This window comes from Glycine soja, chromosome 17 (genome assembly GCF_004193775.1).
Source record: "Glycine soja cultivar W05 chromosome 17, ASM419377v2, whole genome shotgun sequence".
NCBI lineage: Eukaryota > Viridiplantae > Streptophyta > Magnoliopsida > Fabales > Fabaceae > Glycine > Glycine soja.
This window is the reverse complement of record NC_041018.1, coordinates 40,370,079-40,514,257: the sequence shown is the minus strand read 5'-3', so window position 1 is coordinate 40,514,257 and position 144,179 is coordinate 40,370,079. Positions and strand designations below refer to the sequence as shown.

The 144,179-nt window shown below is 31.1% G+C and overlaps 12 protein-coding genes across 20 annotated transcripts; 4 read left to right on the top strand and 8 right to left on the bottom strand.

The window, feature by feature from the left end:
* Positions 1–13,818: 13,818 nt before the first annotated feature.
* On the bottom strand, positions 13,819–17,586 carry LOC114392299 (B3 domain-containing protein REM16-like). 2 transcript variants are annotated; one of them, XM_028353375.1, is made up of 4 exons: positions 17,296–17,586; positions 15,959–16,628; positions 14,935–15,119; positions 13,819–14,442 (listed from the first exon to the last, which is right to left on the bottom strand). In XM_028353375.1, the coding sequence occupies exons 1-4, from the start codon at positions 17,407–17,409 to the stop codon at positions 14,092–14,094; spliced, it is 1,320 nt and encodes a 439-aa protein (XP_028209176.1). In that variant the 5' UTR covers positions 17,410–17,586; the 3' UTR covers positions 13,819–14,091. The 2 variants fall into 2 exon arrangements, with proteins under 2 accessions (XP_028209176.1, XP_028209177.1); XM_028353376.1 differs by lacking the exon at positions 17,296–17,586 and adding an exon at positions 16,971–17,074.
* A 4,663-nt stretch (positions 17,587–22,249) lies between these two features.
* On the bottom strand, positions 22,250–26,067 carry LOC114394207 (B3 domain-containing protein Os01g0723500-like). The gene is made up of 7 exons (XM_028355861.1): positions 25,906–26,067; positions 25,591–25,806; positions 24,533–24,992; positions 24,104–24,279; positions 23,269–23,773; positions 22,841–23,010; positions 22,250–22,738 (listed from the first exon to the last, which is right to left on the bottom strand). The coding sequence occupies exons 2-7, from the start codon at positions 25,648–25,650 to the stop codon at positions 22,421–22,423; spliced, it is 1,689 nt and encodes a 562-aa protein (XP_028211662.1). The 5' UTR covers positions 25,651–25,806; positions 25,906–26,067; the 3' UTR covers positions 22,250–22,420.
* A 6,243-nt stretch (positions 26,068–32,310) lies between these two features.
* LOC114394194 lies at positions 32,311–35,046 on the top strand. Its single transcript, XM_028355834.1, has 3 exons — positions 32,311–32,549; positions 32,635–32,964; positions 33,955–35,046. The coding sequence occupies exons 1-3, from the start codon at positions 32,448–32,450 to the stop codon at positions 34,702–34,704; spliced, it is 1,182 nt and encodes a 393-aa protein (XP_028211635.1). The 5' UTR covers positions 32,311–32,447; the 3' UTR covers positions 34,705–35,046.
* A 10,401-nt stretch (positions 35,047–45,447) lies between these two features.
* On the top strand, positions 45,448–51,102 carry LOC114393845 (nucleobase-ascorbate transporter 3-like). Its single transcript, XM_028355306.1, has 14 exons — positions 45,448–45,604; positions 45,989–46,086; positions 46,196–46,372; positions 47,287–47,387; positions 47,545–47,620; positions 47,725–47,784; positions 47,867–48,051; positions 48,147–48,243; positions 48,461–48,547; positions 48,660–48,718; positions 49,302–49,393; positions 49,481–49,558; positions 49,647–49,807; positions 50,573–51,102. The coding sequence occupies exons 1-14, from the start codon at positions 45,448–45,450 to the stop codon at positions 50,789–50,791; spliced, it is 1,647 nt and encodes a 548-aa protein (XP_028211107.1). The 3' UTR covers positions 50,792–51,102.
* A 5,659-nt stretch (positions 51,103–56,761) lies between these two features.
* On the bottom strand, positions 56,762–60,659 carry LOC114392187 (probable disease resistance protein At4g33300). Its single transcript, XM_028353234.1, has 6 exons — positions 60,278–60,659; positions 59,670–60,039; positions 58,654–59,048; positions 58,166–58,521; positions 57,830–58,041; positions 56,762–57,728 (listed from the first exon to the last, which is right to left on the bottom strand). The coding sequence occupies exons 1-6, from the start codon at positions 60,611–60,613 to the stop codon at positions 56,920–56,922; spliced, it is 2,478 nt and encodes an 825-aa protein (XP_028209035.1). The 5' UTR covers positions 60,614–60,659; the 3' UTR covers positions 56,762–56,919.
* Positions 60,660–63,567: 2,908 nt separating this feature from the next.
* On the bottom strand, positions 63,568–67,443 carry LOC114393252 (probable disease resistance protein At4g33300). Its single transcript, XM_028354526.1, has 5 exons — positions 66,370–67,443; positions 65,438–65,832; positions 64,953–65,308; positions 64,624–64,829; positions 63,568–64,516 (listed from the first exon to the last, which is right to left on the bottom strand). Exons 1-5 carry the CDS (start codon positions 67,043–67,045, stop codon positions 63,687–63,689), a joined length of 2,463 nt encoding a protein of 820 aa, XP_028210327.1. The 5' UTR covers positions 67,046–67,443; the 3' UTR covers positions 63,568–63,686.
* Positions 67,444–77,477: 10,034 nt separating this feature from the next.
* On the top strand, positions 77,478–83,220 carry LOC114392776 (mitogen-activated protein kinase kinase kinase 5-like). Of its 3 annotated transcripts, XM_028354000.1 has the most exons (11): positions 77,481–78,379; positions 79,267–79,566; positions 79,672–79,759; positions 80,568–80,630; positions 80,752–80,915; positions 81,011–81,086; positions 81,278–81,337; positions 81,420–81,545; positions 81,899–82,114; positions 82,500–82,600; positions 82,718–83,220. In XM_028354000.1, exons 1-11 carry the CDS (start codon positions 78,033–78,035, stop codon positions 82,875–82,877), a joined length of 1,701 nt encoding a protein of 566 aa, XP_028209801.1. In that variant the 5' UTR covers positions 77,481–78,032; the 3' UTR covers positions 82,878–83,220. The 3 variants fall into 3 exon arrangements, with proteins under 3 accessions (XP_028209802.1, XP_028209801.1, XP_028209803.1); XM_028354002.1 differs by lacking the exon at positions 82,500–82,600 and having other exon boundaries at positions 82,718–82,835; XM_028354001.1 differs by lacking the exons at positions 81,278–81,337; positions 81,420–81,545 and having other exon boundaries at positions 77,478–78,379.
* Positions 83,221–85,800: 2,580 nt separating this feature from the next.
* Positions 85,801–86,755, bottom strand: LOC114393061 (transcription factor MYB25-like). Its single transcript, XM_028354321.1, has one exon. It carries the CDS (start codon positions 86,692–86,694, stop codon positions 85,951–85,953), a length of 744 nt encoding a protein of 247 aa, XP_028210122.1. The 5' UTR covers positions 86,695–86,755; the 3' UTR covers positions 85,801–85,950.
* A 7,760-nt stretch (positions 86,756–94,515) lies between these two features.
* Positions 94,516–95,843, bottom strand: LOC114392315 (uncharacterized protein DDB_G0283697-like). Its single transcript, XM_028353393.1, has one exon. The coding sequence runs from the start codon at positions 95,632–95,634 to the stop codon at positions 94,753–94,755; it is 882 nt and encodes a 293-aa protein (XP_028209194.1). The 5' UTR covers positions 95,635–95,843; the 3' UTR covers positions 94,516–94,752.
* A 7,433-nt stretch (positions 95,844–103,276) lies between these two features.
* On the bottom strand, positions 103,277–107,627 carry LOC114393786. 5 transcript variants are annotated; one of them, XM_028355228.1, is made up of 11 exons: positions 106,784–107,626; positions 106,487–106,571; positions 106,268–106,384; positions 105,872–106,139; positions 105,581–105,723; positions 105,106–105,464; positions 104,892–104,991; positions 104,657–104,716; positions 104,461–104,544; positions 104,264–104,380; positions 103,277–103,737 (listed from the first exon to the last, which is right to left on the bottom strand). In XM_028355228.1, exons 2-11 carry the CDS (start codon positions 106,565–106,567, stop codon positions 103,438–103,440), a joined length of 1,629 nt encoding a protein of 542 aa, XP_028211029.1. In that variant the 5' UTR covers positions 106,568–106,571; positions 106,784–107,626; the 3' UTR covers positions 103,277–103,437. The 5 variants fall into 5 exon arrangements, with proteins under 5 accessions (XP_028211029.1, XP_028211030.1, XP_028211031.1 ...); XM_028355229.1 differs by having other exon boundaries at positions 107,144–107,626; XM_028355230.1 differs by having other exon boundaries at positions 107,596–107,614.
* A 15,387-nt stretch (positions 107,628–123,014) lies between these two features.
* LOC114392631 (serine carboxypeptidase II-3-like) lies at positions 123,015–137,741 on the top strand. 2 transcript variants are annotated; one of them, XM_028353834.1, is made up of 8 exons: positions 123,015–123,435; positions 134,465–134,572; positions 134,890–135,164; positions 135,595–135,855; positions 136,538–136,644; positions 136,744–136,830; positions 137,214–137,319; positions 137,398–137,741. In XM_028353834.1, the coding sequence occupies exons 1-8, from the start codon at positions 123,030–123,032 to the stop codon at positions 137,545–137,547; spliced, it is 1,500 nt and encodes a 499-aa protein (XP_028209635.1). In that variant the 5' UTR covers positions 123,015–123,029; the 3' UTR covers positions 137,548–137,741. The 2 variants fall into 2 exon arrangements, with proteins under 2 accessions (XP_028209635.1, XP_028209636.1); XM_028353835.1 differs by lacking the exon at positions 136,744–136,830.
* A 687-nt stretch (positions 137,742–138,428) lies between these two features.
* Positions 138,429–142,564, bottom strand: LOC114393495 (polyadenylate-binding protein RBP47C-like). The gene is made up of 6 exons (XM_028354855.1): positions 142,019–142,564; positions 140,541–141,006; positions 139,712–139,767; positions 139,498–139,628; positions 139,296–139,392; positions 138,429–138,948 (listed from the first exon to the last, which is right to left on the bottom strand). The coding sequence occupies exons 1-6, from the start codon at positions 142,346–142,348 to the stop codon at positions 138,787–138,789; spliced, it is 1,242 nt and encodes a 413-aa protein (XP_028210656.1). The 5' UTR covers positions 142,349–142,564; the 3' UTR covers positions 138,429–138,786.
* Positions 142,565–144,179: the final 1,615 nt, after the last annotated feature.

The window sequence follows — 144,179 nt, the reverse complement described above, 5'->3', positions numbered from 1 at the left end:
GTCTTTTTTCAGCGAGAATTTGAATATTAATTTATCATGTTACGAGAAATTAATTCCTTCTTTTAGATTCAATAACATTATTACTTCTACTATATATATTTGTTATCTTTACAACATACAATATATATATATATATATATATATATATATATATATATATATATATATATATATATATATATATATATATATATATATATATGTGTGTGTGTGTGTGTTACCCTTATCCTTCGTTTTATTTTAAAAGTTGGCTCAAGAAAAGAAAATTTAATTATCAAGACCATATTGTAGTTAGAGATAAGGTGGTCCTTTTATATTTATTTAATCAATGCGCGAGATCTTACCTGTGTCGAGAATGGAGGTTAATTTGTGGGAAGTATAATAATATCAATTATCAAGACTAAGGTTTTAATAATATGTTAGAATTAAAGTTAAAAATGAATTTACAAAATTCAGAACCAAAACTAACTTTAAAAAGTTGGAAATCAACCTACCAACCAGCATAGAAAGTGTTTTATTCATACAATTAAACTGATGTGAGGTGTTGACTTTAAACTCCAATAATTATGTTTGTTTCTTGTTAGAAAAATGTTAGTTATACTTTAACTTTGTATGGTATTTTTACTTTATACAGAAAGAGAGAAATGGGAAAAAGAAACAGATAAAATAGATAATAAAAAGATATACAAAAAATTATAGGCAGAAATAATATATTAATAAATGCCAAAGTCACAAGCCATGAGGAGGCATATAAGATACATAAGAAACTGCACGTGTAAGGGAAGACTTATCCTTACTGTGACTCCATAAAACCATGATTACATATATCATTGAACAGGAATTACCCAGCCCAAAACTGTTATAAGCATGGAATATAATTCTTTTTGGTTATATAGAAACACCAAAAGAAAGTTTTTTTTTTCTTTCTGAAATCAATAAATTGTTCCTTTCACACCAAATGGACTTTTGAAACTCGTTCTCTCCATTATGCACTAAGTGCATATTTTGGTTTGATGTCCCGAAACGTTTGATCCACATCAAGCTGAAACTTAGGTTGCGTTTTTATTTCATTTAATGTGAAAATATAACGCGATATGTGCCTTAAAAACGTGTGTCCAAACACATTATAGAAGAGACACAAAATACTCTAAAATTTTGATGAAATAAAGAAATTAAATAAGAGAGGGAAATTTGTTTGGATGAGAAAATCAAAAACTAAAAAGGAAGAAAAAACATTAAAATTAGAAATCTTTTTTTACTAAACATCCCACTTTAAAACATTAACTTTTTATTGTTGCAAATACATTTTTACTGTAGTTTTTAATATTTTTTTATTTGTGGATTCATTAATCAGTGTCCTGATAGATAGAAAAATTATTTTGTTAGGCCGATAGAAAAATAAAATTTAAAACGGAGAAAAATGAAAAGAGATTTCAAATTTTGTTTTCTTAATTTCCTTTATATATTTTTTCTTCTTCTATGAAACAATACAAATTTTCAAATTTTAAATGTTTTCTTTCGCTCCTTATTTTTCCCTCTCCGTGCATAAATAGGGTAAATTTCATATCCATTTATAAGTAGCATACGTGGCAGAACTATAGCTACGTTGTATTTGAAGTTTCTGAATTTCAAATCATAGTTTGAATGAAATTGAAGTTTAAATAGTTACTTTTTTTATTAATTTATTAAAAAATATAAATCAATTTTATTTCTTTGACCAATAGTGTAACTCATATTGTAATATGTTTGAATTATAATGCATGATGCTTTACACATAAAAGCATACAATTTTGACATAATTTAATTAAAATTAAAGGTAATATTGTGCAAAAAATAAAACATCTATGGTGACTATTCTGCATTTGAATGACTTGTTTATTTGTAATATAACTCTATAAAGTAGCAGGAAGTGAGTTTGTGAATGGAGCAGGGAAGAAGTGCTTAGCTGAAGTGCAAGTAGGAATTGTATAAAGAAGTGCATCCCCTACCCTACTTCCAACGTTAACGTTAAGAATTTCAACGCTAGCATTTGTCTAATTATGTAGCATATAATCCTGCTCTCCAATATTCCCTCTCCGTGTTCAAATATTCCATGTCTTATGTCTAAGACGCCGTTTACCTTAAGCAACTAACCTCACCTGTCGTTTATCTATTTCAATGAGAATCAGAACAGCATGATCAATAAAATGTAATATGATTGATAGATAACAATATTTTTTAAGTATATAATTAAAAATTTGATTTTCATATTCATGTGTACAAATGAACACATGTTAAGAAAGATCAGCAACTCAAATAAAATTTGGTATCTTCATATATTAGTCTTTGAATCTTAAGCCAAAAAGTGAGTTAAAAAGGAAAAAATCAGAGCAGCGCGTGAACACACGATCCAGTGAAAAGAAAAATGGAATGGCAATACCATATTCCTCGGCGTCAACATGGCTTCCCTCACGTGACTTATGGGCGTGACCTTGTCTAGGCGATAGGCTCTTGCTTTGTTCTCTTCTTTTGGTCTTATATATTCTCATGTTCCTATGACTTTAAAACTATATATATATATATATATATATATATATATATAGTAGCATCATGGCATTTATGGCGTATTGTATGTTACAATTATGCTCGCACCCCCATGCTTAGTCCTTCTTTTCTTTATTCCAATTCCCCTCCTTTGTTTACTTGCTGATTAATGTGACAACAAGATCATACCAATATGTTAATCCATTTGTTGATAGATTCCGAAGCCACGGTCAGCGCCAGATGCGCTCTAGATTCTCCGGGAAATGAATTTGCTTTTCTTTAATCTTTTTCTATAGTCCCTATGCTAATTTTTCACGTATATTAAATTTAATCTCTCTCTCTCTCTCTCTTTGTCTCCCTTCCCTTGTGTTTTTATTCGTATTATTCAACAATAAGCTTGTGATCTGGGAATATCCGGTCAACATGTCGTTCTATGGCTCAATTGCGATGTTGTCAAATGCTTTGGCTATGTCCAATTAATATTCCATGTGTTTGTCTATTATAAGAACCCCCCTTTGCTCTGTCTTCTACTACTTCTTAATTAACCATGCAATTTGGTATATACTAGTTAATTTATACCAACCATGCACAATCAACAAATATTTTATGTACGTTATACTATATTAATATCTGCACCCGTTAAATTCTCAAGGCTGTATCGTGGAATTATTTCCCCACTTTTTTTAATTATCATTTCTAGAACTTAACATGCATGATTGTGCAGTAACTACTATGGTGCATCTCAAGCAAGAACAGACATGATGTTACTACATATTGTAGGTGTAGTAAATGAATATATTGCTATGTATCTCGTCATTTACTTGTGAATATATTGTGATGCTTATGTTTTACTATTTTGGGCCAACCTGACATGTATGCGGACTGCTATATCACTATTTCATTCATTCATATCCAGCGTGCAAATACATGTGCGGTGGTACACCGGCCACAAGCTACACTAGTTGATTAGATGTCATGAAACTATAAGAAAAAACAACACAAAAGAGGTTGTTGAAGGGGGAAACAAGAAGAAGAATTCACTGGGCGTGCATATATGATATAAAAATCACAACGGTATTGACAAATGTAATAAATATCCAATGAATTAAAAATGTCTTTATGCATTGTGAAATTTTATTATTAATTTGTACATGCAATTGTATTCAGTTAAATGAATTATATACTCCTTTGCAGTAGATTTGTAGAAATATATAAAATACAATATGTAAATAACATGAAATACACCACCGAATACATGAATCAATTAGAATAAATTTATTTTAGTTTAATAAGAGATTATTTGAGTTATATATATATATATATATATATATATATATATATATATTAAATAAACAACTTTATTATTCATAATATAATCTTGTCATACTGAGTATAATTATTTCTGCAGAAAATATGTATGAATTATACATGAAATAAATGTTGTTACCCTTGTTCTTCCACATTATGAACCATTAAATTAAATATGCAATTTGCGAGAGTTCTAATTCCAAATCAAAGTGAACACACGTTATTCTAGCTTCAAATTTCAAATTGCAATATAAACTTCAATTGCTCAAACTAATTAGGAGTAAGAAAGATTAGTTGTGAAGCATGCATGCTATATATATATATATATATATATATATATATATATATATATATATATATATATATATATAAGGATACATATACCATTTCATTTATAATAAGAATACGTTGAAAACATGAGAGCAAAAATAGCCAAAGAATGAGAGACATGATTTGTTGGTCTCTTTACTAAACTCACGACTGAGTTATGATGAAATCTAGAGAAAAAGCGTGGAGTATATGTTATTGTTACCAAATTACTAGTATATTTGAATTTCTGTAACATTACTTTACCCAAAGAAAAGGACTAGTTGAATATTACGACTAGCTATGATGCTTATTGAATTAACCAATGCAAAGATGAGTAGAACTCGAGATTTGAGGAAATTGATTCACCTTTGATGTTAATCCTAACAGCAATTATCTATTACTACTACTCAGAAGAATATTAGCTTCCTCATGGTTATTCGCGAGATCGGAATACAGCCATACAAGCATGTGTTGCTTCGAAATTTGAGTTTCACCTTCCCCTAGCTCATCTACTTTGAGTATCAAAGAAACGACAAAAAAGAAAGCAAGGAATCACCGAAATCAACGCCGTTTAGGCTCATGTGCTCCACGACATTACATGGTCCATAACTCCATATCATAATATAATTAATATTTATACTTCTTCAATTCTTACATAATCATAATCAAGGAATAAACAAATATACACTAAAGTATATAGGCATCTAGGAGTTGGTTTTGCTAGTTCAACCAAAACCTATTCAACAGCTGGGGCCTTTTAGTAAAGTATGACAGCTTTTAGGCGAGACCAATTAATGCTGGCAAATGGCAAATCGTCATTCAAGATTAATCATGGGATAATAATGCGCTAATGAGTGAAAACTAAGGTCAAAACCTTCTTTCGTTTTCAAAAGAATAATCTGCAAGCTAACTCACAGCTTTACTAGCAACTTTTCTTCTGCATGGTTTATGAAGGTCAATATTCACATTTAAGCATGATTTATTTTATTCTTAATGATTAATTAAAATTGATTTGAGTTCTGAATAACTTGATTAATAGATAAAAATCATTGTTATGTGTGTCAATCTTTGTTGGTAATATTACTCTAATGTAATATTTATTTATATTTATTTCTCTTTAATCTACATATTATTGTTCGGAGAGATGCTTATATTTATTGTGTGATTGTATCTCAAACAAAATTCTCTCTTAAAAAATATATGTATAAAACTAAAAAAATCTATCTTTTACTTTTTCAATCTATTCTTATTAATTTTTTTAAAATGAAAATAAAAATATTAATACTCACTTCTTTAATATATAATATATAATATTAAATAGTCAAGATTAAAATAAATAACTTTTATTTTGATTTTAAACTATCCAGTATCCACAGTTATTGACAAAAGAATTTTAAGGACATGACTTATAACCAAATATTCTATTTAATGGAATATGGTACAAATACTAAACTTGGAAAAAAAATATTTCATTTGAAAAAAAAAACATTAGATGCAACTTGGATTATAACAAAATGAAAATATAACAAACAAAAAACACATTAAAGAGGGAACCGAATTATTTTCTCTCTGTTTTGCTAATAACATAACATGGTTTTGATTTTTAAATTAATGAAAAATATTTAAATTTTACCAAATGAATAATTAACCGATCGAAAAAAATTGGCTTAATAAAGACATAAGTTAATATCTTAAGAGCATCTTTAACACATGTATCTTTGTGGATGCATGTCTTATTATAAGATACAACCATCTTAATTTTTCTTCTCATTAGAGAAAATTTACATGACAGACGATTTCTTAGAAATAAGATTTTATCTTTTATAGGATACAATTGCTTACAAGTAAAAAAATTATTTTATATCAAACAGAATCAATAAACAAATGTTTTAATTTTAAACAAAATTAAGTTTGATAAAAAAAATAAAAGTATGAGTTGCTTAAATTTTTTTATAATTTGAGTAAATTTATGCATGAGTTGCTAAATATAATGGGACATTATGGGAGTCACTTATATTGTTTTAATATATAAAATAAGATATCCAAAGTAGATATCTTAGTTGATAGCATTAGAGATGTTTTAAGTAAATGATCTAAATAAGATATTAATTTACTATAGTAATTTATTTCTGAAAACCTTAATTAAGGATAGATTTAGAAAGTAAAACAAGGTTGAAAAGTAGGATGGTGCAAAAGATGATGATATTTCTCAGGAAGGGATATTTGACTTATCTCAAATGATGGATCTTATAAAAATATTCATGTGGAATCAGATTTCTGTCAAACTAGTCACAATTAAAATTCCTTTCTCTCAGTGGTTATCGATTCTATTTAATGTCATAAATTTCTGAGTGTTGTGCTCTGTTTTTCGGGTTTGAATACTATTTGAATTTAATTATTAAATTTCTTCACTTATAAAAATATATAAAGCATCAAAACAGAACTATATAAAATGTCAAATATAAATACTATCAGTGATGCCAGGGAAGATAATTTTAATATGGGAAAATTACAGTTGTCTCCTTCAAGTATTTAGAGTGTGTTAATAAATAAATAAAAACAGGCATAACCCAGCCATAAGAGAAGCTGGTGAGATTGTGAGAAATCTCCTGAGCAAATTAGAAAGGGCAACATGGAATAAGAAAAAAGGGAGAATCCACTGCCAAATTTGAAATTTGAGATCTCTCACATATTACTAGTGTCACCTTTACACATCAGATCCTTAGAAAATTCAACAGTAATAAATCATCATGCTCTGGCACATATCACCTGCTGCTGACATAGATGATTGAATATCCTCACGCTAAAATTCATCACCCTTTTGTTTTTCTTGTCAAATATATTTCTGATTACCAATTAATTTAATTTATGTATGTGGAAGCTACACTAAGGGTTGACAACTTTGGGATGAAAACAAATGTTAGTACACCAATTCCTAATACTTGGTACACAAAACTGATAATGGGGCAGCGGGCATAAAGGAAAAGAGAGGGGGAAGAGGTACTAGGTACTAGCAGAGTCCAGGAAAAGGTGTACGCACTTGATGCCACAGGGAAATGGCTCAGGTCAGGAGCAATGCAATCAAATCTAGTTATTCTTTTTGATTTCATGTTGAGAATTAATTCTCAATTTAAAATTTATTTTTATATATTTGATTTTATGTTAGAGAATTTAAAATTAATTTTAAACAATTTCTACATTGTATTTAAAATTTTATACTAAATTCGATTACTAAATTAATTTTATAATAAAAATATAAAAAATAAATCACCATCACTTTAATTCCCTTGAAGCACAAACTCCATCAACAAAAGAGCTAATAATAATATATACATATTTTGTGGCTGGAGCACTGAATGTACTACTAGCTGGAGTCACGGGACCACTCTGAAGCAGAAAAATCATGTGCCTGCGATCAGATTGTGTTGGGTTGAGCAATTCACAGTGGCCACTGAAAACTGGTTTTTCAGCCAGAGACTTCTTCTCTTGGGTGTGTATGCTTGTATAGTTGTATGTGTGTGCGCTTTTCTCGCCCACTAAAACAAAATTTCCCTGTTCCCCTCTTCCCCTTAGGCCCCGCCACCACACCTAAGCAAAATAGTCCATGGTTTTTTCATTTTTATCAGCAAACAAAATTAGTTCATATTGAGTATAAGGGTACTCAAATCCATTACATTAATTTTTGTGTTACTGTGCTAAATACAAGACCAGAGAATAGTGAGCCTAAAAATAGGCCCACATGAAGAACCCCGACCAATAAACATGGTTTGTTTTGTGCATAGGCACCTTCTGAGAACAATAGACCAAAGTAATTGACACCCGAAGCATCATAAGCTATAGATCCTTGTCAATTTGAACAGCCACTACTCTGAAATCTGAAGCAGAATTATGCTCTTCGTCACAATCAATTTCCAAGCAGACGATACCTTCCAACTGCTATTATTCTGTCCACTCTTGACTCTTCAATCTTCACATGTATCTCCCTGTATTATTCAACTTTAATCAGAAATTTGAGATTTTAGAACGTGGGATCTCTGCCTTGACAGAAATTTTAACTCTGAAAAAGAAAAAGACCTACATTAATAGTTAGGCTTTATATAAAATCATTATACAGTATTAATACATCATATTATTAATGTAGTTTATAATATTTATATTAACAATTTAATGTTTATATAAAAAATTATAATCTTAATTATAGTATAACTTGATGGTTGAGAAAAAATAAAGTTTAAGGATGAAAGAAGAATGGAAAGAGTTGATTAAATTTTACTATGACAATTTTTCTTTCATATAATTCCGGGACGTGCTTATATTCTGACAAAATATATAAATCATTTTAGTAATTGAATCACAAAATGTATTACAAATGTATAAGTTTTTTGTTTTTTTAGAGGCATTACAAATGTACAAAGTACTTACAAAATATTATCTTAAATAAAAATTATGTGTGACTCGTTAAATTATGTGTGTCTCGTTAATTTATAATATAATTTAACGAGTAATATATTTACATATAAAAGTAATATTAATCATATATAAGATTATACTTTTTTATTAATTTTAAAAAATTGACATACAGTATTTTATAAGATATTGAGTGCATAAATCAGCAGACACGTACTCGGGATCTCGAGATTGAGTTCTAAGTATATAATTCTGTTAGATATTTAAAAGGACAATTTGTTAGTCATAATAATAGCACAAGGCTCAACCAAAATTAGGAATGGCAATGTGGGCCTTGACCCAGCAGATCATCCTACTAGCCCGCCAAAAATGATGAGTCAGAATAAGTGATTCAACTTTGTATTTTTTTAATTTATAGTGTTATTAAAAAACAAAATACATATTTGTTATGTTGTTTATATTATTTTACTAATGGAAAAATTTATATTAAAATCAAATTTAAGATAAACAATTAATATAGTTTACTTACTCTAACTAAATTTGTTCATTTAAATTAATTTTTTGAAATAAGATATTAAAAACATTTTTCTTTATTTTTTTATAATTTTTGACAAGTTGGTACATCAACTCATCCTTAAGCGGGCGGACCAAGATTTTTAGCCCACCATTAGAAGGTTCACCAAACCGTCCTAATCTATTTTGACTGACTAGTGATGGGTGGACCAAAACGAGTCAGATCGATCCATTTTGACACTCTTAAATACGATTGTCTCTGGTGAAAGATATTGATACTCTGTAAAAAAAAATACAATATTTTTTAATCACTTAACAGTTGTTAAAGGATCAAATAAAGTTAAATAACTTTCACTGAGAAATTATTAATTAGACGGTAGACCAACTGGCCATGCAAAATTTGATTTGGATCGGAGTAATATACTTCATGTAGAAGTTATTATAAGTTCATAATACAGTTAAAAAGTCTTCATCGTATGCAGAAGTTTGTTCTTATCTTGTTTGTCCACTAGGCTTATTTATTTTGACTCAAATTTCGTGTAATGGTATGACTTTCTTTAAGAGGAATTAATAAATATCTCCGTTGCTTATTGTGTTGTCAATTGGCATACCCCTACCTAACTAAGATATTAATCAAATATCAAATAAACAACAAAATGCCAACATAGAAACAAAACAAAATTGGAGTCCCTTTCACCAAGAAAAACCAACCATGTTCCCCCATGACGTATGGAATGACTATTTTTAACATCTTTAATTTTTGTGTTCCTTAGTGATAATTAATTATGATTCATAGCATAAAAACCTTCAATCTGAAGGTAAATCCACGAAGAGTACGAAGAAAAGAACAAGGCGACGACGACTTTGTTTGATTTAGGCAACCATATTGGTCCATTGAATAATTCATAGCATAAATTAAAAGGGTAATTTAATGTTTGAGAAGCATAGAAAAGGAAATGTATTTAATTAGTTAGGAGGTTTTATATTACTATATAAAGTATTTATTATTTATAAGGCTTGTCATTTATATCATTTGCACTTGGTGTGGTGGATGAAAGCTTTTAAAAATAAACAAACAAACAGAAGAATTTAAAAGAGAAATCGACCTTACCAGATTACTTCCATTTGTAGCTGCATAAACATATATGGCAGTACTCTTTTTTATTGTTTTGCAATGTTTAATAATGGGGATGATATGAAGCTAGAGAGAATACAAACATGAAATTGATTCATATGAGATTAGAAAGCTTCAGGTTCATAGAAAGTGATATTGAGAGAGAAGGTAAAGAAAATGAGACAAAAATCAGAGTGAACTTAGAGATTTGAGATCTAAAATTGTATTTTCACTATGTTATTTGAAAAGTTATTCACACATTGAATAGCAAATAATTAGATCTCTGTCTAACCCACCAATTTGCCAGTATCATCAACTAAATTGTGACAAATCCTAATTGTCATTATAATAGAATTAACAGATACCAACAAAAACAACAAATAGCTAGCTTTAGATTTACATACAGCAATATTCCCCCTTCATACTCAAGGATCTTGTCAACCACGTTGAATATGTCTTTTAGCACAAGAAACCTAGATAAAGCCTTGATCAAGATATTTGCACAAGATTCAGATTGAGATGTGAGGAATAATCAAACTCTTGTTCAACACTTACCCTATACAAAGAAAACATCAAGTTCCATAATGTTTTTTTCCTTTCGGTTTAAGGTTACAACATTTAAATTGTCACAAAAAATTTAAAGAGTGGCCATAATCATTTTCAACTCAGTAAGAATTACAATGAAAAAACCTTTGTGGTTATATTTTGCTAAAATTCTATATAATGCTTTTGCACTTGACCTTAATCATGACTAGTTTTCTAAACCACTAAGACAACAAATTAGGCCATAGCTAGATAGATGCAAGAGTCTAATTTCTCTATTCAGCTTAAATTACTTACACCATCATTTAGATTTGCATACACCAATACAACCTTCATTGATATAGAAATGCTGTTACCAAATTGAGTTGTCTTAAGTTGTGCTTGTTTTTCTTTCACTTAATCATACGCTATGCCACAAATTTAACTTTCACTCAATTGAGTGCGTTTGCTTTGGAGTACTCCATATCATAAAAAGGGTATAAGTGAAAATGGTTTGGGTCGATATCCAGCCTACGGACCTTTATGACTAAGTTTTGTCTTACGCTTTATAAGTTGACATTATCTCTCATGAGATGATACTGACTTTGAGACAACTATTTTAGATTGACATGCATCCTGCTTATCCTCCTTCACGCTTCTTCCTTGGCACACATTAGTTAATCATCTACTAATTACATCCTTCATCTCTTCTTAAAGCATCACATTAGTTACCACCGCTCTCCACTAACATCTCATCCTCATCTATTTAACCTTCAAATCCTTATTATATATTCCTAGGGCAAACTAGATTATATAAAAGTGTAAAATTCCCAAGCCTCGATTGCTACCAATTTTAATACTTGCTCGTCTCAAACCGTGCTTTATCAAGCAACCGTTAGCAAAGTAATAGCACCACAATACCATGCAAATAAAGTGTGGCGCAATTCTCAAGAACAACACTTGGTCTCTTGTATCTCTTCCTTCTAACAAAAGTTATATAGGATGGAAATGGGTGTTTTCTATTAAGGAATTAAAATCATGATGGCAGATTGGCAGTAAGTATAAAAAGCAACCTTGTGACCAATGCAAGGGCTTTCACCAATAACAAAGATTCGTTTTCACAAAAACTTTTCCCTTGTTGTAAAGTTTGTCGTTGTTAGAACTATTCTCATAATGCTTTCACACAACAATAAATGGCATATCCAAAAAATAGACCTGAACAACGCCTTTTTCAATGGCATTCATAAAGAAAAAGTTTACATATAGCAACCTAGCTATATATTAGGGTTTTTGAGGCCACTAATCATTCTTTAGTTTGCAAATTGCATGATAAATATGCAACAAATAGAGATCAATTATTATGTTTAATTGATGAGAAATTATGTGAATAATTAATTATTAGAAAAGACCAATTTAAGGTTACTTAATGTTAAATATTTTTTTTATCAATAAATATTAATATGTTACTTTTACTAGAAACGTCCACTCATCATCTCTCTCCCTCCCTTCTTCTTTCATCCTTACTCAATCATTGGATTAATTTTATATCTCCAATATTATAATTAAGAACCATCCTACACCTTATCTTAGATTTTTACATATATATTTTTTATTTTTATAAGAATTTCACTAAGTTGAAGATCGTCCAGCAATGAGTCCTCACTCAGAAATATATATGATTCTGGATCACCTCTCAGCAATAGAATTCTAGTGAGTTAGTGTCTAGTCTTTATTGTCATGAAATGAGCTATTGTCTAGTCTACAACTCAGCTAAGACACATTTTCCTAATCAATATAAAGAATGCAATTTGAGTGCAATTTAGAATCTTACGAGTTGCATGTTGCAATTTCTTGGCCACAACCACTCCAATTCATGTATTCTCAAATCGGTGCATGTATAGAAAAAATGGGAAAATGATTCTTTCTCCTTTATTGGTTGTTGAGCGTGGTGGAGAAGAAGGGAAACTGTACATGTATTCTTCATTAGTATGTCACTTGACTTCTCTTGCATTAATGTTGTTATCATTACAAATAATCTCATGTGAAAAGAATTAAATCGAATATTATTGACATAGCATATTTGGCAAAAGCATCCGCTAAATTTTTACTTCTCGATGGACATGGCAAAGGAATATCTTGTTGGTATATTTTTATTCATAAAGTTCACTTAAATTTTAAAATACTCGTATAATATAGGGAAAATAAATCTTAATCCTCTTCTCCAATGTTGGATAATATCGCCCCTTGCATCTTATTGTTCAACAACCACAACTAGAGTGACGCATACCATGTCACGAATGCTTCACTGCTTTAATCCATGGTTCTGCATGAAGCCAGTTCAATGTAGTATTGATGATAAGAATTTCGGATTTCTTTTCTCTTCATTTTGTATTCATGATACAAAATATTGCCTCCTGTGCATATGATCTCCTTATGTTAGTTAAGTTTATAAATGAAGAGTTAAATGTGTGATTTTTTTGTCTTACGTCAAAGATCACAAATGTAAATGTAACAAAATCTTTACCAACTATTTAAATTCATGTTAAAGTTGAAACACTCCAAACATACATAAAAAATATACCACATGTTTGGTCATGCGTTTGTTATTCAATTTTTTACGTCAATCCTGAAGCTACTAGAGATAGCTTTTGGATCCGAGACATGATTTGTTGCTTGAAAAAGCATTTCCAAACATGCTAACAGAAATTGTATAGAATTGTTTCTTGTTTTTCTAGCTAGAATTAGAAGGTAATCGCTTTGATCCCTCAATTATCCAAAAGTGATAACTTTGACCCATTTCATCTTGTTTCTTAGTTGCTTATTCTCAATAATACGTTTGAATATATATTTTTTTAGAGAAATAATACGTTTGAATTGATATATACAATATTGTAAAGATCAAGATCTTACACGAGATTGGAAAGAAAATGAAAGATCATAGAACAAATAATAGTAACCGATCTTTTCAAAAGACACAAATCATCTTATTCACTAATGTTGATAAAAACACTATCTTCTAACTTAATAAATTGATTTTTCCTTATAAAAAAAACACCTCTATTTAATCTTCGCAATTTTTTTCTCATATTTATAGAGAAGTTTATACATACAGAACCAAGATCTTGATTAAATTTCATTAAACCATGGATTAAAATTCCATCTTTCCTAGATTTGTTTATGCTGAAACTCAACATTTTAGAACTCTGCAAATAGCTAATTAGTTCATTTTTAAACCTTAAAGGTCTAACAGCACCAATAAAAAGTACACATGTCAAATTACCCACTTAGAAGACTCAAAGGCTAAACAACTCAACATAACATCCAGACTATACACAACTCCAGCTTGGTCCTAAAACAACTATCAACTCACATTCCGACACAGACATGGCCCTCAATCATGGTGGACTAAGTTGTGTCTGAATAGACTTCATTGTTGCTTGCTTCCTACCCCTTCTTCCAGTTCCACGAGACATTGGAGTGAGAGGAACAGTCTCCGGAACAACTCTGAAAATGCTCATATCAATGACAAAAGTGTTGTTCATTTGGCCAGCTGGTTTAAACACACAGGCATCACCCTCTTCAAGGTTATTATCCAAAGAAAAATGTTTCCACCCACCAGTAAGTCCTCCATTGTTACGAATATTATTGTAGCTGTATCTGGCAATCCATTCACCCTTACCCATGCGCAAAATCACATCTTGAGATGATGGAGAGATGTGTTTTCCTATCCATGTACCTCTCATTGACTAGTCATGGAAAAAGGTTACAATTAATAAAAACCATTAAAACTAACACACAACGGTAGTAAGACCCTATTTAGATCAACTTTGTAAGCACTTATAAAAGAAGACGTAAAGATGGTAATTTGCATTGAGCTTCTGCATATGTTAAAATCAACTTCTGCACCTAACCTTTTGGAGATGTTATGTGAAAAGACCTTCTATAAAAGTTAAATGCATGTTTGGTTTGCAGTTGGAAATGTTGTGGCACACATTCCAATGCAAATCCAACGGATAAAACCAAAATGAAAGCAAAAGCAAGGGTCCTGATCTTTTGTAATGCAAATACAGACATACTCTAAGTTGATTTCAAGAAATTCAAAACATTTTACCTTCTTATTCCCTTCTGTAAATGCTGATGTAGAACTTTATCCAAACAGGGCCAAACCACCAAAGTTTGAAATTTCACAATGACATTTTCAGAGTTTCAAAAGTGAAGATTGAGAGACAATTGCTTACCACGAAGAATCTCTTGTAAACATGCGAGGGTTTCATGACTACGTATATACTGTCTTCGGTGCATGCTGCCTTGGCCAATGACTCGATCATTTTAGTCTCATCATCTGTGACAGGCCTTCTATTTGATTTGTATACCTCATATGTTCCACTTCTAGACGTAGAAATTGGTTCAGAAGCTTCTAGTGCTAATATTGATTCAAACAAAAAAACAACAGTATTTGAAAGAAGTCAATGTGCTCAAGAAAGAAGAGTACTTGTATCTACTTTATTTTTATTTTTTTTATCAATTTTTCATGCAGGGAAGTCTGTGTGTTTAGTACAAATTAATTAGAAGAAATAACCACTTATTTTTGCCAACTCTCTGAGTTTTTGAAAAACTAAGCAAGTATGTCTCCAAAATTAATCTCCACCAAACATGATTTTTACAGGCAACAAATCAATTAGTTGATTTAAAATAATCACAACATTGGAACTTGAACTAAAACGCACAAGAAGCCTACAAAGGCAATAACGGCCAACTATTAACAAATCAAATTAGTTAGTATCTGTGGTAGAGTAGGGCATAACAAATCTAAACAAACTGCTTCAATCCATAAATCACTATAAACAAGCAAGTTGTACCTTATGTTATTATTGGTATCACTTTTGCATTCCTCTAAAGTACAAGAAAGTAAGGTTGTATTTAGTATTTACCTATTTGAATTAAGACATCTCACAATTCACAAACTTAACCCACTTTAAATCAGAAGAGGGAAACCATACTTTCTCATTAGTCATTTCACATGCTTTCTTAGGGGAGGCAAATCCCTAAATTAATTTGGGGACTCCAAAAGTAATGCTTGAATATCCACACCAGCACACATTCTGCTCCCACTATTTACTATTACCTATATATGTATTTGAAGTTGAAAGCCTTTGAAAATGGTGGGGTTTTTTAGAATATAAAATTTGTCAGTAAATAAATAAATAAAAAAAGCAGTAGAAGTAATATTTTCTTTCCCTTTTTAATGAGTAAAATTTTTACCAGCCACCCAGTCAAGTGTTCTCTCACGAACATGCACTTTAGCTGGTCTTCCCCTCCGCTTGGTCTGGACATGCTTAACAGCAGAAACAATGTTCCTGATCCTTTTCCCATTAGCAGTTTCAGAGGGAACAGCTACCAGAGTGACTCCTCCATCAGGTGTAAATTGCTCCACACCAGAAGATTCAACACCAGCATTGAAAGTCTTTTCAGTAGGAGGAGTTTCAGGAGGTACATCTATTGGCTCCTTTGTACCATTAGCATGCACAGATTTCTCATGCAAAGCACATTCCACACCAGCATTTGAAGGAGGGATATTGCCTTCTTCCAAAGAATTATTATCCGTGTCCCTTTTCTTGTTGAGACTTCCACCCGCATGTTCAATTCCAGTGTGACCACATTTTCGAACAAAATAAGAACCTGCCTTCTCACACAAGCTCCCTCCATTGAATATTAAAACATCAAACTGAGATTCACCATTGTACTTAAAGACCAGGAAATCATTCTCTTTCAAACAGTGGTCTTTCACAAATTGTTCCCAACCATGCGCAAAGTACAAGGTATCATCTCTAGTAGTCATCCCTATATTCCACACAACACCACCAGGACCCTTAAGGGTCACATTTTCCGGCAACTTCTTCTTTAAATTATCTGAAAATGCTTTCGGAAGTGCCTGCAATCAGACTTCAAATTTCATCATTGAGAACAAGACACAACAAGCTGCAAAAACAAGCAGGTAGTAGAATACATATCTAAGACTAATCATAACAATTTGTTTGAGAACCAGTCACATCCATCTCAAAAGTATACAAATTACATAGTAACTGCAAAACAAAGAACAAAAAAATAAACCAAGAACAACCACATCACAATCTACTAACTCATTCACTTTCTTTTCTGCACCTTTTAGATCCACACACCCTAGCTAAAGAAATATATATACAGACATAGCCACACGTCACATAACCATATGATCATATCAGATTATCAGGGTGCATGCATAGGCAGAACTCACAAAACACATGCATGTTTCCACTATTGCATTTCAAGCTCAAATCTTTATTTAAAAAAAGGAACGTTTATGATTCTATAGAATGTCATAATCCGGGGAAAAAAAGAGCCATGAACAACAGCTAATCCAAAACTCAAAACTTTTTTACTAAAATAATGGATACAGATAACCGTAATGTAAAAAGGTAAAAAATACAAAAAAAAAACGCAAATTGACTTAAATAAAAGAGATGAAACAAAGGAAGGGGGTAAAAAAATGTGGACATCATCATGTACTCAAAATCAAATCCGAAAATTCCATTCCTTTGTAAGAGAAAGAAATTACTAACAAGGTGTTGATCATAATCGGCACGGAGAAATTGGACGAAGTGGAGGAACTGAAAGTGGGACCAGTAAATGTCCTCTTCCCAAGATCGGCAACCACCACAATTTTGGCCCACCATTTCACCAACAACGATCAAAGATGAGAAAAAGTTGCAAAATTTAGTAGTTTGAGAGAGGGTGGAACACTGTGAGTTAAGTACAGAATACACAAAACCAGAGAGTACTGTAAAGTAGAAAGACGAAAAATCACAGTGAGCCTTAACCAAACCATCTTATAGTTAGAAGCACTTGTACTTAAAGCACGGGGTCTATGGTGCGAAAAGTGAAATAACTTTCTTACCCTACGTGAGTAAAAAATGGACCATTAGATTATTTTAATTTCAAAAATCAACGATTTAGATATTTTTTTAATTTTCATTTTTTCTTTTTAACTTTTTGTATTTTTTTCCCAAAATTAACCCTCCCTCTCTGATGCTATCTGTCCTCTGCCTCTTCCCAACCCTAACAATCAAACCGTGCCGCCACCGCACCTCTGTCAAACCTGCGCCACAAGGTGGCGGCGCTGTCGCGCATCACTGCGATGGTCCACCTTTGCCGTTAATGGGAATACTAGACGAAGAACAAGAGAGGGAAGGAGAACAATCTACGGTGATGCGTTCGCGTTTGGTGGCTTTGGTGGGTGTGATAGATTGGTTCTATGATGCATTGCGCGATTGGTCTTTGTTTCAGGCATTGGAAGGGAAGGTGGTTTTCAGGTGTGGCTCACAGCGGCGATGAAGATGAGGTTCCAGTGATGATTGAAGTTGCCCGGTGGTTCGTCGTTATCTGGCGTTTTCCTTTGGCGAAGGATTTAACAGGGGCTCACGTTTGGTTTGATTTTAAAAAAAATAAAAATTGATTTCGATTTGAATTTGGATCTTTTTCTTGAATCTGATATCGTGAAAAATAAAATAAAAAAGCTTTATTTGTATTGGATTTTTTGTTACATGGGTCCTAAATCTGTTGTTTGTTGTTTTTTTGAAAGCCATGGTGAGGCAATGGTTCTATAACAATTTCTCATATCTGAAAATCGGAGCTTGTTGGTAGCGATGGTGGTCTGCGACGGGGAAGAAGAAAGAGAGAGGAAGGAGAAAGAAACTTGGCTGCCATAGGGTGATTTCAGAGGTGTCATGGGTGTTATTTTGCATTTTTCGATGACAGAGAAGAAACAGGGTTAAATTGGGAAATAAAAAAATAACAGAGGAAAAAAAAATAATTCCATCCATTTATTTAAAAGTTAGTAGATCTAGTGACTTAAAAAATCTTGGTACCCTGCAAAAATTGTTTCACTTTGACATGTAAAATGTAACCAAAGTGAATATGGAGTTTTCAAGAATTCCACCAAATTCAATAAGGAGAATCAATTCCCTAGAGGGCAATGGTACACTCTGATTGGGTATTGAAACTGCCCAAGAATCCAGATGCTATTGGCTTGCTACCATTTTACAAGGATACATGTATTTAAAAATATTCAAGTACTTACTATTTTTATTTGCATAATTTTTTTAAAAAAATTGGAGTAGTAATTAGAAAATTTAAGGAAGTTACATGTAAAAAATTAAAGAAAATACATTTACATCTAATGATTTTGCTAGTTAATAGGGGTGCTATGAATAATTATAATATTTAATAAAATGTGATTTATTCATATTTTTTACTCTAAAATTAAATTCAATCAAAATATAAATATTATATAATCATTTATTATTATAAATTATTTTTGTGAGTATTATTATTAAATAACTAAGGAAATTATTATTTTTTAGGACTAAATACAAAAGTTTTTAGATAACCAAAAATAAGTCTGATTATAATGTATAAAATACATAAATATTAAATCAAAATCAAACTAAACTTGTTTACATGTATATAATTTTATTCATAAATTTATAATACCACTTATATTTTTATTTTTATTTTTATTTCCTATATATTTATAAATTATCATATAAGTTATACATATTTATGAAAAATACATTCAGTTAAGGAAATTTGAGTTAAGATGAATAAACATATTATTAATAGTTATATAGTGACATATAAATGAAATATTTGATATTTTAATTTTTTTTTTATTATATTTATTATATATCTTTTTTAATATTTTTTAAAAAAATAAAAGTACGAATAAAACCAAAAATCGATCCTATTAAAGTCATTTTAAACTGGATTGGATCGGTCCGAATAAAAAATTTAAATTAAATTAATTAGATAATAAATCAACAAAATCAAAATGATTATATGAGATGATTTTTTCTTTAAAACCGATCAAATTCAATCCAAAACACATCTCTAATTAATTATTCACTTAATGAATATTGACTTGAGTTGGGATAATTACTCACAAAATTTTAACGGATACGGGTATCTTAGTAATGAACCCTACTTATATACTCACACAAATAATTGAATAAACTCTAGATTTTAACTTCATCTCAATTAATTCATAAACTTTATTTCTTTTGCAAATAGCACCATAGACTTTCTGTTTTACGTCAAGCACAAGCACGTGAAGTAATTCGCGATATAGCACTAAAAGCAAGACTAATTATGATTGATATTTGAACTTTAACCTCTTTTTTTAAAAAATAAACACCTCAAATTTTAATTGCATTTCAATTGATGTTTAAAATTTATCATTTCATTAAAAAAAAATTCAAGTTATTTATCTTAAATGTTAATATTTTTTTGTTAGAACTTATTTTTCCATATTTAAAATATAGATATTTAACAAAACCTTAAATGTTATATAAAATGGAACAGAGGGAGTACATGAATTACTAGGTACTATATCTTTATTATTCTTTTTTAATATAGTCATTGGTTACTTCTAATGTAATTCCTTTTTTTTTCGTATCAATATCAAACAAATATATCTCATTATTTGTCAAAAAAAAAAAGAACTATAAATATATTCGAGGAGGAGCATCCCCACACACCTTGTCTTCGAATTGAAATGCCAGAAACTGAATCTGAAACTCTAGTCACCATGGGTGCAGTGAAGTGAATAAGTGATTGACGTTACAATGCTAGACAGAATTCGTGTAGTCATAAAAAGGCAACTGTTTTTTATTTTTATGCTTTTCGAATATACACATTAACATGGCAATAACATCCTTTCAAAATTAGAAAAACATTTCTTACTCTACCAAAAAAAAGAAAAAAGTTTTCTTAAATGAACTATATAACTATATAAGATTATTTTTCCAATAAATAAATAAAATTATATCCAATTACTAAAAATGAAAAAAATACTGCTGTATCTCATTGGAACTTAAGTTAAGAATTTTTTATATTACCGATACGAAGATGCTGTTGATAACGATTTACTACAAATATCTGTTGATTCTGTAAAAAAAATATAAATATCCGTTCATATCAGTATCAGTATACCTCCTCGTATGGAGTAGTAGTATGTGTTTCTTTATCATAAAAATCGTTTTCCTAAAAAGAAGTGCTTTTGTTATTGGCTATATTGATTCAACCTTCAATTATACTTGCAAAGAATTTAAGAACAACTGAATAACGAATTACGAAGATTTCTAGGCATCTATCAGAAATAGTAGATACACTAGTACCCTACCAAACCTAAGGTAGTACACTATTTACTATTTAGTAGTAGCATTTATCTTGTATGGTGGAGATAGAGATGGTTACATGGTATGTGATAAGAAATAAGAAATTAACAAATTGTTTGGATTTATGGAATTGGATTTTTTTTAGTTTACTGACTTTTATTTAGACTTGATTGAAGTATTTTTAACATATAAATTTTGCTTTTTAAAATAATGTATCTTAGATTAGTATAATTGTGTCTCTGCCAAGAAAACATTACTATAATTGTGTAGATTATTTGAATAATTTTAATTTTAATCTTTAAAATTTTTTTAAAGAAATTGTCAGAAAAAAAATTTAATAGCAAATATTCATAGATATTAGTAGATACTTGCGGATATTGAACAAATTCACGGGAATTAACTTAATGCATAGTCGTGTAGGTAGGTATGGGACAAGCATAGGTTCCACTATCTTCCTCGCTCTGCTGGCATCTTTAGTCACCTTGCTAACATGGATCAAACCTATTGAATCTAGGGATAAGGCAAATTGTATTAGTGTTCATGAACCAACTCAATTTAATAGAAAAAAAAAACTTATTCAAAATTTGAAAACTAAAAAAATTAATTTTTTTGTTAGATTGAATCAAATTTTGGATTTGATTTTGAAAATCGATCCTACCTAATCTAAACAAAACTATATATGTATATATTTTTATTTATAAATTTATGATATCACTCATTTAGCTTTTTTTATTTTTTATATATTTGTAAAATAGTGTATAATTTATAATTTTATGAAAATATATTCAATTAAAAATAACTTTTCTTGCTAATCAATTAAATAAGAGACAATCTTGTTTTAGTCAAAATAAGAGTAATTTAACAAATAGGCCATAGTGTGCAGTACATCCCTTTTAAAATTTAAAAAATGGCGAAGGAGAGCATAAAATAATGATTGATCACCACCTCGCTTCAGATTGATGAACATTGACGGACCATACAATACAAGAAATTCTGATACAAAACTTGTTTCTTAAGTTTTTAAAACTAAGCACTTGTAATACTCTCACCCTTTCTCTAAAGTTTTAAGCAACTGCTGAGTGACCATCATTGTATAGTATACTATATACACCGCATTGACACCTATCAAGATTTTAAGCCACTCTCTCAGTAAAACAAATTGGCCAAACTCCTGAATCCTGATTAAAACTCGTACTTCGTTTTGGGGTTACTAAACGTAGAAGGAAATATCTATAGAACATGATGGCTCATAGATGTTTATACGAGACAAATATTCCATGAGCCTTTTGATAGTGATAGAGAAACACAATGATAAGAATTAAAAGCAAAAGCATAAGCAATATATTCTAAGATCTAACCAGGTGAGATGATAAATTGGCATGTGAACGGTGAGATGTACATATATATCAAGAGGGTATGAAATTACTGCAATATGTACATAAAATGCAAAAGATCTTTTGCCACTCTCAAAACAAACATCTTCATGGAAGATTGATTCTCACAAACAAGAACGTTAGCAGGTAGATGGAACGTTAGCTAATCTATTAGTAAGTTTTAAATGCCCATTTTGATGATCAAGCCCTTCCTTTCCAACCCCAGATATGTAAACGTGCATCTCACATTGAGCAACGAGTTCAAAAATGCATGTGTCTCCAAAATTGATGTCATTATCACGAACAAAGGCCATCCACCCTCCACAAAAGGTGTGAACTGTTCTACCTTTTGCATCTGGAACCGAGTTCACAGTCCAGCATTCACCTCTTGAATTACGAAGTGTAACTTCAGTTTTGTAAGTTGGGAGATGTGCAGCTGAGAACTGGTATGGGATTTTCTACAATTTGTAACAGGCATTATATAACTTAGCATTGATATTAAATATATATCTATAAATAAAACAGTAAACGTGGACGCCAAACGGTTGTGCATTACTCACCAAAGTGTATGATCCACTGACATTGAACTTTTTCATTATTTTCACAAAACTAGGAAAAGGGGAAGTAAAAGCTTGAGCTACTCTTTGTTCATCGAGTGCAAACAACATTCTCAAACCAGCTTTAGCCTGTGAGCTTAGTTCATCGTCAACACGATGTCTCCTTGGAGCAGCTGTCATTGTTTACAGTTCAAAACTTCATAATTTGGAAGGTTGAAACTAGAAACTAATAGAAGGAAACCATTCAATATTTATCCTTTTGTTTTTTTCTTTCACTAGCAAAATAATACAATTCCTATTATATTGTTTTCCTTTTTCTTAATTTGAAAGAATTTCATAGAACTTTGTTGCAAAATCTTAAGATATATACATCTGACATAGAATTATAATTTTAGTGTGTCACCTATTGAGCAAGTAGAGAAAAACCTTACCCAACTTTTTATGGGCAGCTTTCGACTGAGGGCAAAGCCCCATCTTCTTAGAAGTATTTGAAGCTCTACTAGATTTCTTTAAGTCAATGGATAAAATAGTTTCTTGACCAATCTTTGACCACTTCTTATCCGATAGATCAACTTTTCTTATGCATTTTGAGTTGACTTTAGGATTCATTGGCATACATCTGGAAGTTACAGCATGTCCTGCACTAGGCCTAGTAATGGCTAGGTTTCCAACCTGGCAGTCAGACCCATCTTTTGCAACCTCAGCAATGCGAACACGTAATTCACACTCATGCACAAGCTCAAAAATGCAGATATCTCCAACCTTTATGTTATTACCACGAACAAAGGCCATCCATCCTCCACAAAGAGTGTGACTAGTATGCACTCTAGTTGTTGGCACGGAATTAACAGTCCAATGTTCTCCTTTCAAATTATGAAGAATAATCTTTATCTTGCAATTGGGAAGATGTGCCATCGAAAACTGATAAGGGATATTCTGCATTACAACATTTGTAAATCAGCATCAGCAACAAATTTATGTGTGCAGAGGAGCAGAAATAACTTCTTCAAGGTTGACATTCACTAATTAGGACTTAAAAGACGAATTTTTCATTGAGGACATCTTTTAATGGTAATGTATACAACTGAAATGCTTTTCATCCTCTGTATATGAAAGAAGGAGTACTATCAAGGTAAAAGATAATATCAGATAAATTTCTCAACCAGATGGAACACTACACAAGTAACTTAACAGAAAGCACAGAGACATAAAGCAACATTATTATTTAGAAATTAAAAATATGAACCACATATGGGAACAACCCACCAGAGTATATGAACCACTGACATTGAAGCTTTTCATGATTCTAACAAAATATGGAAAAGAGGAAATAAATGACTGGGAAACTTTTTTCTCATCGTGTGCTGATACATTTGATAATGAAACTCCACTGAGAATATAACGATGATCGTCCTTCCCACTTCTATACAGGATGGCAGTCTCTGCATTGCATAGATGATAGAACCATTCAAGCAATCATGAGTTTATGATTTTGTCAATATAATCTATTCTGGATAGCATTTCACATATAAAACTTCAAGGATCAAGTATTAAAGAAATGTAAGTTGTGGCATTAATATAATGATTAGAATTCAAAACGTTTTTCTAGACAGGTACCTATTAACTTTGCAAGATTGGATCAATTTTAGATCATTTTGGTGAGAACCAGAAGAACTTGATAAAAATTACTTGTACCTTCATCTTCTTTGCTATTGTCCATGTGAAAAGGCACAGGGACATCATTAGCTGAACATGCTTTGGAGGTTTCTTCGTTTTCTCTGAACATACTAATTGGTCTTACTATCTCATACCGCAATAGTTCTTTACCAACACCCAGTTCAAGTTCCTGGTTCTCATTGGTACTCATTATCTTTGAACTTTGACTGCATTCAGAATGAAACGCTGCCTCTTTCTCACATGCATCCTTATCAAATACTTGCACGGTAAAATGCAAGTGACCTTCATATCTGAAAACCAAAAGTTCACCACATTCTAGCTGATGATCCACCACAAATGTCGACCACCCATGATGGAGAAATAGATCATTTTCCTGCTTAATCAATTGCACTGTCCATGTTTTTCCACTAGGACCAGTCAACGAAACTGATCCATATGTCCTTCCCTCCATGTGACACACAAATCCATCGGGAAGTTTCTGTATCAAAAAAGAATTCAATTCCAAACAGAGAAATTCCAATAAGCAATTTGTAACAAGATTAACCCAAAATAAGCATTTTATGAGAAGAACATGAACTGTGACATCAACATTATTAATCTCCTACAACAATAGAACTGAGTAGGATAATCTAACTAAGAATGTAAAAAAAACTAAATTACTGCTTCCATTATTCGTCACATGATTTAAAGAACTTTCTAGACAACTGATTACAAATGGTATCTTTTAAGGAAAAAGTTTAGGACTTTTTTTTTTATGATCCGTGGAAATCGAAGACAATGTCTGGGGGTTTAACATAACTCATGCACCCTACTAAACCAGCTAAGCTAAACCTCCTTTTAGTTTCTTTGAAAGAAAAGATACATTTTTTTCATTAAAAACACACTTTTAGCTTATTATGGTTGCAGACAGATGCCTAGCTATAATGCATTGTATCTAAAAAGGGAAATGGGCAGCCTAAGTTGTAGCAAAAAGCTAGCTTTTAGATTGGATTCCATTGATTAAGAAAGTTACAAATTGGAGTTAGGGAACATGCAATTAGGCCAACAAGAACAAGAAGAAGAAGTTGAGGAATTACCAGTCTGTGAGAGCTGAAGGCAGAGGAATAAACCTCATAGAAATGAGGCTTTCTCATCATTCAAAAGCCCTATTTCTCTCTCTCTCTCTCTCTCTCTGTTTTGATTTCAACGTCGAATTTTAAGTAATGTGTTGCAGCCTCTCAACATCAAAAAACTCTTCTGAATTTTTAATTTCTGGAAATTTGGTTCATTTTGATGATCGCCAAATCACACATCTGGTGGGAGAGAAATGTGAAAAAATTACGGAAATTGGAAAATAATAATTAAAAAAATAAGAGAGGGTGAGAAATTGGGAGGAGAAGGTGCGAGCGTACCTTGGGTTTTCGTGGAGGAGTGTAGAACTGGTTTGGCCAAATCTGTGAAGCCTTGCCTGCTTCCTACTGCCAATGCTCATTTCTCTTTCATTTTCATTTCGGTCTCATTCTATTCTATTCTATGTTTCTTCAAACACTGAAACTCGCTTCCTATTATTTCACTTTAACTAAAAATCTCCATCTTCGGTATTAAATATTTAATTATGTTAAATATATGAAAAGTGAGAATTTTATAATTTATAATAATCTTATTAAATTATTTGTAGCTCACCATTACATGTAATCTAGATAAAAAAAAAAAAAAATTATGTTTCTTCATCATCAAATTTACCATTGTGCAATCACAATGTGAAGTTGGCGCGTGCTAATATACGCCCATTAAACGATGTCGTCTCTATTTACGCTCTGCAGCAAGAAGCGCGTGAGACCTGGATTCTCAATCGAGCGTATTGCCGGAAGTATTAAGTGATGAGTTACTCTAATACATTTTACATTTTTTCCCACACAAAAAAAATAAATAATACTTCAGTACATTTTTTAATATGTTTTTAATAATTTTTTATTAATTGAAACATATGAGAAATAAAAAAATAAGTAGGGCTCCATTTGGGAGCTGTGAAACTTTTTTTTCCTATCAATTTTAATTAATAATAAAAAAATGTATTTATAAAAATATATTAATAATATTTATTTTACAATCATATTTGAATAGTCGTTTCTAATAGAATTTGTATCATTCCTAGAAACAAAACACAAAAGGAGCAAGTTTGTTACTTCTATGTTTTTTCATTAGAATTCACGTGTTTGGGTTTTCAAGTGAGAAACAAATATATTCTAAAGGTACGTTTGATTTAACATTAGGTTAAACAACATGTTCTCATATATATTTTAAGAGAAGTAAGAATTCTGAATCTCCCAATCGTAAACCAAACATGTTCTATGTCATCTCCATAATGTAACAAATCGTGTTTAAATTTAGGAATGAGATTGAGTTTAATAAAAAAAGATTAATTTAACATGATGAATCACATCTAATAGCATATTTATAATCTCAAACAATTTAAAAATTTTCAGTTTATAAAAAAAATAATGACATTTGATTACATGTTATGTGAACATTAGTTTAGATCATATTAGTTTTAAATTACTTAATTATTTCTTCTCAAGGAATCACAACTCAAATCCCCTGTTAAGAGAGATAATTGCGTCTATTGTCCAATAATACCTCGAATAAGATTGTGCCTGGGAAAGAATATCCATGAAAGCAATCATCTTTAAAGATTGTGTTTAATTCTCTTTTAACAAATATTAGTATTAGATTTATTGTTTACCATAAGGAAGATAGATATGCAAGATTTAAATGCAAGGTTGTTATGTTAAAATTTGAAATCAGGTGATACATGTTGCAGTTTCACACGTGAATTGTTGTACTATTACTATTCTAATGGTTCGTAAGTTGAAACATTGTAATGACTTTAAGAATTGCATTTACATCCATTAAAATAAATTATTTTATACATGCTAAAAAGTTAATCGAGAAGTTATAAAGTATGTTGGTTATGTATTTGTGTTTTTTGTGATGAATTGTTAGCCAAAATGAATTAGTTGTCATATTTGTGGAGAGTATATTTCTCTGGTAACGTGGGGTTTAGGAGTTGATGAGTGTACTTCCTTAAAAAAAAAAAAAAGTTGATGAGTGTACTTGAGATGGAGTAAGTATCTTATGTATTGGTTGTAATCGGGATTCAACTTAGGGGGCTAAAAAGTCATTTGGTTGATACTTGGGAGCTTCATTACATTGTCTTTTATAATATGCATTAAGATTAATTTTTTTTCTCATAGTAATTTCACAAAAATTATTGATAAAAAAATAAAAAGTAGAAAACAAAGATATGTAAATTAATGATAATAATTCAAATTAAAGATATATAAATTACTTGTCAGGCCTTGAAAGCAAAAAAGGGTGTATGCGCAAATGAAAAAACAGGTGTAAAAAGAAGTTTTATTTTATTTCAAATAAGGGGTGTAAATGTAAGAGGAAAGGTGTGAATAGATTCTTTTTTTTACGCTTTCTCTTTTTGGGCTAAGGTTGGAATCGAGTCAGAGAAACCCAATCCAATCGACAATCAATCAACAGGATTGGAAAAACCCTAATTATCTAACCCCAAAATGGCGTAAGAAAGGAGGTTGCTACCACAAAGGGTGGTATGCCTCTGTGGCGCCACCGGTGTAGGACCCGACGACATTATAGCATGGTGGTGGCGCTGCGGCGGAGCTAAGGAAAATGAAAATGCCATAAGAAAGGTGATGAGGAATGCGTCAATAACCAAAAAACAAAACGCAATAACAAATTATACATCGCAATCCAATCCACATGAACCTTGTTGAGGGCCAATGTGCCCCCGGTGAAATAGAATGGAATGAAGCAGCAAATCGCAAAAAAGAAATGAAAGGAGAAAGAATGGGAGATGAAGAGAGGAGAGGAAAACGTGAGAAAGTGAAAGAATAAGGGATTACCTAATGACCCCTCTCTCTTCTCTGATGGCGTTGTCAAAAAGTTGTTCTTACTTTTTTGTTTTAATATATTATAATATATGTATCTAATAATAATAATAGTAATAATATAATATACATATGATACGTCATTGGGTATGATATAACATATGATATGTTGAACTTGATATAGTTTGTTTAAAGTTTATTAACTTTTAAAATAATTTAAACAATGATTTGTAATTAAATAATAATATAAAAATGTTTTATAATGTGAAATACATGAACATTAAATTCTTTTGATAAATGTCAAATCTGATACCCCTTGTACCAGTTTTGGATTTTCTTTAATAATATTTCATCTTTTGGCTTCTTGAAAAATGACTTAGTTAAGAGTTGAGCGAATCAATCAATTGTAAACATTGTGATTATCTTTGTTAAGAAGGTTATTCCATTAAAAAAATCTTCGAGCTATTCCATAAAATGAATAGTGAAATTTCCTCTATTCTAAGTTTGCATTAAAAAAAGATAAATGTAAAGACATAAAAACAAGAACAAGAAGTTATAACTAGTAAAGTCTTGCAAAGTAGCAGACTAAAAAAATAAATGCTAAAATATATTTTTCGTCTTTACAAATGTTTGAAATTTTGTCCCTATAAAATTTTGAGTATTTTTTGTACTCATAAAATTAAAAATTATTATTTTTTGGTCTGAATGTAGGTTCGAGTAAATTTGAATTTGCATGTTACTCTTTCATCAATTTCATCATTGATCATGAGAGTGAGTGATTTCTTGGGTTAAAAACAATCACAAAATACACCCACAAATTTGTGAATTCTTCTTCCCTAACCTCTAGCCCAGACCCGCCAACGACCACCATCCCTAACCTCACTTCAGCATAACCCCAATCAACATCCAGCCGTGCCACTGTGACCAACTACGACGCATTCAAATCTAGAAGGAGAAGATACAAATCTACAAAGGAGTTTCTTGTCATTGCCTGCACCACCTCCTCCTCTGCGTCGTGCCTTTGCTCTCTCCCTCCATGGATCCTCGCCTTTTCTTAAGGCTCATTGTCAACCAACCCTGCCCTAAAAAATTCCTATTGCTTCCAAAACCTACACACTCTTTGGTTCATCCTTCTTCTTCTCCATGCTTATGCAACATTGAAATCTAGAAATTAGTTGGCAACGAGTGCAAGAAGGTCAAGAAAGAGGCAGGGCCGGTCTTAACATTTTATGGGCCCAATGCAAAATAATAAATAAAGGGTCACTTATATATAACTATTTTAAAATAAATATTTATTCTAAAAATAAAATAGATACGTAATCTCATTAAAAAATGTATTATTATTGAATAACATATATCTAATAAATCTTACATGTTTTCTTCAATCGACTCTTGTGCTATCTTTTATCATCGGCAAAATATTTTCTCTACTTCTGGGATTGTTGTCTCACTTATCACTTGTAAAACAAAATACACACAAAATATTCTCTTATACTACAACTATGAAAAAGTGAAAGGAAAACAAAGGTTGGTTCTTCCGTCCCATTTTCTTTTTTTATCTTAAATTCTTGATTAAGGTGAAACAAGCTTTATTCACTTTAAATATTAAGCCACAACAACAATAACAAATCACGACAAGCAAGAAGTAAAACAACACTGATGCATCATTTGATCAATCCAACACCAATTATCCAAGTCAAACGAACACACACATAGGAATAACATTATAGAGTGAATGAATAGAAAATAACCTTTGAATTTCAAGACTTGTGAGTTCAATAATCCACTCAATAATCTGTTATCGTCGTGCGCGACACTGATAGCAACGTTGTTCTCAACCCTCTTCGTGATTTGGTCCTTCCCTCCTTGACTTGTTGGCTAAAGTTTATAAAGAAAATCACAATCCAGAGCACAATCCAAATGTTGTTGGCAATGATAGTCACTATTTAGTACAATATTAATAAGTAGTGTATTACTCTTCCTTTTTTTTTTTGGGTTCTCCCCTCTACAGTTCCTTGCTTTCCATACCTTTTATCATAAAAAAAATATTATTGTTTTCTCAAAGCTAGAAATTGGTGCAGGCTACTGAATAATTTGGTGAAAACTCAATGTTCAATTGCTTGTAACCTTTAAATTTGAGGTTGGAATTTGGGAATTGTTCTTGGGTGCGCTATATCGAGAAGTAGAGAAGAAGCTGAAAGGGTGAGTGGTGCATGAACTTTTTTTTCCCTTATTAATTGGTATATGAATTGGTAAGCCATAATAAAATGATTTTTTTTTAAGTATTACAATAAAATAAAAATTTGAGACCTCAAATTTACAGGTCTAGTGCAAATGCTAGGAAGAGGTTGTGTGATGCGAAGGAGGAGCTGGCGAAGGCAATGACGTGACTCGAAGAAGATGGGGTTATTGTTTGAATGATGAGGTTGAATGCGGTTGGAAGAAAGAGAGGATCAAATTTTTGTGACAATTTTTTCGTATTTTGTGTGTGTGTGTAGGGGTGGGGGTAAAACCCCATAAATCATAAGAAGAGAGTAATCGGTTATGGTGTGAATGAGTGAGTACACGTATATATCAAAGTCAAAAAATAATATATTTCAATTTTACAAAAACAAAAAAAGTTATTCAAAATTTTGTAAAAATAGATTCTGAATATTTCAATATTTATAAGGATAATAATATATTTAGAAAGTAAAAAATAAAAGATAAATGAAAAAACTTGCGATTATGTAATTATTTAATGATATTACAATTTATCGTATAGTTAGTATCTATAAGTTAAAACTACACATTTAGCCCCCACATATTTGAACAATTGAATTCAAATAAATTATCTTGCCAAATTTTCTAACCAATAAGAATCAAGTTAAATTATTTCCAATATGTTCTGTAAATATCTTACCAAGCAATTTTCCAAACATGTTATCAATAATAAATTAGCTCGTGTATTGTATAAGTATTTTTTAAAATTACAATTAAAAATAAAAGAGAATGACAATTACTTTTTAGTTATGACAAATATTTAAGATAATTATATAAGAAAAAAGGCAATGCAATGTGATCAAATTAGAAACTACAATGATAAATTTGTTGACTTTTATAAAATTATTTTAAAAATTATATAAAATTATTTTACACTATTCATGCATCACCATTAAATTTTAATTATAATTCAAGATTCAAATTAAAAACTTTTGGATTAAATTAAATTATCTCTTACCAAATAATAATTTTATATTTTTTAAATTTAATTATCATAATTAGGATGTTTCACTTCTCGAGTAATCCCACAAGTTGTTTGGATTGACTAAGACTAACTTTAGTGTCAGAGAACAAGGATCTTGAGTTCAAGATATGATTTTGTGTGAATCTTGTAATAAAGGTGTATTAAAAAATTTCTAAGATGAAGAATGAATTCTTGTATAAAAAATCTTAAAGATCTATGCACATGTTTAAAAAAAAATTACTTCAAAATATAAACTAATCAACGTGGGGAAGAAGGTCATTCAAGAAAAAAAAAACCAACAAAAGAGGAAAAGAATAGTAGAAAAATAGGACTGTGGAGGGCTCTCAAGGGGGAAGGAGGAAGGAGAGGGAGGAATGGATGGAAGGCTACAACCTAATCTTTTTCATTAAATTTAATTATTTAATTAATTATATTTAATTTAATAAATAATTAAATAAAATAATTAAAATTAAGATTCAGATGAGACCTAAAAAATCATCTAATATCTAAAAAAAGATTATCGTAAATCTTACCAGATCTTTAATCCCAAAAAATTATCATAAGTTATGGGTCCGAAAAAAAAATGATCTACTCTTCCGAATGACTTATTCCCACTTGAATATCTTGTCACTCTCCAATTTTATATTATATTGTTAATTGTTAATAGTGAATGAATATATTCTTTAATAAAATATAAGTTTTACGTAATCCGAAGGAGTTTGGCGAATCTGAGAGACGAGAGAAACGCTGTGTAGTTCCCATCAGAGATACCTCTGCTCTCGTCGGAGGTACCCTCCGTTGACGCTTCGAGAGGATGACTCCTTATCGTTTCCTCCTCTCATTCTTCATATTTCTCCTTCAATTCATCGCCTTTGCATCTTCTTCCACCCACTCCAATCTCACCCACATTTTGCAGGTTCCAAATCAACACTCCCATTTATTTATTTATTTTCTAAATCTGCTTATTACTAACTTAACTTCTTCGATTCGTGTAAACCAAGGATGTTCTGAAGGCGGTGTCGGCGAAACAGAAGTGGGATTCTTCCAATAACGACGACGTGAGAGTAACCAAGTTCGATGTCGGAAAGGTTATGTTCGGCACCTCCCTCAGCTACGAGTTCCGAATCAGATTCGGCACCGATAATAATGATAACTTCACCCTCAAATTCGTAGACCAAGTTGCCACGTGGAACAAGTTCAGAACGCCATTTACCGATTTACCCCCTCTCGTTCACCGGCTCGGTTCCTTCCCACTCCTTCATACCCTCAAATTGGAAGGTCCCTTTGCGTTGCGGGTCGATGCTCTTCACAACCTATCGCTATCCCTCCCCGTAAGCTATTTTTTCCATTCCTCTTAAGATTCTGTCATGTTTTTTTTTCCCTTATAAAATTTAGATCTTTGTATGCTAGGACTTGAAGGTTCCTTTAAAATTTGTAGTTTGTTCACTTTCTTTTCATATAGATGTTAATTTGATGGCAGGAACTCTTATACATAGAGAGAAAGAGAGTTTAATTTGTATGTACTATCATCAATCAATAAAAAATATTAGGTACGTATATGAAAGAGCTTAATGGCTATACATGGTCTGTGTAAAAATTTTATACTATTAAATCAATCGGAAATCACTTTTAATATGACTTTAAGATAAATATTGTAAAAATTAACAAACTTACCTTACATAGTGTTTTTGTGATTGAATGATAGTGTTAAAAATTGTTTTACCCAGTTGGTACATATGTTTTTTTCTTGATATTAAAAGTGGACAAACTTCTCATATATGATCATTTGTGATTGGATATATCTTGCAAGAGAGTATCAGCTAAGATGAGTGAATGTCAAATTGTCAACTGTATAATCAACAATGACCATCCAAGTATGGTGGATATCTGGTCAAGATTTACTCCTTTCACTTCTAATGCATTCACTATCCACATGTTTGGTTGCACATACTGTGCTCCGTGACGTGTGTCCATCTGAAGCTCTGTGGGCTTTCTTCAGTGTCATTTTCTTGTTTTGACGTGAATTTGAAGTGCAATGGGGATTAAGGACATTGATCCAAACACACACTATCTATAAAAGATCAAGTGTTATATAACAATAACTGTTGTGTTGATGACACTGGACAATTTGTTATTTCTTATGTGTTTTTTCTGTAGCCTTAAGCTTTACTTCATTTTTTTGATTGCTAACATAAACATCTTTCCTCTGTAGCTATTTTTTTTTTCGTCCAAGCAATCTATGATATATCCAAGTTAATTATTGTGGATAACTAGCAGTCTTGATATTTCGATAAATTCTGAGTTCTGACTCTGCCTGGCAGATGAATGTTTCGTACACTGGTTTGAAACACATACTTGTTGGTGAGGGTATTACAGTAGAAGTAAGAAGAGCACAAGAAATATCTCTTTTTTACTCGTCTGATCTTGATCTACAAATGAATGGAAGTGCCATGTGTAGTGAAGGGAAGAGTGACCTTTGGCCCTTTATGCAATCAACTTGCATGGCCCTGATTCCCATACGCATATCAGGGTCTGCATCTTTGGTTGCCTATAGAGCTCGAAACGCTTATGCACAAATAGCAACTACATTGATTTCAGAGGATGCTATTGAGCTGCTTCCAGAAAAATGTTACCATGGCCATGTGTTTAGAAAGCGAGCATGCCCCATTGATTCCTTAAGTTTGAGATTAAGTTTGTTGGAGAAAGTTTTGAGGAGTTTTCTTGACCATAAGATACTTAAAGATCAGCTTTTTGGCCTTCTTAAAGCAAATATTAAAGCATCAGCTGTTGTAAAGTTCCCCTTAGAATTAGAAAGGGACATAAGTAATAATGCCACTCTTAATCGTACGATTCCTGATTGGAGAACAAGGCCCGGTTTTGAAAGGTTCTGGTTTGAGATATTGGCCAGAGTTGAGGAAAACAAGCTCAAGCCTCTTTTAATCAAGGAAGTAAGACCTTTTATCGAATCAGTTTCAGTTTCCTGGGCGAATTTGATGTCCAATATGTCATATACAAAGTTGAGACCAGTGTTTTTTCTTCCGGAGCCTCTTACACTGGATGTGAAATGGTAGGAGAAACTCTTGTAAGCTATTGTTTTTTTACACTTTTTAGGTTATATTTGTAGATTCTTCTGTTGATCTTGTTATATGCGAGAGTTCAATTCTTGTAAAATATTACTCATGCACTCAGGATTGGTTCTTGTAAATACCAAAATAGGAGAGGAGAAAGAAGGAAGTGTAATTTGCGTTTACACGATTTGGTAATCTTTTAGGATATGAACCTAATTCTTTCTGATGAAGCAGTCTGGACTAAGCTGGTGGCTATTTCGTAATGTGTTAGTTTTTACCATGTTAGGTGGTTGTGCTGATTATGAAAAGAAAAAAAGAAAAAAATTCTATGGGGGAGGTATTGTATGTGTGGTGTGCTGCTGTGCTTTATGTTTGGTTATGAATATGGTCTTCAAAAATTTATTATCCTAAATGTAATACTCTCTCGTCTCAAAATAATTGTTTTAATCTTTGGAAAAAACAAATATAATTGATTGATGTGTTCACTTTTCAATGAGATATTTGAATATTTATCTTAATTTTATCTCTAATAAATACTCGTCTTAAAAAAATTTGATAATATATTTATTGAAATTAAGAAAGAAAATAAGGATATTATAGTAAAATTGTTTCCTAATAAATACTAACTCAATTATAATATTTATTTTCTTAATCTGTATTAAAAAAACCTTAAACATAAAGCATCTTAGGATGGAGGGAGTACAGAGCTAACTTGAAAGATCTCGATGTAATATATCCTAATTCAATGGCACCGGAAGTTGCAACTATTTACCAACAATTTCAGCATGATTATTTTCTATATGCTAGACCTCTATTTTTGAACTTTAGCACCCGGATATGTGCATATTATAATTATAATCTATACAATTCAAGCATTGCATGGGGTTTGAGTCATAACCACGTACTTTTCAGTTAATGATGATCATTGTTGTTTCATAGCAGAAGGATTTATTTATTTATTTATTTTTAGAAAAATAAACAAAAGATGACATTTATTTATTTCCCACGATTCTTTTTTCTTTTAGAGGTGACACATCCGCACATGTATAATGATATGAAGTTAGCATTTAAAGAAAACTACTGTCTTGATACTTTGGCAAATTTTGCAACTACAAAGTAAACTGATGCAATGTAAACAATTTACATGACAGTGAACATCTTGGAGGCATATTAATCTTAAGTTCTAAACGTTTGGGAGTTGTCTTCCACCCTCTTTACCAAGAGGCACATAACAAGTAATCACAGTTCACAATGCTTATCACTGACACCAACCATCCGTAAGTAGTGTAATCAAATGCCACTAAACGCCAAGGAATTGTTGTGCGTAGTGAATTCATTTTTGCTGAACTCTGCATTAAAAAAAACTCCACAACACCAACCAAATATACCATAATGGAAACCCAGCCAAAACATACTTGTTGGCAAAGGCTTTCCAATATCTGCCTTAGCGTATTGTGTTGGATAGCCAAAGACTTGCAGTTAGTTTCTACAAGGATAAAACTTAAATGCAGTTTCATAGGTATTTTTAATTTTTTTTACCAATGTTATTTTTAATACTTTTCTTCAATCAAAATTAAGTTTTACTTTGTTCATCTGTATAATAAAAGTTTCCATTAAATTTCAACATAGATTACATATGTGAAACTCTAATTCTTACTATTAAAGAACAATATTAAAAGTACTTCTGAAATTGTATTTAAATTTTGTCCTTTCTACTATCCCAGCAATTGGCCATGGATAATTGGAAATAGCCGAGTGAATCAAATCTTAAGGCATCAAATTTTAGATTGGATTCCCATGATTTTTCGAGCAAGTAGGATAAAAAAAGGTCATACAAAGGGATTGGGAATTTGAACATCAAAGGATGATTATGAGAGAGGGACCAAGAACTTTAAACCCCGGTGATGTTGGAGTCCTTGGTGGTGCTTGTTATAGAGGTTTGAAACTGAGCCAAATGTGTTCATGAATATGTTGCTAAGTACCCATAGGAAGGAAGCTAGAGATGACAATTGAATTTGGACTTGATCGGTACTTCAAATAATTATGCACATTGGAAAAGGAAATTGCTTGCCCCATATATAAGATGAGTTTGGGTTCAAGTATTTATTCAAATAGAGAAAACAGTAGGAATGATTGCAGGTTTTGGATACTTTAATATATATCCGTCTGTCCCATACCGACACAATATAATTTAATATAATTTTTTATATATTTTTATACAAATTTATAAAAACATTCAGCAACAAAGATATATTATTCATGTTGTTTATGAATAGTTTGGTTCATGTTGCTTATTGTTTTTTTAGTGTTAAAACGTTACGATATGTATTGTAGTTAATTCCTTTATTATGTTAGGCATTAATTGGGTTAAGTTTTGTTATCATTTTTATAACTAAGGTTTGACGTATCTTTGAATTTTTTTAAATACAGTTAAGTGTATTTTTTATTGAATATTTTTTTGCCATTTTTATATGTAGTAATTTGTTTTGGTATTAAAACAATTCGAGGCAAAGGAAGACCCAAAAAGACTATAAGAGAGGTTATAAAAAAGGATTTTGAAATTAATGATTTGGATAGAAGCATGGTACTTGATAGAACATTATGGTGGAAGTTGATCCATGTAGCCGACCCCACCTAGTGGGATAAGGCGTTGTTGTTGTTGTCGTAAAAAACAAGAACCTGCTATAAGGAAATCTGATTGTCACAGATGCCTAATGCTTGGGCACGTATTTAAGTACTCAAAAGGTACAAGAATAAAAGGTTAAATTTGTTAATTGAGTATATATGAATTTGGAGATAGAGTCAGAGATGAAGACTTTTTTTTTTTTCAGATACGATTATGAAGATGAATATCTAATATCTTATCTAACCTTTATCCATTTGCCATCCCAATGGGTTAGAGCATGCATTGTAGGAATTTTGCTTCCTTAGTGAAATACCATTTTTCACTCATGAACTGAAAGATTAGTCATTCCTGAATGATGAAAACTACTATTTTATTTTTCTTACTTAAGATTAAAATGTGGATCAATTTAGTTCTTATATATGTCAAAAGACGACTGAATTGATTAATATTGACCTTTTCATTTTTCAAGAACAAAAAAAAATGGTAATCAACTACGAATTTTTTAAAGACAAAAATGATGTTTTACTCTCTTACACATGCTCCAGGGTCCAAAGTTGTCGTTAAAGGAAACATGTTGATGTACCAGCTGCATTGCTTCTCGCAATTGCTACACGGTCCAAGAACTTACTTTAGGCATTCATATTTCCAAGAAAACAAATGCAACACAGCTAAGAAAGTTTTAAATGGTTACGGTCAGAACATTTATAATCAAATATAGTGCATGTTTGAAAACCAGTTCAAGGACCTCCTAACTTACATCTGAGGCAAAAGTATAGGAGTTGCTTCTTGTAACTTACGTTTGCTGCATGCAAACAACCGGTTATCCAAGCATACTAATAAACAGTAATGTAAAAATGATAAGATTTGCATATTTTTGCTACATGCATAGACCTGGATTTTATTTTATTTTTTGACAAAGGAAAATCTGCTATATGCATAGACCATTTTAAGGATTTCATAATTATCCCCGCGATGTTTTTTTCTTTTTGTTTCTGGAGGCCTACCACAACAATATTATACAATTTTCTTTTAAAATATTTGAGCATTTGAAAACAGAAAATTAATATGTATGAGAAATTATAATAATGTTATTTTCTTGTAAGAGTTGAATTAGAGGGTTTTCCCTTCCACACAGTGTTTTAATATAATAATGACTCGACCCATATATATCATCAGAATACTGAGTATGGCTTCTACTGGAAGTACATAATGTACATGCCACCAAGACTTCAATCCCATCCTTGATTGGTACTCATCCAAACAACCAAATAATTAACATCCAAAATAGCTTCTGTGGTAGGGCTACTGAGAATTTAGCTAGTTGCCTCCTTAGGGTCATGGATCAAACTGATCATAATAAAATAAAAAATATTTTAAAAAGGATAAAATTAGTAAAAATAATAATAAATTTAATTTATATGCACAAACCGTGAAAATAAATTTTACATTGTAAACTAATTAAAAACTATATTAAAGATGACTTTTAAGATAATAATTAAAAAAATCAATTAAATTACTTATTATATATGACAATTTTTTTATTGGTTAATTATATACATTTTTTACATTACTATTAAACAATGGTTGAAATAAATATGATTGTGTTTTGTATTTCTTAATCAAAAGATTTGTATTCTTTATTTTGTTTTTGACGGGAATAATTTCAAACTAATATTATTATGAGATTTTTTGTAAATTTCAATTTATAACTTGGTGCTGCAAAGATATTGTGTGGGGTTTGTTTGATTTCAACTTTTCAATTCAGATCATAACTTAGTAATAAACAAAAGAGCTACAGCAGGTTCAGGTACATATTGGCCGGTTAAGGTGGGTGCCTTATGGCATTGACATTACAAATCTGAATGTAATTTGGGAAAAATAGAGTGTACTATTACTATACTGTATATCACACATAACTGGGCATTTTGTAGTCCCAAGTCCCCACGGATCACATGGTTTCCACGTGATGGCTCGACATTTTAAATCCTACACGTACTTTCTGCCTCAGCATGACCACTCTCAATTTCCTTTCATGTCCTCTATCTTGCCATCAAATTACCACTGCATGTGCATTTATGGTAATGTTTTTTATTTTATCGGCAAACTTTAATTTCTTCATTAGTTTTTATTAGAAATGTTAGACAAAGGATAATGTAATAAAATGATTAAAAGAGTATTATCAGTGATACATTTTCTAACATTTTTTTAATACACTCTATTATATATTATTGAGTTCTTTTTACTACTAGTAGAAATAATACGTGAAATACACGTCTAAAGAATAAAAGATAAAAAAAAATCGAGAATGTCTTGATTAAAAAAAAGCCACAAATTTAATATCTAACCAAATTACTTTAGTATATAATATATTGTAAATGCATTTAAAAATTAAATTTCTTTCTGAAAGCTTTGGTTCAAACAAATTGTTAAGAGATATTCTTGGGCACAAACCTAACATCTCATCCTTACACATAACCAATAAAAATTAACAAGTAATCAAATATAACAAATATTTATTATTTATTATAATTAATCTAATTCATTTTAATAAAAAATGATAATTTATTTCCTTGAAAAACAATTTGATCATATTTGATTCATATGTGGAGGAACCGAAAAAAAAAATCTGGTGCAACTTTAATTTAAACAAGACAATTGAATCATATAATTTGGATTAATTCCGGCCTTTAGAGGGACACCTAATGCATGATTATGATTATGGGCATGCAAAGTACTCCTTTATTGATAAACTCAAAACTCTTTCATTTCTTTTTCTTTTTTTTTTTCCGGTAGAGATCTTGGATTGCGCAGGTGTGACAAGAAGATAGGAGAAATTAATTTTCTCCAAGAAATAAGATAAGAGAAATGATTAAAGTTGTAGGAATGTTGTATGATGAAACGTTAGTTTGTGAGGTAGGATGCAACTGGTACATCAGATAATGCTTTAATTGATTGGTGTTTTGTTTTGTCTACCAAAACAACAAATATGGCAAGCTTTTGCGATAAAATCTTTTGAAAAAGTTGGCCTGATTGTTTGATTTCTATCGTATTAATGACTGGTGCACTTTGTTTGGTTGGAGATTAATTGCATTCTTGATTAAGATCTGAATAAGTTGATTAATAGCACAAATCTCATATTAGGAAATGGACCTACCTAACTAAAATCATCGACATGAACGAAAAAAAGTGTTAACTGTACCGATTAATTTTTAAAACGTAAACTGAATTTCATCCACGATTTACCTCTTTACTTTTGGTCCAAGGACTCAACATCTTTCATTATAAATTAATATTAAGTGTTTTTTTTAGAGGAGTTAATATTAAGTGTTACCAAGTGAAAAGTTATGATATTCATTATCTCAAGTTTTTTTTACATTATAAAAAAAGTTCTTTTTTTTTAACAGCATTATCTCAAGTGATCCAAGTCTAATTACTTGTCATAAGGCAAATTATAAAAATGCTTTTGAGAAAAGTATAGCTAAAAAAGTTCAAATTGATCTATCATATTATAGGCATATTTAAGATGTTGACAAGCAAAATGCTCAAATATACTCAAAATTATAATAGGATATATTTGTGAAAGAATTCAATATATATAAAAAAATTTGACTAAGGTTAAGATAGCGTTTGATATAGTAAATGTTTTAACATTTCTCAAGAAGTAACATAAGAATAAAAAAGTTTCATGATTATTAAAATATGAATCTAGAGGTTTTTATAAATGTTAATTTAAAAACAGGTGAAAAAAACTTTAATTTTTTACTTTCATTTGTAAAAGTAAATTTGTCTCGCAATAATAAATTTTTATTAGAAACAAAAATATTATTTCCAAAAAAAGTGGGCATTGAATAAATATATTTCATATATTTTTTTAAAGAATCTTTGTTATCAAGAATTTCATTCTCAGACAATTGATTAAATTAAGAATTATTTTTTTCTGTTCCACATGCCACTGAAAGGTAAAATAGCATTTAAAAATGAAATTTAAGATTAAAAATATTTTAAAAAATACCATAAATTGATATCTCATTTTTTGTATAAATTATAGATATTTCTCGCATGAGACAATATTTCTCGAATTAAATATTATCATAGATGATGACTATCTAAATATTTAACACAATTATATATTCAAAATTTAGAATAAAAATATTAGTTAAGACAACAACTTCTAGTTTCAGTAATCACTATCATTCAAACTCTAAATATTTTGTGTTATTGAATTATTAAAAAATGTGCTATTATAATTTCGTAAACTTCGTAACAACAGCTGATAAATTCAAACTTAAAATACTGTGAGTAATTTAGACCAAAAGTTTTGTTGTAAAAGTATAATTCGAAAAAGGAAATGTTGTGTATATATATCAAGATTCGAATAAAGTTTTACTATCATTATTCCTTAGGACAAGTTGCTTTTCAATGGGGTGCATCAATCATTGATTCTTGAATTCAGGAAATGGATAAATTACTTCTTTTTTTTCGACAAAGATAAATTACTTTGTTTTTTTACAGAAGATAAATTACTTTGTTAGATAGCCTTCCATTAACTCAAAGGCTACATTTAGCTTTTCGTAATATCTAATAACAGATAATTAAGATTTGTATTAGATTCTAAAAACTTATAATAATTTTGTTAGTTATTTGTTTGGTTTTTAAATATTTTTTTACTCAATTAACAATGGTCGTAACACACCAATAATGGTTAGTTCCAAATGGCTGGAGTTTAGTTCTTAAATATGTCGTGAGAGGTTCAAAACTTTAAGTCTTGACTGAGATACTTTATCATAAGTCTTAAGTGTTGTGCTCATCTCATTTGTTAATGACTAATAAATTTTAATAGAAAGTCTTATTCATATATTTTTATTTAGGTTAAATTATAATTTTAATTCTTTTATAATTTAAAATTTGTGATTTTAATTTATTTTATTCTAAATCAAGATATTTAGTTATTTTATTTTTCAAAATAAATAATTTTGTGACTGACATAATACTTATGTAAAAAAATATTAAATAAAAAGAAAAATAAAAAGTAAAGATAAAAAATATTTGTTGTAATACACACTCATATATGAGGATTAAATTACATCATCATAACTTTAAAAGTGTTGTGCTCATTTCACTTATTAAGGATTTAAAAACTTTAATAAAAAATCTCATTTATATATTTTTATTTAGTTTAAATTATAATTTTGATCCTTCTATAATTTTAAATCCCCAATTTTAGTTTTTCTATTTCTAAATCAAAATATTTAGTTTTTCTATTTTTCAAAATAAATAATTTTGTGACTTGACATGACGTTTATGTGAAAAAGAATTAAATAAAGTGAAAAATTAAAAATATCTTAATAAATATTGAACCCATGACTCTTTATTTATAGATATGGCAATAAATCACTAATATACTTGTTTTGTTTAGTTAATTATATTAATTATTTTTTATGTATCATTAGTCTAGAGTTATTAAGTTTTCTCAAATTATAAAAATTTATAAATTAAAAAATATTTAATATATAAAAATTTTAATTTTATTTTATATCATTTATATGTTTTTATTTTGAATAGTTTACATATTCTATTTTTATTTTACCAATTTTAAATTAAATTTCATAAATTAATATGTAAATTATTTCATGATTTTTTAAATTGATTTTAATACATATATTATTTTTATTCTAATTATTTACATAAAATTATTCATAGATAAGATAATAAAAATTTGTTTTTTTTAATTAACTATATTAACATTATTTTTTATGCACATTAACAAAATTTATAAACTAAAAATATTTAATATATAATTTTTTTAATTTTACGTAAATAATTAGAGTAAAAATAATATATATTAAAATAAATTTACAAAAAATTATATAAATAATTTACATATTAATTTATAAAATTTAATTAAAAATTGGTAAAAAATAAAAATACGTAAACTATTCAAAATTAAAATATATAAAATGATATAAAATAAAATTAAAGATATTTTTATATTAAATATTTATCAATTTTGATAATTTGAAAAAAAACTAATAACTCTTAACTAATGATATATAGAAAACAATGTTAATGTAGTTAACTAAACAAATCAAGTATGTTAGTAATTTATTCTCTTATTTATGAATAAAGAATCATGAGTTTAATTCTTATTAAAATATTTTTTTATTTTTTTACTTGATTTAATCTTTTTTCAAGCGTTAAAAAATAAAGAAATTAAATGCCTTGATTTAAAAATGAGAAAAAAAATTACAATTTAATCTTTTATTTAATATAAAAGTTAATGTTGTTAACTCTTTATTTAATTAATCACTATCGTCATTGTTGTCTCTATTATTATCATTAGTATTCTTATCAATCACCATTGTGTGGTCATTACCACCATCATTGATAGTAACAATTTTGTTGGAATCCTCATGATAAATTAAATAAAGGATTGAGATTGACAAAACTTTGGATTAAATCAAAATTAGATTTTTTATACAATTTATTATGGTTATTAGATGATAATAAAATCAATGAATTATGATACACTTCTAAAATTATACCGGTAACTTGGTCCATCTTCATGTGTGTATTTAATCAATTCAATTGTTAAATTATTTTATATTATTTCTATAATTTAAGATTCAACAACAATAAAAAAGAATTAAATAACTAATTTTTTTAGTATATATATTTTTTATTTTCTATAATAATAAACTAACACTTTTTTATATGTTTAAAAATATTATACCAACATTTCTTAAATCACTAACATTGCATTAAGAGAGGTGAATATAATAATTAACAAATACCTGCTTTACATAAACTTAAGAGATATTAGTGTAATTTGGTTGGATATATAAAATGTGAGGAAATTGAGTTTGAGGGAATCGAGACCGAACTTTAACCCTTGAATCCATCGCTGCCAAAAATGGTAAAAACGAAGACAATAATATATTTTTCAACAATTTACTCTAAAAATCTTGAAGAGAGAAGAAAACTCAACAAACAAATACGACTCTATTTTTAGTAACATACTTTGACTTTGATTATTACATAACACATTCTTAAATACATACTAAAAATATACTTTAAGTAAGATTAGGTTCTAAAGTAATTATCTATCAAGTTTGAATATTTCATCCCTTTGTCGTGTCCGGGTGTTCAACATGTGTCCAACATGTGTCTGTGTCTAATTCGATATCGACAAGTAAATTAGCATTCCATTAACTTATCGACAAGTAAATTAGCATTCCATTAACTTTTTTAAGAGATGAAGTGTCTAATAAATAACTATAATTCAGATAATAGTTCCAAATGACCAAAACCTTGAGATGATATTTCGAAATTTGACCAAGAGTAGTAGTTATCATTGCTCACTACCTGTCTCTTTACGTTGTTCTTGACTGTTTTGTGGCGTTGTGAAGAAGAAGCGTGGACCAGAACCGTTCAGGCATGAAATACATGCTGACCACTGAGTTCAATAAGTGACTGTATGCTAAGTACATTGCAAATTTGGAACAGAGAATGGCAAAATGGTAATTTGGAACAAGTAGAATGCAAAGTGTGTGAGGAGGTTTGAACAACTCCAAGACTAAGTAAAACACTACTGCATATCTCATCAAACAAGGATCAATTAATATAGATTATGAATTGTTCAATTTAATTATAAATCTTAAATTTAAATTCTAATTATATAACTGTATTTTATCATTTATAATAATCTTATTTAATTCAAACATTTACTAAAAAAAATGTTTTTTTTAAAAAGGAAAACAAAAACACTGCAGATCAGATCCACACGTTCAAACCCATACTTTCACATTAACTCCATCAATTCAAAATGAAAAACCTCGGAACACGACAACCATAAAACGCAACTTAATAACTCCTTCCTCACAATTTCCTTGTACTTTTCTGGAAATGAAACAACTCTTGTTAATTACTTAATTGTTAATTAATTATTATAAGCCCCTTATAAATAATATTTACTTTACTTTCCTTTCAAAGCTAGCCATCCCATTCTTTCAAAAGCCTTGTTTGCTTCCTTCTGATTTCTCTACTTTTTCAGTACACACAACACAACACAAACAAAAACTCTCTTTCTTTTCAGTTTTCACACTGTTCGAGAAAAAAATAAGATGGGTGAAGAGCACCACCACCATGCACCGCCACCGGTTCAGGCACCTCCGGCAGGTCCACCACCGCCAAATCTAGCACTTTCTAGAGGCCCCGTTTGGAATCCAACTGAACAACTCTCGCAGCTTCACTATTGCATCCACTCAAATCCTTTATGGCGTTAGTCCCTCTCACCTTTCCCACTTTTTTTTTTATAATTATTTTTTGTGTGTTATTATAAGATGAAAAAAAAAGTTATCTTTGATGTGAAAAGCAGTTAGGAATCTCGTGTTGTAATTATTTTTTTTTTTAAACTCAGTTTCGTGTGTCTCTATATATGTAACTTGGTTTGTTTGCAGATTGCTTTTTTGTTACCTTTATTCCACTCTGATTTTATTCTCTTAAGAAAAAAAAAAGGTCCTTTGTTTTTTGCTCTTGTCAGTTGTGTGAATCTTTTATGTGAAAAAGAATTAATTTAATTCTCGGATTCAATCTTTATGAATATGATGCCGCATGCATCTTAAAGCTTCAACTTTTGATTGCATAATTTTTTTTTTTTGGCAGCGGTAGCACTTCTACTGGGTTTTCAGCATTACATTGTGATGCTTGGAACAACGGTTCTGATTGCAACCACACTGGTTCCTGCAATGGGTGGGGACCATGTAAGTGAAATTTCTAATTTATGATATAGAATATAGATTATACTACTATTCTCCTTGCTATAGTATAAATTATGGAATAACAGTGTCAAACTTTGCAATTTTTGGATAGGGTGACAAGGCTCGTGTGATTCAATCATTGTTGTTTATGTCTGGGGTGAACACACTGCTTCAGACTTGGTTTGGGTCGAGGCTTCCAACAGTGATGGGTGGATCATTTGCTTTTTTACTTCCGGTGTTGTCCATAATCAATGATTACACAGACAGGACATTCCCTTCTGAGCATGAGGTTTGTTTATGTTGCTAATAGTAGTAGCTTCTAACTTGCAACTTTTTTTTATGATATACGTACTTTTTTTTAACTCTTTGTTGTTACAAGAATGTCCATTCAAATAGTTTTTTTTTTTTTATCAGCAAATGTTAGTTTGTTAGAATGTTAGTGAAGGGATCAAAAACCGCAACCTTTCCCCTCTTCCCTTTTCCCTTAACCATCCAACCCACCTTATATCTCCTAACGTTCATTCAAATAGTAAAACTGAAAAAGCCCCCTGTTTGGTTTTCAGTAGTGTCCAATTGTAGACTGAGTTTTGCCTCAGTTTGAAGTGGAAGTAAAAGGAGAGTTGCTTTTGCAAACTCAATTTGCAAAATGAAGTTCATTCGAACTTACATTTGTAAACTTTAATCCAAACATGCATGTAATTGCTGATGGAACTTACTTTTGCTGAATTGAATTGTACTACTACTAGGATATTCAAGATGATCTTCTTTATACCTTTATTTCTTGGGAACTAAATGCTAAGGAGTGCCTTAAGGATGCTTGGTTAAGGAATCAAGAGTTGAAAGTTTTTATTGGAATGTATGGCTTTTATTGTTACTGATGCACTCCTACCATGTTACCAATAAAACCTTTCTATTTATTGATTTTTTAAGCAGTGGACTTAAGGAACTTGCTAGCAGAATCTTTCTTTCTTTTTCTTTTGTTTGTTTGAATGCAACTTCTTCTCTTTGTTTAGGCGTTATTTATCTTATGGTTGGTATAATTCAAATGTTTGTTCTGGGATCTTATTGCTTTTCCCTTAAACTGAACACGTCCTCAGTTGAGTTTGGATGATGTATGCTTGTCTTGTTAATTGTTAACTGAATCACTTTCTCTAACATGAAACTGGTGAATCAAACTTTTAATTATCACACTGGCATTTGTAGAGGTTTACCTACACAATCAGAACAATTCAAGGATCTCTAATTGTTTCTTCTTTCGTCAATATCTTCCTTGGGTTTAGTAAGACGTGGGGAAATTTGACAAGGTACACATATGTCATTCGTCAGTGTTGACTTGCTTTCCCTTTTTATTCTAAGTTCATGGTCTATGTTTAAAGCAGCGTTAAAAGCAACAGCTTTAGTTTTTTTTTTATTATTATAAATTATTAATAAATCTGTTTGAGATTCTTCTTTTTTTATCAGGTTGTTTAGTCCCATAATCATTGTACCTTTGGTATGTGTGGTGGGTCTTGGCCTGTTTGCCAGGGGATTTCCATTGGTAAATATTCCTAATGCCACTTCCTTGAATAAAGGGGTTATTTATTATAATAAAAAAATATAAATAGTAAGAGTTCATGAATTCGACTTTCTTCTTCTATGCAGGTAGCAAACTGTGTGCAGATTGGATTACCTATGCTCATTCTACTGGTTATAACACAACAGGTTTATATCTTATCTGAAACAATTTCTCAAGAGTTTTTATTTTTCTCTAATACTAATATGACCGTATTTTCTGGCGTGGCAGTATTTGAAGCGCCTTCATCATGCTGCTCATCAAGTACTTGAGAGGTTTGCTTTACTTCTCTGCATTGCTGTTATCTGGGCATTTGCTGCTATCCTTACTGTGGCTGGTGCATACAATACTGCTAAACCACAGACCCAAGTGAGCTGTCGCACAGATCGCTCGTACCTTATGTCTTCTGCTCCTTGGTATGTTCAGAAAACAATCAATTCAACAATTTGTTTGAGTTTGATTTCTCTTTCTGCAACTTTATAATTACAAATTAAAATCGTTTTTATTCCAGGATTAAAGTTCCATATCCATTCCAGTGGGGTACCCCCATATTCAGAGCTAGTCATGTCTTTGGGATGATGGGGGCAGCACTTGTCTCTTCTGCTGAGGTCTATCACTATCAACAATTTCTTAATACTTTGAATTCTACATATAGTTCTAATAATTTATATGTTTATTCTCAATTTTGAGGTATTTGACAACTTTGCCCTCTGGAAAATGATCTTAGCTTTTGTTTTTTGGTCTGTGTACCATTATTTTCGTTTGTTGCATCAAACTGATTATCTAATGTTGGAGCATTTTCTTGATGAAATTTTAATAATGCAGTCAACTGGTGGTTTCTTTGCTGCAGCCAGACTTTCTGGTGCAACACCACCGCCTGCACATGTGCTCAGCCGAAGCATCGGGATGCAGGCGAGTCCTGCTTCTTAACAATTGATTTACTTGTTCTTTTACATTGTTGCAAGATCTTCATATGCATGCAACATTTATTACTGACTTCTGTTTTTCACCCTTCAAAATGCAGGGCATTGGCATGCTGCTTGAAGGCATATTTGGTTCTGTTGTTGGTACCACTGTTTCTGTGTAAGAAAGCAATGTCCTATGAATTTGTCATGTCCCAAAATGGCAATGTTTATCTTAAAGTTTTCCTTCTTTGCTCTAAAGTGTCATCTTCTTGTCTATTAGTTTTTCCTTATTGGTTTTGTGGGTAATAGCTACTATGTCCATGGATGGAAAGTTACACGGGTTGAAGTTCAGCTTTATAAAATTTTAATTATTAAGAACTTGACACATATCAGGTGAACCATTTTTAAATCTTTCATCAATGATTGTTCTAGACAACTAAGCTTCTTAAGACCCTAAACCTTCAACTGAGCATTTCCTCCCTCAGCCTCTGGGATGAAATGAAATGGAATAAAATTACCATGTATCGATATAATCCACTCTTACTCCTCCAGTACTCCATGCATACCCTAGCTTTGTATGGTTAATATTTATTATACACATCTTTTGATTCATTTGTTACATTTGATAACATCTATTTTATATTTAAATCTTGGTTTTATATAGTTAGAACTTTGCTAACTTCCAATAGCAAGGAATATTAGCATAGATTGAGATTAAGAATTCTGAGTAATAACCTAACTAATCTTTTTGATAATTGCAGTGAAAATGTTGGGCTACTTGGTCTGACGCATATAGGGAGCCGAAGAGTAGTGCAAATATCATGTGGTTATATGATCTTCTTCTCTATTTTTGGTACTCTATTCCAACTGAAACACATGTGGGCAGATTTTCCTTCCAGTTTTTAAATTCCTGCTGTAATTATTTTACTGTCTCTTTCAGGGAAATTTGGAGCTTTTTTTGCATCAATTCCCCTACCGATATTTGCTGCCATCTACTGTGTTTTATTTGGTATTGTGGGTAGGTGCTGCTGCTATTATTGCATAGATTACAATAATTTTGACCAATAGATGCAAGCCTTTTTATTTTGTTGTTGATTTTTTTGCAGCTGCTACTGGGATTTCTTTTATACAATTTGCAAATACCAATTCCATAAGAAATATCTATGTTCTGGGCCTAACCTTGTTCCTTGCGATATCAATACCACAATATTTTGTCATGAACACCGCACCAGATGGTCATGGTCCAGTTAGAACAGATGGTGGATGGGTAAGTGACTCTTCAAATATCTTATTTCTACATTCCCTGTGATTAATTTGAAATCTAATCTTTCGTGAACCCATAGTTAAGGTTATAAATGTGTGTAACATGTTGAAGATTAGGCAAATGGAACAATTAAATGCTACCTTTTATTTAGGATAAAATTTCTTCCAGCATCACTATTTTATTTGATCAGTGGATAGAATTCAATGAATTGTAGAAGTTCAGGCAGTATTCTAGGTGCAATTTGCCAGTCCCCAATGCGAAGCATGAATATGGCTCCACCTGGATGGTTTTGCACAATATCATTCACTTGGTCGTTTTTCCATAAAAAGAGTGAAAAATAATGTGAAAAAAAATACTAAAATGAATAGCTTTTTACAAAGTTAGGGGCCTAACAAACTAAGGGGTTTTTAAAATCTCAAGGACTAAAATGTCCAACTGATATATTCTCGAGGACTGATGTAGGGGGTTTACTCTTTTAGAGAAATTTGGAAACATGCTTTTCTATGAACTTAGTTTAAATTAAAATGTAATTAGAGATTTTGAAGCTGACTTGTTTTTTATTGAGTGATTTTCCTTCTATAATACTACCTTTGGTCCTATTTATAAGAAACAAGTTATAGTGTATTTTATACTACAACTTGTTTCTCATATTTAGGACGGACTGGAGGTAGTAAGATTTTTGTTCAATTATTTATTTGCTTGATATCTTACCCATGTAAAATGCATTTATCTGATTGGTCTTTACACCTTGTTTTTGTGTCACAACAGTTTAATGACATTTTGAACACCATATTCTCTTCTGCCCCAACTGTGGCTATAATTGTTGGGACTCTTATTGACAACACACTTGAAGGCAAACAAACAGCTGTGGACAGAGGACTTCCATGGTGGGGTCCTTTCCAGAATAGGAAGGGAGATGTTAGAAACGACGAGTTCTACCGTCTTCCTCTCAGGATAAACGAGTACATGCCCACCAGATTTCTCTAAAGTACTCTAATATATGCTGCTTGTACTTAACCCCTTCTGTGAGCTTAATTCTTAAATTTTCATGTAAAATGAAATGACCTTGTAAAAATATGGATAAACAAAATTTTCATCATTGGCCAGCCAGCAGCCAAATTTTACCTTGTATAAATGGATTGACATAGTAATTCTTTGGATAAATTTCTCTCTAAAGATGCTCAAATTACTCTTAGGAGATTATTTTAAAATACTCTTTTGTTTAGAGATAAATGAGTTGCAGACTTGCAGTTTAGTCCTTTTGAATATGAATGAACTTCTTAATAGTAGTGATGCTAGTGAAGAATCTGCCTTCCTATGATATTTTGTCTTCCTAAAATTGCTAGTTTTCTCGACTACAAATTTCAAACACTTCTACTTTTGATTTTAATATTTTAAAAGTTATAATGAAATTTTAAATACTCTCTATAGTACTATTGTTGCTTTTGAAATTTCATTTGAGCTTTTTTCTTTTTCAAGGTTAAGTTGATAGCTCCCTAGCTTATGTTAACAGGAATGCTAATAGAGCTGCTTATAATTTTAGCTAGCCTAGCTTATTTGGCTGTTGATGCTTTTTGGTCACAGGATTTTCCTCCTCAACTAGCGAATTTAGTTGCTAATGATGTAATAATACCTTCAGGCTCTTCTGGTTTTGTTTCTCGATCAGAAATACCTCGTAAAAAAATGTTTAGTTGATAGTTAATATTTTCAACTTACTGTTAATTATGCTGAGAATTGTTGTGAGAAAAAAACTCTAATTTCATTTACTTTAAAACATATGTATGTAATTGTAATGCATTCATCTTTCAAGGGAAAAGAATGTACTATATTTCAAAATAGCAGGAGAGAAAAATGTAATATGAGCATGTTTTTTTCTTACTGCAGGAATGTGCAATGTATTCCAATTCTATATATTCTATTTTCTTTCGTGCAAAAGTGTACTCAAACACTATGCTTAAGTATGGACGCGAGATAGTAGATTTTGTTCAAAAACAAGTTGGATGATGCCGATGCTCTTAATCAAAACTAGTACTTTGGATTTGGTATGTTGAAGTTACTAGAGAGAAATTAGTGGATCATATAATATCATGCGGCATGTAGAAAACAGCATGTACATTATTTGCACAAGACATGGAATAGACTATGGAGTATACGATTGTATCAGTATCAGTATCAGGATTATTATTTTTATTCTTTTAAATCAAAATCTGTATCGCTAGCAATTTTTTTTGTCTGATTGTTCAGACTGATGCCACCGTGTGGTAGCTTCTTCCAAATTATGCACCCATTCAGTGAATCTGGACATAAATTTTATGAAAGAGTATAAAGATTAAAGATATTTTAGAAACATTTTGTTAGATAAAGTATTTGTATTGAGATCCAATAAAAAACTTTTTTTTTACCATATTTTTGTTATGGAAATATTAGGACTAATAATCTCAGTTTAATATGGTATAAGTAAATTGTTTTCTTCTGTAACTTCTTTTCAATCTATCTCCTACTTTTTTGGGACCTTTATTCTGTGATTAAATTTTTGTTAAATAAATTATTGTTGTATCATATTATTATTGTAACGTGGTTTTTTTCTTTTAATATTTTTGTTTATGATTATTTTAAAGGTTTTTCAAATCCAGTTAATGATTTATTTCTGGTTATTTAAGTAATTTACATTTGGTTTTGTAAAATACTTCATGAAGCTTTTGTATTTTAAAAATAAAGTACTTAATTTTTTTTACTTTTTTAGGATTAAAATATTTTTAATGAATTTTGTTTTTAAGCTAATATATTTTAGTCTCCGGTATGTTGCTTATTGTTGTATTTTTGTTTATTATTTTTTATTCAACTATTACAGTATATTTTTATTGTTTATATATATATATATATATATATATATATATATATATATATATATATATATATATTGTTCTTATTATAATTTTCTCACAATTGGTATTTGTTTTTGTTATATATAATTGTTTTCATATTTAATTTTTTGTTGTTATTTTATATATCAAAATTATAAATATGAGCAAACAGACTATTTTATGTTTGATTTTTTTTTCTGCATATATTTAATAAAAAAACCCTTTTTTCTCATTTATTGTAACATTTAATAAAAAAAAAATTGTATTGTAAAATAATAATGTTTTTCAATATCAAATTTACAACTTATTGGTGGTATAGCGAATACATGATATCCTATTGTAAAATGTAAGAAAATTATGATTGTGATTGTTAAGATGCTTTTGTTTATTTGTTACTTTATATATCCCATAAAAGAAATATGAAAATATATATTTGACAACTCAATTCATATTTGTGGAGATATAAAATTGATTTGATGAGGGACCGATTGGGAAGTGTATTAAGGAAGCCATGGTTTCTAAGGGGAAGCCCTTGATCTTGGAGAAGGTTAGGGTTTGGGTTCATAGCATGGCCACAGGTGGGGGTGGTTCGTGGAGACAAAACCAAGAAGCAAACAAAACAACATCATGGTATGGACGTCGAAAGCCCGACGCCACCACTCCCTATGTCATTGTTGGCTAAGGTATTTCCACCATGGCAATGGAGTTTGTGCATTCTGGAACTGGAAAGGAAGAACCAAAGGAGAGATTCGAGAAGATAAAAGAAAAAATTCTAAGCCATCCATTTTAATCTTAATATATCTGATGATTAATATAGAGATAGGGTGCAAAAGATGTTTAAAGGAATAATACAATCCTGGGGGTGTAGAAACAGGGTTAAAGGATATAATTGGTAATGACAAATTTAATGAGAAGAAAAGAGGTTAACTTAGTAAGTATGGATGTGTATGTATCAATAATCTTTTTATAAAGTAAAAAATATCTAACACCTTAACAAAAAAAGAAGAAGATACATTGATAAAAAAGACTAGCTCTTTTATTTTATTTAAAGTAATCAATAATATTTAAAATTTATTTTAGGTCTTATCTACTCTTGAACCGTCCTGATCTATTCTTATAAAAAAACATTTCTTTCATCTTATAACTTGAATTTTATTCTAGTTAATATTATATCTTGATTATCATAATCATCTTAATTTCTGATATAAAAGTAGTAATTATTGAAATAAAATGATCATTTGATTAAAAAAATAAATTTAAATTTTATTCTTATCAACAAGTTATGAGAAAAGTAAGGTCTACATACTAGCAATAAATCAAGTAACACGAAAAAAAAGGTAAATATATTTTTATTAATGAATTTTGTGGACAAGTTTATCTCGGGGATGTTTCATCCAGTAAAGTCACCCCAAATTATTTAAAGGTGTTTGGTTTAACTGTTTTTTTATTTTTATTTTCATTTTCATTGAAAATAGAAAATAGTGATGAAAATGTGTTTGGTTGAATTTTTAAAAATATTTTAAGTGAAAATTAAAACAGGAAAATCCAAAAATCAAAACAATAAAATCTCATTTTCAGATAAAAATAGGAAGAACCTCATTTTGGGTAAAATGAAAATAGATGCGATGAGAATGAATCTAATCTTAAGTAAATCTAAAAAGACAAAAAATCAATATATCATAAATTTTCAGTGTTTTAATTTCCTAAAAACAGAAAACAAGAAGTCAAACCAAACATATTTTTAAAATTTTAATCTTTTGAAAATGAAAATAATTTTAAAAAATAAAAACAAAAAATAAAAACAGAAAATAAAAATACAAACCAAACACATAGTTAGACTTTTGAAATTGAACTTCAGCCATTTGATTTAGCTTATTATTTTCTTTTTTCATGTCAATTATGTCGCTGTTAATCCGTAGATATTTGCGTTTGGGATGCATCACGTATTAGACTTTTTTTTTAATAGACATCGCGTATTAGACATAAGCATGGCGTAATGGTTCCCGAAGAAAAGAAAGGGAACTAATTAGTATTTCATGTATTCCAGGGATATTTTTATATACATGAATGGATACAAAATATAAAAAAATATATCAAGTTAAGAATTGTTATTTGAATTTTTATTAAGATAAACATTTGTCTAATCACATCTTTTAATTTCATATGAAGGGTATCTGTTGAAGACCAAACAATATTTTGAAAATATTCGAGCAAGCTTATTTTATTTATTAATAATAAAAATATAAATTAAAGCACACAATAAATGTATTTGATTTTTTATTGTAAAAAAATTAAATAAGTGACAAAACATTATCTTCTAAAAAAACATTATTTTAACAATAAATTATATACCTCATTATACTAGTTGTTGATCGAAGAAATTTAAGTATTGATTAAATAATTAAAGAAGTTAAGAAATTTTATTATGTAACTAATTGATTGATTTGATTCGACAAAAATAATTATATAAGCATAATTTATTAAAATTGACACCTAGTTGCATTAGAGAAGAGTATATATATATATATATATATATATATATATATATATATATATATATATATATATATATATATATATATATATATATATATATATATATAGAGAGAGAGAGAGAGAGAGAGAGAGAGAGAGAGAGAGAGAGAGAGAGAGAGAGAGAGAGAGAGAGAGAGAGAGAGAGAGAGAGTCTTATTTTTAAGTATAAGGACATAATTTATAATATAAGGGTGACCATTTTATATTTATGCATGTGTTAATTATTAGACAAAGTTAGTAAATCAAATTCATATAAAAAAGTAAATTAAAATGCATATAAAAAAATGTTAATCAACTTGTTTCTTATGCTCTATTTTCTTTGGTAAAAATTGTTTGAGACTCATTACGTATATAATGAGTGAAACATTACTTAATCGGGAAGTACATAAATTTTACTTAATAATTAAAAAAAATATTAAAATGAGTTAATTTAAATGTGTTTTCAAATATTAAATACATCTAGCATGTAAATGATTTACATAGTGTAGGAGTTCAAATCTCATTTAAAAATATATTGTTGTAAAAATAAATATATGTTCCAATCAAAATTAGTCCTACGCAAGGAAAGCAAGGTAAAAGTGTCTTTCAAAAACAAAAAATGCCGTGTGATTAACAATTATAAGTTGAATTAATATGGATTAAATAAATAATTAAATATAAGACATAAGAATATTAACATGTTGGTATTCGTGTTATTTATACACAAAACGTACTTCTTATAATATATTTTTTTATACATATCAAATTCACTTCACGTCACAGATTATACACAAATTATTTTTGGTAGTTTTGCTGATGATGAAGTTGACTTGGAATGCTTGACTTGCACTATTTACGGATTAACAATGAGTGAGGATAAATAATCAAAGAAAGACATTGACCAAAGAGACAATATTGAAAGATGAAGATAAGAAATCGACTAAGGAAGCTTCAAGGTAGAAGACACATGGCAGTGATCTGTGGTGAACTCAAACCCAAGGGTTGCTTTCAGTTTTTGTTTTTTATGATTCCCTTTACGCGTTTTCTCATAGTAATCTAGAACATGCCCTTTAGGAGGTGGAAGGAATGTGATAAAAGCTGGTGGCACATGTACAATGTATATGTACACATATATGATGATGGTGGCCTCTAAATGCCAACCTTTTTGTCTCAACTTTCCAACACAATGGAAAAAGCATTTCCATATGGATATCTATCTACCCATTTTCATTTTTTTTCTAGCCGCCCCTAATATATGTAGTACTTTTTATTTTTGTTATTATGCTTAACACATTTTTTTTTTTAAGAAATCAATATTGGTAATCTGAGTCTTTAAAGAATGCTTTCAGAAATTTAAGATTACTTATCAACTAGATAAACTAATAATACTATTATTCAATCACAAATTATCAATCACAAATTATCATGCATTATAAATTTATTAATTTTATAATAATTATCATAGAAGTTATATAAAAAAATTTGATTGAATGTGTGTAAAATTAGTTTACTGCTTCAACGTTAAACTCCTAATAATAACTAAATTGGGGTAATCACTGGCTACTGCTAGCATTAATTCTAGGAACTACAGTGAAAATATTGTGCCATTTTCACCATCACGGGAATTAGCTTTTGGAAATAAGAAAAATTCCTTTTCAGAATTGAGGCTATGAACAAGAATATACAAGTACAAAGAATTGGGAAGTAAAACATCCCAAGAACGTAGACACACATGGGTCACTCTTGAAGCCAGTCTAGATCATAGTGTTGTTCTGCTACTTGAATAAGAACATTTGAGTTGGACATCTCAACATCACTCCACATATCTTGTACCTCCTCATCACAAATTACAAGCTGCAGAGATTGCAATGACACTGCAGACTTCGGTAAATACCTAATCATGGGGCATTCCCTCATGTCAATCTTCTCTAAGCATACTAATCTACCAATCTCTTCAGGGAAGCATGTGAGGTTAACACATTGAGAAATATCAATATACTTCAATCTCTTCATGTCACACATGCTAGGAGGAAGTGTTTCTAGATATGGACAAGCATATAAACGGAGGATCTCTAGTGATCTTAGTTTGCCAAATTCAACAGGTAGTTGACTCAAACTGTGGCAGTTGGTGAGACTCAAGTTTTGTAGTGACTTTATTCCACAAATGCTTGAGGGAAATTGAGTTAGATCAACACAGTGATCAAGAGTGAGCTCAGAGAGGTTAGGGAACTGTTTCCCATCCAAACTATTATTAATCTTGCAGAGGACTACAAATAATTTGCCCAAGTTTTGCAAGACAGTGCCTGATAACTGAGGGATGGAAACCTTTTCAAGCCAGAGACTCTTCAAGTTGGTCAAATTCCTAAAAACTGAAACATTTTGAAGGCGGGCATGTGAGGTACTGTGGTTTATTATTATCAATGCCCTCAAATTTGGCATTTTATTGATAAAGGGAGGCAAAAAGTATTCAGTGGATGTGAAATTAATGATCAACACTTCAGCCTTGGGAAAATCCAGATCAAACCAGTCCATTTTGGTCATTTCACCTGCAATGTGAAATTCATCAGAGATAAATCACATAACAGTAGAGAGAAAAATGATAATAAATAAAATACTTTAGAGAGGCATTGGTGTGTATATATATTACCTGTGTTGATTGAAACAATCTGTGCTTCAAAGGGTTGGTCCTCGTATCTAGACCATTCTTTGGGGAGTAGTCCATTTTCTTTTCGTGTAGCCATAACTAGCCTTCGGTGTTGATGAATGCTGCCACGGTTGCTCAAATGAAGAGCAAGGTCCCTCAATATATCATGTTGAGTGACAGAAATCTCAAAGCAACTGCTATACATGCCCCCGACACTGAAAAATTAAAATGTCAAAAAAGGGTATTAGAATAATGCTTTTGCTAAGAGATAAATGAAAAAAAAAAAAAATCAACACATTAAACAAGTTAAAACGATTTCAAAGTTTGCTAGTTGCATACCGTGCCTCTTGTACTAAGGTGAGAAGATTCTTGTTTGAAAGCTCAACCACAATGGCATATGCTTCAGCTTCATCGATGTCATAGATTTCAACCCACATATTGATTAAAACTTCTAGAGGAATCTTTCTATCCTCAGGAAAAGAACACAGGTCCAAGAAGCACTCCTTGATCTTTTCTGGCAGGTAGTTAGTACTAATTGCCATTCTATCAATCAGATTGGTTTCATAGGTTTCACCAATGCTTTGGCCTTGGGAGAGCCTGCTTTTAACACTCAACCAAAACATTTCGTTCTGGTCTCGCAAAGAAGCTCCAATCACCTTCAGAGCCAGTGGAAGCCTTCCACACTCAGCCACAACCTGTTTCACCATTGTGGATACAAACACAAAACAGGAGAGAAGGTAAGGAAAGTTCATATAGCAAAGGTTTTTGGGTTGATCACTCAATCAATGGGTAGGGACAAACTTCACAACTTCAATTCAAAGCATTACCTGCTTCACCAAACTCACATTAGCACCCATAGGAATTGATTTCTGTCCAAAAGCATGGTGACAGAACAAAGAAAGGGCGTCATGTTCACCCAGCAATTCCACATGATAAGTGGCATTAAAAATTGTTGGGAAGTTAAATCTGGATACCACAAGGAATTTGCAGCCAGGAATTTTCAACACAAGCTTGTCCAGCACTGAGAGTGACCACACATCATCCAAAACAACAAGTACTTGAGTTTCCACTTTACACTCAAACTGTGGCATCCATTGTGGAACCGCATAATTGCCATTCAAACCTTGGTTGCCCATGATGTGTACCCAGATACTCTCTCTCAGCTGCTCCACATTCGGGGACTGCGACACAGTCAAAAACAAGATCCTCTCCTTGAAATAACCTGCAAATACCAACTGTTACAGTCTTGAAACACCTTCTAACAAATACAAATTAAACAAAACAAACAAACAAGAAATGCATTCACTCATTATAAGCTACAACACCGTGGAGATATAAGGTGGGTTGGAAGGTTATGGGAGAAAAAGAAGGAAAAGGTGGCTGATTCGATCCCCGCTGCTAACAAAATTAATATTCTAATAAACTAACATTTGCGGATGAAAAAGAAGTTACAACACTGCAATCTTGTCATATCTAAATCAATTCCTGATTCACCTTTAATACACCAAACTTCATTACATACACAAAAAAAAGGACTTGTTAGTTACCATCGAATATGAAACTAAAATGATCCATCACCCCATGAAGTAAATACAATCTCCCCCAATGTTTTAAAAAAAACCGTTGTTCCGCATTTTTCACCATATCAAGTTGGTTAGAGAACACTGATTAAGCTAAAACAATCACGTGCCACTTGATCTACTCACTCAATGGTTGATTGTGACCATAATTTCGTGTTAAACTCGAAAACACTCATTAAATTAGAAAAACCAATTGATTAAACTTGGATCACAATTTTGTGTAAAACTTTGTTGGGATCAAGAAAATGGATTAGTGAACTTACATCTCACTTGGTCATCTCTGCAGACCTCTCTAGCAAGAGTGGTTTTCCCGGACCCACCAATCCCGCAAATACCGACAACCGAAACATCACCACTCCTCGTAAAAATCATCTCCAAAACCTTGTTCTTCCCGAACTCCAACCCAACCCCAAAACCGTTATTATTATTCCCATTACACCCTTCAACCCACGTCTCATCCTCCTGCATACTCCTCACAGCCTCCTCCACCCACCCTCCCCCGTTCACTCCAATCTTCATCTCCCCAATCAACCGCTCCATCCTCCGGTTCGACGCCTCCACCCGGTCGAACCGCTCCGCCATCTCGAACCGCACGTGGTTCACGTCCGCCAATATATGTGCCTGCATGGGAACCTGCAAAAAAAAAAAACCCAGTTATACCAAATTATAACTAGCTATGGTTATAGCTATTATAACCACTTATAATCTATTTCAAGGATTTAAAAATTTGTGCTACAACGTCAAGATTTTTAAGTGTTGGCGACCGCAACATGCTGCATCAGCCGCATTTACCAGTTATATCATCAAACGCAACGAAATCGAGATATTTAAAACCTTGATCTAGTTGACGCAAAACCATGAACACCCCTACCTGCAAGAACCTTGTCACGTGCTTCTCGAGCTTCTCCATTTTTTTGGCGAGCTGGAAGTTGCGGTACACGTTCCAGCGGGAGGAGGAGAGGGCCTGGTGCGAGAGCTCGACGCCGGAGCGGAGGATCTCCGAGAGGCGGTCGAGCTGAGACTGGCGCGGCGCCGGCAGCTCCACGCCGGAATACTTGATCTCTTCGATCGTAGGAAGGAGCTCGCGGACGTAGGTGATGAGGCTCTCGGCGCTCGACTTGCAGCGGAGGGCTTTTCGGGAAATTGAAACCAGCATTTTCCATAGCTCCGACGAGATCTCGCCGTGGAAGAACTCCGTTAGCGCCATGGTTTTGCGCCAACTACTGCTATTTTCTCTTCTTTCTTTTTTGTTTCTTCGTATATTATAAGAGTCAGCACCGTCGACTCTCGCTGGTGGCTTTGTGAATTGACCCTTATGCCCTTCCTGTGCTAATGCTAATCATGGCTAGTTGCTCACGTGACGTGACGTGACGAACTTTGGTTGGGGGAAAGATTCATTTGAGATCGTTGGATTTGGAAACAAAGATTCACTAATGGGATGGAGTGTAGTTGAAAATAAAACAGAAATTATGTTTAACAACTTGAAATATTTTTAATCCTCTGGATATTATTATCAATGACCAAAACGAAAACCAACAAGAGAATGATAATTATTTTTCATTTTTATTGGTCCAAAATGAATGTGGATGACAAATTTGGATTGGACTAGTGATATATCTAAAATGGACCGCTATTTGTTAATAGTAGGTTTATCTTTGATTTCTAGGTGAAAAGATATTTTTCAGATGAAAATGATTTTTTTAAAGAATAATTTATTTTATTTTTATTTGTTGGATTTGATTTTCATTGAAACGAGCGTTAAATATTTTTAACTTTATTCCAAACATGTACCTAAATTAATGACTTGTCTAAAATATGTTATATGATTGAGATCTAAATTCTTTTTAAATATGTTTATCATGATTGTCTGGTGTTGTGAACGTGAATATGTAACAAATTTTTGTTGTACAATTTAATCGAGATAGTTGGATATGAGAATAAGGATTCAATTAACACGATAAATTGACACCTCTAAAACATTTTTTTTTTATAACTACAACAATAAAGTTTGAACCTAAAATTTCGTGTAAACTATCAGTTTTAGATTCTTATTTATCATTTATCATGATTCTATTTCTTCCTTTTTTTTCTTCTTTCAAAATGTTAAATAATATAACAGAGAGAGAGAGAGAGAATGACATTGATAAATAAGATTTTTGCTACAGAAAAAGTATAGCCGGAGAGGCAACAGATTATCCATGTTCCGGTGTGATCAGCACCTTTATTTCATCATACACAATTTTTTAAAGAAAAGGGATGTTACTTCAGTCTAAAGTAAAGAAAAGAAAGTCTTCGAATTCAAAAGATATATATTTTATCTCATTTTTCAACGAGAAGACCAGGGACTCAAATATGTAATTTGTGTCTTTTTCATGTATTGTATTGGTATTTGCAATCATGGATGAAAGAGAAGATACAACATCGTTTACTAAATTATTGTACCAAATGTATAGTTACCAAAATAAGATAAGGAACCAAGTGTATAGTTACCAAAATAAGATAAGGAAGTAGCCAAAAAAATTGTTGTGCCAAATTGTTTTGCCAATTTGATAGGTGTCCGACCACAGTTAAGACTTACCATTTAATTCTCGAGTCAATATTTAAATTTGTTTTCCACAAAATTAAGACAAAACACATTAGTTTCTAATAATATAAACAATTATATTTATTCTTAAAACTTCAAAATGTTAGCTATATTAATCTATAAACACAAGATGCATTAACTCCGAAAAAAGACTAATATAACCTTATTTATTTATAATTTATATATAAAGATTACCATGAATTTTTTATTATTAACTTTTTAATAAATAATTTGTGTTATATATATATATACACACACACTTTTTTTTTTCCGTGCAGATGATCTTTTCATCATGAGAATTATGCTTAGCTGCAGTTTCGGTGTTCTTATTATAAATGTTGTGTATAAATGGAAATAAGAAAGAAATGAAAATGAAATAAATAAAATGTGATGCATGCGATAAATAATATGATGGAAGGTGAAGAGAAAAATTTATGGAGAAAAATAACATAGAAATGAGTTAAAACGAAAGTAGATGTATGTTAATAATAAGAGGAGTGACATGAACAATTATTTATAAGAGAGTCTACTAATAACTCATTTAGTTGTAATTTTACCTTTTCATATTTTTTATTATAAGTAAATCCCTTATTTTTTAAATTTTAATTAAGAAATCAAGTCTTTCTGTTAGTTTATCATCTCATTACTAGTTAGTGACACTAAAAATTATTTAATTAACAATGACATGATACTTTGTGAAGGAAGGCTTCTTGATGAATTAATTAGTAACTTTAATTTATTTAAATACATTATTTCATTATATTTAAATATGTAAATTGTGTATTCAGTCTTTTATATTGTGGAATTTAAATTGAATAAAGTCACTCACTCGGAAGTCAATTAAGATGTTAACTATCATGCTGGATATATTATATAAATCGTTTATTGCGTCATCATTTTTCATTTTTTTTGTAATAATCAGATGACGGAGGAACCTTTTTCTAAGTAGAAAACCCAAAGAAATCTGCTGCAGGAAAAAATGTGTGATAAAATCATATATTATTATTTATATAAAGGCAAATTATAATCGCACTTTGTGAAGTTCCACGAAACTTCCCTCCAGAATCTAGATGTCCTTCCTTTGTTTTTATCCGATATAAATTTCAATTAATTTATACAATAATATAACTATGTACTTTTTTCGATAGGTGGGATCTTCCCTAATTTTTTTATAAAGTTATACTAATAGAGAAAGAGCAAATATTGCAACAACAAAAAATATTAAGAATAATTTTGTCAATTCTCAAAACGTGTAAGTATAGTTTATTTAAAATATAATTGGGTGTAGGAATGTTATACTTGATCAGTTTTAGTTTTCAAAAAAGTATTTTTATGTTTAAAAACAAAAAGAACATAAAAATATATTTTGATAGATTGGAGTTTATCACTGGACTTGAACTAATTCTAGGAACTTGAGGCACTTGACTTGTGCTACTTTAGACTAGCGAAACCCATGCCGTGATTGTTCACCATCACAGGAATTTGATTTTTCTTTTTTCTATGTGAAAATAAAAAATAATATTAAAAGATTTATAATAATTCACATATTTTATCAATCAATACTCTTGACACAAGAATTTGATTTTGGAGAAAAGTAATTTCCACTTCAAATAGAAGTTATCTACAAGTATTCACATTGAATTGGAAAGTAAAAACATCACAAAAACATATATATACACATATATGATATATTATGTCACTCTTTGAGCCAGTCCAAATCAAAGTACTGCTCTGAAACTTGAATATGAAAATTATTAGGCTTGGCCTTCTCAACCTCTTTCCAAATCCCAGATACCTCCTCGTCACAAATCACAAGCCTCAGAGATTGCAACGACAATGCAGACTTTGGCACATTTCTAATCATGGAGCATTCCCTCATGTCAATCTTCTCCAAGCTTACTAGACTACCAATCTCTTCAGGGAAGCAAGTCAAGTTAACACATTGAGAAATGTCCATATACTTCAACCTTATCATGTGACTAATGCTATTAGGAAGTGTTTTCAGATCAGGACAAGCATATAATCGTAGGATCTCTAGAGATCTTAGTTTGCCTAATTCAACAGGCAATTGAGTCAAATTGTGGCAGTTGGTGAGACTCAAGTTTTGGAGTGACTTCATTCCACAAATGCTTGAGGGCAGTTGGATCAAATCATCACAGTGATCAAGAGTGAGCTCTAAAAGATTAGGGAAGACTTGAGCCAAGTCTACTTCTTTTTCCACCAAACTGTTATTAACCTTGCACAGAACAATAAATAATTTTCCTAAGTTTTCCAAGACAATGCTTGATAACTCGGGGGTGGAAACTTTTTCAAGCCACAGGCTCCTCAAGTTGGACAAGTTCTTGAAAACTGAAACATTGAGAAGGCAAGCATATGTTGCACTGTAGTTAATAATTATCAATGCCCTCAAATTTGGCATTCTATTGATGAAAGGAGGCAAGAAGTATTCAGTGGATGTGAAATTTAAGATCAGCACTTCAGCCTTTGGAAATTCCAGATTACACCAGTCCACTTCCTTCATTTCACCTGCAATGTGAAACTCATCACAAAAAAGAATAACAGAAGCAAGAAAAGAAAAGAAAAAAGAAGAAAGATTAATATCAATGACTATTTAGAGAGGGATTAACATATACCTGTGTGAATTGAAACAATCTGAGCCTCAAATGGCTTGTGCTTGTATCTCAACCACTCTTTAGGCATTCCATTTTCTCGTTTGGGCATAACTAATCGCTGGCGTTCATGAATGCTCTCACGGTTGCTCAAATTAATGGCTAGGTCTCTCAGTACATCATGTTGAGTAACTGAGATTTCAAAGCAACTGCTATACAGGCCTCCAGCACTGGTAGATTAAAACATCAAAAAGGATTTCAGAGTGAGTACCTAATGCTATTGCTTACTGCAATTGGTAAAACAAGAAAATTAACCAATATAATCAGCAAAGATGCATTTTCAAGTTGCATACCGAGCCTCTTTCATTAAGGTGAGAAGATTTTTGTTGGAGAGCTCAACCACAATGACATAAGCTTCTGTTTCAGGAATATCGTGGATTTCCACCCACATATTGATGAGAACATCCAGAGGGATTTTCTTATCCTCAGGAAAACAACACAGGTCCAAGAAGCACTCCTTGATCTTCTCTGGAAGGTAATTGATACTAATTGCCATTCTTTCAATCAGATTGATTTCATGGGATTCCCCAATGCTTTGGCCTTGAGATAGCCTGTTTTTAACACTCATCCAAAACATCTCAGTTTGATCTCGCAAAGAAGCTCCGATCACCTTAAGAGCCAAGGGAAGCCTTCCACACTCAGTCACAACCTATTTGCCATTAGACACAAGAAACAACAACACAAAGTAAGTAAAATCCATACATAGCACTATACTTTTTTAGTCTTCAAGTAAATCACTTTGTAAGGACAAAGTTTACAATTCCAAACTATACATTACCTGTTTGACTAAATTCTCATTAGCAGCTAAAGGAATTGATCTCTGTCCAAAAGCATGGTGACAGAACAAAGACAAGGCATCCTCTTCACTCAGCAATTCCACTTCATAACTCAACACCGTTTGGAATTTAGACCTTGACACCACAAGAAACTTGCAACCTGGTATTCTACACACAAGCTGATCCACCACGGAGAGTGTCCACACATCATCCAAAACAATCAGAGTTCGAGCTTCGCTTCTGCACTCAAACTGTGGCATCCATTGCCATTGGGGAACCACATAATTCGCATCCAACCTCTCATTGCCCATAATATACCCCCAAATCTTCGTCCTTAGCTTCTCCACATTTGGTGACTGCGACACAGTCAGGAACAAAATCCTGTCCTTAAAATAACCTACCAAAATAAGCAAATAAGTTAAACAAGAGGATACCATCTATTCATGTAATATCCAGTTTGTTACTGTAAAACAATCAATCATCTAGACAAGACAAGTACGCAGTTTCTCAAGTATTTTCTTAGTCAGAATTGAAATTTCATCTCGATAGTATATTTTTTGGCGATCACAAATATTTTTTACAAAAGTCAACCTTGTTTGATTGGGATATGATCACCATAATCTCCCTTCAAAGTACGTAACGCATATGGTCAAGACTCGAAACAACTCGTACTATAATCTCCCTTTATGCAAACTTTTATTATACAAATTACAAGATGAAACTCCAATTCTGATAAGAGACTTTTTGCATAAATTAAGGAACTTGATCACATGAACTTACATCCAACTTACAACTCGTACCATATAATGATTGCTCAGTAACATGTTACCTTTTTTTATATAAACTTTTCTTGAACAAATTACGAGATGAGACTCTAATTCTGATTAGAAACTTTTTGCATAATAAATTAAGGAGCATGATGAGATGAACTTACATCTAACTTGATTATCTTTGCAGAGCTCTCGAGCAAGAGTGGTTTTCCCGGAGCCACCAATCCCGGAAATCCCGACAACCCAAAGATCCTCCCTTCCGATAACCATCTCCCTAACCTTATTCTTCCCGAAACCCAACCCGACAGCAGAGCTACTATCAACAACATCCTCGTCCACGCTCCTCACAGCCTCCTCCACCCACCCTCCGCCGCCAACACCAATCTTCATATTCCCGAAGTACTTCTCCAACCGGCGAACCGAATTATCAACCCGGTCGAACCGCTCCTCCATCTGGAACCGCGTGTGATGTATGTCCGCCATGATATGCGCCTGCATGGGACCCACCAAGAACTTGGACACGTTCTTCTCGAGCTTGTCCATTTTTTTTGCGAGGTGGAGGTTGCGGTAGACGTTCCAGCGGCTGGAGGCGAGGACCTTGTGGGAGAGCTCGACGCCGGAGCGGAGAATCTCCGAGAGACGGTCGAGTTGCGACTGGCGCTGCGCAGGAAGCTCGACGCCGGAGTACTTGATTTCCTCGATGGTGGGGAGGAGGTCCTGGATGTAGCTGATGAGCTGGTCGGCGCTGCCGCGGCAGAGTAGGGACTTCCGGGAGATGTTTATCAGCATTTTCAGAAGCTCCGTCGCGATCTCCCCAGCGAAAAAATCGTTCAGGGCCATTCTGTTATAATAGGTAACCCCACTCTCTCTGCTCTCACTCTGTTTCTGCCTGTTTCGCTCTTCTTTCTTAAACCAACTTTTATTATCTCTGAGCTACTATACAAAAATTGTAGTTTTATTTTGGTGGGTGTATGTCAACACAAATTGTGAGGACTAATCAGAAGCGGCGTGAGGACTAATCAGAAGCGGCGTGATCCCAAGATCAGAATTGATTTGATACTATCTAATGTATAATATGAGAAGTGTAATTTAATCCAAAAACTAGTTAAGGGATGAGTGTTATCCCATATTCTAACATAACATTATTTCAACCAATACCTGTTAATATTAGTGTCAGTGTCTTTTTGTCTGTACTGCGTTCGAGGATTGACTATAATCCTAATGCTCTTTCCTGTCATCTTCCGAATTGGTGAAATCCTGAAGAGGAAGTTGTTCGTTTTGGGGATGCTTGTCAGTTTCTGTTACCTTGACAATCAATAATTGGCACGTGCCATGTTAATTTCGGAATAGTATTCCCTGTAATTTCAAAATGAAAATGAACTGCATGTGCACGATGTTCAGTTGTGAATCCCACCCTTCAAATTTACTCAAAGGATCAGATTGATGCAATTCCTTTCACAACTGTAGAAGATTTTGATCCGCTAATTTGTGAGAGATTAATAAGGGATTCTTTTGAATTTTTTAGGGAAAAATAATAAAGGTATACCCCTAAAAATGGGTGTATTTTAGTGGGAAGAAGAATTTGTTTTGACTCGTATAGTAAGCAATAATTTATATACAGAGAAAGAAAAGACATCAAATTATTTAAAAGATTAACTTTAAAAGATTTTTTTTTCATTATCATTATTTATTTTCTTAAAATATAATACATGAATAATTAATCTTAATTATTAAATTTTTAGAAATAAATTAATAATGGTCGGGAGAAGAAGTAAGAACATCTCCAATGCAAGAAACTCATTTGGGTTTCTTAATCATCTTTTTGTGATTCTGGTATCAAATTGTGGTCTTTCCAATGTCATATCATTCATAAGAAATTCATAGAATTTGACTCCAATGCAAGAAATAGTAAAAAACTGCAAGAAATTCAAACATTAGAGTCTCTTATATAAGAAACTATTTTTAGCAACGAAGGAATCCACTTTGTCACATCATTATACTTAAAATCGTTCCTTAACCTGAGAAATCATGAAAGCACCCCATTAGAGATGCTCTAAGTACTTTGAAATTATTTTTAAAATAACTTAATCCTTCTTTATATATATATAAGTTTAATGTTTATATACTTACACTATTATTTAATCATAAATTATTATTTAATCATAAATTACCTACACTATTATTTAATTATAAATTATTATTTAATAACAAATTATCTTGAATTACTTTAAAATAATAATAGTTTAAAAATTCGGCAATTACTAATAGCCTAATAGGACAATAGGCTTATCGGCATTTTTATAATTTTTACTGAAACATTTACTTTTAATTATATTTTTAGGTTAAACCAAACCAAACTTTTGTGTAGGTTAAAACATAAGAAAAAGAGATTTACGATAGATAAATCCCATTTAGGCTTTACTTTTTTAATGAAGTTAAAGCAAAAGTTAACTCTATCAAAACTTGGTCCAGTCTAATCTATTTTCAGCTTTATTTATAACCATAGTTAGTTGATTTTAAACTTATGATTATTTCAACTTTCTACATAATACTTTTTTTTCTTATTAAAGACCATAAATATTCTTTGAAAGACAATTTTGCTTGAAATAAATAGGACACTATTGAGAGGCTCAAAGTCAGGATTATAAATTAAATTGAAATAATCATGTGTCATCTGATAACATGTCTAGCCATTTGTTACTTTTTGCCCAATACATTAATTTGCATATTATTTCAGCCAACAAAATATAAAAAATTAAAATAATGCAGCCAAAAGAAATTCAGCATGATTTTTTAAAAAAAAACAACAACAACTTTAGTATGTTAAAATTTACACTAATTTTACTAAAACCTAACAATTAATACAAACAATTGGGCATTAAAAAAATATTTATAGAAATCTTAAAAATAAATAAATTAACTAAATATAACATCGAACTCCAATTTAACAACTTACATCTCTTATACACATAGAGTTACTATTAAAATAAAATGCTTAAATCATCACATGCAATATCCATAATAAAAAGTATGAAATAGCACGAATCCAGCAAACAGAATTTAATCAACACGAATTGAAAGTGACGGTACAAAAGGTGAAAAAAATAAAAGACAAAAGATATTAACTAATTAAGAAATCTACCCTAAGTCTAACCATACATAATTTTTTTAAAAGTTAAGATATTTCCACAAAAGTAAATTTACATGAATCAATAAAAAATATATTACACAAAAAATCATGTAAATAAACAGAAAAAATGGGTTACCCCAACCCAAATTTGTCTTATATAATTAATATATTTGTTTAATCTCTATGCAACTTATTATTACTACTCCAAATTTACCCATTTTTTCTTGTCCAGGAGTGGGGGACATTTTGGTGAAAGACGAGAGTGGGTACGGGGTTGGAAATTTAGGGATGCATGACTACAATCAACAAAGGACATCATCCTTTAATCTTAAGCTTATAGAGCTGGAATGACTATGGTAGTACTAGTAGTGACTAGTGAGGCGTGCATAATCAAAATTAATGATATGTACTTATGTAGTATATAGAGTATATAAAACAATAATAAAACCACTACCACTTTTGGAAGGCATAAAAATAATTAATTGTTGGGGGGTAACATCATGAAGTCTATTAAGGAACCGTTGACTTCTGCAATGACAACTATGCCCTTGGCTCACCCAACCCAGAAGAGCCTTATACTGTAGATATTGAAATATACCTAAATACTTAGTCTGGCAGACATCTAGAGTCAAAAAAGAAAATTATGTGATACACAATTGCACATAGACTTGTTGACCTTAATGGTCTTCGTCTCCACTCCAAATAACTTGATCCTTAGCAGATTTTGTGACTTTATTAGTAGAGGACTATGGCCATGAAAATAAAGATATTAAACAACAGAAATAAGGCTTTAGAATTTATAATTTTAACAAGAGTAGATAATAAAGTCATATTAAATTGAGATTTGCAAATTGTAATTTTAAATTATAAACAACAATGAATATATTTTAATTAAATTCTAATGAAATATCAATACTCACACTCGTTTCCCAAAAATTTCAAGATAATCACTCCTACCAGACCTAAACCTTATTGGTCCATTTTGTACATACCCGTGGAATTTAGATCCAATCACCATCTCTGTCACTACCTAACTAGAGGATGATTGTTTTGTTTGAATTGCACTTTGTGGACTACCCATATGCGGTTTCCTTTTTTGTCTAATTATTCCTTCTAATTTTTTTTTATCAATACAACTATCTCTCCCCAAATTATTAATATAATTATCCCCCATTATTATTCACATTGTTATTCACATTGTGAAGTCGGGTCTCCCAGTCCAAAAATTAACATTTACACTTTCAATACTAAATTTTGTTTTTTAGTTTTTCAGGAACAGATTTTATCAACGCTTTCACAAATAAAAATGACTAATTATCTTTTTTAAGTTTCATATTTTATAATACCACCTAAATATTTATATCTTTATTTTATTTCATTTTACTCTATTTTATTTAGTACATAATTAAAAATCCAAACACAACTAATCCTTACATCAAAGAAGCGTATATTTTCAAAAATTATAAAGTAATAGAAATAGATTACAATGTAGCGGTCAAAATTAACTTGGACTGTTTTTTTAGTAACACTAATACCACAACAGCACACTCATGAAAGAGCAAAACTCCCTAAACATTGATCAAAATAGTTCGTTCAACATCACATGAAATGGAAGTTATGATTTTCAAATAAACACTCCGAAATTCAAACTAAATGAAATCATGTCATGGCACCCGTTTGGATTTCCATAATAGCCTTCCAAAGTAATAATCATCTGAAGAGTCAACGCCAATCTATGGATAACCAGAATGCTTCTAACTCTTGAGACATGTCCCAGTATTGTAAACAGTTTTTTTTTTTAAAAATAATCAAATTTGTTTCTAAAGTGTAACATGTTCATAAATTGATTACTGAAAATGTAAAATTCAAATTTTGCAAAATTTATGACAAATTAATCATGAAGATAATTTGATGACAAATTAATTTATAAATTTTGTAATTTAAATGTAAAATTAGTCCTAAAAAATACAACTTATCGCTAAATTAATTCTTGAACATTATAAGTTAATAATAAAATGATCTTACAAATTTATCAGCAACATTAATTTATCGTTCTTTTTTTCATTTTAGGGATTAAATATATATTTTTAGCCTTTAGAAATCAATTTATCACCATATTATACTTTTGGAAATAAGTTTAATTATTTATTTATTTATTTTTAAATCTTGTCATCTAATTGGGCCAGAGGGTCCAAGTAATAGAGACAATGTGTGCTTGATTTTCAGTTAAATAGAGACTAAGGTACATTTGTTATGAAGCAATTAATTACTATTACTGTTTTCTTTACAAGTTTGGAAATTCTTGCTAACAAAGAATCAAACACGCTAATAAAGGTGCAATTTGAAGAGCTCTTCTAGTTCTAGGACAGTTGGACTGAATCCTTGCCTTGTGGCTATGGCTTTATATTCTCCACAGGACCACTATACTATTAACTTGCCTATGTTTTTTTCAGCTAGTGAAAGCATTAAACTTGCCCTTACGCATATAGTGCACAACAACTTTATTTTTCCTAGGTTACAAGGAATATGAATGGTGTATGACATTAACGACTTTGTCTTTGGAGGGAGGGAGGGAGGTTCGCATTATGTCCCCGGCAGATGGAACATCCACTATCTATAATGTTGAATTCAATTAAAAAGTCTTTAACATGGCCAAGTCTAAGAACTCACAATGTGAAAAGTTACATTAGATTCAGCATCCAGAAATTCAAAAAAACAAAAAAAAACACTTTCCAGTATTCACACCACTGTTACATCTTACATGAATCACTTCACTGAACCTTTTTCTAAACTTTCCATAACAAAAGCAACGAGGATAGAAAGTAGAACCACCACCAAAGAAAGATGTGCTGACTATGTGACCATGAAATGGAATTTTCATTAGTTATCAATTGAATTTCCAGGTGATCAAGGACGTGTTTAAAGATTTTTTGAACTAAGATCAAATTTACTTCAACTTTTAATTTAATACAATTTTTTGATTTTTTTTAAATAAACTGTGATTTCATATTTTAAATATTATTTAAATTTCAAATTGACTCTCTATTAAAGATTTAAATTAATCTATGTATATAAAATATCAACATGAAATAAAATTTTAACTAAATGTGTGATCTTATAATTAATATTTTTTTTATCAAAATATCTTTTTTTATATATCAATCATAGACTTACTCATTAAATTTAAATTTTGTATTAATTTCAATAGATTTTTTTAGGTAAAAGAGAGATTCAATCTAAAATAAATATAAAATAATTTTCTTTTAACTTTTTAGAATAAAATCAAAATTTTACTTAAATGATTTACGATAACCATTATATTCCTAGCTTAAGATTGTGTAGTTTTATTGATAAAAAATAATTATAAATAATAAATCATATTTTAACAAATTTTATCATTTAATAATTTAAATTGACAAAAGAATATTAAAAATGTAAAAAAAAATAAAACTTTAAGGGCTTAAGGCAAAGACTTCATTGACCTTATGGTCTTCACGACCGTGCAGGTGATGACCACCAGCACACACCTCCATGCATCCCCAACTTGGAAATGTAAATCTTTACCATTGATAAAATAGAATGAACAAAAAGAACGACCACCATTACCTCATAGGGAAAAACAGTCCAAAAGGAACCTAATAATAGCCTTTTAGCTCAAATGTCTAGATTAACACAAGGTATATTTCACTATGGTTCCGATCTCCCAAAATTGATATTTCTAATAAAATTAACAAATTAATATTTGTTAATAAAAAATATTTCACACCCAGGTGATGCAACAAAGGCCAAAAAAGGGAAACCAACATCCTTTTAACTTTTAAGTGCTCGTTTCTTTGCATTTAAAAATCAAAAGTTTGAACAAACCATTAATTTTTTTTCCCGATTATTACTCTCTTTCCCAACTTCTAACTCTTAAGTGTGTGTTTATTTTTCCGTTAAAGAAAGTCCAAACATACTTTCAAGGAAAGATTTGTTACTTCTCACAAAAAGATGCATCGAAATGTGTGTCAACAGATTTCAGACGTAAAACAAACTATCCTTATTGTAATAATTCTGAAATACTATAAAATATCTATATTTTAATCCTTAAGTGAATGTATTTTAATCAAGTTCAAGAATAAAGTTGAAGTTCTTTTTAATATTTCGAGGATTACTTTACATGAATACTTCTAAGACTTAAATTGTTTGTTTTAAGGACACACAATACTTTAACTATGAAAATAGTAATTTTATCTAAGTTTCTTTATAAATGTTACTCGGGTATGATACTGCTGATGCTATAAGAATTGCCGTTCTTCAAAATTCGACTTCTTAATTTTACAAATTAGTGAAATTACAATGTAGTTGCTGTATAGGTATTTGATTCTGCCATGGAAAAAACTAATAAGACACTTGGTAATGTCATTATAACGTAATCCAGCATGGTTAAGCAGTACAAGGGGAAAAACAGTTTCTATGCAATTTTGATATATCTTACATGGATGTTAAAAGGCGTATGTAAAGCTTCCACCATTTGAGGATTGATGCACACAATCTTAAGTTCTCAACCCCATTTAACAATTGAGTTTCCAGGATTTGAAACCTCGTAAACCTAAATGACAATGTGTATGTGATGCAAGGATCCAAAACTAATGGCAATGTGCATGTGATGCAAGGATCCAAAACTAAGGACATGTTTGAATAAATTTATCAGCAAACACTTTTAAGAGAAGAAAATAAAAAATAATAATGAAATAAATTTTTTCAGTAGTTCAAATTACAATTGGTTCTGGAACATATCCTAAAACTACTACTAGGCTGTTCTACTCCAAGTCCCTTAACTTACATGTGTCCACAAAAATGTTGTATATGGGTTTTTAATACCTATAACAAATCATAAAAAAAAAATGAGAGAAATAATGTGCAAGAGATATAAAGACGAAGGAATGAACACACAAATTTATCTAGAAAACCCTTAAGAGGAAAAAAAAACCCTAAGGTCTAAGAAAAAAGTGAAAAACTATTCCCGGTATCAACATTGGTAGACGAGAGATAAAAAAGGAGCAGTTGCTATAACACAACTTTATTATACTGTATATAAAATCCTAACACAAAAACATAAATGTCCATATCACAGGCTGGGCTCTTGTCTCGGGCCCATCAGCATTCAGCCCGATACCTCCACTACTCCAAAAAAAATTAAAAAATATTTCTTCACTATAAATTGGTCACACCGCAAGTTTTTCGGGTTAGACCAAGAATTCAAGTCATCAACCTTAACCCTTTCATTCTTCCAGCTGAGATGTTTTGCCAAGAGAATAGCACCACTATCATTATCATAATGATTTCCATTCCCGTACATAAACTATACCCAAGTTCACTATGCAGTACATTTCGTTCCAAATGATAACAGTAAGTACAAAACTATCGTGTATAAGGTTCCATTACCCATATTGGTCTTCTTTTATTTATATGGGCTACTCATCGTAAACCCAATTGATGACACGAGAACAATGATGACCTGCAGATCCTCCTGCAATCTTTGAGTCAAACAATTGGAGTTGTTTTTTAACCCATGGAGGATCATACTCCCTTAGCCACTGGGCTTCACCCGTATCCTTGTGCTTAAAATCAGGCTGTTTTGGATTTCGCTTGCGCTTTCTTTGATCCCACCACTCATTTGGATTGGAAGAAAACAAAATTTTCTATGTATGAGGTGAAATCCCACATCGAATAGAAATAGAAAAGTTAAAGACCATGTAAGTGAGGAGAAGACCCATTAATATAAATGTTACAGTTTTAAGTTAAAATGTGATATCAAATTTCTTTTTATTTTTTTCATGCTAGCATCACCTAGTAAAATTATTACTTAATTTGTAAAGGGATATGAGAATGAGAACAGAAGAATTAGTTTATCCCAAAATTTAGCCTGCCAACAAAAGTGATTACTTGATCTGCATTAGTTGATCCCTCGGCTAGTAATAATACTTCCCCCTGCAAAAGTGACCACTTAATCTTAATATGCATGAAAATGCATAAATTTTTCCAGCAATTCCTTTTCCTCTGTACTCACTAGATTTACTAAATCAATATTTGCATCCCTTATCTGTCGTTTTTCTCTTTTCTAACTAAAATAAAATTTGCTCTATCGATAGAAAACAAAATATTCATCGCCACTTGCGGCTGCTAGAAGAATTGAGTCTTAACATCACCAACTTCTGAACTACTAGGGAAATGTTTTTCCGCACTACCAAACAAGAAGAATAATCAAAGTAAAAAAGTTCTCAGCATTTGTATGAACATTAGCAACCAACAAAATATACCTTCAACAGATTCCAACTTCTTGTTGCCTTGATAACCAGACCTTTGAGCAACAAACTCGAACTCCTTCACCTCTAACTTTAGAGAAGAAGATGAAAAATTTACACACATACACACACAGAAATGTCACATGATGCAGATAAAATGAAAGTGCAATGATAAATGAGGAATTGTGAGGATATGAACGCCATTAATACATTTTTGAGGATAGGATTTTACAAACATGAACATAAAATCTAAAACCCAAAATCTCAAGATGATGAAGCAATAGGCAAAAAGAGTAATACTTTGACATTATCCGTGTAACTATATGATATTGATATTCTATAGGGATAGAAAATCTATTGTGCACGAGGATATTAGCCATCTAATAGCACCTTTGGATTTGCTTAAATTACAGGAGAAGTTTAGATTGTTTTTACTGATCCTTTTCTCTTTCAAAATGTCTCTTCGAAAGATATTGATTACAAGCGAGTTTGAACATGAAATAAACTAATCCAACCACATCAAATGAAATATTTATCACGAAGACTTACTAAAGGATCATAGTAGCTAAACCGCAAGTACAATCATGATAAACTCATAATAATCATAATCTGGTCTACAGTGAATCAAGCTTGTTTTCAGACGGGCTCGCAAAGAAAAGAAAACTTAATATCAGAAAGTTCAAAGCATGATTCATGAGAATATGTAGTAGTAATGCTTTGAACTGCATATAATTATGATGAAATAGTTCCCCAAATAGGACATCAAAGGATAAAATTGCAACAACCATTAGTTTCACCCACCAGAAAATGACCAAACAACATTTCAAATTTTCAATTTTGTCAATTTGTGACCCTAGTACACAAGAAATAACACATGCAAGCCAGAGCACCATTCAAACAAAAGAACCTAGAACTTCAGTACACTGGACATACCAAAATAATAAAACTAGGAAACTGATAATTTAAAAAAGAGTTTTGTTTTCATATAGTGTTGTCGTGTAAAGATTTTTACACCATTCATCAATTGGAAAAGTGTGTAATGAACCTTATAATTCAATTGAAGGATTCCATTGGCATCGGGTTTCGTGAAAGACCCCAAAGAACCTGAAACATGAATAAAATCAGTTGCTTTCAGGTGTTCCGTAGCAAGCTCTGCCACATTGTGCCACATAATCAGAAACAACCTGGTTTACAAAACGCATAGCATAATGTACGTCGTTTCGGTCACAACGTCCCAACTAAAGCAATAATAACACTTGGCAAATTTCCATTGGAAAAATAATAATTACAAAAGGGTAACCAGCCAAACTCTCCGGAAAGGGTGATGCTGTCACAAATTTAGTCCTAAAATATATAAAATACAAATTTTGGCTTCACACTTTCATTTTCAGGACGAATTTGGCTAAGAAATTAACTTAATTTTACTTATATACTTGATTCGATTGAGAAGTAAAATTACAAGTAATGCTTTATAGTAGCATTTAACATTTGTTTTATTTATTTATTTTAGAAACAATTTTAGCAAGAATAGCATCGTTAAGATTTAATGGCAATGACATTTTTAGATTTGAATTCGAATATTGTTAAACTAGTAAAGAATTATCTTATGATACCATTCAATACTTAGGTCCGTGCGTGCGTTCTGTGCAGTTTACTTTTAACCTGTAGAGGATGCAACTTCCACGGTGACTCTATCTCTAAATTACTGATTACGTATTGATTATTATGTCATCCAAGTGACACATAATAATAATATTTCACAAAATGTAAATTAATAGTTACTATTGTTTGAGTTTCGCTCCGTCCACGGATTGAAAAAAAAAAAAAGAACGACCATTGACCCAAATAGTTCATGGGAGAAAATTGAGTTATTTGGACCCTGGAGGATTGACGAAAAGAATACGCATGCTTTATTTATCACAAGTAGAGATGAATACTATATGGTACCATCAGGAAATTCTTTGACACTTAATCGAGATATTAAGGAGGAACAGACTATTCCAGCTTGATACTGTCAAGAATTTCTTATAAGCATGGGAACAGGTTCATCTTTGAAGTATTTTTTCCTTCTTCCAATATTATTCCATTGGAGCTTCTCTGATTCCTTTTATTGAACATAATGATGCCAATTGAGCTTTAATGAGTTCTAATATGCAACGTAAGTCCGAAAAATGCATTGAAAGTCAAAGCCATGGACAGTGAAACATGCATTATATTACTGACATAGTTGGAAAATGAAAATATTAGCACAACCAAAGCCCTATAAAGAAACAACGTAGGTGTTTCCGATGTTGTTTCTATGGCTTTACAATGTTCTAATTTCTACTAATTGGAACGAAATGAATCCTTAACCTTTACGTTTCACGTGATATGACCATTTTCAACAATAATATCACCACCACTCTCTCAAATGCCTCTTTCTCGCAAACCGCTTTCTCCGTCGACGTCCACCGGAGCCAAGCAAATCCCCGGCGGCGATTTTGCTCCGGCGCGGCGATTGACCAGGCAGAGGAAGCTCCGGCACCTCACTAACCAAGACACTGGCTTCTTCCATTCCGATGAGTTTTCGTTTCTTCCGGGTTCGCCGGAGTTTCGCTCCCACGGCGGTTCCGACCACCGGTCGTTCTCTGCTCTGCCGCAACCGCTGCCGCTTCCCGAAGCTCCGTTGACTCGTCGAGCAAAGTCAATCAGCTCCGGTTGCGTACATCGTCGTCGCCTTTCATCTTCGGTAGAACAAGATGGCTTTACTATTTCGAGGTAAAAATTGCTTCATGATTGAAAAGGCTTTATTCTCCAATTCAAACATAAATAGAAAAGAAATTAATCTAGAACATATTTTGTTGGAAGAAGAATAACGGTCGAAAGAAAAAAATAATATATTTTCTATCTACCTCTTTACATTTTTTATTACATAATTTACTATATCTATTGGTTTTTATCTTTGTAAGATAATAACTGTTTACTTTTAGGTCCTTACCATCCCAAACACACACACGTCCATTCCACAATCGGCTAGAGTTTATCGTGATTCTACAGAAGAAAGAACTGTTTCCTTTACAAATGCATGTTCCGATATCCTTTGCAAAATGTATGTCGGTGGCAAAATGAAATTTGCAAAAATATCTTCATTCTTTCTATTGCGTTCAGTTTGCGGTGGAGCATTGGATTTGACCTCAGAATTTTTGCATAACAAGTTGGACTTGAAACTGAACATACTCTTTAAGTCCTTACTAATGCGCCCTACACCATTTTTACACCAATTTTATTACTTGAAAAGACTCATAAATTTACATGTTATAAAAATTATATTATTCATTAAAAAAAATGTAAGATGGGTTGTAGAGTGATTAAGCATGGAAAAACTATTGTGAAATTATGTTCTGATGTCCTGTTATTGGTGAATGAGGCAGTGCGAGAATGTGTACACCGTTAAATTACTGGACTGTTTTCTAAAGAATTGATGCTCTTTTTTGTTAATTTTTATTTATGACTTTTTGTATGAAATTTTATCTATAGAACTTGTTTTGATTTGTATGTGGTTCAGTTATTAGCTTTTAATAGAATCAGCATTCAGCAACTATGCTTTATGTTATGCCACTTGTTAGATTCGTTGCAATGACTTATCTCCCGCCCAAAATTATCAGGAACACAGTGTATCAAGATGCAGTGACAGTGAACAGTTTTAGCTTCAATCCGAAGATTGAAGAGGGATCTCAAAACCATAAATTTTTGTCCAGGGTGTGCCCTGAAAATAACCTTCTGGATTCACATCCCTTACCCCTTCCACCTAGAGCTTCATCACCAAAGCAATTATCTGTTGTGCTGCATCAATCAAGAATCAAGCATCACGCTACTGAAAATCTGCCTTCAGTGAAAGGTCGATGGCAGAAAGGAAAACTTATTGGACGTGGTACTTTTGGAAGTGTTTTTCATGCAACCAACATGTATGCATTTGATTCTTATTGTTTTGCCATTAGCTACTAGTTTACAATCGTCGGCTACAATGCCCTTTTGTATAGTTACTCATGTGCATTATTTTTATCTAACAGAGAAACTGGAGCCTCGTGTGCCATGAAGGAGATCAGTTTAATTGCTGACGATCCTACATATGCTGAGTGCATTAAACAACTGGAACAGGTTCTTCCCTTAGTTTTTCTATATGTGGTATCTTGTTGCAAAATATGGCTGTGAGAAAACAGTATTGAGCTTATGGTAAGAATATGCCAGAGTTGACATCATATAACACTTTTTGATTGACCCTACTAACTACGGCTCTACAATTTTTATTGGAGTTAAACACCTAACACTGCAAGTTAACTTCTAATGTGAATGGGACACGAAAGCTGATTTCATAAATGTTCAGGAAAAGTTGGAATGTTATAGTTGGAACATAGCCGGAATGTTGTTTTGACCCTTAATCTTTTATAATATCGGCAATGGACTTTTAAGTCTTAACTTATTTCCATCTTTTCCCCTTGTCAAGTTTTTTTTCTGTAACTTACATCATGTTTTCCAATTCATTGTTCTGATAACTAGTATAAATAATCCAAAATTTGATTTCTAAAGAGAAAAGCAAAGTAAGGTAAATAGAAACCAATATTAGGATGATAAGTTTGTACTGAAGTGATATTCAAATAGGGGTTTACAAGATGTACCTTGTCACCTAGATTTGTTTTCTAGAACTATTTTTGCTCTTCAATCAATTGCTCTGTCACTGCAGTTCACTCATGCTTACACACAGTACTAAAATTTGTTTTCTGACTCAAACTATTTTTTTTGGTCTATGATGCTGTCGCACAGTTTCTGAAGAACATTGAATTTCAATGCATATTTCTATTTCTCTAGATCATTATATTTCCTTTTCCATTGTGATTATGTTTTACTTTTGCACATTCGCCAAATGGATGATGTTTAGATTGTTATGCTTAAAAGTTCCTTGTTCCAGGAAATCAAAATTCTCGGTCAACTACACCATCCCAACATAGTGCAGTATTATGGAAGTGAAACAGTGAGTTAATTGTTGGTTGTTAAGTTCTTGTTCCAAGTATAATCGATACAACCTAATGAAAAATTAAGGATATTTGTGATAGTAAAATAGATGACAACATTTTTAAGCATATGTATTTCAGGTTGGCAATCATTTGTACATATATATGGAGTATGTCTACCCGGGATCAATAAGTAAATTTATGCGTGAACATTGTGGAGCTATGACAGAATCTGTGGTTCGCAATTTTACGAGGCATATTCTCTCTGGATTAGCTTACTTACATAGTAACAAAACCATCCACAGGTGACAAGGATGTTTAATGAAAGCAACCATTCTATCTTGCTAATAAAATCTGTTTGAAGTTTGTTAAAATGGTTGAGTTGATTTTTTTTCTTTAGAGATATCAAAGGTGCAAACTTGCTGGTCAATAAATCAGGCATTGTGAAGCTTGCAGATTTTGGGCTGGCGAAAATTGTAAGTTATTAAATTCTATACTTTATATATATTCTTTTAGTTAGGTAGATGTATAGCTGTTCTGCTGATCTGGTTATAACCACCTCATTCATCTTAGTTATTTGTTTTTATTGTCTGCATTATTATTGAAGATAGTGTCTTTTACTTCCGTTTCTGGTGGTCTTGCTATCTGACCAATCTGATTTTTCCAGCTAATGGGGAATTCATATGATCTTTCTTTTAAGGGTAGTTCTTATTGGATGGCTCCAGAGGTATTTTATTGCTCGAATCATCTGTAGTATTTTTGGATGGGTAATGACATGCCCCTTCTGACTCTAATTTGTCCATTTGAAGGTCGTGAAAGGTTCCATAAAGAACGAATCCAATCCTGATGTTGTCATGGCCATTGATATATGGACCTTAGGGTGCACCATTATAGAAATGTTGACAGGCAAACCTCCTTGGAGTGAAGTTGAAGGGGTGAGCACATTCTTATGCGTGTTGACTCATTATGGTCAAGCCTTGTGCATGTAAAAATTGTTTAGTTTGGTGGGAGGGGAAGCAAAATGGAGTGCTACACAAATTAAATATATTATCCTTACAACATTAGTTAAGAAACCAAAATGAAAAAAGTATTTAAGAAAGTTGTAAAAAAAAGTCACGGACAACATAGTGATGTATATTCTAAGCAAGGCATTTGACCAATCCTCCAGGAACACTGGTTAGCATTGACCTTAGTGATATATATTCTGAGCAAGGCATTTGAATATCTTTGCATTCCTTAGATATCCTAAATCTACATTTTAATGACCTAATTGTGTTTTATTTGTTAGCCTTCAGCCATGTTCAAGGTACTGCTAGAGTCCCCACCCATACCTGAAACTTTATCTTCAGTGGGAAAGGATTTCCTCCAGCAATGTCTCCAAAGTGACCCTGCAGATCGACCATCTGCGGCAACGCTTCTTAAGCATGCCTTTGTGCAGAATTTGCATGGTCAAGGTGTTATAGTTCGTTCACAATCATATACAAGAGGAGACCTAGGACAAGGAGTAAGTGCTAATTTTACTTGATGAATTCCTCCATGTGGATCATTGACAAGGTCCAAGGACATGATCACCATGAAAAGGAGTGCTAGTAATAAAGTTTCTAACACTTTTATTAACACATTCTTTTTTACTAGTTGAAATTTGTATAGGTTTTACTAGTTTGAGCATGAGACCCTCTATATGGGGTATTGAATCCACGTATTTAGCGAGATTTACATGAATTTAATCCAATATAAAAGTGTTAGAAAGTGTCTTGTTAGCATTTTTTCCATCACGAATAATAAATTTATAAACCAGCACTTGCTTGGTGTTAATGGAAAAAGAAAGAAAACAAATTGTTATAGGGATGAATCCTTCTTATGTTGTTCGAATTGTTTATGTTCTGTAGGGTAATTCAGCTAGTCCTAGAGACACTACCAAAAATAGACGTGGCATAATGCAAGCCTCCAATAGCACACTTATTCTTAACAAAATTCAGAAATCAATCGGGTATTAGTTTTGCACATCATAAATGTTAAATTTCATAGATATAATTATTAATTGGTGTCTGATTGAGCTTCATTATCTTTCTTTCTTTGCATTCGACCGCGATCCTTCCGAACAAAGCAATGCTAAGGAGTCTCATCATATTAGACCTTACCATCACTCTCATGTTCCTGAAGTGAACATTCTTCAATCTTCATTGGAATCCAGCACCCTCAATTGCATGTCTGTTGCAAATTCCAGAAACGTTTCCACCGTCACGAGAATGATCACGAACTTCTGATTCATGTTACCGTAAAAAAAAAAAAAAAAAACTTCTGAAGCATGTCATCACGCTTAAAATTGGAGGGATGAATGAATTTTGCAAAAATTCAACTGCAGAATTAATATTGCAGGGATTTAGGAGCTGGCCATCCATGAAGTTAGAATTTTTATTTATTCAATATACTCAAAGATTGCGAGGTAAAAGATGTGATAAAATTCATATTGGTTTGTCGTAACTAGTAAGTACTATTTTTTTTGTACATGATGATAGTGAGGCTCTGCTACTTATACTCTGGCAAGAAATTCACGTGTAAATATACAATAATATAAATTGTACGATTTTGGTAAACCATTTTTTTTTACTTTGATTTTTTTAATATTCGATATTTAACTTGATCCTATTGTTGGCTTGTTTTGATCGGATTGTGTTTGAGTAATTTTTTACTTAGGTAATATTTATCACAAATACTCATATTATCATTTGACATATTATGAAGCAACATTATACTACATTGAATTGTATTCAACTCAGACTTTTTAAATAGGATTATAAGTTTGAATTTTATAGATAAAAAAAATCATGCTTAAAAGCTGAGAGTTATACTTACTCTATATTATATATTATTTTATATATTATTTGTGGGAGTCGGATGCACTTACTCAGTTTGTCTCATGATCTATCATGTAATTAAAAGTAAAAATAAGTAAATAAAAAGACAAAATATGCTTCGACTTTTGCTTCTTGAAAATGGAAAAAGTAACCTAGCCGACCAATGATATTGAATACGCGTATATCACATTTCTACAACTTGTCACATGATGCTTTAACACTTTATATAATAATTGGCACATTCAAACCACGTGGCAAATTTGAGGATAAAAACATGAAAAATGTTTATATCTTCACCTCAATTTTGGGTAGATAAATCATAGGAAAAGAAAGAAAATTGAAATGAAGCTAAAAGAAAATAAAAGAAATAAACAAATTTATGTATTCATACTAGCTATAATGAAGTTGCATATATTCTTAAGATATTTTTTTATTGATAAATATTAATAGTTAATTTTTTATTAGTATTCTTAAGAAAAAAAATCAAATTCATTATCTTTTTATATTCTTTTAATCATTCAATCAATTTTATATCACCTTTAGACTTGACTAAGACACTTGGCCAGGACTTTCTAAAAAACAGAACATTGCAATAGTTATGTAAGTTCCTACTCTTTAAAAATTTGTTATAAGTGTCACTAGTAAATAATAGGGTGCAAGTTTTTATTGAAATGAATCGTAAAGAAAATAACAAACAAATAAATTTATGTATCCATTCAAAAAGTTGCATACATTCCTAAGTATTTATTTTTTATTGATAAATATTAATTATTAATTTTTTATTAACATTCTTAAAGAAAAAATCAAACTCGTATCTTACAATTTTTTAACTATTCAATCAATCTTATATCATTCTTTAACTATGGCACTTACTTGATCGTGACTTTCTAAAAACAAAATGTTGCAAGTTTCACTCCGCTATCATACTCATCATGTGATAGATACCAAATAGTTATGTACAGTTGCTACTCTTTAAAAAATTGTTATATGTGTCACTAGTAAGTCATGGGTTGTAAGTTGTTAAACCATAGGCCCCTACCCCGCCACTAGTATGCTTTACTACAAATGTTTGTGCAATAATTTGTTTGTTTTGGGTTTGATTTATATAGGCTTTATCGTTATAAATTTAACAAGCTCCAGATTTCATGGATGTATGTTAAATCTTATACTAAGATTTTTGCCCGGATATATATGATGAGAACATTATTAATTAACTATTACCAAATGTGAATCATGCATGCTCGTTGTATATGCACTTTATACCACAATATATGAGTGAAACGCGTAGAAGGTAACAATTAATTTTACACTTTAAAAGGTTTATTCAAATTGTTTCTTCCAAGCTCAGCTAGATTATATGTACTTTAAACATGAATTTGAGCTTATCTCTAATGTGATCATAGTTAGAAGAGCAGGAAGAGGTTACTTACAAGATTGCGACATTCAAATTGATTGGTTATTATAATACTTATTTTAATCAAAATGATATAATTAAAATAAATAGAGAAAGTTTGAATTGTTTCGTTCAATAACTTTTATCCAAAGTAATATCATATTATATATATAAAGAGAGAAAAAAGAGGTTTATGTTGGTTGGTTGAATTATATTTCATTTAGTTTATAAATTGAAAGTGATTTATATATAATCCTCTTGTGATTATATTAAGTTTTATGTTACAACTTTTTGTATGATAAAACATTTTACGGTCATCATTTTCTACAGACATATTAGTAATGTGCTTGGGGTTAAGTATTTTCTTGTCGTCAGAGGAATATAACATTAAAAACATAAAATGAAATGGATGTCATGCGAGTGCTTACATATGAATTTATGCAAATTAGCTTGATGCTCTTAAGTCTTAGTGGATCGATCTAAACTCTGAAGAGCCAATAATCCAAGTTGGTTAAATGATACTCCTTCCGATTATATATATATATATATATATATATAATACTTATTAAAAAAATTAATTAATTTTATTAAATTATATATATTATTTTTAATTAAAAAATAAATATTTTTTCTTAATTATTTTTTATTAGAACTTCATATAAACATAAAAAAGTTTTTATGTTAGTTAATAAAAAATATTTTAAAAATAATCTCATTAAATAAGATATAAATAATTAAGATTTTCTTATATTAAATAAAAAATTTATTATTTATATTCAAGATTGAAGGAGGTAGATATCAATTATATTAATCAAACGAAATTATTATTATAAGTTGATTTAAATATTTACATATACCATTCGCTAAAAAAATTTACATATACTAATATTTATAATATCACTTAATAATCAATTACTACATAATTAAAATTTATAATAATTACATATGAAATAGTAGTATGATATTTAAATTGATTTTTAATTAATCAATAATACAAATTTTACACTGAACTGTTCCCCTTATGGGTCCTGAAGTCCAATAATAACTAAACCACATAAATTCCCTTAATAAATCATGAAAAAAAAAACATTAATATTTGGATAATCCCTCATTAGAGGCCAAGTTGTCAGAAAACGAGGAAGACACGTACCCTCTCACTTCCCTCGCCACCACGTCCCGCATCGCATCCCAAAACCCCGCCGGCGAAACTCCCCGCCGCTCCTCTCCACGGCCACAACAACCACTCCCGGGCGGCGCCAGAGTCAACGCGGTCAACGGATCATCCTCCACCACCACGTCAGCACCAAAACGACGCCGCTTGAGCGTGGCGTTCCAGTGGTTCTTGACGGCATTGTCGGTTCGGCCCGGTAGCATTCTCGCGATGGTGGCCCACTTGTTCCCGAACCGCGCGTGCGCGTGTAATATAACCTCGTCCTCGCGCGTGGAGAAGGGTCGGTGCTCCACCGTTGGACTCAGTTGGTTACACCACCGAAGCCGGCAGGACTTCCCGGACCGACCCTTAATGTGACGGCTTATCGAGGCCCAGTTTCTCGGGCCATGGGCCTCCACGAGGCCGGTCAGAATCCGATCCTCCTTGGCACTCCATGGGCCTTTTATTTTGTAGCAAAAGTTATTACTATTTTTATTTTGATTGCTTTGTGGGGTGGACTCAGAAGCAGAAGAATAAGAAGAGGAAGATGATGAAGAGCAGCGTTTCATTGCTTTCATCTTTTCTTTTTTTGGGGTTTGTTTGTGTTTTAGAGTGTGACACTTAGAAGAGTGATGGTTGTCGGGGAAGTTATATATATGGAGAGGGAAATGGGTAAGGTTCATGCATGCACGAGTTGAAGGGAGTTTCTAGGAAACTGGGGTGAGGGATTATGTAATTTATTGTCTGGGAGAACTAAGTTTTCTTTCTTGCTGGCTGCCTAGCATACCTAATTCATTTAGGTTCTAGTTTTTATTTATTATTTTTATCAGAATAATAATACATCATTTTTTATTTTATTTTAAACATTCAATCAATAATCTTTTGATAATTTATTTTTTTCTATCATTTCATAAACTTGATCTGTATCTTATTATTATATTTTTTTTTCTATCTTTTTAAGTGTTTGATAATATATTGAGTGTAAATCAAGCATTTTGCTATTCCTATTGATTCTGATTAATTTGGGTTTGTCTTCCCTTTGTTTCTTTGACCTGTGTGTCGTTTTTGTACTATATATTCCGTAAACATCTTTTCTTATTTTCCATTAATTAATCATTCTCTTTGTCTTCGTTAGTATATATATTAGATATGGATATAGTTGTTACTTGTTAGTGAAATTTTGCTGCCTCCGAGTACTGACAGACTCACAGGCATCGAGAAATTTAAATAAGGATTTTTAAATGAAAAGTTAAAATATTTTTCATTTCGTAAAATATTATGTCTTATTTATAATGGTGAGATAGTTAGTGTTTTAGCCTAGGTTTGTGTAGGTCAAATTTGATATGTAAGTTTTATGATTATAATCAATTATTATATAAAAATGTGAGTATATCATATAATTAAAGTACGTAAATATCAAATGATTTAGATAAAATTTATTAACTTTTTATAAAAGAATGTTAAATATGTCTCGGTGTAATACTTGTCAATGTAACAAATAAACATAATTAAAAATTAAGAATAATTTTTTAATCTTAACACGATTTTTAAGACTTTAATAAATGAAGTTTGTGTTAGAGAGTATTCATTTTAATTTGTAATCAATTGATTTGAAAGAAGAGAGACAGTGACAATTAAATCCTTTGAGGGGAAAAAAGAAAGAAGAGAAATTGCAGTTGAATGAAAAACAACTCGTTGATTCTAGCCAATTTCAACTCTTTGAGGAGTGCACAAACTCTAACTTATAGCACAGTTCAGTACAAACATTAATGTTGGCAGTAAGTAATGACAGGCTTTGAGAAATTTAGAAAAAGATTTTCAAACCGATCGAAGTTAAAACAATTTTCATTTTTAAAAATAATTTACGCCTTAAAATTTTAAAATATATAATATTTTCTTTTTAACAATATTGAGATACTTTAGGAAGCACGCAAATTCCTACTCTTATTTCGTCCCCACTTTATTGCGTAGACTGATTTAAATACCCTTACGTAAGGTTAGAGAAAAAGTACAGTGAATGCTAATTAAATATAAAGGAGATTTAATTTGTATCCAACTTGTCTTGTGTACGTCTTGTTGTGAGGGTTTGGCTTAATACCAGTTAGATTAATTAAAACAGAGAATTGTGTGTATGAAATATTCATGTTAGAAGAGATTATTCTCTTAAATAATCTTACTATTTTGATCGATTAATTCTTAGTATCCATCTCGGAGATATATTCTCGTGTAAAATTTGTGACAAAAAATATGCACAATATTGTTTTCAGATATAAAAATCTAATGAGAAAATGCATTGTCAGGAGAGAATAGTTCACGTACAACAAGAGGACAACAATGTACATTGCGTGATATATATTGGATGGGCCAGATATAATTATTGCATGAAATGGCCTGAAATTGGAGCATGATATTGTTGATTTCAATTCGTGTGTATTGTCCCATAAAATATAAAATAAAAAAGGGATTTGAATTTCTGTAATAAGAGATTTTAGCGTGACGGTGGAATCTCTTGTGTCTCCTTCCAACCCCTTTGCCGGGTGGGTAGGTCCTACTCAATTTCACGTGTGCTAACTGTTGACGGTGGTTGATCTTTGTTGGAAACTGAGGGGATTAACACACTATAGATACATTCTTGAATGTGTTGGATAACTTTATTTTATTTTTCAAACAACAAAATCATAGCATGTCATTGATAATATATAGTATCCTGAATATAAGTAACTACGAATTTAACTTGTCGTGTAACACATCTTAACTGAGTTTGTATTTGGAAAATATGAAGAATGGCAGCTAACTGAGACTGTACACTTACCTTTAACACCATCTACAACGGATTTGCAATCCATAAAAAAAAATCAACTTGCTGAAAACCCAAATCAGAAACCCAGTTTTGATAGCTTGAAAAAGAGCCAAAACTTCAGTCTCTACAGCTGGTCTAGAACCATAAAAAAAATAAAAAAATCCACAACTATTAGAATAAATTACAAAAATGAATTTGATATCATGTCTAATATAAATATCCATGATTCATAAAGATTAAATAATGGCACTTGGACAGTGAAAATAAATTAAACAAATAAATGTACAAACACATCTAATCCAAAACTTTGCAAGTATTAGATAATAATACTACTTGTAGCCAGTTGCCTTATTATACCAGGATTTAATCACACTGGAGACTAGAGAGGTATATATCTTTATGCCCCGAGCAAATTATACCAAAAAAACAAAAGTTGGTACAGATTATACAAGTAAATTTAATAACATCCCATCTAAAAGATTAGCATTTTGGTTGAGTGAAATTTTTCTTACTTATATAGTAGTATTATTTAACTATCCATTTTTATCCAATGAAACTTCTTTTACCAACATTTACAGCTCCAACATTATTATATATGTTCTTCGTCTGAGAGTCACCGCAAAGTTCCTCTTCCTTCTCATCATCACTACTTTAGTTGCCTTCATGGTGAATGGAACTAACTGAATCCCAATCTGATAACGTTTGGTACCCTCCTTAGACTCTTGCATAATGTCATTCATACAAAAAAAATTTAATAAATTAAATTTTATAATTAAAGAAAAGAAATAAGAAGAAAAGTTTAATTAAGAAGTACTTATATAAAACATGGGATGTAGTATAAAAACAGGAAAAAAAATCATTGTAAAAAGTTTTCGAAAAACTTATTGTAAATATTACACTATTTTATTTATTTATGAAAATGACGATAAGAAGATTAGATAGACTAAAATCCTGAGTATATACTACCTAAACCTTACCACTAGATTCACCCAAGTGGATTGTCTCTCCTCCTCTTTTTCTGTGTTCTCACTCTCTCATTGACATTGCAAAATGCCCCATGAAATCCATTCAGTTACCTATCATGTATATATTAGGCCAGTGGGTAACTATTCAGCTAGACAAACGTGATTACAGAAACGAATGATGAAGAATATATAGAATAGACCTTTTCATATATGTGGCTACCATGGTCCTATGGGATTATCATATCATATCTGCTTTCTACAAAAGGACCCTATGTATTCTCTGATGAGTTGCCACTTTAGCCCGCTCTCATAGAGAAAAAAAATCCATGCTGTTGAGAAGCATGTATTCCATATATATGTGCTGTGCATGCCCAAATTTAAGTGGGCATTTAATATAGGGGATACAAATACAATGTATAGGACTATAGGTTCCACCAAACCACCCTTTTAGTCCAAATCTGAACTACGGCCCACACACTCTCTACATAGAGCATGTGTATTTTGAGCATGACATTGAAAGATTTCTTTCCCATTTTAGAACACAAGCCGAACAAATAAAGATGTGAGGATTTTTTTTACAATAATTTTGAATCATGTGTTATCTTTTTTAAGTTTTGAGATATATATTTAAGATGTGCGTATAAAGAAAGATCATAATTAAGTAAAAGATAAAATGAAAAAATATGAGTTCAATCCCTGTAAATTATAATAATGGAAGTCTTTTGTAAAGTAATAAAATTATTTGTTCATACAATACTTAAATCTTAGAGCTTATTAAACCTTATTCATTCTTTATATATATACATTCACATTATTTTCATTTCATTTATAGTGAAACATAAAATTTAAAGTTTATCTCACTTTTTATATGATAAATTTACAAACTTAAAAATAATATAATATTTCTTTTATCATAACTCAATGCCAAACCACCCCATTCTTATAAATTAATTTGAGTCAGATTGACAATATTTTTTAAAACCTAAACTAAACTAACTCAATTAAAAATAATTAGTTCAAATTTAGTTTTATTCTAGACCTGAACTAATTTAACTCATAGCACCCCTAATTTATACCCGTATATATATTGTACAGCATTTCTTGTTACATGTTTAGCAAAAAAGCGAGCGGGATTTGCAACGCGTAGCTTTAGATTTTTTCCTTTTTCTTCTTTAATTTTGAAACATCATAGCATTGGCCGGAATTTCATCTCTCTTTGATTTTTCGTTGATAATCGTTGAATTTGTATTCAATTAATTCCTCGCTGAATGAACGATAGACTCTCTGGTGTCATGGGTGGGGTCAGTGACAATGGCTATGGAGCAACGATGAAGAGAGGAATTAATACAGATAGGAAACTGCTGGTGGTACGTGGTGGGAATATTCACCATTCATGTAACATCACCTATCTATTTTATATAATTTTTTTATAATATTCTTTTTTCTATGTATGTTAAAAGATTTCACACATTAACTAATGAATTGTTTAAAATAATGCATATAAGTGGATATTGATTTTTCTATATAGTATTTTTTTAAAAATTATATCAGGTGTCATGATCTCAAAATTTATTCTTTTAAAATAAAAATATATGATGTTAAGTTCAAAATATATGCCACAATTTACAAATATATACTGGTGATGAAATTTATTGGAAGACTAGGATATTGTGCAATGATAATATCACCGTGTAAAGAATTCATTTTCATATAAGTATAGGCAACTCTAATTCTAGTTTTTTTTAGGTTGAGTTTAAGTTAAACTATAAAATGATATGAGAATCTATTTTAGTAGTAATTGTTGAACCTATTGAATTGAAGCATTCTAGGATGAAGCATTTTGTAAGTGGTTCACACTCTATCATTAACCATTGAATTGATCTCATTATCACCATATAACTCCACATCTCTCACAGAAAACTTTTCGACCACCGTTTGTCGTCATCAATGGTGATTTTTTTTTTTTATCTTCTTTCCTCGCCGCCTCTACCAGCCCGAAGACTTCATCTTCTCTGACACCAACACCCATTACGTGTTGATCACTAGTCATGGATTCAGATCTATAATCACTTTTTTTTTTGGCCTTTTCTGCACACACATGACTCCCTTCCACTGCAACCTCCATTGAGCACGCGATTGAAGATGATGCTGGAAAGGGTAAAAAAGATCTGGTGTAAAAGGACCTATAATAAAATGATTCATTTGATGGTTAAAAATCATGCATGCATGGCCCATTTTAGATCACCTATTAAAGTGGTTCTGGTTCACCCTACCAATGACCATTAATCATTTCTCTCTCTTATTTTTTGTAAATATTTTTGTTGTTATACAAATACAATTTCACTATTGGTATGTAGCCAGGATGCATGGGTGCTAATGTTTCACAGCTTTGGATAGACGTTGTTTTGATATATAAAAAAATTAAATGGGAAAAAAAATTCGCATTCAACTCAGCAAGTAACAAGTAGGTCATTCTATTATTGGCCTTGCAGGAATGCAACAGGGCGCAGGTCATTTCATAAACAGACATATATACCACTTCATGAATGCAGCATGCAATATTAAAACTTCAAATCTTAATTGATATATAGAATGACTATTTTAATATGACATAAAATGTTTTTTTTAATATAATAACTATTTCATATATTTTTAACGTGACTCAAAATCGAAACATATTTAATATTTTGAAGATATAAAAAAGAATATTTTGAAAACAGTATAATTTATGAGACAAATGCTAAAATAAAAGATTTTGATATAAATCTCCTGAAGATCGAACAAATCAGGGAGAATGTAACCTGACCTCTCTATATGTCAACCATAACACAAGGGTAATATTGATACAGTGTACATAATTAGTTTGAATAAAAAAATAATTTAATATATATTCATACGGTGTAAAATAATTTTATATTATTATTTAATCATAAATTATAGTTTAAATTATTTTAAAATAATTATTTTAAAAATTAATAAATTTATCATACATAATAAAATATGATTAAAATAATTATTTTAAAAATTAATAAATTTATCATATAGACTATATAAAACTTTTTATATTATAAATAAATAACGTTTTTTCTCATGTAACCTTTTTTCTCCTGGTGCATACCTTTTTACTTTGAGTATCTTAATTGTAAAATAGTATGCTACCATTAATTTCAAATAATTTGATAATAAAAAAAGTTTATTATAAGTGATTTATATTTAAATATTTTTATCTTAAAGTAGGTTGATGAAATAAAATTTATTCAAATAACACCAAAAGTATTTTTTACTTGATGTTGTTCTTATAACAATACAAATTAAAAGTACTAACAGAAAACTAAACTTTTATAACTAAGCAACTATGATGTTGCTTTGAATTGAAACTCAAATTACTGGCAAATATAGCTGAACAAAATATTTTGAATGACAACCAAACATAGTAGCCAATTAAATTAAATTTACAGGAATAAAAGTAAGTTTGAGGTGATCTAAGCTGATCCAAACATAGATACATCGTTTTTAGTCAGCTTAAAAGTGATTCCGGTTTTAACAGGGAAGGCGGTGATTGAAATAGAATCACAAACCTATTTTGCTTTCTTATGTTTTCCTTATCTTTGGGACAGTCAATTAAATACAGACTTATTCAAATCCATTATTTTTAGAGGAGTACTTTATGAATCTGGTTTGGTTAAACACATTATTTTAAAGTAGATTAAATATTTGGTTACTTTATGAATCGGTGGCTTTAATTCAAATAGTGACTCATATTAGTTTTAATCCTCTAAAAATAATTTTATTGCATTTGATCCTTGAATTTTTTTTTAAAAAAATTTAATTCATTTATTTAACTTTGGTAATATATTTTTTTGTTAAATATAAGATATACTTCACCTATTGTAGGCAATGTACGTAACTGTGACTCGAATTGTTACAGTCAATACACATGTTATGTTGATGTTTTTTTTTCTTTCCAGAATTTGGTTTCACTACAAAGGTAATATATGAATTTAAATGTATGTATTTGTTTGTGAATAATAAAATTGTAATCTATATTTTTTTTATTCTTGCGAGATAACTGAATGCTAATGCTGAAAACAAAAATCATAATCTTAAAATAAATTTTGTTGCAAACTTTTAACTGAAAAAAAAAATAAGAATTAAATAAAGGACTTAAAATGAGAGTTTAAAAATTCCAGAAATCAAATGCAATAGAATTATTTTGGAGGAACTAAAATCAATATGGTTCAATATTCGGAGCACCAGAATCGTATTTAATCCTTTTAATTAAAGTGATCACATTTTCAATTTCTACAATCTTCAACTTTGCAATTCTTGGCAAATTCTGTTAATCGATCGTCTTTGTCAATTTGATCAAGTTGATATTTAATTCATATCAAGATTAAATACTTTGTTTACAAGTATTCATAATTGCTCAACATAAAAAAAAAGTCAAATTTATAATTGAATTTTATTACTCAATAACCAAATTGAATTTGATATCTGTTCTTTTTTGAAAATTAAGGTCTTGATAATCGAGATAGTCAATTAAGATTTTTGATCACTCATGCACATATTATTCAACTAAAGTTAAACACTCCTAACTTACCAAACTGAAAATGATTTTTCCTTATTTTAGTTCGAACTATGTACGGGAATTTAAAGAAAACAATTGCATAGAATTTGTTGGACATGAAACGCATTATCTTTCTTCTACATTGATGAAGTAAATGATGTATAGTTTAAAATTGACCGCGATGATTCGCAAATTGCAACTCGCATCATAATATATAATTACCTGGCCTTTACATAAAGGACAAATGATTGGGTCAACATACACAGCTTAAACCCACTTGAGAGAAATTACAATTTAACAAAAGAATACAACATTTTCTTTTTCACTAAAAAACAAAAACAACAACTGGGTATACACGAAAATTCATCAAGGAAACCTCATCATCATCACCATGATCTGGTAATTAAAACTAGATTCCGAAACCAGCCAACCTTCCCAGAATCCCTTGTCTGTAAGGCAAGAAGGTTCTCTTCTTCATATCCTCGGACTCTTGTCTCTTCATGGCATAGTGCAACTCATGCGCCGAAAGCGGTTCCTTTCTTGATCTCGACGAATCCGAGGATCTAAAACTCGACGACCCTTTAACCTCTTCGTTACTATTCTTCTTGTAGTACTTCTTCAATGCATCTTTGCTTGAACCTCTCCCTTCGGAGGCACTACGGAACAACAAAAAGTCCTTCAGCCACCACCTCTTCGAACCCTTGGAAGAAGTACTCGAGGACAAAACACTTGCACTTGATTCCTGTTTGCTGCTCCGAGGTTGAGGTTGTTGTTGTTGTTGTTCAACTTCCCATGATTTTCTATAAGGAGAGTGTGATCGTGTCACCCTACGACCACCCGAGTTCGAAGATGACAACGTTGTTGTTGAAGAAGAAGTTCTCTCTCTTTCTCTGCCTCTTTTTTGTTCAGCAACAGAAGAGTCCTTAGAAGAAGAACGTGGCTCGTTCAAGGGCTTGATTTTGCCACCGTGGAAGAGCTCTTCGGCCGAGCGAGAGGACTTGTCGGATTGATCGCGATTAACATAAAACGCGAAACTGTAGTCCTTGTTTTCGTCGTCGTCATCATCATCAATTATGTTGGCGGCTTCGAATGAAGAGGGTGAAGCTGAAGAATAATATTCAAATTCGCTGAATAATTCAGACATCCTAGATGGACTCGTGGGTGCGCTTAGGTAGTAATTACCAAAACCTTTTGGTGAAGAAGGGACACTTTGATAGATCGAACCCATGTTGCCACCAAAATCGAAATTATCCATGGTTGGACTACTAGGACTTTGTACCACCACTTCCATCTTGTTTCAATCTAAGCTTGTGGTTGGGTAGGATGATATTAATCTCTTAGATGAATCTCAATATCTCGAGGGATCAGTATTATCTATCTGACTCCCTGAGTTCACCGAAAAACAAGCAAACTAGCTTCTTAATTTCTCTCTTGGGTAATTAAGCTTGGTTTGTGATTTTTTTGTTTCTTGGGTTAGTAGCAAAAGGTTTGTGTGATAGATGTGGGTATTTATATAACATGTGTGGTCATAGTCAAGACTCAAGAGAGGAAGCTGAAGAGAAGGATCATGTGGGAAAAAGGGTTGGGGGATTGTTTTGTTGACCAATGGCGTGGGTCGTTTGTTGTGTGATAATACGTTAATTATGCCGCCTTTTAATACCGTTTGGTTTTCTTTAAACGAAAATTCTCTCTTTTTGGTGCTAGCTAGCCTGTGATAGAAATCGTGCGTAGAGAAGAAAAAATATAATTAACCAATATTGTAGTTGACCCACATGGGTGATTTTTATAATTAGGTTTGGTAAGCATCTATTTAGTGGGGTTTAACTTGTAGTTGTAGCTAAACTGATTTCTAACGTACGTGTATGAAATTTACGTGGGGACAACGGGATTGAATTGGAGGGCAATTATTCAAAAAAATAAAAAAAATTAGAAGGCTATTGCATTATATTAATTTATGTGCACATTTCAAAGGTTGAATGAAATTTTAGGAATATTAGCAAAATACTACTATATTATAGTTTTTTTAATTATATATTATTGAATAAAAATTTGTGTGGCAGCAGAATAAACGTCGTTCATGACAAAAAAAAATTTAAAAAGAGTATCAAATAATATGCTGTTGACATATTTTTAATAAACTTTCATTATAGTGTTGTTTTATATTCTTATACTAATACTTTATTTAAAAATTTATTTAAAATTTTTAAAATGTAAAAAAGGCATAACAGTTTTCATTTAATGAGTAAAAAATTAGTAGAAAAATATATTGTCAGGGAAGTTGATAATTATTTTTTGAAAACTTAAAAACAAACGTTAATACTATACTTTTTGGCACTGATTATCATTGGGTAAAATCATATATTAATTTTAACTCCTTTATATATACTTATATAGTTATGAGATTTGCATGAAATTTTAATATAATTTAAAAATATTAAAAAAAAATGTTAATATCGTTTCCTTATCTAAGTTGATTGCTTCGAGAAGATTTTGGTGTATTGCGGTTTGACGAAGGTATTTCTAATGTATTATTTATGTACACGTATGTGGATGTGTGATACTATTTATTCAATTGGTGATTATTAAGGCAAATCTGTGTCTAATTTACGTGAGTAACCTTATCTTGATCAATTCGGATCGAGCTGCTATTAAATAAAAAGTCACGGATTGCTATCATCTTAGGTGACGGTAAGGAGAAGGGTGTCTTATAATCTAGAAGCACACTAGCCAATTCAACATGAATTACAATAGTTATAAATAATTACAAAATCAAAATATATTTTATTTTTTTAAAAAGGCCGTCTTTTGTTTTTTGCAATTTGGATAATGATTGAGGAGGAGGATTGTAAAATTCCCAGTCATATATAATAAAAAATATAAAGATATGGATGTATGATGAGTATTTTTTTAATTATGAATAAATACTTGAAATAGACTGATATAACTATATATTTGCATTTAGAAAACAAAGTACGCCTTCGAATTTTTCTATTTATTTTCCCTTCTCGCATGACAGTGACAAAGCTGATCATATATGTGGTGTTAGGTTGAGCATGCTTCCCTTGTTCGCCGGAGACAAAATCAAGGGAAATAAAGGTATAAAATATTAAGTTATTTTCGATCAATATAATTTGATTAATTTGTTGACATTAATAAATTAATTAATAAGGAGAAATGTTGTTTGCACTGTATATATAGACATATTACCTTGGATCAATAATTCAATATACACCAAAAATGAAAATTGTATGAGTTATTTGTTGAGAATCAAAGATACTATTAAAAAGTAAATGAACAAAAAGATACTATTAAAAAAAGTAAGAGTTTCATATTATTTTCATATACATCAGTTGTTGCTGTGTGGCGTGTTGCTTTTGACAATATCGCTAGTTTCCCTCTACAAACATGTGGTTAATTCTATAGACTTGTTCAGCAGAAGAAAGCTTCTAGATTAATTAAGGCGTTACTTGCAGTGAGCACAAAACAAACATAATCTAAAACTAAAATAAAATAATAGCACGGATGGAAGTAAAATAGTAGAATACTATAGAGAGAAAATACTTTTTATAAAACGAGTGAGTTTGCATGTACTAAACAAAAAATATTAGTTCTCAGACTTATTTTTATTACTATAGTTTTTATTTAACGGACTTAAGCAAAATATATATAAATTGTTATATATCTTCATATATTAAATAATGTAAAAAAAATTACTCTTTTCTATTTTTTTAAAAAGAAAAAAGTCTTTTTATTTTTCATTATTAACATAATAAAACATGGGAGTTTTTTCAACTTGGAGTTTGTGACACAGCTCAACAAAAAGATGATTCACATTACATGAAATATAAAATGAAGAGGGTGGGTAACAACAATAAAAGCTAACGACGATACTAATACTGTAGTCTATTATATGATGATATAAACAAAGTATCACTACATGTGCAGTTGTGCTTCGTGGAATCGTTCAAGTCAAAGTCAATTGTTGGACTTACTCATAATTTATTAATCCAAAATAGGGCCACATGTGTGTATTGTGGAAGTTATTGGGCTTTCCCAATCTAGTCCATCATTGCCTCGGCCTTTGCTTCCTGCACCCAGATGATTTTTAATACCTCTCAATTACCCTTCTTTATAACTTCCTCTCTCATGACTTAGTCCTTCACCCCAAAATGCTCCTACTTCCTCCTCTTACTCTTCTTCCCTCAGTCAATTGATGCACGACCTAGTATAACATGAAAGTCAATTATAAAGTGTTGAAACTTGAAAGATTACACTGAAACTTGTATGTTTCACAAAAACAAATAAATTATCCTTCACAAACAAAATTATATATATATAAAAAGACAGATCAACAAACAATCAATCATCATCAGTGCCACCAGTGGTGCAAGAACTAGGCTTAGATTTAATAGGTATTCTGAAATATCATTTGTAATATTCTAGAACAAGTATTTTGGAATAGATTCTTGGAATATCCATTGTACATACGAAACAATGATTCTGAACAAGGCCTAACCCTCTAGATTGGTTAATCGAACAGCCAAAAAAAGTGATTGAAAAAAACTATGACCAATAACAACTTACTTGAAACAATGTCTTGTACAATGGAGACAAGTTGTCCTGGTGGTTGCCCTCTACTTCAATGACAATGGTGGCTAGGCAAAGCTGCACAAATGGAAAAGGAAAAGGAAAAGGAGAAAGAAGATAAGAAGAAAAAGAGGAGGGGGAGGGGGGGGGGGGCTTCAACACATAATTGGCAAAGGGAAAGAAGGTGCTAGCCGCTAGGTTTGCTTGTGGGTGTATGATGAGTTTAAGAGTGATGAAGGGCATTTTTGTTCATTTGATGTTTTGACTTTCCTATAGGGTATAGGAAGCAAATCCAGGAGGTGGGGGAAGCAATAGTCGGTGCTAGGTAAAGGAAGAGCCCAAGCCCGTTAATGTGGTTCCTGTTTAGCCCAAAAAGTGAAGGTGACTCCAATATTCTTCGATTCTGTCTGGGTTTTGTTATTTATACTTCCGAATCTACTAGATACACGCTTCTCTTTTTTAAAACTTTTATTACCAAAAATATCCTTTTGTATATAAAAATAATGAAAACTCTATTTTTGTATCCACCTTCATCGGTGCGTGCATGTGATAAAAACATTGCAGAGCTTTAATTTGATGACTCTTTGGGATATAGACTTGCCTAACCACTTCAAATCAACGAATTAACCACCCAAAAAATTTATAGTACAACTGGACAGGAGAGTTCATGTACTGATTTGGGTTGGGTTCAACACCAACAATCCAAAAAATTAAATCAAAATTTTTTGAATCAGTTTGAATTATTGGTGAAAATTCCTAAAAAAACTTCATTCATGTTTAAACAAAAGAAAAAAAAAACATAAATTTAGTTAGTACCATATGGTAGTTTTTTATCTTTTATTTTTTTATCAACTAATAAGTTGATAGTTTTTGTTATAGTGTTAATTGTTAGTCTTTTTTTCTTATGATATGGCCTCTGAACCAATGGATTAATCAATGTCAATGTGAATGTTAACCGAAAAGATAAATAAAAAAATATTACTGTGTAGAAAAAGATATGTATGGACTATGGTTACTCTTTCATGTGATTAATGAATGGGATAGAACTTTTTTCTTTCTGAATATTAATGGGAGCAAACTGAGAGTCCATGAAAGTGAAAAACAAAGTGAATTAAAGTAACAAAGAGGTTGTAAACTCGAAATTCATCAGCAAATACTGTGGCACAAGAAAGTAGATCATAATGAATTCTTAAATAGTCTTTGTGGCAGAAAGGTAGCGCAGTGTATTATACCTGCCATTACTCCTTTGCACAAGTGGACCCATCGCATGTAACCACCAAAGCCTATGTGCATTATGATGTAGTATTTCTTTGGAATAAATATCTTAATTTAGCTCATTAATAATAACATATTGTAACAAAAAAGAAATTATAACATATTCTATCGACTATTGTCTCTATTTAGCAATATTTTTGTTTGTTTATGAGTTCCAAAATTCCAACACAACAATGTGAGAGAATGATTCTTTGCTTCATTTAATACTTCAATTAGGGTATGGTAGTGGTGGACACTGGTCAGGGTTATCCACTGTTGCAAAAGACAAAATCAGGACCACTTACTACTCCATTCGGTGTGTATATATATATATATTTATGTATATCAGAAATCAAGGCTATTTTTTTCTTCTTCATTTCTTAAGCATAACTGCATGAGACAAAGTTTAGATTCCCAGTCTGGCAAGCAACGCACGCTGAGTTCTGACTTGGTTAGTTGGCTTTGGCTTTGGCTATGGCTATGGCTAAGACAAAAATGAACTCTTCAAACTCTCAACCCTAGGCCTCACACCTTATGCCTCGAGGTGTCAATATTTTTGTTAGATGTTTTTTTTTCCCTTCTCAATCTATTGAGTTTATTTTTTCACCTCAACTTTTTATAAACAACTCAAACATGCTTTTTTGTGGAAATGGGGATGAAAATGGACAAACTCGTCCTCAACTCGTCCTGTTACCATCTCCAATCGTTAGCAAAAGTCATCGCTTAATGATAACATATTTGCATTGGTCCGTGACAATTTTTGTTACCAATATAAAACTGTGATTTAGTCATTATTTTAGGATTCTTGCACGGGAATCAATCTAAGACTCTCTCATTCTCTCATCTCCATTGAAGATTCAAGTCGGGAACAACATTTGAAGATTCTAGGACTATCCTATCATTTCCCTACTCTGATTCTTTTATTTTTTGCAGACCACAGCATCATTAATCAATAAGAAAAGTGTGAATATATGTCATCTCATAATTAATAGTTCAACTATTATCTTGATAAGAAAAAAAATGCTTTGAAGTCATTATTTTAGCTCATTAATCGTTATTATATTAATCTACTCATTCCATTACAAGCCAGATTCATTTCATGAGAAATGTTATGATATACTTTTTTACAGACTCTTTTGAATACACATTTTATCATTAGCTAAAATAGTTAAAATCTATTAAGAATTACATTTATCATTTAATACGTGTCTGTTGATGAAAGGGACATATTTTTGCATATATTGACTGATATCTATATCAATATGTATTTTCGTTATATTAATATAAATTATTTGTATTTTGGTTGTTATTGAAAAATTGGTTGAAAATTGAATCAATGAAGAAAAAAAAATCTTTTTTATGTTTATGTTGGAAATATTTAGTAAAATAAAATATAAAAATAGGGAGAACCTAGAGAAAAATAGAAAAATTAACAGTGGAGAAAAAAAATAGTCAATATTATTCATAAAGTGAGAATGCCTATACACAGGCTTACAAACAATCTGAAAATCTAAACAACCTAATCTATCTTCTATAATATTTATCTTAAATTAATTAATTGACAAAATATAAAAGATAAAATCCGCAATAAAAATAAAAGCATCATCTAAAACTTATTCTAAATTCAAAATTCAAAATTCAAAATTCAAGAAAGGCAATATCTCATATCTAATAGCTTATTTAAATATTTTTTCCTAGATTTTCTATTTAGAGATCTTGATATGAATCTAGATTATTAGCAAGATGCCACATGAAGGTAGAAGGCCTATAAGTCATGAACTTTTTTTCCGGAGAAGAAGCAATGATGATATCTGATGAATAAGTATCAGCTAACCCTATGTCAGCAGACATGACACGGTAAGACAGAGTATGGAAGTTTTATATCTTTTTAATAAATTTTAATAAAGTGTTGTTGTTACTCCTCTACATTACATAGTCTTCCCAAATTGCTATATCTAAATTCGAAGTTCCGGAACCTTATTTACCATACATTTTGCAAAAAATGAAGCCATACACACTCACAGTCATGGGTTACATAATATGATTGATATGTTTGATACCTCATCCCTTTGAGACATAAATATGGTTGATACTTTTGCTTATTTATTTTAAACATAGATCCACATATCAACACACACACACACCCCAAAAGTACCCACAAATTGAGTTGTTAGATTGAAAACAGAATATGGAAAGAAATTATCGAGTTAGTTCAAAACTAAATTGATACATTTAAACCAGAGGGGACCAGTGTGAAGCAGATTAAAAATTATGGTTAGGTTTATGACTACTACAACTTGGCCGAAATTTTTTCAAACAAGAAAAAGAAAGTGGTCTGCTTCTATGTTAAGCATGTGGATTGTGGAGTAAGGACCAGCGAAATATATCTTGAGAAAGAAAAAAACTTTGTAATAATTCATCTTTTATGCGGCAAAGGCTGTTTGGTGCTGGCAAGCAATGAAAGCGCGGTGAATGTCATAATGGAACTGCAATTAGACCACTTTAAATGTATATCTAGTATATTAATTGGAAGATGCCTCTTCTGCCTCACCAAAAATAACATGCCATGAGATGGACCGCAATACGTGTGCCAATATCCATAGAATTTGCTTCAGTCCTGCTTTGGATGTTCATTGATTGACATGTAATGCATGCCATTTAATATAGACCCTCATAAATTTCTCTGTCTGTCAATGCAACAACAGTTCAATTTGCTTACATACACACAAAATAATCAGAGTTTAAGAGGAGAGAACATCCAAAATTTGGCCCCTTAAGCCCTTTAAGTGATATCATAATGCTTGTACATTGGCTTAAGTTTTAATTGGTACGGACTAGTAAGTTTTGTGGAAAAGCTTCATAGAAATACAAAAGACGAAACAAAATGTATGAAACATTTTTGGTAAGTTAAAATTAATGTGTGCGCCTTAATTATCAGAGAAGTTAGATGAAAGGGTTTTTATTAAAAATTAAAGTACATAGATTGTTTTAACTTGTAAGAGAAGTTTAAGTCATTTTAACTTCTTATTTTCCTTTAAGTACTTAATGAGAATTTTATAAGAAATAGAGCCACTTGCATAGTTCAAATTCCATAGGTTATGCAATGATTGTTTTATTCACTTTAGTTAAGAAGGAATCTGAACATTTCTCCCAAAGGGAGTAGAGAACAGATGATCATGTACATTTTTATATGTATGATCTACTGTTGTATACAAAATTGCAATGAAGCAATGTACAGAAAACGAGGGTGAAATTATGTGCATATCAAGTATCTAAAGCTGAACTCATATGGCATAATTTGTACAAATTGTGATAAGGGCTCGGTTTTTCTTTCCTCAAGGAATTTAATGGCTTCTTTCCCCAGTTCACTTGGTAACTGGAGACAGATCCAATCCAGCAATGATTCCAAGTCTTTTGCAAAGTTCAGCAAATACCAATCCAGCAGCTTTGGGATAGCAAACTTTGAAGTTGAAAATCCAATTGCTGCCTGTAAGTACTCTCTTTTGGCCACTTCTAGTTCATTCTCAACCTGGGATGCTGTGTAAACTCTCACCTGCGTTTGGCATAGTTCATGACAAATCCATCAATAGATATATAAAAACGGGGATAGGATTTTCACATCTTGATATTATTTACAACAGAATACTATGGCATTATTTGATGCATGTAGCCAACCCCAAGCAATGGAAAACAACTTGGTTGTTATTTTCTAAGAGTAAAATGTGTTTTAGATCATTTAATTTTTTGTCAAAATTGGTTTTAGTCCCTATACTCTAAAAACAATAATTTTGGTGCTCATTTTTTTATAATTGGTGAATTTCATCCCTCACCCTAGTATTATAAATAGAGACAAAATTCACCAATTATAAAAATACTAAAAAAAAAATCGTCATTTTTAAAGTATAGGGACTAAAACCAATTTTGACTAAAAACTGAGAGACTTAAAACACATTTTACCTATTTGCAAATACTATTTAATAATGCAATGAGACAAAATGCAAATCATGAAGGGGACAACACTTTACCTGTGGGGGTTATGAAAGATTATATAATTCAATGTAAACTACTCATCAACTTACAGCAGGAGAGGACCAAGTTCCAGAAGAGAGAGCAAATGTCACAAGGGGTTCTGACAGTTCCAGTCCATATATGCTTCTTGCTGTCATTTGATGATTTTTTGTTCCCTTGGAAAACGTCTGTTTGAAATTTAGTGGTTAAATTAACTCTTTATTCTCTCATGCATAGAAAAGCAAGAGATGAAATGGACAAGACTTACAAATTTCCAGTGATAAGGAAGTCTTAAAATGAAATGCTCTATGGTTGTTGCACTTAGCACGTGCCCACCAACATTTATTGTTGCCTGAGTAACAAGAAAACCACACGAATTATTGAGAGCACACTTATGCTATGTTATACTCAATTGAAAGAACAAACACAATACATAAGAAACAAACGACTCTAGTAGTCCATACCTTCCGCATTAGTGCAACAGCCATTTGAGGATTCTCTGGTATGCCATTCTCTATGAATGCCTGAAGCAAAGTAGAACTTAAAATACCATCATTATTATGGTTTGACAGGATAATTAGGCGCACAAATTAAGATTTTTTATTCTGATTATTGAGGAAAGTTATAATAAATTGTGTGGAAAAAATGTTTAGATACAGATTATACTAAATGTTGTTGTAATGGACATAACTGACATACATTCATCATACACGAATTGTAGATGTTGATCCAGAATGCAAGCTTCTCCTGATGGTTGAGGTTTTCCAAGTTGACAGAGGCTACTTTCCTAAAAAGTAGTCTGCAAATTTTCCAAAATCAAAATACTTTAACTTCTAATTTACACAAATAACAACAAATCAATGTCATGGAAAAGTAAAAATGATTTGAATTTGAATAGAACAATCTCACATACTTCAACCGATGTAGTAAAAATAAAGTATTTGCAGTTCGTTTTGGATTGAAAGATTTGGCATCAATTGCACATAATTGCTTGTATGGACCAATATGCCTCTTCCCAAATTCCAAACAGATGCCATATGGATCCCAAAAATCTGCTTCTTCATCACAGTTTTGAGGCTTTAGATCCCACAAGGGTGCCATGTCACATGTAGAACCTGGATTCTTCACGGCACTCATTCTCAAGAGAATGTTTGATAAGCACTTCAGAATATTTTCTGAAATTATATTTGGACTCTGAGCTTCTGGTGAATTTTTATGTGGACTATGATTTCTTACATCTGCAATTTGCTGGTTGTTCACCCTTGGTTCTTGCTGCACATTGTGAAAGCTCACATTTATTGACTAAAAAAGAATTCTTCAATTTTTCACATGCTAGCCATATCACACAACTGAAAATTACTTCTAGATTATACATTGACATGACACACCTTTCTTTTTGGATGATCCAACCTTTTCTTCAATGATTTACTGTCAATGTTTTTAATTGGAGTTTTGTTCATTTGATTGGATGATTGCTGCCTGCTCTTGGAAGAATTAGTACATGATTGATTCTCTTTCCCTTGTCTATCCTCTGGCAAGCCAAAAACAACAGGCACAAACCATGAGGAAGAGACTAAGTCTCTTTCTGGCACAAACTGAACTTTAAGAAATGCAGGCTCAAATCTAAAGCAGAAATTAATTAAACTGAACCAATGAAACATAATGATAGAGTTTCTCACCAGTGAGTGTTGTGGTAGGCTTAGTTTCAGATGTTGCTGTTGAATTACCAGCTGTTTGGGTAAGAGACTTCAATTTATCCAACTTGGGACTATCTAATGTTGGATTTGACTTGTTTGGAGGAGCTGAAACTGAATTTTCCAATTTCCTCATAGAAGATGACATGTAGACAGCTTCCTGGTACAAATCCTGTCTGAAATGCACAACCTGCTCTTCAAGCCTAACAATTTCCTCTTCTAGAACTGCCACTTCAGCCAGAAGGGCTAGTATCTATAGTTTTCAACATCAAATTTCAACACTCAAATTTCATTTCTAAATTCTAATATCTTTCTAACTTAGCAACAGACAAAAGTACTTGTGTTCAGAAAATGACTTAAGAGAAATTCATATATACTAACATAGGGAGGGAGATAAGGCGGAAGACGAGGCAAAGCTCCCAAGGGTCTGTTGAAAGCCCTCTCCAATGCTCTATGAATGTTCTCTTCATGCCTAAGCTGCTTCTTCAACCTATCCACCTGAAAAGTTTGAGAATTCAGCTCAGATGCCAGCTATAATAGATCATAAAGTCATAATACCCCAAATGAGGACAAGGAAAAGAAACAGTGCCATTGCATTACATCTTGTTGCAAAGCCAATTTTCTTTCTCTGCTAGAAGCTTTTCCACTTTTATTTGCATTTCTCAAGCTTCCCTGCATCATCTACCTTCTCATTCATTGCAGAACAAGTTAGAATCCATCAAAGAAACAAAATAAAATACAAGAACAAATATCAAATCAAATCAAAGAGGCTAACAAAGGGGGAAACAATGGAATTCAGATTCAATCACTAATCATGGATTATGAAACAGTCTCTCTTTTTTTTTTTCCTTTTCTTAATACACCTTCTTTAACACCATAAACTGATCTGTGCCATACCTTTTTTTTTCTCTCATTGAAACTGAAGCCAGAGTTTGTGAATTAGAAAGCTGATACTCTCCTCAGATACTTTAATAATAAAAATAATGAGCTCGGGCTATTACTGTACAAACTGTTTTTCAAACACACAAACGACATGAATGTACCCTTTTCTGACTTCTGACTATACCAAACTTCAATTACTTTTTTTTCATGTGCTACTGAATCGGAATTGGAGCTTTCCTAGTCCTAACACTTCTTCTGTTCATGTTTTCAAGCTATGCTAAAAATCTGAAACTACCACTCATACCCAATTGTCAAATTTCATAGACAAATTCATTGAAACTGTGATCAATTGCTTCGGGTAATTAAAGATCAAACCTTTGTTGTTGTTTTTTTATCTTGACATTAAGAGAATCAGCTCACTGATCCAGAATGAGACTGAAACTTGATGACAATAATTATAAATGAAGCAGCATCAGAAGATGCCAAACTCAAAACACTTCCAAATTTTCACTGCACAATGAACATGATAAATAATACAAATAGCCAAATACTATGTATGGTGGACAGAAGAAGAAGAAGAAGATGGATGGTGGTACTGGTGGAGAAGAGTGTTCCACCGCTTGAGATAAAAAGAATATTATATTGGATGAGTGTTTTGTGTAGTGGTAGGGGACAGAGAGAGAAAATTAGAGAGTGTGAGAGAGATGAATCATGTATGTATGTACTAGTAGCTTGCAGTTTCGTTATGGTGAATGGAAGTAGAAAGAAATGACTTGTGCGAAAAAGACTAGAGAATAGAGATAGATAGAAGAGCTTCCAATTCCAACCTGGTCCATGGATGCAGAATAAGACACAGCTAGCTTCTCAGATTCAATAATCAATATCATGGAAGCCTCCAATCTAAAGCTTATGTCATCATGAATCGACATGCATATTTCCCTTTCTTAAATTTTTAACTCCAAATTCTGGGTCTGTTTTTTTTTTATCATATTATATAAATTATTAAATATTTATTGGCTTTATGATGATTAATTTTTATTTAAAAATCTGTTCATTTTTAGTGAAAATTTTTTCTTTAATCATATTTTTCTCATTCACAATATTTAAATTTAAAATCTTACTTAAAAAATTGAATTTAATATCACTCACATTAATTAATTGATTGTTGATACTCTTGTGTTTTAACTAATAACTATTCACCTCAACCATCTGCTTTAAACATGTTTTCTACTTAACATATTGTTATGTTGTGCGTATGTGTAATTTGTGTACTGAAAGTAATGATTATCCTCCTGTTATGATGCTTTTAAGCACCATTAGAAAGGAGATTTTGGTGGGGATTGGTTACTTTTTACGGTGGATAATGTGTTGCAGTTGATTTAGTAAATAAATAAGTATATGGGTTGGTGTTTTTTCAGGCAAAAGCTGCACAAATCACATGCGTTGTCAAGTAAAGAATTTAGCTTCTCGCGTTTGCAGATACATTTCGGATCCAATTTGAACTAGGGCATTCCAATTCCAAGACTTACGGCACTATCATTTAGTTTTTTCTTTTTTTTTTCCTTTAAAAAAAATGTGTCTGGAATGAACACTATAAAATGTTGTACTGTGTGAGTATTGTGTAGGTTGTTGAAATGAAGAATTTAGGTGAGGATGTTCTTACAGATTAAGAGCTTATTTTGTTTTACTTTCACAACTAATTTTTCTCACTATACATACATTCGAATGTAAATTTTATAATTAAGATTACTTTGAGTACATATTCTAAATTTTTAATTATATTATATACTATAACAATAAAACAGTTCAATTGAAAATGCTTATATTATATCCGTACATATTTACAATAGAATTATATTTCTAAATAAGTTTAGATAATTATTCAATTATATGATTTAAATGTACTTAGTTATAAATTAAAAACATTTAATTCAACTTGTAGTAAATGTTAGATCCGTGTTATCTGACTATATTAACAACTGGCAACCTTCTCTTAGTTGTTGTTGTCTTTGTCAACACTCAACACCCCTTTGGATAGATATCCTTTCCAATTTATTTATTAAGCAAATAAGAGAAAGATGGACGGTAACTATACACGCTCTCTCTTCATAAGGTTTTTATTTTAATCTAAAACTCTAGTCTAAGTTGACATGAAATAAGAATTAAATAAAATAAAATAAAAACTCAGCTGAACTGTTTAAAACATATACCTGTACCTGTTTTTATATATAACTAAAATCATGTTGGATTCTACCTCAAAATAGAAAAGGCATATTGAATGAAGATAGTTGACTAAAGAGGGAATGAAGATGAAAAGACTTAAAATTAGACAAAAATAAGAGAGAGCAAAACTCAATAAATTATTAACTTTTCCCTTCTTTATCCTTTATTTCAAATGTTATAATTTTCTCTTTTCCTTTATGTTACCCCTTCCCATCTAAATAAAAGGATAAATGATGAGATGGTAGGAAATATGTATCTTATGATCGATAAAATATACGATAAGTAAAAAAAATATTTTAATTTTAATTTTTAATTGTTTTAAATATAAAATAATAATAATTTAAAATTTTGAAAAACATAAAAAAATAAAAATATGTAATACACTTGCTGCAAAAAATGATATTATAATAAAACGGGGATTAATAAACTTCAACAGAACAAATCATTACAAAAGAAAACCAATAGAATTTAATTTATATATATTGTCAATATGATTCTTTTCATATAACATTTAATAAGATTGAATTATTTTTCCCCATTATCTTATTCATTAATACGATACAACAAAGGTGAATTCTTATTAGATATATGTGTTAAAAAAATATAAATTAAACTCAAACGAATATTGTTACAAATTTGTTTCATAAAATTAGTTATATTTAATATAAATTATTTTATTTAAGTGCATTTTAAATTTTCACTACATCATTATTAGACTCTCCAATTAAATGTTACATAATTTAATTCTTATACATTAATATTGTAGAAAAAATAAATGATTATTTTTCTAAAAATTATTTAGACTTATAACTCTTAATAAATCACGAATGTTAATTACATCAACTATTAACTTTGAAATATATTAATTTGGATGTGACTAGTAATTGGAATATTTATATTCAATGAATCAATGATGTTTACAAAAGCAGAATTAAAGTATTATTAAAAAGCTTTTACAATAAAATTCAATGATATACATTATTTAATAAATTGAGTATTACATATAATTATCAATATATGTATATATATATATATATTAACTAAGATACCGACATACAATGAAATAATAATGTAATAATTTTTATTTTTATTTTTAAAATACATTAAAATTAAGTTCGATATAACTTGATTATTCAACGCCTGGTGTTCCTGTCCGTGATCGTGTGATAGTGACTTCAGTCTCCAAATCACACGCTAAATTAAGACGCATCATCTTTTTTACTCGTCAAGAAGAAAGGAAAAGGACAAAAGGAGACTATAGAGTATATATAAAATATAGATCCAAAAATATAAGAAACAAAGGGGACTAGTTACTGCTGTAATTTAGTTGTCTAGCTAATATTCCCACATCATTCCCCTAAGGTATTGATCTTTAAAATTTAAAGCAACTTTTTTTGTCAAGATTGATAGAATATATTTTATTATTGTTAGTCTAACTAATCATATTTCATAAAATATCTTATTAAAATATATTCTATCAAAGACAATGTATTTTTCAACCTTTTTAGTACAGCTGATTCAAAAGTTACAGGGATATATAATAAATTTAATGTTCATTTATATATATAGTAGGATAAACCGATGAAGTGAAGACAAAAATATATACGTAGGATTTTATTCTTAAATTAAGTAGTTTCTAAAAAAATTAGGTGCTTCTTGATTTTTTTTTTCTTGTCCTATGCTAGCTTTATCGGAAACAATTAATATTGTGGAAACTTGAGTGTTGTTTGTAGTAGTTTTTAGTTTTAAGTTTTTAAAATTTTAAAAATTAAAATAACTTTTCACGTTTTAGTTTTCGTTTGTAGTTTCATCATTAAGCTTATTATTAATATTTTGTTGGTTTAAGTAAAATTGAATTTAAATATTTTAAGTAGATTATTAAATTTGAGTCATATATATATATATATATATATATATATATATATATATATATATATATATATATATATATATATATATATATATATATATATATTAAACGTGATCAATTAGATCTTTCAACCAATATCAGTCATTTGTAAAATTAATACATATTTCACATTTAAAAAAAATAGATTATCGTTAATTGAATTTAACTTTGAAAAAAAATAAACTTAATGACAATGCAGTTTTATTCTCATTTTTTAATTCAATTTTTTTTTTATATTCTGATTGTTTAATTCTATTACTTTAATTTCACAATATGTCAAGGTAAGTACGGGAAAAATGAATTTTTTAGAGCTTGGTGAAAATGTCAAAACCTCGATTTATTATTAACTCAAGTAATTTTAGCCAGACAAGTCCGATCGTTAGCTGAAAGATATTTCCAATACACAAAAGTAACCAGACATGATAATGTACTAGAATGACTCCAACAGTCATAGTTGCTACTCTAAGTATAGTAAATACGTGGCCAAATGAATTTGATAGTAGATGTCAATGTAACCAAGGTTATTGTAAAAAAAATAACAAAAACATTGCCCCCTCTCCTCCCCTTTTGTGGAGGGTGGATGTAACAATTTTTTTTATCAGTAAATATTCGTAATTAATATGTTATATTAGTGAAATAGATATCATAACTTTATTATATTATTTTAAAAATTAGATTGAATTGGCTGATTCAATTGGTCTAATAGAGAACGGTTTAGTAATTAGTCTGCTAATTCTAAAATATCGAAGCATCTAAAAAAATTAAATCTTTCACATAATTATATCTTAATCCAATATGCCTTCATTTTCCATTATATATTTGGCTGACTATCACGACATATGAATAATATTGGTAACATTGGCTTTAGTGAAATTGATATCTCATCCAACACATTTCTCTGCCACTCAACTTCTTTAGTAACTGCAGCCAATGCTACAATATATATCTACAAGTGAAAACCATCACACTTAATTTTATCAGCTTTTCTTTTATATTAGTCTAGCATGCTTATTTTTATTTTTACCGAAAGGACTAGTTGACACTTTTGAATTCTAAACATGTTAATAATATCATTAAATCACATCTATACTTTCTTCTTTTTTCTCACTAAATGTTATTTAGGTGAAGGATGATCACTTATGTGTGTATGATCACTATCTTAAAATTTAATCGATCGAGGAACATAATTAGTAAGTAATTAACTCCAGACTAAAGAGAAAGAGAAGAAATGAAATATGTTGAGGACAGTTTAACAAAGTGAAAATGGGCGTATTTACATTATAACATTGTCCAAAAGATTCAATTTTATGTATGAGTTTCATATTTTTTACTGACCACTTTAAAAGTCTTAATCACAGGTTGATATATAAAAAATAAAAATATCTGCACAACATCAAACTCATATCTTTTGGAATACCTCTAAAATACAACGATATTCTGCGGTAAATTATCAATTAGTAACACGAAGCAAAAAAATTAATCAACACTATCCATATAATGCAAGATTAAATAGTCAAATATAGAGTTATGTACGTTGACTTTATTGTAACGGTGAGCAAAAAAACAAATTGAGATGATTTAGACAGATAGGGTCCGAATACGGTCGTCAGTTTTTCCAATCATGCACCGTCCTGTTCCCGCAACCAAATCTTTCTCCAGAGTTGTACGTGGCAGAGTAATTATCGATCTCAAAATCTTCATTTGAAAATGTCAGAAAATGGTTAAAACCAAGGTAAGTAATTTTGTTGTCCTTCTTTGCTATTTATTTATTTTTAATCCAAGTCTCATCTAGATTTCATCATATCAGTTTTGAATGTGTTACCTCCTTATGTTTACAGCAAGCTAAAATTACTAGGGGAGAATGAAAAAGAATGTTATAGTAACAAATTTTTAACATTCTCCTTATAATATCCATTTTACTATTTGGTGAAATTCTAATTCTATCGTGCCCCACCTCCAGGGTCTATTCTTTACTAGTTAGTGTATGTTTGAATAAAAGTAAAATGAACATAAAAATAAGGATCCTGATCTGTTATTAAAATTATTTTTATTTCAAACGTAATTTTACAATGAATTATTAAACATGCTCTTAGTTGAGTGCATAAAATTTCACTCAATAACAAAAACAATTACAAAGAGGATAATGAAAGGTATGCTGCTAATTACGAAAATATGTACAATGTTTAAGGTAAGTTATGGTAATCATATGCTTTGGACAATGTGGTTGCTGAATTGTCTATTTCAATTCAAAAGTGCTTTGTAACAAACAATGATACCTCCTCCAGGCACGAGGACAGGACAACAAGATCTCATAAAAACAAATTTGCAATAAGAAGCTACCGAATTCTTGCATCTGCAACCAGTCATTTTGTGCGGTTGTTTCTTTTATGCACACAAAAGGATCAAGCCAAAATTAACTGCACAAGGTGCTTTAATTATATTTTATGGTACATAATTATATAATGCTCCTTATTCAATTTTTAGTTTTGTAATTATGTTTATGATAAAATTATTATGATTTTAATGGCTAGGAGATTTTCCGCAGACAATCCAAATCAGTGTTTCAAATATCAGATAGTAGCGCAAAGCAGTTGGCTCAAAAAAGACTGTAGCAGAATAGTAGATAGTGATTTCACAAAAACTAAAAATAAAAAACAGTTAATAGTGGGATACTGAGATAGTTACTGTTTTAAAAAATTTAATGTATCTATACTAATAATAATGACTATAACCCAATTTAGTTTTCTACATTATTTTTACTCTTTTTTTTTTCCTTTTGACAATTGCACATTTATTCAATTGTTTGCACACGACTAAAAGAAAAATATAACTACACACGTCTCTCAGATATGTATCTTTTTTTTTTAAAAGGACTCACATATGTATCCTCTAACTACTACAAACCACTTATAATGTCCCTCATTTTTCTCATTTGTCAAATTCAGGCACGGAGTCCCTTTTCTCCATTAGTAGTAGTAATATAAACAATAAATTCTTCAAAATGACAAAAAAAAATATTCAAAATTAATAATATGGAAAATGTTAAAAGTTACGAAGGTATTTTCGTAAAAAATACATGAAGGTGCATGTTTTCTATCAAATTCCGTTTTATATGTTTTTAATTTTTCAACTAATATTTGTTTGAAAAAAAAGGAGAGCCCTCCATGCTGTTGTTCGTGTGATTCGTACATATACTAGTTGGTACCAAATAGCAATGCTGTAATGATATTCATGATTAACCATAAAAATGTTATTGGTGTCTAAAACAAAACATACAAGTAAATACTAACAAAAGTAAAATCGACACTTCTTAAATAGGAACTATGAATCATGAATCTTTATCTTCTTAATCTAATAATTCGTCGTCTTTACCACATTCACCACTGTTACACGGGTAGATTTTGTTTTTGGAAATTGAAATCTCAGGAATAACCTCATCAAAAGTGCTAATGTATTTGTTGAGAGGGCTTTTTTGAAATTAACACATGGCACCGCATAGTGCCTAAGTCTATATGATTCATTCCAGTTTTCTTTGCTCATCTCATGCATGACTAAGTTATTTTAGTTTGAACCCAAATTGTTTTACAAAAATAGTTCAATTTGGTTTTAATTTTCTCAATTGGTTCAATTTTTACGGTTGAGTTCAGTTTTGAAATGACTCGATTAGGTTCAGTTTATTTTGCATATGACGTGGTGTTTAAAACCTTGATTATAAAGAAAAAATATATTTCAAGTTAAACTCCTCGAAGAAAATCTCTACCTTTTAGAATGTTTTAGCCAGACATGCATAGACATTGGCATGGTGTTTGTTTGAATCTTTTGAAGCTGTCTTCTTTGTATGCCTCCGCAAAAGAGCGTTTTGCACGATCTATACATGAAAATCTGTAAACATGTACTGTATTCGCATAAAAAATATCCTCTTTCTTTTCTACCTCTAAAACTAGTAAACATATCATTTTAGTGTATTTCCTTTGGCCAAAATCAGCATAACTCAGCATGTATTTATTTGGTCAAGTTCTAGAATAAAATCACATCCTATAGAGTTTATTAGTAGTTCTGTATAAATTTCCATTAGAATGCAGCCTATTTTATTCCCTAGAAAGCAGGGCTACTAACCTACATACAGTGATTTATCACTGTATAGTTGTGTAAAGAATTAAGTATGATCTATCAACTATAACACCTGTTCATTACTATTACTAAAGTACATAAAATCTGCTCACGATTACGGTCCCTATTGGAACCATGTGCAATTAAGTACGAGTAATTGTGCAAGTAATAGTAGTAATTTTTGAACTTCAATGTTTATGTGAAATAATTTTAGTTGTAGATTCAAATAATCATAGGATAAGTGACATTTTGTAAAATTTATCATGTATGGGTAAAAACAAAATTCAGTGAAAAATCTTATGTTGATTTATGAAAACAATTATTAATTAATTCATGTAAAGCACGTAAAGTTGCCACTTTGAGCTGGATAGCACAACCAAAAATTACTTTTATATACGAGAGCCCTGTTCCCCTGCTATTTTCCGTACACATTATATGACACTAAGACCCACCAACATAACCTCTTCATTGTCATCTTTCCATGGCCAGAGTAAAAGACAACATAAAGTGCTTCTAATGGCGTTAAATTAAACTAGTTCAGAATGAATGAACAAAAATAATGCTCCAATTTTTTAATTTAATTAATTACTAGTTCATTCATATAGTATATATTGGATGGTTCTTGTGGATTCTGAAAATTTACAAATGAATATACACCAATTAGTGTAAGTTGGAAATTTTTATTGATAAATATTAATTATTAATTTGTTAATTTTGTTGATAAAAAAGATTGAATCCGTAATCTTTTCGATCAATTTTATATCTCCCATGAAATTTAGTTTTGGTACAACTTAAAAGTAAATTATTCTAAAATGTGAGAAATGATTTCTTAGTATTTTCTTTTGGCATTGATATCTTGATTCATGTATGAAGAGTGAACAACTTTTATATATATATATATATATATATATATATATATATATATATATATATATATATATGGTTTCGGTAATTTATTGTTTTTTTATTTTTGTTCTTGTAAAAAAATATTTTAACTCTTGTAAAATATATTTATTTTATTTTTTTATCTTTAAAATACATGAGATAACGCCATAAACAATAAAAAAATATTATCTTTTATAATGTGTGCGCGTGCAATTTGCTATGGTTAGTGATCAATCCACGTCTTCATTGTAAAAAACTAAAAAGTGAATAATTTTACTTTTTCCCCCTCTTTTAAAACTTTTCTAGGTGGGGACTGATTTGATGACAAAGATACGAGTTAAATCGTCGTGCATTCAAAATCATTGTTTTGATCACTCACTCATATCCATTGTTTTTCACCTTCTCTCACTCTATTTTTTAATTAGCTTCATTAGAATGTCTTTTCAATTTTATACCAAAGGTTGAGAAATATGAAAGTAAACAAATTAAGAAAGAATTATATAATGCTAATACATAATGATTTCTATAGACTTGAGACAATTAATAACTATTTACTAACCAATTACATGTGCATATGTAACTTTTAGGTGAATAAGCTAACTAACAAACTATATGTTAAATAAAGATCATTTTGCTTTTATATAAACATGCAGCCACTTGTACCAATTTGCATGGCCAATATATAGCTCGATCATGTACCTAACCATTAACCATATGTCTCCACTTAATCACATGGTAGGGATATAGTAGCATTAATTTGAAATATAATTGGTCGGGGTGAAGTGGCAAATGCTCAGTGAATAATGATTCAAGAAATCCAAAAAATAAAATATGCTTTGGATTTGTCCACCAATAAGATAAAAGGTCAAAAGGTTGGAGAGGGGTCCAGGTAGTGTGGTACCATGTTTTAGAAGCTGGTGACTGTTGTACATGTCCGTGGCCATAGGTTTCTGGATTCTTACTTTAGATTCTTAACAACAGGACTTTTTTTGTAATCACTGAAAAAAGGTGAAAAGCAGATACGTGCTAGAAACCTGGTCCTTTTTTATGTTTACTTTTACATGCATTGGGGTGCAATAATAGGTTTTGTGATGTCCACGGTCACTACAAGAATCAGAATTATTTGAGGATGCACACAAATAGACTAATTAATCAAATCTCCATCTCTCTTATTGGGCCAATTGAAATTAAAAGCAGCTAATTATTGTTGACGCCAAGAGCATAAATTCACCAAGATTTTCTAAAACTTAGTTATGAATTCAAGAGTTGATCAATAAGTTCTATAACGAGTGATCAAGGATAATCACACCTATTTAACAAGTGTGTCTTTTTTTTAATTGTTTTCAATTTTTTTTAAGAGTGGCTTCAATGATATCTTCAAATGTGTGAGAAGAATCTAAAATTCGTTATATTGCACTAAAAAAATTGTGCTCCATAAACTTTTCACAGTCTAGGAAGGGCTTATGGCCCACAAACTCATTGCGGCCTAAGCTTCTCTCACTGCCCGTGTGCTAGGATAGATTAGTCATGGTATTAGGTCAATTCAGTAAAGTGTTTAATTAGACTTGTAGATGAAAGTTGACCCTTAAGATTGGTTAAGTGAAAATCTAAGTCGAACAGTAAAATGACTAAGCTAATAGAAAATATATATGTTATTCAATTAGTTACATATGGTTTCAGTTTCTCATTCGACAATTCATAGTCTCCCAAGCACTAAAATCAAAAGATTGTAGATAATTTTCGATCAAACATTCTCTCAAGTATCAAACTTGAAAGGTACATGTGATTACTCAGTGAGATGATCCAACTATCATATACAATAGCTAGCAAGCAAGAACAAATTAGATTTAAGATTTTGGTGTGGTTTTCCTATTCCAAACACATTGGAGGTATAGCTAGTAAATGAACAACCAGCTGGCCCCTCAGGTCATTGGACACAAGTTTTATGTCTTTGTATTTACAAGACACGACATTGGGGTGACCAGAGAAACTAACACATGAGACTAAGACATGTTACCTTACTGTTGCTACATAAATTCATGAGTAGAGAAAGGGGAAAAGAGAAATTATAATATTTTAAGGGTCAGAAGTTGCATCTACATTTATTTATAGATGAATAGTAAAGGTGTTAATAACAATCAAAATGGTTATCTTATGGGGCATGCACAGACTGTTAAATGAGACAAGGTCACAGAAAATAAAACAGAACTTTGATAATTTTGTGGTGTGGCCATTGCTTGTCAGCTTGTATATGGGTCTACATTGGACTTTGCCAGCTCTTATTTTGGGGCAAGGGAAAAGAGGGTCCCCATTCTCTTTCACTTCAAAAAAGGTCAATAGCTCGCGACACACTATATGTTGTTTAGAAAATACTATTAAAATATGATGCATATCCCCATTGGCCATGACCAAAGAAATCCTTCAATTATATATAGTTTTTTTTTGGGTAGGGCATTCGATTTTATTTTTTTGGTGCAACAACCCAGTATTTTATTCCTCGAGCCATTCTGGATTTGTTTGAATTTTTCATTCACTTGTTTAATGTTTAGGTTGCAAAACATTCATTTGTCTTTCTGGATTAGAAAAAATAATATATATTGATGGGAGTTGGAAATCCAATCCATCACTACACTACAATGACCTTGAAACAAATTTAGTTTAAGGATTTAAATTCTCAGCGTATTGTGTCCTATGTCGTTAATCATCATGCAGTATGTACAGGTGTTTTCGAACACGACATTGTCCATTACGATCGACTGAAAATAACTGGTAAGCTAACTAATAAGCTATTTTTTTAGGGGAACTAATAAGCAATTATTTTGCTGAAAATTGTTAAATTAATTAGTTTATTAAATTATAGGTATTACTATAAAATAATGTAAAAATATATGTTTATATAATTTTTTTTATTTAATAGACAAAAATATATTTTAATTTATTATAATTTTAGTTTTTTTTAATTATGTTTTTTAACTCTTATTATATATGTTTATTTAAAGATCGAATATATTATTAAAATTAAATACAGATAATATAAGTATTCTAATTGTTAAAATAAATAATGTAATAATAAGGAAAACTATAAATAATTTCAAATAAATAAATAAAACTATAAATAATTAGTTTTTTTAGGTATTAAGAATTAAAATGAAAAAATAATGACAGTGTTATAGGGTGTTTTTGATATTTTTTGAAATAAATAAGTTGTAAGCTAAAAGTTAATTAGCTAACTAATTAATTAAGTTCGTGGTAAAACTATTTATTGAACAAGCTTAATAACTATAAAATTACATATTTAGTTACTTGCACGTAAATTAATATTTGGGAACTATAAATATTTTTCAAATAATTATTTCTTTTCATATTTTAATTTAGTTAAATAAATTATAAAAAAAATATACTCGCATTTTGAACTATTGCATATAAATATATAATATTTTTTAATTGACAAATTTTTTCTTCAAATTTGGAGTCCCAAAACTTATGTGAGGTTTAGTTTTTTTCTTTTTTTACTTTCAGTTATATATTTTGCAGAGTTACAAAAAATATCTTTAACTTCATTCCAAAACAATATTTTTATTTGGGCCTAAAGCAATCTATTATGGGCCTAATTCTACTTAAAAAGAAATGGGCTTACGCATCATAAATATGCACTGATACAATGTATTGGGGTATGGCCTATGATATTTACATCTCTCTTTTTTATTTTCGCACCTCCTTTTTTTATATTTCCAAAATATCCCTCTCACTTCACACCCTGTACTTTTCTTACAAATTTAACAAAAAGTTTTTGTAATGGATTTTTCTACATTATGGAAATTTTCATAATGTAAAAAAAATAGTTTTGTAGAGTATTAATATATAACTAGATTATGAAACTAGTTTTTCTAAAACATACTTTTGTAAAGAAAATCATAAAAAAGGGTAGTGTGAAGAGAAAATATAGCAGTGTGAATGACATCTCCATCGATGAATCGGAAAATTGTTAGACTATTAATAGTCCCAACTTCCAATCATAGTTTTAAAAACCAAACAAGTGATCAATCCGATCAAGGCAATGATCATTGGTCAATGGTTGAACCAATGGATCATTAATTGACCTGCATAACCCAGTCTATAATAAAAAAAAATTACATACTATCTTATAAAAAAAGCCAAAAAAATTACATGACAAATTAATATAATTTCACAAGTTCCTTCTTTAAGTTTAAATTCATTGTTGTAAACAAAAAATTAGATAAAAATTACTCATTAGCATATATTGCTAACAAGTATGAAATAATAAAATTATAATAAGAATGTAATAAATTTATGAATTTATAATTATTTATATATAATTCACTTATTTATATTTATTTATATATATAATTTGTCAAGTAGCTAACAAAACATTTTGTAGTTTGAGTTAGAAGATTTGAAGAGTATGGATCGAATTCTGGTTTTTTGTTAAAAGACAACATGCACATCTCACAAGAAGCAATCACATGGGCCTTTCAAGCCTGCAGTCCAGCCGGTCGGACCAAGTCTATGTTTGAACCCGTGTTTCCTATGTTCACCCCCAGATTTTTCCATTTTTTTTACAAGAATATCCTTAATGGAAACATGTTTGCATTGTGTATCTCGACAAAACGTGTTTCCATTACATATTGTGAAGTCATACTTCCTAATAACACAATGAAAATATACTTCTGTAAAGGAAATATTTGTCAAAAGAATTGAAAAACTTTGAAGTGAACTTAACAAAATCAAGTGGGAATACAATGACAAAATTAGCATTTTATTCGGCCTAAAAAAATGAAAAAACCTTTACAGCCCAACGAGCTTATTCGCAGTCGTGTTTGGACAATGTTCTAGTTAGCTTTTCTCCATCAAATAGTCGTTGTCTCAAAATCCCAAAAGATTAACAGCGCCATTAATAATTGAATCTTTCTTTTAAAAGACGCTAAACAATAAAATATCCATATGATGTGCCTACATCATCAAAGCGATTCAAAAAGTGTTTCTAATCTTTCGCTAACAACCAGTTACCAAAAAATAGCCAAGAAAATGAAGAAAGAAAGAACTCATAATGATTCCTCTTTGATGGGACAGAGAGTGTCCATGTACATAGATGGATTATTCAACCAGCCTTCTCAATTACAATATTATTATATTAAGTTTAGAACAAAAAGAAGGCAAGAAATAAAGACAATGGTTTCGTTAGAAACTCAATTACGACAATATGTATGCCTAATGTTATGCAAGTTTCATTTTCTTCATTCTATCTGGTTTATTTTACTACACAAATGCACTAATACATTATGTAAGGGCACACGGCACCTTTATCCGAATATCTAATGACACAACATTAAGTCGAAAGTAAAAATCTTAAAGGTTAAATTACTCATTTGGTCATGATTCTTATTTTTTTAATTTCTATAGTTTGAAAGTGATTTTTTCAGTTTTTATAATTTACATTTTAATTCTCTTTTAGTCCCTGTAATTTTAAAAATGGTCTTTTTAGTTCTTATAGTTTCATTATTTTTACTTTTATAGTTCTTATAGTTTTTAAATTAGAGAGACTAAAAGGAAATTAAAATATAAACTATAGGGACTAAAAAGAATACTTTTAAACTACAGGAAAGAATTAAAATGTAAATTATATGAACTAAAAAGACCACTTTCAAACTATAAGAATTAAAAATATAAGAATCATGAAAATATAATATAGGGACCAAATAAGTAATTTAACCAATCCTAAATTTATGTGATGAGCTTCATGTCAATGCTTACATTGTTTATAATAACTAAGTTGCTAAACAAACCTTCTTTGTGTAGAAAATGACAAAACACTCAACATGACATCATATCTTTCAAAATATTTACTCACCTTCAAATAAAAATCATCTTTACGATATTAAAATTTTATAAACCCAATAATATATATTTGTTACGAATTAAAAACAAATTAATAATGGGAATGCATCTTATTAATATCCCTTTGAAATATAATATATAAAACTTTGAAATATTCAATATCACTGCTCATAAAATAATTTTTCAAAATAAATTAAATTATAAAATTAAATTAATCACTTATAGAAGTGATTAAAAAATAAAACCTATTAAATGCTAATTATGCAAAACTTTAATAAGCGAGCAATGAAACTCGATATTTGGTGTATATGTACCACTTTATTAGTAGAGAAATTTAAGTAGTAGTTATACTTTCATCTTACTTCCTATATTCACAACTGATCACATGCTTACATCTAAATTTAATAGCAGTTATACTTCCATCTTACCAAATAATAATAACGGTAATAACATTTTCTTTCACAAAGTCAGAGCTATGAATTGCCTGCCATAAAATACAGTCGATTGTTTATCAAATCAAGATCTACATGTGATTTTATTTTTTGTATAAAAAATGTTTGCATGCTGAATATAATACTCTAACAACATAAACATAAATGAGCATGTACGCTATACACGAATTATACATGTAACATCACTTTATTAGTTGACAACGGAAACACATCGCGAAAGAATATAACTTTAATTCTCTTCACTACCTTCATTATTATATAGATAACGCATGCAAAAGAAAAACAATATCCTTCCCCATGCATAATATATGATATTCTAGTTAGGCAATTCCTATAAAGATATTAGAGGTTCTTTTTTAGCAAATTTTCTTTGTAAAGAGATGGATTCATATATATATATATATCTTAACATATAATAAGTGAATAGGATTTAAATGTATCACCATTTTTTTATAACCATATATGACTAGTATAAAATATTCATTTATTTTGTTGATAATTAATTTCTATCACATCGAACATTTAGTTAGACACTTTAGTAAAAAAATTTCTCCTAATTATATTTTTTTCATCTATAAAATTTAAACATAAGACATTACTTAAATAAATAAATAAAAATATCACTCGAATCAATGATTTATAATAAGTTGTTTTCTCTATTTATATCTAATTAAATGAAATGTGTTACTGAAAGAATCGCGGTACCTTAATTAGTGAAAACCTCCGTTCAAATTTTTTTTTAGTAAAAACCTTATTATATATAATATACATTGATTTGAGAGCTTGAAAGAGGTATATATAACACGACACTCACAACAAAATAAAGATGAGCCCAATGTTGTCAATAAAATTGCTTTTGTGGTTCCTGTTTTTGTCATGGTGCCACTTTGCCATCCCATGCTGCGAGGCCAACCAACAAGGGGAATATCTCTATAAGTTTATTCGATCAAGGAGGGCTCAAAAACGCTCTTATGGAGAAGCTTCTTCAATGGCCACAAATCTTGGTGGTGATGGAAAATTTTCGAAGGTTTATGTTGTTAAGGAACAATCTGGGTTGATGGAAGGTGACAAAGTGAAGGCTTTGCCGGGACAACCAGCACAAGGGGTGGATTTTGATCAATATGCTGGCTATGTCACGGTGGATGCCAAGGCAGGGAGAGCACTGTTCTATTACTTTGTGGAGTCACCTCACAATGCTTCCAACAAGCCCCTTGTTCTATGGCTAAATGGAGGTAAGTACTCTATATATAATACATTTTGTTTGTTTGTTTGTTTGATTGTTAATTTGAATATGATATGTATAGAGTATCAAATAATCAAATGAATAGGAGAGATTTTAGTTCTATTTGGATAATTTTCTATAAGTATTTATAAGGAAAGAAAAAGCATAATAAGGTAAAATAAATAAATTGAATTAAATTTTTGTCATAAAATCAAATGAACTCATTGTTTTTGTTATTCAACAAAAATCAATTTATTTGTGTTACAATTTTTAGAGAAATTAGATCAGACAACTTCTATAAAAACAGAAAATGCATAAGTTAATTTTAACTTAGGAAAAAAAATAATTTATTTTATCATTTTCTTTTCATATAAATATTTATGAAAAAAATTATCCAAGCAGATTTTTGCCATGATTCTAGTTCAAGTCAAACTTAATTGTATTATTAGTCTTAATAGAAAAATTCCTATAGCTCCTAAGTGTGAGATTATTTTGGAAGAAAAAATTTTATATTTTTAAAAAAATTATTTGGGAAATTGGAAGAAAAAAAGTTGTTTTTTCAAAATAAATTTAACTAAACATATTATAAATTATTTAATATTTTTATTTGAAAAATAAAATTAGGACATGCAAAACACTACAAGATGTCATAATAACAAACATGTCGATTATTTAATTATGAATATAGTCATTCATCTCTATGCACATAATCAAATATATATTAATTATTTAAAGTAATCATATTTTGGCCAATTTGAATCATTTTAATTATTTGATATTTTGTAAATTAATATATTTATTAACGGGCTAGATTTTGAAGTTGGAGAATTTTAATTTTAATATAACTTAAAATTTTATATCTCTATATATTTGGTAATTTTGTTAAATGATATTAAATGAATATCTAAATAAAATGTGATGATTAAAAAAAATCCAAAAAGCCTCATTGGAAGTATTCCTTTTGCCCCCGAAATCATAAAGTGGATTCAATTAATGTTCAATAATATGACATTATGATCCCACCATATATTCCGTGGCAATACACGGTAAGGTAGCAATGGGTTTTTATGCTAATTTCTTATTCATAATTCATTGCTATAAAATGAGATAATAGATTCCCAATCAATCGCCTTACTCAAACATTGACAACACAACTTAACGTTAGTGGAATCCTAACACGGAAGCCATTAGTCATGTCTGCCACAAAAAATTATAATAATTCTTGAGCAGTTTAATTAACAAGAAAAAAAAATAAGAAAAAAAACTCATTCGTAAGCTTTTTTTTTTTTTAATCATCATAAGCTAAAGAAAGGCAAATTTACCAAGGGGGTCTTATTTTACAAACTATTTACGTATAAGGGTTTGTTTTAAAACTAATGACGGAGGGGGTTGGTTTTTAGGCGGAAAACGCCATTGCCACTGGCGGCAAGGCTCAACCCGCCATTGCCAGTGGCGGCAAAGCAGGAGAGAGGGGTGTATCGCCCCTGCTAGTGGCGACATAGGCCACGTAGGAGTGAGAAGTGGGACTCGCCCATCGCAATGGCGAGATAGGGCTACAGGCTTGCCGCCAGAAGGGCTGGCGGGATTGGCAGTGCAGTGGGTCTCGCCCAGGGTGCTGGCGAGACAGCCATGTCAGTGCAGGACTCGCCCAAGGTGCTGGCGAGACAGCCATGTCACGTGAACTTTTCAGGCTTGCAGGGCTTGTTTCTGCTCTCCATTGTATAGGGATGCAGCATAGGGTTTAGGGATACAGAGAGCTTTTGACCATTGTATACGCTTTTTTCCTATAAAATAAGTTGAACGTAAACTTTGGATTCACATTTCTTTTCTTCTACTACCTTTCTTTTCTCCATTCTTGAGTGTTCTGCGTGCTTGCTGTTGGTGCTTGCTCTTGCTGAGTTTTTTTCTTCCATAGTTCATAATTTCTAATTGGCTGGTAAGTGATTTTCTTAAATAACAGGTTAGCTAGATAAGTGATTTATATATTCTGTTTGTTAATATTTTTAAAATAATAGGTTAGCTAGATAAGTATTGTAAGTTTAGGTTAATTAAGATTAATAGGTATTGTAAGGTTAGGTTAGTTAGTATTATTAATAAATTAATAAGTATGCTGTTATTTGTTATTAATTTTTATGTAGTAACAGATATTTGAAGAGTAGGTTAGGTTAGTTAGTATAAAAATATTATTTAGTTTGTAGTATATATTTTTAGATTTGTAATATATATTTGAAGATTAGTTTGTATAAAAATAAGTATGCTGTTATTAGTTTGTAGTATATATTTGAAGGTTAGTTTGTAGTATATATATGATATTTTAGTAAGCCACAGCCAAACGTTCCGACACACTTAATATTAGCCTTAGAAATATTAGGCACACACTTAATATTAGATAAGGTAGAAATATTATGTATAAATTAATATTAGCATACATATTTATAAATTTTAGGTAGACATAAATTTTTAGTTTTTATAATATTAAGCATGTTACACGTAAATAAATAATTCTAATATTAGAGATGCGTAAATTTGTTTTATTAGTGTTATATTTTTGTGTCTTATATATTTTTGTATGTTATATATAGATAGTATAGTTTTAAATAAATGAATTAATAAGTTAATATTGTTTGAGTTAATAATTTTTAGTTTTTAGATTTTAGTTATATATATATATATATGATCACTGTTAGTTTTAGTTTGTAGGTTAATATTAATTGTTTTAGAAAATTTATGTTATTAAATATATGATAGATTGTACATTATTATAATTTTTGTATATATATTTTTAAATAATTTTTTGCATTTCAATATTTGTTTGTATTATAAATAATTTGTTAGTCCATATTTTATTAAATTATTTTTTTTAATTGTAGAAAAAAAATTATTTATTTAAAGTTTTGTTCACATGTATTTTAATTTATGTATAGAATATATTAAAAATTGGCGAGTTTGATTTTTTTCAAATTTATTGTTAGATATTTAATAATGTTTTTATAAATGTGTGTAGTTTAATTTAATTTATATTATCTACAAATAATGTATTATATTTTTTTTTTGTAGTAGCAATGGCATCTTCATCATCATCTTCATCACATGTTAACATTAAGTCTGGTCCCATCGATGCTGATGTATTATGGATGCAACCTAAACATGTTTCAGAACATGTTTGGAATGGGGAAGAAGATAGGAAATTACATATCAGACGAGCTGTCCCCACGTATCAAGGGGAAGAACAAATTCCTGAGCAAATTTTTCCTTTTCTTCTACAATCTGGTTTCGCCTGGATTATCAAGATGGGGTACTTAAAAATAAATGCCTCATTAATTAGTGCTCTGATTGAAAGATGGAGGCCAGAAACACATACCTTTCACATGAGATGCGGAGAATGTACTATTACTCTCCAAGACGTCTCTGTATTGTTAGGTATAAGTGTGGATGGTTTACCATTAATCGGTCCAACAAATCTTGATTGGGCTGATTTATGTGAGGAATTATTGGGAGTCAGACCACAAGAAGATGAAATTAGAGGTAGTGTGGTTAAATTAAGTTGGCTGGCTCACCATTTTGCCCAAATAAATAATGACGACGACGAAGAACAAGTACGAAGGTTTGCCCGTGCATGGATATTGAGATTCATTGGAGGTGTCTTGTTCGTTGATAAAAGCAGTAACAAAGTTTCGCTAAGATACCTTCAATTTTTACGTGACTTTGAAGAATGTGGCAGATATGCATGGGGAGCTGCCGTACTTGGTTTTCTATACAGAGAGATGTGCAATGCCACCGATTATAAAACTAAATCAATCGGAGGTATGTGCATCTTACTACAAATGTGGGCATGGGAACGATGTCCAACCTTGGCTCCAAAGAGGACTCCTTCCCAAGTAGAAAATACACCACTGGGGCATAGGTTAGTAATTTTTAGCAGCGTCTTTCATTTCAATAGAATAAATGGTTTTAGCATATATTAAATTTTAATCTTTGTAGGTGGCTGCGACGTGGAAACCAACATATCGGCAATGATGATGTGAGAGTTTTTCGTCGCAAGTTAGATATTATGAAACGTCATGAGGTAAGAAGATGTTATTCTATTTGTAAAATAAAAAATTATATGTGTTATTTTACTAAAATGTTCATAACTATGTTGTTATATGCAGTTTGTGTGGGAGCCGTACCCATCAACCGTAATATCACTGTTGCCTCCCGTTTGTTTAGTCGGAAGTCTCGCGTGGTACGCGGTGGTGCCACTAATTTGTTTCCAAGTTATTGAGTGGCACCAACCGGACAGAGTATTGAGACAATTTGGGATGCAACAGCCAATTCCAGAGTCTCCTTCACAACCCTTAAACATTCATGGCATAACATTGAAAGGGAAACATGACGAAAATTGGGGGCAATTGTTCGCCCCAATGATTGATCAGTGGAATAATCGCCATGCATTTAGGGTCGACGCTTATCCCCGACAAGAAGGCCTATTGAGTTTTAACTCGGACTACATGGTCTGGTATAGGCGAAAGACAAAGATGTTTGTTGACCCAGCAAATGCAAAGACGGCTACATTGGTATTTTTAAATTTTTTTCAAATTTTAACTTGAACTTTTATTTAATGATGGCCATTAATTTTCTTACCCTTATAAATGCAGGGTGAAGTTGCGGAGGCATTACAATACATGGTGTCTCCTCAAGGGAGGAATACATGCACATTTGATGATCTCGTGCCTTATGTGGAAAAAATTACAATTTTATCCGAAGAGCAAGAGAGAGTCACTGAGCCAGTGTCACATGGTCCCGCATCAGAGCGTCAATTTCCTGCACAACAGTTTCACATGCTTCAGTCAAGTATTGAAACTCAGGGGATAGACAGAAGAAGGGACATTGTTGAAGCGGAAGAATATTCCCAACAAATGGCGGAGCGTGGCCATGGAATGTATTACACGCCACAAACATTTGCTGAGTATCCGACCCAGATGTATCAATATCCTTTTCAGGGTCATCACACTGATACTTCTGCAAGCCAGCAATCGTTCGGTGGTGTTGCGGAAACACAAGCTCATTTTTCATGGCCCACAATGACCCCTTCACAGCAATATCATGGCCCAATTCCAACACCTAATGCCCCGTTAGGAACACAATGGAATGTACCGGGACCAATACCTAATACGGGTGACTTATTCGGTGTTGATTTGCGGCACGCATTTTCTGCGGAGGCTGACGAAGAAGAAGCGGGGAGGCATCGGGGCAGAAGAAATCCTGATCGCCAAGCACGAAGATGGGATCGACCATGTGGCACATCCTCACGACATCACGGACACCAAAATGAATGATTTGCATGTCTTCGTTTATTAAGCCTTTGTTGTATATTTGTAATTTGACATTCATGGCGTAATGTATGATATTCAGTTTATTAAGGCTTACTTATGGATAATATTTATGTCGCGTATCAAACTATAATAATCAATGAACCGTAAACCAAATAAAACTCAAAAACTAACCCCTAAAATAAAAAAACCTAACCCTAACCCTAAAATAAAAAACTTAGCCCTAACCATAAAATAAAAAGAACTTAGCCCTCACCCTTCAAATAAAAAACTAAGACAAAATACTTAGACACTAACGTTTCTAACTAACGATCAACACCAATGTCACTCAACCTCGATTGATCCACTCCATTTATTTCAACTTCTAAATGTAATTTTATTTCATTAGAAGCACACATTCAACAAAAAGTAACTGACGATTTCATTGAAGACCAACAAGTAAATACATTGAACAAAACCTAAAGCAATACAAGTCAGGCATGTAACATACATAAATCAATTAAATGAATTACTCCCACGGTCAGATTGCATTGGACATCGACGCCTATTGTGCCCTTCAGCTCCACATCTACTACATTTTTGTCGGTGGTCAGATGGTTCGACCCAATCCATCTCATTCCTTATCCTTGTTGATTTTGGCCGACCTTTCGCACGAATTGTAGTTGGGTCAGGGATTAGTGTCCATGCCTCATCAGAAGGAGGAATTGCCGCTTCATTCCCAAGAGGCCACCACTGTGCGGAGTATGCTTTTAAGATGTGCTCATTGGTGTAAACAACATCTATATATTGGTAGTAGTTCATGCTCACGTAACCACAAGCTGCAATAATGTGTGAACATGGATAGTGAAGCGCAGAATACCTTCCGCATTGACAGTAATGGCCATTCAAGTTAACTGCCCATTTTTGTCCGCCACGTTGCGTTATAGGATTGAAGGTCTCCTCTACTTCAAACCTTGTCGAGTGGATATCATACACGCGAACGATGTGCGAACAAGCTTGTTCTTGATTTTTCCTAAGTTCTGTAACAAGCTTAGAACAATAAACTTGGCCTTCTCTTAATTGTCTTTGGGCTTGGCGACCACGATCAATAAAGTACTTTCGGCACCTACTATATGTTGACTTCACCAACGCTGTTATTGGAATGCTGCGACAATCTTTCAACACCTTATTCACACATTCTGATAAGTTGGTTGTCATGTGACCATATCGTCGTCCAGATGTATCGTAAGCCATGCTCCATTTTTCCTTTGAGATTCGATCAATCCATCTTGCTATAGCTGGACTCAATTGACGAAATTTTTCTAAGTTTTGATCAAACACATGCTTGCAAGGAGTGTACGCTGCATCAAATTTGTTATCATCAACAGTTGTACGTAGACATGAAACTCAAATTAAATTAATGTATAAAATAAACCTTACCCAATTTCTTGAACATCTCTTTTTGTTTCGCGTTGTTGAATTTGCGATTGAAATTGCTGGCTATGTGTCGGACGCAGTACACATGATAGCCGTGGGGAGGTTGCCAACCAAGTGCTTCATTAGCGACAGCAGACTTTATACTCGCGTGACGATCAGATATTAGACAAATTCCATTCTTATCTGTGACGTGTTCACGCAAGTGGGCCAAAAACCATGACCATGCTGTTAGCGTCTCGCCTTCGACCACGGCGAATGCTAGAGGAAGAACACCACCATTTCCATCTTGCGATGTGGCCATTAATAGGGTCCCACGGTATTTTCCGTATAAATGTGTGCCGTCAACTTGTATGATTGGCTTACAGTACTTAAAAGCCTCCTTGCATTGACCAAATGTCCAAAATACTCTATGAAATTGACGATGTTCGCGACTCACCCTATTGCCAACAATAAAATCGTCATGTAGTATTTGAAAGTAAGAGCCAGGAGAATGATTTTGCATGTGTGTTAGCCATGACGAGAGTTTCGCATACGACTCTTCCCAATCGCCATATTCAATTGCAATCGCCTTTTGTTTGGCCATCCATGCTTTTCTGTATGAAACCTTATAGGAAAATTCACTATTTATCCTTTCTTGAATCAAAGAAATTTTTATTGATGGATCTTCTCTGATCATGCCTGTAATTCAAATAAGTAAATAAAATTACAAATTAAAATAACAAATAACACAAAAGTAGGATACTATGAACATAAAAAACGTACCTACTACGCAAGTCGCAATTAAATTTGAATCAAGCTTCTCATGGTCTTGTGTCATAGTCATATTTAGACATGTGTGCGGTCCACCCCATTGTGTCACTTTCCATGCATCAGTTTTTTTGGATAAAATTGCCCTCATATAAAAAGGGCAAGGAGACTCTTCGGTGTTGTTGGGGCAACAAACGATATATTTGTGTGATTTCGTTTCAACAACCTTAAAACTTTGATGCACCTTCATCACATATTGTTTGAGTGCATTTTTGACTGCATCTTTACTGTCAAAATCCATGCCAACATATAATTCTTGTCCAACATTAAAAGTCGTTGGCATGTCTAGACCACAAATGTCCTCCTCGTCCGGATGACTCCAGTTGATATTATTATAATGGCTAGCATCATTCCAAAATGGATTTTGAATTTCTGGTACACCTAATAATTTATAAAATAAAATCACGTCAACAAACTACTCCTATTTAATTACCATTAAATACAATTCTCATAAAAAGATAGATGTATTCAACTAATTTTGTATTTCACAAACATTTACCTTCGCTTGGGTGAACAATTGAAACTGGTTCAACGATGTCAGTGACTTCATCGTCTGTATGAGATATTCCATCATCACTATCATCTTCATCGAAAGACTCTTCAACGTATGAGTTAGATGCAAGATAATCATCATCATCATCATCATCATCTTCATCAACATGTAAATTGCTTATATTTTTTGGCAGTTCCGACTCATAATGAGATACATTACGTCCACATGACGTAACAGAATTTGCAGCATGAAACATAGAACCACCAGCAACATCCTTTTCTACGTACAACTCTAGAACTGACATTTGTTGTTGTTGTTGAAAACTTTCGATCATAGTTTCAACATCTTCGTCATCACAAATTTGCAACGCAACATATTTTCCTGAAACTAAAAATCTACAACTTATAGTAGAAATAATTTCATTATTTTCTAACTTTACCTTATCTCCAATTTTTTTTTTCAAAGCATTGAAACTAATTCCGCGTTTAATCTGAATGGCCTTTTTACTGCCTTCAAATATTACACCATCATTGTCTTCAAATACTCTTCCGTTGAAATACAACACTGTAATAATTGAATTCATGATATACCTACATCAACAAAATTCAAAATAAATAATCATAACAACAGTCTTTTTAAAATAAATAAGTGTATCTGCTTGCTGCATCTACTAAACTTAAACTTGGGATACAAATTAAAATAAGTAAACATTATTAAAAAATTACTTCAACGTAAAAAACCTAATTACAAATTGGCTTAAACTTCACGTGTTAAAATTTGTTTCTAAATAAAACAATTATTACTTCAATTAACTATTTTGTGAATCATAAAAATAAAAAAATTTATTTGCTTCTTCTAGTAAACTTAAATAAACATTGAGACGTCATTCTAACAAAAAAAAAAACAAAATTACTCATACGTCAAATTAAATAATTCAAAAAAAATTCCTTCAAAAACTTAAAGACTCACATATAATATTTATAACCGGAAGGGTCACAAGTCAAATTTCTTCTAAGCCACAAAAACCATGAACAAAGAGGATTACAAATAATTAGTCATACTAATTTTAAAAAAAAAATTCTAATTAAAAAAAATTCACTTAAACTTTACCTTCAAATTTTAGTCTAACAAATCAAATTATTATTTCAATTAAATATTTGTCAATGATACAAATATAAACTATTTATTTGCTTGCTCTATTAAACTTAAACTACACATTCATACTTTATTCTAAAAAAAATTAATCTAATTAAATAATTTATGAAAAATTCTTCAACTTTACCAAAAATTTCAGACACAAAATAAAAGGATTATAAATGAAAGGATTACACTTAAAAAAATTTTAGACGGAACATAATTAAAATTACAATTTTTTACACGGAACATAATTAAAATTACAAATTTTTTATTAACTTATACTATATTTTATAATTAAAATTACAATTTTTTTGTTGTTAACTTATACTATATTTTATCACAAGTAAAATGAAACTTCGTTTTTAACTCTAAACAAACCAGAAAATAGTTAAGAAATAGCATCTAATTAGTTTTTGTCTTAAATTAAATTATATTTCAAATAATACCAAAACAATTCTATATGTCAAATACGGAAATTAAATTCATTCACAAAAACAGTTAAAAAAAGGCTTACAAATAATTACTGCTAATAATTTCTAAATTAAAAATCTAATTTACAAAATTAATGCAATTTGACCTCCAAATTTTATTACTTCAAAATAAAAAATTTATACATGACAAATAAACAAAACTAAATAAGACTTATTTAAATAAATATAAAATACTTACTATACAATCAGCAAATTTCAAACTTCAAACGAACCTCTTTCTTCCTCTCTTCAGTTTCTTACTCTCTTTCAGTATGAAATTTTGCAAGTATTCAATGTCATTGCAAGTGTTCTATTTAAACAAAATTTACAAGAAGAAAGCTGAAGCTATCTCTTAATTTACACGCCATTAAACTGTATGCATGTGAATATGGTGTAGCATCTCTGAACCCCTAACCTGTGAACATTTACAGCTAGTTATAAGCCCTATTTCAGACCTTATGTTTAGTCTCATCATGAACAAGGAGAGCATGCGCAACCTACAGCTAGCTTTGAACCCTATTTCAGACCTTATGTTTAGTCTCATCATGAACAAGAAGAGCATCTGCAACTTCATACGTTGAGTATCATGCAACTGCTTTATTTAAACAAAATTTACAACAACAAAGCAATGCATGTGCCTCTTAATGAACAGCGCCAATCCCGCCAGAAGGGCTAGCGGCACCAGTCAACAGGGAGCATCTCGCCAATGCTAACGGCGAGATTGCCCTTGCCCTATCTCGCCATCACGGTCAGCGAGTCCCAGCCTCTCTCCACCTATATCGCCACTACCAGTAACGATACCAGCCTCTCTCCACCTTTGCCGCCATTGGCAATGGCGGGTTACACCCAAGAACAGACCCCCTCCGTCATTAGTTTTAAAACAAACCCCAATCCGTAAATAGTTTTTAAAATAAGCCCCCTTACGTAAATTTGCCGCTAAAGAAAAAGTTACCCATCTCGTTTTAAGACGGGTTAGTACATACAACTAGAAGGTGGATACGTACATACCCACATCTTTAGATTCAGAGTTCTGCTACTTTCCTTATACATTTCTCTCTTTTTCTTCTTTTTGGCAGTTCTCACTTTTAGGTTCATCATGATGAACTTTAATTACCCATATAAATATACTACCTAGTAAAACTCTTAAAACTTGAAAACAATATATATATATATATATATATATATATATATATATATATATATATATATATATATATATATATATATATATATTCTCCCCCAATGATAGGGATAAGTAGTGTTTTCAGTTTTCAGGACTCGATGCTTTCCCTTTTGGTTTCAACTGGAGGAAATCGGAATCATTTATCATTGAAACAATGGAAATGTTTTCCGTTTCTAGTAAGTCAAACGAATTAATTAGATAACTAAATGTATGATGTACAGGGCCTGGCTGCTCTTCCTTTGGGTATGGAGCCATGCAAGAACTCGGACCTTTTAGAGTCAACAGTGATGGAAGAACACTTTACACAAATCAATATGCATGGAACAATGGTAAGCATGCACTAGCTACTAGATAGAAAAATGACAAGTGGTTAAAATATATATAACACTCTTTCTTATAAGAATTGGAGTTTCACATCAATAGAAACTAACATTAAATACCAGTAGTATATATTAAGAAATTCCAATTCTAATTGAATAATAACATGAAAACATTTAAGAATTATATATAGTAGATTAGTAGTATCTAAGTTGTCTTTATTTTTACTAATGTCACTTTTTAAGAGGGAAAGAAAAATGAACTTTTTTTTTGGGCTAGCTTGCATAATTATTATTTAGAAGTGATGAGTTACTTCAACAATTGGCAGTGGCAAACGTGATTTTCCTAGAGTCTCCAGCAGGAGTTGGTTTTTCATATTCAAACACTTCTTCTGACTACACTAAAACTGGTGACAAGAGCACAGCTATGGACTCTTACACTTTTCTTCTAAACTGGCTCGAGAGATTTCCACAGTACAAAACTCGAGACTTGTTCATCACTGGAGAAAGCTATGCTGGACATTATGTCCCTCAGCTTGCTGACACTATTCTCACTTATAATAAGCTTACAAATCACACAGTGATCAACCTGAAAGGGATTGCGGTAAGTCAGATTTTGTGGTACATATTCAATTTAGGCTAAAATACATTTTTGGTCCGTCGTCTTTGTTTTTTGGTTTCAATTTGATCTTTTATGTTTAAACAAAGACTTTAGTATCTTAAAGTGTTTGTGTTAGAGGAAATTAGTCCTTCCATCAATTTACCACACTAACTAAATTAACTTAATGGCACCTTACAAACTATGATAAATGCCACGTTAGATAGGTGTTTGCAATATTATCAGTCAAAATTAATACTGTTAATGCAAAAAACGAATGAAAGGACCGATTTGATCCAACTGAGACACCACAAAAGAAAAAAGGATCAAAGGGAAACTTTTTCAACTTAGAAGACAAAATTGAAACATCAAGAAATAAAAGATGAGAGACCAATAGTGCACTTGTCATGGTCTCAAATTGATGTTCTTAGTGCAGGTTGGGAATGGCTGGATAGATGATAATATGTGTGGAAAGGGAATGTATGAATATTTCTGGACACATGCTCTGAACTCTGATGAAACCCATGAGGGAATTCAAAGGCATTGTGACTTTGAGAACGGTAACTTAACAAGTGAGTGCAGCAAATATCAAATTAGAGGGGATATTGAGATTGGAACCATTGACATATATGGCATATATGCTCCCCCTTGTGATTCAGCTGCAACAAAAGCTGGTGCCAGTCCTGCCACTAACTCTGTAAGTTGCATCTCATGCTCCTTTGCATTTTTGTTACGTGGAGTCTCAACTAGGAGTAGAGAACTCTACTTGGTAATGTAGATGAATAGTGGGAAAAAAAATTAAAAGGTTTTAACATACTTAATCATAGTAAAATCTAAATGCATTATCGTTTTTTACATTACTATCTTCTTTCATCTTTGCTTTTCTTTATGTCGAGTTGCATTCTTAACTTCAACCACCTTTCCACTTTTTATTCTACATTCATCCGACCTGTGTATGGCATGTAACCTTTAAATATAGTAACTAATAAAATTGACTGTGGCATTAATGATCATATAAATTTAGAGAAATAGGTGTGGTGAGAATCGAGAAATTATTGTATGGTTTCAAACCACTACATATTTATGGTCTCAATCAATCTTTATGTAACACTTAAAGTGAAGTTTTCATGTTAGAAAATCTCATATTACTATCTCAATTCCTGGGAGGCAGTTTATATATACATATTTGACAACAACTTCACATAAAAACAATTGGGTTTAAGATTGAATGTAACGTGATATTAGAGTGTATACCCAATCTACATCAATTGCCAATTTTGGGTGCAACTAATATTGTTGGACAAGTTCACTTAATAAGGTCATATTATATTATTTTTGTCAATACCAAGCTAGAAACTATTCCATATTCAACATTGTAGGATAGCAATTACGACCCTTGTTCTGACGATTATACCAATTCCTACTTAAATCTCGCGGAAGTACAAGAGGCTCTACATGCTAAAGCTTCAGTATGGTATCCTTGCAGGTACACAAAATTCTCTATGTTTACCTCACTACATTTTCAAAATATACCAATTGTAATTGTTCTATTTCCTTAATTGATGTATCTGATGCTTCTGTTCAGAGGGGTGGGATGGACAGATAGCCCAGCAACAATTCTACCAACTATAAATCGGTTAATATCAAGTGGCATAAACACCTGGATATATAGGTGATACAATATACAATTATTCCCTCTGGTCTGGAATATAAACAATAAAAATTTCTTATTTTTTTCTTAAATATAAGTAAATTTTTATTATTTATGTCTTATTTAATGAAATTATCTCCAAAATATTTTTTATTTAATAAATTCAAAAAAAAATTATATTTGATATCAAGTTCCAATAAAAAATAATTTAGGATAAATATTTATTTTTAATTAAAAATAGTGCAATTTAATTAAGTTAACTAATTTTCTTAATAAATATAAAGTATGTATTTTTTTTTTATAATCGAAACCAGGGTACTCTATAAATTACTTTGTTACATCCAAGACAGGTATCATGCATGGCTTTGTGTAACCATTGTATTGTTGTTTATTCAATAATGCAGTGGCGATACAGATGGGCGTGTTCCCATAACATCATCTAGGTATTCAATAAATTCCATGAAACTTCCAGTGGAGACAACATGGCGTCCATGGTATTCTAGCAATGAGGTAATTAATTAAGCTTTATTATTTACTATTCAGAACTTACAAGCAACACCTAAGTAATCTACTGCTTACAATATGTAGGTTGGAGGATACTTGGTTGGGTACAAAGGGCTCACACTAATCACTGTAAGAGGAGCTGGGCACATGGTTCCAAGTTACCAACCGCAGAGAGCCCTAACCATGATCTCATTTTTCCTACGAGGAGAACTTCCTCCTGAGTTCACCTCTTAGGTCTCTATTTGGTAGATGTCCTCAAAATAGATGTGAAAATTTGATGAGTTTCATTTGCAAATTCATCAATAAGATTTTCACCTCTAATTAGGAAAGAAAAAACATTCTTTTAGATCAGTATGTATTCTTATAAAGGTAAAAATTCAAGGACGAGTTTATATAAATAAGTTATATAAATAATTCGTTTATCTGTCTATTTGAAGGGATACCAAACCAGCTTTTAATATTGGAGCAGCAAAATCTAGATTTTGTGTCTCCTTTCAAAGTTCAACTGTTTAAGGTCAAGCAACTCAATCGCAAAGTATTAACTCCCCCCCTCCCCCCAAAAACAAAATTATAAACATTAAGAGAGAATTAAGGTGTAAGGAAAAAGAACCCAAGTATATGACAATATATCCTTCTCCTGGCTTAAAAGGTGAACAATTCCATATATCCACACACTATCAAAGAAATGTATAAGGGATTTTTATAATCTTACGTATAGTGAAGCATTATACAGCAAAATATATAGACTCGGCACATAAAATGTACACAGTTTCCGTCTTTTGGTGTGGAGGTAAGATGTCAATTTTATTTGGTCATGGATTAAGCAAACTAAAAAATTAAGCAGTTTAAATTATTCCACACAAAGGAAATACGGACCAATACAAACAGTATGAAATTATTTTAGGAGACCAGAAAGCTTTCTCTGCAAGCAAACATTTTAGTCAAATTGAACTAGATTTCAAATTTAACCATGAAAGCACATACAGAAACTCAAGCAAAATAAGCTCAGACTTCCGATTCATGGAACACAATAAAATGAACGAGATATCTAAAATAAGATGAACTTGAATCCTATAATCGCATCTGAATAGCATAGGGACATGCATGCAAAATACTGGCAAAGAAATGAAATGACCCTTAAAAACTAACAAAGGCAAAGCTTCAATGTCAACTGCCGGAAACAAATAAATAGCAAGCAAGCACACACGCTGACATACTTAAGACAATTATTCCTATAATAAGTTTAAGGTCCTCATTAGTCATGACTCCTACAGGCCTAAACAAAATGACTAATTGAATCCCTACAGAGCTACCTCAGGCTATCAAAATTCATCTCCACTCCACAATTAGGAGGGATTCTTGTCTTAAGAATTCAACAGATCAAGCAAGTTACAAACAGAGAAACTTAATTTGCACATTCAAGCTTGATGCTGTCTAACTTGTTGTGAATGCTACTCCTGCACTGCACTTCATTCAGCTTACTTGTTGTTGGTGGCCTCCATAAAGGGGGTAAGCACCATAAGCAGCAGCATATATGCTGGGATCATGACGAGGGGGCAATGCATACCCATAACCATCATACATAGGGGCCCCGTAATATGCCCCAGTCCAAGGGCTGCCGAAATCCATTCTAAACTGCAATCCAAAGATATACCAATTATGAGTGAATCATCACAAATGCAATCTAATGACAGGCAGCATGAAAACAATCTAGTGCTCTAGCACTTACAAAGAATTTTATGGGGAAATGAGATCCACAAAACTAAGCTCTTATTGATTGATCTTAAAAGAAAATCCAAAAAGCATTCTGATAATTTTTATTTTAAATGATTACAAGAGGCCAAAATAGAAGCTGTCTTCTTTAAACCGATGCAATATACAATATTACTAGGAGGATTATTGGTCAACAAACAATACTTGTTTCAGTAGATTAACAGACTAATGACAATACGAATGTGGGATTGCATGAGTGAGAATTTTACCTGCTTATTTGCTGGATTACGACCCCAAGAAAGACGGACCGTTTGCTTGCCAATCGTTGTCCCATTTAGCTTCTGCAATGCCTCTTCAGCATTATTTCTGGAAAAGTTGTTCATAATAATGTTGTTATCATTACATCAATAAAGAGATTAAAAGTATGTTATCTGTCAATATGCAAAAATTTGAGAAGGCCAGAACTTTTACCTGTTTGCAAATTGGACAAAGCCACAGCCCTTTCCAACAGGTATCTTAACAGAGACTATCTCACCATACTGGGAGAATGGCTGCCTGAGATCTTCATCTGAAACATTAGGGTCCAGTCCTCCAACAAATATCTATAATAAATCATTGGTCAGCCATTCGAAAGTAGTAGTAAATCTAAATTGCAAGCCCTAATAAAAAGAACTGAAAAGCTCACAGTTGTGTTAGTAGAATCTGCTTCAGATTGGTTGGCTGTGCCATTTGACAGCCCACCTAAACAAGGAAACCAACCAAATCAATACAAGCTGGTAGAAATACTTCAAACTCTTACAGTAGCATGCAATGGAAAAACAAAACAACATCAGCAACCAAGCCTTTTCCCACACGTGGGATCCAACAAAACAACAGCATCAACAAGCTTTATTTGGTGAGGTCTGGTGCATGAATCAAAAACAAATTGGGAAAAAAATCTGAGAGATGTATTATCAAAAAAGAAATTTAAGGGATCTAAATCCAAGAAAGGGGGGAATTAATGACCAAGTATGTGATTGGATTAGTTTATTTTGAAGATAGAAAAGCAATTAATATCATACCACAGATCAATAATGGACTAAATTGACACTTAAATATGCTTCACATAATCAGAAGCAATTAATAATTCGGATGATTTTTTAACTACGCTAAATCCTATTCAGGGAAATCAGCAAACAAATTTGACGTTCATTTAGATTTAGTAAAAAAAAAAAAACTGACTTTTCTCTTTCTTTTGCTGTGAAAAGCACATATTGTATTTCAAGGAATATAGCCATCTAGAAAATCACTGAAATCATCATCTAAACCATAAAACTATGAATACTGTTTATAGGATCCAGAAATGTAGTTCTCAAATTTTATTAATAAAAACCTGAAGTAGAACAGAATCTGAGGGTAAAATAGGTGGCATGAAGCATTTTCTTTGTATGGAAATAGAATGCATAATTCCCCCCTCCCCAAATGAAAAGGGTATAATTTCATATATCAGAAGCAAGTAATGTGATTTGGCATACCCTGTTGATGGCCAGATGATTTCCTAGGAGTTGCAGCACCAATACGCATTGGCCTGCTAGAACAGTAAACACCATTCATCTGAGTCATGGCCTGGGTTCTCTCATTGTCATCTCCAAACCTGACGAAACCATAGCCCTTTGAACGGCCAGTATTGGCATCAAAAACAACTTTTGCAGCTTTAACAGAAGGATATACACTAGCAAAAGTTTCATGCAACAAACTATCTGTAACATCTGCAGCTAAATCTCCTACAAAAATAGAAAGGTCAGGAACATTATCTGAACCCTTGTCTCCTGTGCTAAATGTTGCCCAGTTCAGACGGAATGGTTGTTCAGCATTGGGCATCAAAATTCCAGCATAATTTTGCAAAACTTTCTCAGCTGTAGCATGTGAATAGAACTCCACAAATCCATAACCCTCTGATAGGCCAGTTTGCTTATTGCGAATAACCTTGATGGAGGAAATCTGCAAAATTATACAGCAGTCAGAAAGAAGGTTGGATATGAGAAGCACAGGCAACATCTTTGTCCTAAGTCCTAACAAATTAAGTCTCCAAAATGCAGATATATTTTCATCAAATTAGACTAGCAGAGAAGTAAAACTTGTCTGCAAACTTATGGTGTGAAAGAGTTCATTAATGTACTTATGTACACACAAATGAAAAAAAAATGACATCCACATTTCTATTTCCATTCGTCAACCATTAATTCCCAAACTAGAACGAATCTATTTCCATCTATAAGAGTGGCACTTTGATTTTATTCCTACAAAGGGAAACATTATCATACACTCCACTAAATACAATTTTGGATAGCATAACCATACTGACTCTCGGTGTACCAAAGAACTTTTCCTTTTCAATATATCAAAAATAAAGTTGACACTTGACAAACATGCATGCGACGACAACCTTGTAGCACATCGTAACAAAGAAATTAGTACCAAGCACCAACCACAAAAAAAAAAAAAAAACAATATTTACTTGCACCAAACTTCTCAAATAAACTGCAAAGCAAACTCCACCAACACACAAACAAAAAAAAGCCAAAACTTAAATACATATTTTTCACTTCAGTAATGTATATGGATCTTTGATGCAAACCTGGAAATAAAACTTAAATATTTAATTAAGAAAACAACACCAAAAATACTAAAAGAAACTGCATTTGAGCTTTTTTCAACAAAAAAAAAAACTTTTCCGACGTTCTCAAAATCAGCTAATAAAAACAAAACAGAAACTCATATCGAACTGTGTTAACTACAGCAAATAACAACAAACAGCAATATATTAAACTTAAACTCTATCAAACAAACTACAACAACAACAAAAACAACAAAGCCTTATCCCACTGTGTGAATTCTTCTGGATTACACGACGACGTTCGACACGTTAAAAACCAAAGTTAAAACTTAAACTCCATAAACAGTAAAAATTATTTTCATTCAATTTTAACATTTCTCATTGATTTGTGTATACCTCGCCGGTGGAAGCGAAACAGCGATGGAGATAGTTTTCGTCCATCCAATGATGCAAATCGCCGATCCAGATGGTTTTGTTCTCACCGCCGGATCCGTTCTGGTGCTGGTGCTGGGGCTGCGCCGCGTACTGGTGGTGGTAAGGCACGTACGGCGGCGGCGCATAATGCTGAGGCGGCAACATGTGGTGCGGCATTACCATCGCCGCCGCCGCAGGGTACTGCATCGGCACCCACTGCTGCGGCCTCGCCACCGCCGGTGATTGCCTCGGAGGCGGCGGCGCGCTCTGCTCCATCGTAGTCGTCGAATCAGAGCCGTTTGATTGCTGCATCTTAATCAATCAACGGTGATGACTGATGACCACTCTCTCTCACACTGGCTCACTTTTTTTTACTTTGCTAAAAATGGATTTCACAGTTTGGAGTGTGTGAAGGCTAAATAAGGAAAGAGCTAAAAAAAGGAGCCAGGTTTTGGTTTTTCTAGAGAGAGAAACTGAGAAAGGGTGAAATCTGGTTTGAGAGAGAAGAAGTGGGCGCGGCAAGGAAGGGTTTATAAGTAATAAGAGAGGATGAAGAATTCTTGGGTTGGCTTTGTAAACGCGGTTCTCGTTTTTGCCGTTCGATTGGTTTTGTAGGTTTGATATCAGCCGTTTGATCTAATTTTTGAGGGATATGCATTGCAAACCCTGTTATATTTCTGTTCTCTCTCTCTCTCTTTCTGTGCCGCCGCCAGCTTCGTTCCTTTCCCTAACTCTTCTCTTGATATTTTTTTTTTTTGCCTTATTATTTTGTTTATAAATTTATGAATAATTTTTTAATTGTTTTGATTGAAACTACTAGTAGTAGTATTTTTTTTAAGTAAAAATCACATGTAGTATTAGGATTTTGTACAAGAGACAATTTTACTCGAAAAGAGATAATTATGAATAATAACTTTTTGCTGAACATAATAAACGTAGTATAAAAAAATTATATTAAAATAATTATCATTTTTTAATATAATATTATTTAGTTTTTCTTGTTATATCTTTTATAATATTAATGACACGTAGTAATAAAAAGGAAAAAAAGATTATGAATGAAAAGTTTTAAAAAATTCATTCACAGTTTATCATATATTATTAATATTTAAAATAATTATTTTAAAATAATTTAAATAATAACATATGATTGAATTATGTGTAAAATATATAATAAATTTGTTAACTTTTTAAATAATTATTTTAAAGTAATTCAAGTAATCATGTTATTAGATAACCTATTTTACATTATTAATGTATAAGTATTAAACTAAAAAAATGATTAAATTAATTTTATAAAATTATTATTTATTTATTTGTTGATTTTTTATTTGTATAAAATAATCAGTGATAATTATAACGGAATCGATGGAATAATTATATATCCAGAATAGGCTTTATATCCGCCGATTACTCATTTAGTGATGGTTGAAACTTTTATTAATGGAAAATTATAAATTTTTATGAAATCGTTTCATATTTAATGGTTATTTTTTATTAGAGTTTTATTTAAACAAGTTAAAGTAAGAAAAATTTACATTAAAATTCAAAATAAAAATTTTCTTCTAACCGAAGAAAGTTGCTTCTAAATTTGTTTTGTTGTTAGTTTTATTCATCAATAGTACTATATCTGGTGTCAGTGCTTCAGATACTCACCTCACGTTAAATTTTTTTGCCAGTGACGTTGGGATGTCTGGTGGCAGTGAAATTAACAAGATCGTAAGTGGCTTAAGAGACAGATCCTATCTATCTATGAGCATATATACAAACTGGGAAAAAGCAACATCATTTGTAGAACTTAAGTCATAACTGATAAGTACATAAGAATATGTAAGATTTTGTTTTAATTTTTTCGGCATTGGGCATATATATGTATATATGAAAAGGTATATTATCATTTAATAATATGTTGTAAACTTGTAATATATTAGTAAATATGCTAGTTTTCTATTATTTAATTAACTTGTTAAATAATATGATAATGTGGCAATATAATATTATGGTTTAAATTAAGAATATTTTTTGTTATAATAAATTATTTAAAATAAATTTTGAAAGAAAACCTTAAATTGTAATTATTTTTTAAAATAAATTTTACATTTTACAATTTAAACGAAACGGAAAATAAGTCTTACTTTACATA

Excerpts from the sequence above, each read along its gene's own strand:
- LOC114392299 (XM_028353375.1), bottom strand. The coding sequence starts at position 17,409 with ATGGTGGGCCAAAATTGTGGTGGTTGCCGATCTTGGGAAGAGGACATT. Across the intron at positions 15,120-15,958 it reads AACACTTGACTGGGTGGCTG|CACTAGAAGCTTCTGAACCA; the intron begins GTAAAAATTTTA and ends AATCAATATTAG. Across the intron at positions 14,443-14,934 it reads TTTACAAGAGATTCTTCGTG|TCAATGAGAGGTACATGGAT; the intron begins GTAAGCAATTGT and ends TTCCATGACTAG.
- LOC114394207 (XM_028355861.1), bottom strand. The coding sequence starts at position 25,650 with ATGATGAGAAAGCCTCATTTCTATGAGGTTTATTCCTCTGCCTTCAGC. Across the intron at positions 24,993-25,590 it reads CCTTCAGCTCTCACAGACTG|AAACTTCCCGATGGATTTGT; the intron begins GTAATTCCTCAA and ends TTTTTGATACAG. Across the intron at positions 23,774-24,103 it reads TCAGTGGTTCATATACTCTG|AATATCCCTTATCAGTTTTC; the intron begins GTGGGTTGTTCC and ends GTTGTAATGCAG.
- LOC114394194 (XM_028355834.1), top strand. The coding sequence starts at position 32,448 with ATGACTCCTTATCGTTTCCTCCTCTCATTCTTCATATTTCTCCTTCAA. Across the intron at positions 32,550-32,634 it reads ATCTCACCCACATTTTGCAG|GATGTTCTGAAGGCGGTGTC; the intron begins GTTCCAAATCAA and ends GTGTAAACCAAG. Across the intron at positions 32,965-33,954 it reads ACCTATCGCTATCCCTCCCC|ATGAATGTTTCGTACACTGG; the intron begins GTAAGCTATTTT and ends TCTGCCTGGCAG.
- LOC114393845 (XM_028355306.1), top strand. The coding sequence starts at position 45,448 with ATGGGTGAAGAGCACCACCACCATGCACCGCCACCGGTTCAGGCACCT. Across the intron at positions 46,087-46,195 it reads CTGCAATGGGTGGGGACCAT|GGTGACAAGGCTCGTGTGAT; the intron begins GTAAGTGAAATT and ends ATTTTTGGATAG. Across the intron at positions 49,559-49,646 it reads TGTTTTATTTGGTATTGTGG|CTGCTACTGGGATTTCTTTT; the intron begins GTAGGTGCTGCT and ends ATTTTTTTGCAG.
- LOC114392187 (XM_028353234.1), bottom strand. The coding sequence starts at position 60,613 with ATGGCGCTAACGGAGTTCTTCCACGGCGAGATCTCGTCGGAGCTATGG. Across the intron at positions 59,049-59,669 it reads CAGAGATGACCAAGTGAGAT|GTTATTTCAAGGAGAGGATC; the intron begins GTAAGTTCACTA and ends TGGTATTTGCAG. Across the intron at positions 57,729-57,829 it reads GATTGTTTCAATCAACACAG|GTGAAATGACCAAAATGGAC; the intron begins GTAATATATATA and ends TTCACATTGCAG.
- LOC114393252 (XM_028354526.1), bottom strand. The coding sequence starts at position 67,045 with ATGGCCCTGAACGATTTTTTCGCTGGGGAGATCGCGACGGAGCTTCTG. Across the intron at positions 65,833-66,369 it reads CAAAGATAATCAAGTTAGAT|GTTATTTTAAGGACAGGATT; the intron begins GTAAGTTCATCT and ends TTATTTTGGTAG. Across the intron at positions 64,830-64,952 it reads ACCTTAATGAAAGAGGCTCG|TGCTGGAGGCCTGTATAGCA; the intron begins GTATGCAACTTG and ends TTAATCTACCAG.
- LOC114392776 (XM_028354000.1), top strand. The coding sequence starts at position 78,033 with ATGCCTCTTTCTCGCAAACCGCTTTCTCCGTCGACGTCCACCGGAGCC. Across the intron at positions 78,380-79,266 it reads GATGGCTTTACTATTTCGAG|GAACACAGTGTATCAAGATG; the intron begins GTAAAAATTGCT and ends CAAAATTATCAG. Across the intron at positions 82,115-82,499 it reads GAGGAGACCTAGGACAAGGA|GGTAATTCAGCTAGTCCTAG; the intron begins GTAAGTGCTAAT and ends TATGTTCTGTAG.
- LOC114393061 (XM_028354321.1), bottom strand. The coding sequence starts at position 86,694 with ATGAACCTTACCCATTTCCCTCTCCATATATATAACTTCCCCGACAAC.
- LOC114392315 (XM_028353393.1), bottom strand. The coding sequence starts at position 95,634 with ATGGAAGTGGTGGTACAAAGTCCTAGTAGTCCAACCATGGATAATTTC.
- LOC114393786 (XM_028355228.1), bottom strand. The coding sequence starts at position 106,567 with ATGATGCAGGGAAGCTTGAGAAATGCAAATAAAAGTGGAAAAGCTTCT. Across the intron at positions 105,724-105,871 it reads GCCTACCACAACACTCACTG|AGGATAGACAAGGGAAAGAG; the intron begins GTGAGAAACTCT and ends TTGGCTTGCCAG. Across the intron at positions 104,381-104,460 it reads TTCCTTATCACTGGAAATTT|ACGTTTTCCAAGGGAACAAA; the intron begins GTAAGTCTTGTC and ends AATTTCAAACAG.
- LOC114392631 (XM_028353834.1), top strand. The coding sequence starts at position 123,030 with ATGAGCCCAATGTTGTCAATAAAATTGCTTTTGTGGTTCCTGTTTTTG. Across the intron at positions 134,573-134,889 it reads TCAATATGCATGGAACAATG|TGGCAAACGTGATTTTCCTA; the intron begins GTAAGCATGCAC and ends AACAATTGGCAG. Across the intron at positions 137,320-137,397 it reads CATGGTATTCTAGCAATGAG|GTTGGAGGATACTTGGTTGG; the intron begins GTAATTAATTAA and ends TACAATATGTAG.
- LOC114393495 (XM_028354855.1), bottom strand. The coding sequence starts at position 142,348 with ATGCAGCAATCAAACGGCTCTGATTCGACGACTACGATGGAGCAGAGC. Across the intron at positions 139,629-139,711 it reads CAGATTCTACTAACACAACT|ATATTTGTTGGAGGACTGGA; the intron begins GTGAGCTTTTCA and ends GATTTATTATAG. Across the intron at positions 139,393-139,497 it reads TTTGTCCAATTTGCAAACAG|AAATAATGCTGAAGAGGCAT; the intron begins GTAAAAGTTCTG and ends CAACTTTTCCAG.